The sequence below is a fragment of the Orbicella faveolata genome, unplaced genomic scaffold (assembly GCF_042242905.1).
Source record: "Orbicella faveolata isolate gen_17 unplaced genomic scaffold, um_ofav_v1 contig_12, whole genome shotgun sequence".
Taxonomy (NCBI): Eukaryota; Metazoa; Cnidaria; class Anthozoa; order Scleractinia; family Merulinidae; genus Orbicella; species Orbicella faveolata.
Genome location: NW_028301539.1, coordinates 10,506,371 through 10,650,007, shown reverse-complemented (window position 1 = coordinate 10,650,007; position 143,637 = coordinate 10,506,371). Strand labels below are relative to the sequence as shown.

The following is a 143,637-nucleotide window of genomic DNA, read 5'->3' as shown; positions in this document are numbered from 1 at the left end:
AGTGTCGATGGCAGAAAAGTGTATCGCGCATCGCGGTGATAATTATTTTAGCAGATTCATAATAAAAAGATTATAAGGCACGTAACTAAACTTAACACTCTGGAAAGAATGCTTCCATCAGCAACAGAAAAACTGGAGGATACAAGTCCCTGCGCCCTGGCTTCCTTAACCAAGTCGTCTATCTTGTCATCATCAGTAACATGATCGTCGCCTCTATTTCTTAACACATCTGTGATCATCTCTTTAATAGTTCTCAGGTCATTTTCAGCGTATCCATCGTCATTCGATTCATCGATCTCATTATCGTCCTCCTTATCTGTCTCACCAACTTCGGAATCATCACTGTCGTCGGCTTTGTCCTCTCCATCAGCATCAGCATCAGCATCATCATCATCATCATCATCATCATCGCTTTCTTCGCCACTGTCATTACCATCTTCATCATCTTCATCATCATCAACGTCTTCGCTATCTTCGCCACTATCATCTCCATCGTCATCGTCGCTGTCTTCGCCACTGTCATCTTCATCGTCATCGTCGCTGTCTACAGCACCGTCATCTTCGTCGTCATCGGCGTCGTCTTCGTTACTATCATCTTCATCGTCATCATCACTATCTACGGCACTGTCGTCGCCATCACCGTCATCGCTATCTTCGCCGCTATCATCTCCTACGTCATTATCGGCATCTTCACCACTGTCGTCCCCATCGTCATCTTTATCGTCATCACCGTCATCTTCAACACTATCATCTTCATCTTCACCATCTTCGTCTTCGCCACTATCGTCTCCATCGTCATCATCGTTGTCTTCGCCACTGTCAACTTCATCGTCATCACTGTCGTCTTCGTCACTCTCATCTTCATCAATATCATCGTCGACCTCGCCAATGTCATCTTCGTCTTCGCCTTCATCATCGTTGTCTTCGCTGCTGTCATCTCCGTCGTCATCGTCGTCGTCACCACTGTCTTCTCCATCGTCATCATCTTCATCTTCGCCACTGTCATCTCCGTCGTCGTCATCATCATCATCATCATCTTCGCCACTGTCGTCGCCTTCGTCATCATCATCATCATCATCTTCGCCATTGTCGTCGTCATCGTCGTCTTCGCCACTGTCATCATCAACGACGTCATCGTCGTCTTCACCACTGTCATCTTCATCGTCATCATCGTTTTCGCCGCTATCATCTCCATCGTCAACATCGTCATCTTCGTTTTCTCCACTGTCATTATCATCATCATCATCATCGTCATCGTCATCGTCATCTTCACCACTTTCATCATCGACGTCTTCCCCACCGTCATCACCATCTTCACCATCTTTATCTTCCCCACTGTCATCTCCATCGCCATCATTATCATCATCATCTTCTCCACTGTCTTCGTCATCGTCATCATCGTCGTCTTCACCACTGTCATCATCAGCATCAACATCATCGTCGTCTTCACTACTATCATCTTCACCGTCATCATTGCTTTCTTCTCCACTGTCATCTTCACCGCCATCATCGTCCTCTCCATCGTCATCATTGTCATTCTCACCACTGTCATCTTCGTTGTCATCATCATCATCTTCCCCACTTTCGTCTTCATCGTCATCAACGCCATCTTCTCCGCTGTCATCTACATCCTCATCGTCATTATTGTCGCCACCGTCATCTCCATCGTCATCATCGTCATCTTCACTACTGTCACCTTCAACGTCATCATCCTCATCTTCGCCACTGTCGTTTTCATCGTCATCACTTGCATCTTCCCTGTTGTCATCTTCATCGTCATCATCGTCATCTTCGACACCATCCTCTTCATCGTCAACATCGCCATCTTCACCACTGTCATCTTCATCGTCATCATCGTCATCTTCGACACCATCCTCTTCATCGTCTACATCGCCATCTTCACCACTGTCATCTTCATCGTCATCATCGTCATCCTCACCACTGTCACCTTCATCACCATCGTCGTCGTCTTCGGCACTTTCATCTCCATCTTCATCATCGTTATCATCATCTTCGCCGTTTTCGTCTTTATCGTCATCATCGTCATCATCATCACCCTCGCCACTGTCTTCATCGTCATGATCGTCATCTTCGCCACTGTCATCGTCATCATCGTCATCTTCACCACTGTCTCCTTCATCGCCATCATCGTCATCTTCGCCACTGTCATCTTCATTGTCATCATCATCATCTTCACCACTGTCATCTTCATCGTCACTATCATCATCTTCACCACTGTCACCTTCATTGCCATCGTCGTCGTCTTCGCCACTGTCGTCTTCATCGTCATCACTTGCATCTTCCCCGTTGTTATCTTCACCGTCATCATCGTCATCTTCGACACCATCCTCTTCATCATCAACATCGCCATCTTCACCACTGTCATCTTCATCGTCATCATCGTCATCTTCGACACCATCCTCTTCATCGTCTACATCGCCATCTTCACCACTGTCATCTTCATCGTCATCATCGTCATCCTCACCACTGTCACCTTCATCACCATCGTCGTCGTCTTCGGCACTTTCATCTCCATCTTCATCATCGTTATCATCATCTTCGCCGTTTTCGTCTTTATCGTCATCATCGTCATCATCATCACCCTCGCCACTGTCTTCATCGTCATGATCGTCATCTTCGCCACTGTCATCGTCATCATCGTCATCTTCGCCACTGTCTCCTTCATCGCCATCATCGTCATCTTCGCCACTGTCATCTTCATTGTCATCATCATCATCTTCGCCACTGTCATCTTCATCGTCACTATCATCATCTTCACCACTGTCACCTTCATTGCCATCGTCGTCGTCTTCGGCACTTTCGTCTCCATCGTCATCACCGTCATCATCATCCTCGCCACTTTCAGCTTCATCGTCATCATCATCACCTTCGCCACTGTCATCTTCATCGCCATCATCGTCATCTTCGCCACTGTCATCTTCATCGTCATCATCGTCATCTTTGTTACTGTCATCATCATCGTTATCATCAGCCTCATCGTCGCCACTGTCATTTCCATCCTCATCATCGTCATCTTCGCCACTATCATCTTCATCGTTATCATCATCATCATCATCATCATCATTATCTTCACCACTGTCACCTCCATCGTCATCTTCGTCGTCTTCGCCACTATCATCTTCATTTTCATCATCGTCTTGTCCACCGCTATCATCTTCGTCGTCGTCCTCATCGTCGTCGTCATCATTGTCGTCGTCGCCACTATCATTTTCATCGTCATCACCGTCCTCGCCACTGTCTTCGCTATCGTCATCATCATCATCATCATTATCTTCGCCACTGTCGTCTTCATCATCATCGTCGTTGTCTTCTTCACTGTCATTATCATCGTCATTATCATCGTCCTCGCCACTGTCATCCCCATCGTCATCATCGCCATCTACGCCACTGTCATCTTCATCGTCATCATCTTCTTCGCCGCTGTCATCTTCATCGTCATTATCATCGTCCTCGCCACTGTCATCACCATCGTCATCATCGTCATCTACGCCACTGTCATCTTCATTGTCATCATCTTCTTCGCCACTGTCGTCTTCATCGTCTCCTTCATCGCCTTCATCCTCTTTGTCGCTATCTTCGTCAATGTCATCTCCATCATCTTCATCATCCCTGTCTTCCTCACTGTCTTCTACATTGTCTTCATCATTGTCTTCGCTAGTGTCATCTCCGTCGTCATCATCACTGTCTTCTTTGTCGCTGTCTTCGTTACTTTCTAGATCTAAATAAAACATATTTTTCAAATTGTTTAACAATAATTACTTTTGAAGACCAGATACTTATTTTTAATTTACTTTGCTTGATATCCCATTTCAAGAGTATGTGACGTGTTAAAATTTTGGAAAACGGTCGTTTTCGTATTCGGGTTAGATACTTAATTGTTGTTTATTTTTTTGCCTATTAGGTATGCATTAACTTATTTTTATATTTTGTCATTTTTGAAGGAACTTTTTAAATCAACGGAGTGGAAGGAAAGCAATAGAGAGCTTGATGTTCTTCTCCAAGGGCATGACGGGCAAAGCCAAGAAATTAACGTTAAAGGTTTTAGTAAAATCTCTCTAGTTTCTTTTTCGTCATTCGTGTTTCAACATGTGTAAAAACGATTCCTCTTTAATCATAAGTTAAAGGACTTTCTTATTTGATTGATTCTAACAGTATGTAAACAGGAAGTTTGGTCGTTGAAAACCTGGTCCTGATTCAAATCCAAGAGGAGATACTTATCAGGGCTAATGTGATGTTGCAAAAGTTCAAACAATTTATTTTTTCTTATATCTTAGGAAGAATGCACATTTTAGTTCGATTTAGTTGATTTAGCATGCAGCTCTGGAAAATACCCCTTGTTTGCCCTATTTTTGACAAAGGATTATTTGGGTTTAGAAAACAATATTAAACAAATTGCTTTCATTATGCTGATTATATCTAGTCGGAGCTCTTGAACCTTTGATCTAATTCACACTAATTATCGGAACAATTAACGAGCACTTTTCCTTCTTTTCACCGGAAAATATACTGTACTTCTGCCGAAGTCGATCGCGGGTTTTCACGAAACAGTTTCGAAAAAATCCCACATGGAGTTTCGTGTAATGCCCTAGATCTCGAGCATGTTATAAAGTAAATACAGAGCAGGTACGAATTGGTTCTCCAATTAAGGGATAATTATTCTAAGTGTTTTTTTTTTTTTTTTTTTTTTTATCAAAATCCAGCTTTGAACTGACGAGTCAGAATGGGGGGAATTCGTTAATGTCCTATATAGCACTCGTGGTGGTCAACAGATATCTGATATTATACTGCTCTTCGCATTTAGGTGATATCACTAATCTCAAAGACGAAATTGCTTTGAGCTAACTTCTTTCAACTTTCAGTAAATCAAAATTCCCAAGGAGAATGGTCCATTTTTATACATTTTGTAATGAAAAGTGTAATCGTAATAAAAAGTGCAATCGTTAAGGAGGTGGCACGCTCAATACTGACAGCAATAAAAAATATTTAACTCTGCAAAATAAAATTAACTCTATCTTCTACACCGATATTTGTCGTCGATCTAAAATGAATCGATTCCATTCGATCACGGTTAACATCCAGAAGGGTATAAATCACGGAGATGAATTTTTTGAAATGATTTTCCTCAGGCTTTATCCCTTTAGATATCTAACCATCATATTACAAGGAAATGAAATGTTTGTCTTACCTCCGTCATCAGAGTCATCATCTGCATCAACTTCATCGCTGACAGTATTAATGCTAACCTCTTCACTACGCACTTCAGTTGTTTCAGTGTCATCTCCATCGGGTTTAATCCCCTCTAAAAAACGACAAATATTAAGACGTTAATTTTTATTTCATTTTTAAGTGGTTTCATTACTGTTCGGAGCGTTTTTATCAGCAAATGTATCCCAGTGACATCCCTTTGGCGAAAAAAGAAGAGCATGAGCCTGCTTTATTTTGTTTATTGAAGACTTATGGACCTTACATCAAAGTATAGTAAGATTAAAGCACCTGCTATAGTTATTTAGAAAAAAAGTCCTAAGAAAATACGAGCGCTGATTTGTTAAAAGTCGCGTTTCTATAACTCGATAGAAACACAGAACTAGAACGAGCTGTTGACGTAATGATGGCGCATGCAAAGAGAATTTACATTTTGATAATCAAAGTTGTTTTCCTTTTTGTCGTCGCGGTGTTTTCTAAAAGAAATAGAAAACATGTTCTCCCTGTGAAAGTTTGGGATAACTCGAAAAAGCTGTTGAAACACTCGCCTGCAAATTGTGTTCTCGCAGTATTTCTCGTTCTCCCAAACTTCCACTCGTGTTTCTATAACTCGATAGAAAAATGGTACATGTTTTCTATTTCTTAAGTAGGAAAAAAAAAAGCACTAGTGCTGAAGCATGTCCGACAGTTAGACAACATTATGCATGGCGCTATAAATTAGGGCTCGAACGAGGAAAAAGCAATTAAAGCAATAACCCATCTTTGAATCGAATATGAAAAGCGTTATAGGAACACGTGGTTGATCATCAGAGTTATATCCAAGACTTAAGAAGTTGTAAAAATAAAGCCTGAAAAAAATAAAATAAAATAAAAGAAAAGAAAAGAAAAAGAAATAAAAAATCTGGCGTTTTTATAAAACTGAGCAGTTCCGCAGCTGAGCATTTCACGGGCCGTTTGAAGCTCTTAGTCCTAAGGAACTTAAGGACAGCAAAAAATGGGAACCGAATACATCTTTTTCCAGCGAGGTTAAAATCGCTAAAGGAACACCGTTTTTATCATTGCAGCAATTGCGTCCCCTAGAAGGCCGTAGCGTTCTTGATGTACGAGAAAAAAAAAAACAAAAAAAACAACAAGTAACTTAAATGCTATTTTAGAATTAGAGTATATAAAAAGAAAGACACTCAACAATGCGCTAAAAAATTGAAGATGAATAATTAAAAGAAAAATCAAATTCTTACCGTCTGGTCGTGGTAAAGGAAGATCCCAAACTGGCTGCAAAAGAGTTACGAAACACAGCAGAAATATAATTCTGGTAATCATTTTTTGTCTCGTGGATCCTGCTTCCGCAGAGTCTTCGTCGTACTAATGCATTCGTTCTCTACTTCACAATTTATATTTCGGACTCACACATGTCAAAAAACCATTGATATTGTCATGCAACCTCGGGACTCAACCAAGTTCACTGAGCTATTTGATATTATCATCTCTCGTTTCTTAAATTTAGAATCACTCGAATGCTCGATTCACGAGATAAATAACAACAAGAGAGCCATGCCATAAATTCCGCAGAGCATGCGCTCGTATATTTTGATGTTTTACCGTGAAACTCTTTCAATAAATGTGTCTGCTCAGGACGGTTAACCGAACTCGTGCCTCGGATTTGATAAATATGTTTACTCTTTTCACCAAACAGCTTTATTTGAAATTGTTATTCTCCAAAACATAATGGTTGCCTTTCACCGATATTGTTATGTTTCTTACAATCGGCCCGTTGCTACCGAAATAAAATGCTTGTGATTTGTTATTGTTTTCGCCTTGGAAAACATTCCGCTAACAAACCAATTGGGCAAGTAAGGAATTAAAAACCAGAAACATACGGTAAAATTCGGTATTTTACGAAAAAAAGTTGTTTAATGAAGAAGATCACGTAGACGGTGGATACGTGACATTATACGAGAAAGGAAAAAGCCATTGACACAGATAGCTACATCATAAGCGGATGTTGAAGAGCGCAAGCTATATTGTTAATACACAGTCATATTTTGTATCCATGGAGACCAACAAGGTTGAGAGTAAATAACTAAAGAGCCCATTTTTTTCATTATCTAGACGGAACTTAAATACGAATTAATACTTCGTTGTATGGGACTTGCAGTACGTATCATCAGTTTTAATATCTTAAATATAGCTGTCAACAAAAGTCGTTAAGTCACTGCACGTCAATAACAATGAAATGTAACTTTTTCTTTCAAACAGGCCTAAATTGTGCAACCATTACAGCAAGTAAGCGTCCAACTCCAACGGAAAAGACCACTTTATTACAATTCCTCAAAATGACTTCGACATGATGAATTGACTCCAACTGTTTCCTCTCTAATTAACACGCAAAATTGAAAATGAAATCTCTGTTTTTGGAACGTTAAACTTTTCGTGGTAACGGCGATCATAAAGTTTGCACTTACTGAAAGAAGATATGAAAACTTCGCCAGATCGATGGTCATTATGATAAAAATTGATTTTAATGACTTCCCATGTTATTTCCCTTGAGGCATTACTGTGTATTCAGCTGCATCATTTAATTTCGATGGCGGACTACTAGATTTCCACGAAGGGCCCGGGTCTCCTTTTTTTTTTCTTCCTTTACATTATGTATGAACTGAGAACACTGAGAACCGTGTGAAGCCGTTACAAAAACCTAACAAACTGTCAAACTTGTTTCTTTAATGCAGAGTTGGTATCTTTCTCCTCAGTATTTCACTTGCTGAAAAAATAAACGTGTTTAGTACAGGCGCCACTGAGACGCGGTCCAATCACATCCTACGATGTTGCCTCAGAGAAACAGTATGGTTTGTTGTGATTATTGAACCTTGATCCTTTATCATGTGTGCAAAAAATTTGAAGCACGCAACGTTTTGAAGTCTTTACTTGTTCTGATTCTTTTACAATTCTTTTTTCTGCTTTGAATGTTTGTATACCTTTTGAAGTTGGCATCAGTATGAAGACCTAACTATAATGCTCCTCCCAGGGAGAGTTTTCACACACATATATATATGTTTCTTTAATTATATCACGCGTGGTTTCTTTTTTACCAACCGCCACCAATTAAATACAGCTGCAAGGTAATCAACACATTAATTCGAAATTTTTCTTTCCTGGTGTTTTAATATTATTTTGATCGTAATAAACCAGCTTGATTCTCCTTCAAGTAGTTTTACAAATAATGATCGCAAAACCGAAGAGGTTCGAAAGTGGATTCAACGGAGCATTTACTGGCAGTAATATGGTAATAAATAGATGCACGTGAACGAAGCATGTTAGTGATTGGGGGAGAGGTTCTCATGCGTTTTCGCAGTGTTTCTGTTATAAATGTTTGCTTTTTGCCATTTTGTGGTTCTAAATGTCTTTATTGATGAGGCTGGCACCACCCATTAGTCCGGCGTTGGCTCTGATTTGGCTCGGAATCTTCAGTTCGGGCTGTGGGATAGGAAAAATATAACAACAATTGATTTTTGTAGTATATGCAAAATGCCATATTATATGATATATAAATAAAAATTCTTATTACCAGACTTAATTATTTCCTCCTTTCTTTTATATGAGTAATGGACTTGACTTTATCTGGCGAGGAGAAAATAGCAAAGCTCTATATATTGCTTAAGTATATGGTCGTTAACTTTGGTAAACTTGTAAATAGGTTACGTGAGTAAAGAAATTACCTAAAAGTATTAGCTGAGAGCCGGCCAATTTATTGTTGATTCTTAATTTGCACTCATGATATTTCTCTATACAAATACATAACTGTTAAAACATGCACTGTCTCGTAGCTGCACAATATTTTCAATAGTTTGATCACACGTACCAAAAAAGAAATAGTTTGGTTTACTTCTGGTTTTTAAATTTTATCGATTTGGTAGTAATTTATTCACCAACAGTTTTTTACGACACCGAAGTTTTTAAAGCAAATATTTCAACAGAAAAATCACTTATGAACGGTAATTTCAGGGTGCTCGATGGTCAATTAATATCATCCTCTCACGATTCTTACCGTTGGATATTTTTTTTTTTCAAAAAGAAAAGAGATAATTTCAACAAAGCCTAGCTCAGACGCAAATACTTTATAGCTTGCAAAACTAAACTAATTCGATATTCGGGATTAAATGCAGTTAATGTGTAGTCACCTGGGATACGCCAGAAACATTCTGTAGTCATAAACTGAAAATTGTCAAGTACATTTGATGAGGTCCAAAATATTTGGCGCAGCTGCAGAGTCTTTTTGCTTCATCGGAGTTATCAGTATACCAGTTTTATGGAAATTAAAAAGGGGATATAAAAATAGTTTGTTCTCTTAAGTGATGATGAACGTTGTTATGGATGAAACAGTTTTGCTCTTCCATTTTGGAAAATAATTTGCTTACCAATTATGCTATGTGATACATAGCATAAGCTAATTTTTTTAATGTTTTCTTTGTATCACAAAATCTGCCGACTACCAGAGAGATAATATAATTAATCAACCACTTTTAAGATGGTTGAACGTTTAGGTAGAAATGTTATACAGGTATCTTATATTGCAAGGGTAAGTATTGATAAGGCGTGTGGAGGTAGCTGAATCATTCTTGCACGTGGCACGATTGATCCAATTTTCTTCAGTAATTCACAAAATAAATTACTGTCAGTGTACAGTTCACATTTCTTTCATATTCTAAATAAAATAGAGTCAGCAATAATACCGTACCAGAAATCCCGAAAAAGTGATCTGCAGTGCCAGTGCTGGTAAGTAGAAACACACTGTCATGGACCTAGATTTTGAAAAAAAGAGCTTTTAAACAACGGAAATGATCACCATGTGCCGTTTGCAAATTTGATCGACATTACCAAAACTGAAAAAAAAAACCCAAAAAAAACCAAAAAAAAAAAAACAATAAAAACGGCCAAAGCCAAGATATGGTTGGATCGTCATCATCCGGTGTCATCTTTTTTAGTTCAGAGATATAAGATATCAATAATGTTAAATGATCCTGGTGATGGAGATAAATTACAATATGGACAACCTTTTAAACGAGTGACACGTCTGTAAGCAGTTGAACTGCGAATAAAACTGTAATATTAAAACGAAAAGAAGCGAAAAACCTTTGTATTCTTGAGTTTCTTAATACCACGTTGTTTTCTGTCAGCAATCAGTTAAACTCAACTACTATACCAATCAAATGCAAATGTTGCTAATGTATATACGTATTCTATTCCATAAATCGAAGGGTTTTGTCACCATATTACAACAGATTTTTGAAAATTCGATACGTTCTTAGACCTTTCATAAAATGCAAGATTATACATGTGTGAAGTGTTTCCTGACTGATCGTGTTCTTAATATTTTTTTTTGGCAAACTATCGACTACAATAAAGACTCGTCTTTGTCTATAAAGAAACACGCACAAACATGACAATTGTTGATAACGCTCTGCATTGATACGAAACTTACATTAACCACTTTCATCATTTTAGCACCTTCAAGCTCCTCCTGGAATCAATGATGTGCATGTGAACGTAAAAAGCTCTTATTGCCAAAAAGAGATGTTGTTCCATGTTTACTAAGAAACAATGCACGCTTGAGGTCTACAAAGGGTCCAAAAAGTGCATCAATGTATTAGAAAACATAACAACGCTATATTTGGTTGAGAATATAGCATTTTAAGCTAGAAAATTTACATCCGAGAAGGGACTATGATTGAGCCTGTAAAGGCATAAGGCACGCTAATAGCGGGTATACTGTACATGTAGCTATATATTCTTAACTCCTTTAGATTGTTTCTCGTGAACAAAAACCATGAGTGATACTAATATACAGCTAACTCAGCTCGAGTGACACTTAGGTTTTATGTTCAGAGCATGCGGTAAATGCAAGCTATATTCAGTTCGAATTCTAGAAGAACAAACACATACACGTAATGAGAAAAGAGTCGAAAAGATGATGTGGATAAAAATTCGTTACAATGCAAAATCATAGGTGTGTTAGATTATTTTTCTCATTCTAGGCTAGAACCTGTACTACTTTCGTTTTTACGAGATTAAATGGTGTGTGGCTTGCATGTTGTGAAAGTTGTCGTCGCCTTCCATCGTCTGGCTACCATCTCTTGTTATATTTATGGTTAGAAAAAATAAAATAGCATTTATGTCTAGAACAAGATAATCGTTAATGTTGCACTAGAGCTAATGCAATATTAACGATGATCTTGTTCTAGACATAAATGCTGTTTTCTTTTTCTAAGCGTAAATATAACAAGAGAGAGTAGCCTGGAAAGTTTAAGTAGAAACTGAAACCTTGTAAAAATAATGCTCGCCGTTCACATAATTTTCTACCGGTTGTCAATAAAAGGACGAAAATGTCGGTTCACAAGTTCACATAAGAGCCGGCAAGCGAAGAATTCGGCTTTGATAAGCGAATCGAACCCTTTCGGGAAGCTTTCAGTAATAACAACAATATATCTTAGGATATTGTGTGCATATCACGAGGACCGAAAGTTGTGAGCGTGAAAAGAATATAAGAATATATGGAAATCCAGGTATAACAGAAACACTATCGAATTCTTCACAACTCCATTGAATGCGCTGCTGAATTTGTATTATGCCGTTGCACATCATGCGTGATATTACTTGAACTCCACGCTTGTTGTTTCAGTTATCTCTGCTAAGTCGCAACTATCCTTATTCTATCTAAAAAATGTATGTGCCGAATTGACTGTGACTGGAGTAACTTTTTAACTGTTAAATTATATAGTTTTTTTTAAAATTTAAAATTTTAAATTTTAAAAATTTGAAATTTTTGCGATCAGAATTAAATATTTCTAAAAGAGATCAACTTTTTCTATGAGATAAAGTTTTTCTCGAGTGATTAAGACCAGACACTTCTTACGAAAGCTTCTTCAAAGGTGGTTTCGAGGTTTACGGCCTAACGGTTTTTAACTGGGTCAGCTATTGTAAGAGAAAGACATCTTAACTATAAGTCATTTGATTCCCACCTGGTACGAGATGGCAAGATGGTGAAACGGAACGTTTCTAGAAACGTTGCAAACGATATGGCTCTTGCGACCAAGTCGGCTTTTTCTATGTTCTAGTTACAACTTTATTTTGGACTTCATCAAAATAATTTTTTTTACGTATCATTTAAGAGCATATGGAGTCTCCAAGGCTAGACGTAGCGTGTTGAAAAAAAAAAAAAAAAAAAAAAAAAAAAAAAAAAAATATATATATATATATATATATATTTACTGTATTTCTATATTCTAAGGCATGACAGATGTTTATGAAGATTCTGAATTTCCAAATTTTTGGCGGCCATATTGCTGTTGCGGTCAATCAGCATATAGTATAGCTTCTTAGAATCGTTGCAACGTGGTTCCTGTTGCTGTTCAGGGAGGGAAACATGTTTGCCACATTTATTCATGTAAAACGGAATACCGCTAGTCGTGAACTATCCGAACAAGTTCCTTGAGAATACCTAGTAATCCATACATTCATCTGATGCACTCCGTCGATTAACAGTCAGTTCCTAACTAAATTTTGCAGTAATAAAGTTCCTGATATCTCAAAGTTACACAAAGAATTCCAAGGTGAGATGCTCGCGGTAACGGAAGACAAAAGCGGATGTCCGTTCTGTAGTTTATTTTAGATTTGCTAACTAGAGTCGGAAATTCATGTTGAACCCAATAGTATGTCTACCATTTGAACTAATTGTGAGTCAGCAAAAATCAATATTGGCAGCGGTGGGATTCGAACCCACGCCTCCGAAGAGACTGATGCCTTAAACCAGCGCCTTAGACCACTCGGCCACGCTACCTGAAACTGAAGTCTACTTAATTTTAGATCGTTTCATTTTGATCACAAGGTATTTACTGTCTTTGTACGTATGTTCACAAATTGATTTCAAATTTTTGTCGTGATATACGAAGAATCTCTTAAATATAAATTAAAGGATATATAATTTTCGCATTGCTTGTTTTCCTAAATTTGTCCCAATGAAGCAACTCCGTACTTCATTGTGCTTCAAGTACGGCTTCTAAAACAATGCGATATGAAATACCTACCGGGAAAAATACTTATTATGTTCACCTCGGGAAACGCCAGTCCACTAACAAACCAGAGACACAGTGAAATTCAGCATTTTCTTTAAAAAAGTTGTTTATTGAAGAAAATCACGTGGGCGTTGGATACGTGACATTATACGAGAAAGGAATAGGTTATTGACACAGATACATGTAGCTATATCATAAGCGGATGTTGAAGAGCACAAGCCATATCGTTATTACAGTGCGCATATTTGTAACCATAGGAACAAACAAGGTTGAGTGTAAATAACTAAAGAGCCCACTTTCTTTCAGTATCTAAACTGAGCTATAAAACTTAAATCAGTTTTAGTATTTAGTATTATGCATGGGCTTTTAAGTAGTGTACGTATCAACGAAATCTAACTTTTCCTTTCAAACAGGTCTCAATTTTACAGTCATACAGCTAGTAAGTGACCAAGTCTAACGGAAAAGACCACGTTATTACTATTTCTCAAAATGTCCTCGATATGATGAATTGCCTGTAACCGTTTCCTCCCTAATTAACTTGCAAAACTGAAAATGAAATCTCTATCTTAGAATGCTAAGCATTCCGTGGTAAAGGCGGCCATATAACTTGCTTTTACAGTAAGAAGATGCGAAAACTTCACAAGATCGATGGTTATTACGAAAAAACAAAATAATTTGACATATTTCACATTTTGTTTTCCTTGAGTCATGATTGTGTATCTAACGGTTACCTTTAACTAAGAAGGCAGACTATTCGATATCCACGAAGACGCAGTGAGGGCTATTTTTTTCCCTCTCCTTTCTCCCGTCTTTTTATTATACCTAGACTGAGAACCGTGTGTAGGCATTACAGCAACCAAGGAAACTGTCAAATTCATTTCCTTAACGCAGAGTTGGCATCCTTCATCTCAGTATTTCACTAGTTGAAAAAAGAAACTTGATCAGTACAAGCGCCACTAAGTCGCAACATCCTTCGATGTTGCCCCAGAGAAACAACGAGGTTTGTAGTAATTTCTGGACCTTGATCTTATCATGAGTTTAAAAAATTCAGAGCATGCGAAGTCTTGAGGTCTTTAATTATTCTGATTATTATTTACACTTTTTGTCCTCCATGTATGTTTAGATACTTTTTGATGATGATATCAGCATAAAGATACTACTAATTATGTATGACTGTTGCATCATCTAAATGGGTTTTATTATATCACGCGTAGATTCATTTTTCCCTACCGCCACCTATTAAATATACCTACAAGATAATCAACAAATTAATCCCATTTTTCTTTTCTTTCCTGGCGTTTTAATTTTTTTGACTTTAGTTACATGCAGAAGATAGCGTGAGACACCAGCTTGATTTTTCTTCAAGTAGTTTTGCAAATAATGATCGCAAAAGCGGATTCAACGGAAAATTTACAGGCAGTAACATGGGAATTGAATAGATGCACGGGTACGAAGCATGATAGCGATTGTGGGGCAGGTTCTCGCGCGTTCTCGCAATGATTCTGTTATAATATTTCAGGGTATTCGATGATCAATTAATATTATTCAAGATTCTTATCGTTCGATAAATATACATATTTTAATTTTGTCACATAACGAGAGGACATCATTTCAACGAAGCAAATCAGAAACGCAAATACTATATGGCTTGCAGAACCAAAATGAAGCAACATTCGGGACTAGAAATGTTTGACTCTCACTTCTTATTTATAGTCAGCAAAATGTAGACCTGAAGTTTAACAGAAGCAGCATTAAAGATATAGTTCAAAATAACTGGGATTTAGCGAAAAATTCTGTAGAAATGGCAATCATAAACTGAAAATTGTCAGCTGTACATATGTAAGGCTCACAAATATTTAGCGCAGAGTATTTTTGCTTCATCGAGATGATCAGTATGCCAGTGATACGAAAGTCAAAAGAGGCATATAAAAATCATTTCTTCTCTTAAGCAATGATAAACATTGTTATCACTGAAATAGTTTTTTTTTTGTTCCTTTCCTTTTTTTAAAAATAATTCGCTGACACATTTATGAAACATAGCGAACGGGAGTTTTTGTTGTATTATCTTTGCCTACAAGAGCTGCCGATAACCACCAGAGAGGTAATATACTTAATTAACCACTATGAGGATGATTGTTAAACAGACCTTATAAGGATATTCCAAGCATAGGTATTGATAAGACGTGTGCAGTTAGATGAATTATTCTTGTACTTGGCAAGATTGATGCAATTTTCTTCAGTTATACATAAAAAATATATATATTATTGTCAGTGCAAAATTAACAAATTTTAAAGTTCTAATTAAGAGAGAGTCACCAATGTTACCAAACCAAAGAGGTAGTCTGCAGTGCAACTACTTGCAAGTACAAAACACATTGTCATTGAAAACGTTTGGCACAAAATCATCGCACAATCATTTTTTTGATTTAAGTTTCCTATTACGATGTTGTTTTCTATCAGCAATTAGTAGAACTCAACTAGTATACAAATAAAATGCTGCTATTGTATACTATTCCAAAAATCGCAAGAATCTTCTCCATATTACTACACATTTTTGGAAAACTCGATACCTTCTTAGATCTTTCATAGAATGCAAGCTGGTAAATGTATGAAGTGTTGCCTGATCGACCGTGTTTCTTAATATGTCTTTGCAAGCTTTAAATTAACCAAAAAAAAATAACCAAAATTCACATAGTGTTCAGCAATTACCACTGACTGATCGTCTTTTGCTATAAACAAACATGCTAAAACATAATAGCAATTTTTGATAACGCTTTGCATTGATACAAAACTTACATTTACCACTTTAAGCTAAAATATTTACACCATAGATTGCACTGACAGTGGCATCGATCAAGAATGCTAGCTCCGATAGCGGGTAAATTGCACAGGTAGGTATATTCTCAACTCCTTTAGATTGTTCCTCGTTTACAAGAACCATGAGTAATATTAATATACAGCTACTTCAGCTCAAGTGACTTTCAGCATTCTTGTTGACAGCGTACGGTAAGTGCGAGCAATATTCAGTTCGATTTCGAGAAGATCAAATACACACTCTGCTTATCTCTCAATCATAGAAGAATGTATAAAATGATTAGTCGACGAAGAAAACAGTCTATTAGAAAGTGTGAATAAAAATTGGTTACAAAGCAAATTGGACGGTGCGTGCGTGCGTGTGTGTGTGTGTGTGTGTGTGTGTGTGTGTGTGTGTGTGTGCGTCATTCTCAACTAGAGCCTGTACTAATTTCGTTTTTTATCAGATTTAACATTATTGTGGTTTCCATGTTGTGTAAGTCGTTGTCGCCTTCGATCGTCTAGTGCAACAGTAACGACTCTCTTGTTCTAGAAAAACTGCCGCATGTATGCCATCTATGTATACGTGTATTTTTCTAACCCTCAAAATAATAATACGAAGTAGCCTGGAAAGTTTTCAGGGAAACTGAAACCTTCTAAATATAAATATTTAGAAATATTGAGGAAATATTTTACTGGTTGTAAATATCGGGGCCGAAAATGGTGGTTCACAAGTTCACATAAGGGCCGGCAAGCGAGGAATCAGGCTTTGATAAGCAAATCGAATCCCTTTCGGGATCGATGCTTTCAGTGATGACGAAAATATATCTCGGTGATATTGTATGCATATTCAGGAGGACAAGGAGTTAGCGTGAAAAGGATATAGGAATATATGGAAATCCAGGTATAACGGAAACACTATCTAATTCTTTCACTACTACACTGAAGGCGTTGCGAGGTTTGTATTATACCGTTGCAGATCATGTGTGATATCAATATGGGTTCCGCGCTTTCTATTTCTATCTCTGCTAAGTCACAACAGTCGAGGTCCTTATTCCATCTGGAAATGTATGCGCGAAATTGACTGTGACTGGAGTAACTTTTTAACTGTTAAATTGTAACTGTGTCTTGAAAAATTAAAATTTTGAAATTTTTGCCATCAGAATTAAAGTATTTCCAGGATAGATAAAGTTGTTCTCGAGTAATTAAGACCAGAGACTTCTTAGGAAAGTTTCGTCAAAGGTAGTTTTGAAGTTTATGGCGTAACAGATTTTCTGTGGGTCAGCTATTATAACAAAAAAATAAATAAATAAATAAATAAATAAATAAGAAAAAAAAAAAAAAAAACATTTTAACTGTAAGGCATCTGATTCCCACCTGGTAAGTCAATATGGAGTACATGGAACGTTTCTAGACCCGTTGCAAACGATATGGCTCTTGAAACTGAGTCGGCGTTTTCGTTGTTCTTGTTACTACTCTGTTTGAAACTTCATCAAAGCAGTTTTTGTTTTTAATGTATCATTTAAGAACTTATGGAGTGTCCAAAGGTAGCGTGTTTGAAAAAAAAAATACATTTCCGGTATTTATATATTCTTAGGCATGACAGATGTTTGTCAAGATTCTGAATTTCCACATTTCCACAGAAAGTATAGCTTTTTACGATCGTTAAAACGTGGTTCCTGTTTTTATTCGGGGAAGCAGACATGTTTGCCACAGTTAGTCATTTAGTTAGTCAAAACGGAATACCGTTAGTCGTGAACTATCCGAACAAGTTCCTTGAGAATACCTAGTAATCCATACATTCATCTGATGCACTCCAACGATTAACAGTCAGTTCCCAACTGAATTTTGTAGTAACAAATTTCCTGATATCCCAAATTTACAAAAGGAATTCCAAGGTGAGGTGCTCTCGGTATTGGAATCCCAAAGCGGATGTCCGTTCGTTTTTTTGTTGTTTTTTGATTTGCTTATTAGAGTCCTCCTAGTGTCGGAAATTCATGTTGCCAACTACTTGTGATGTCTACAAAAATCAATCTTAGCAGCGGTGGAATTCGAACCCACGCCTCCGAAGAGACTCCGTGCCTTAGACCACTCGGCCACGCTACCTGAACTTGAAAATTATTCAATTTTAGATCGTTTCATTTTGATCACAATGCCTTTATTGACTTTATTCGTATGTTCACAAATTTACAAACCTTTTTGAATTCTTTTACGTGTTATATGAAGAATCTCTTAAATATAAATTAAATGATATATCATTTTCGCATTGCTTGTTTTCCTAAATTTTTTCCAATGAAACAACTTGATTGTGTTTCAAGTACGGCTTTTAAAGCGGTGCGAAATGATATACCTTCTGGGATAAAATACTTGGGGATTGTTTATTATGTTCAACTCAGGAACCACTTCGCTAACAAACCAGAGCTACACAGTGAAATTCAGCACTTTCTTGAAAAGTTTTTTATTGAAAAAAATCACAAAAGCCGTGGGATACGTGACATACAAGAAATGAAAAGTTTAGTGACACAAATCAGCTACATCACAAGCGGATGCAAGCGGCGCAAGCCATATTTTTAATACACAGCGCAAATTTGTAGCCATAGGAACAAACAAGGCTGAGTGTAACTAACTAAAGAGCCCACTTTTTTTAGTATCTAGACTGAACTTTAAAACTTAAATAAGATTTAGTATTTAATATTTTGGGTTTTTAAATTGTTAAACAAACTATTATTATTATTATTATTATTATCATTATCATTATCATTATCATTATCATTATCATTATCATTATCATTATTATTATTAAGTACGTATCACCAGTTTTAGCGTCTTAAATATGGTTGTCAACAAAAGTCGTTGAGGATGGTGCCTACTTTTGTTAGTGCGCACACGTTCTGCGCATCACGCAAGGCATGGTTTAAGCGCCTCGCGCGCGCTGGATTGACATTGACGCAATCAACTACGCTACCAAGCACACGGCAAAAATGAAAGCATAATTTTCCTTTTGTGAACAAATCAAATTTAATGAACTTGTACTTAAACCAGGGGTACTAGAATAGCAGCATGTCGCTAACCACTAACTGTTAACGTCTTCCAGCTGAAAAACTAGCGGTTGACTGTCGAAAATTCTACTGAAATCCAACTGTAAACATGTACCTGCAGATGGCGTAGTGCGCGCACAAAACAAGTGCGAGATATGCCAATGGTTTATTCACTGGGGAGGTGACAGAAAAAAATGTAACGAGCACCGTAAAACTTTTCAAAAAGGATCAAAACTTTAAAAAAACGCGTGGTTACCCCTACATTTTATGTTATGAAATGGAAGTGGCAAGCCTATTCAGCACGTGATTAGTTTCTTGCTGTGAGCAAAAGGTATTTAGACTGTATTTAAGCTGAACCAGAGGAAGGCTGTCAGAGACTCTAAAAGCGCTGTTGCAATGATTTTTTTTATTAAAAACATACCTAAAAAATTTTTTTGGTTACTATTTACCATGAAGTTTTAAGAGCTTTGTAAATGTGTTTTCTTTTCTGTGTGTAAAGGCGAATTCTAAGGAAACCTGTGAAGAAATATCATTTCCTTCTTTTTTTAGAAAAATGCTGATGTCAGCATTTTGCTGCGATTCAATGCTAATCATCTCTACTTTTTCCGCATGGTCCTGACCTGGCGCAAAAACCTTTGTATTTACTAGGCACCGTCCTTAAGTCAGTGTACGTCAGTAACAATAAAATCTAACTTTTCTTTGCAAACAGTCCTCAATTGTGTAGCCATTACAGCAAGTGAGTGTCCAACTCCAACGGAAAAGAAAACTTTATAGCTATTCCTCAAAATGTCTTCGATATGATGAATTGACTTTTTACAGTAACATGTCAAAACTTCACAAGATCGATGGTTATTACGATAAATAAATGATTTTAAATATTTCACATTTCCTTTTTCTTTGAGGCGAGATTGTGTATCGAACTGCATTCTTTAATTAAGAAGACATGATATTATCTCCACGAAGGCATAATGAGGGATCGTGATATTTTTTCTCTCTCCTTCCCCCGTCATAATATTATAACTAAACCGAGAACCGCGTGTAGCCGTTACGACGACCAAACAAACTGTCAAACTCTTTCCTTAATGTAGATTTGGAATCCTTCATCTCAGTATTTTACTAATTCAGAAAATAAAAGTGTTTGGTATAGGCGCCACTAAAACGCAGTCCAATCACATCCTTTGATGTTGCCCCAGAGAAACAGCGTTCTTTGTTGTGATTTCTGGTCCTTGATCTTATCATGCGTTCAAAAGATTTAAAGCCTTCAAAGTTGTGAGGTCCTTACTTATTCTGATTATTTTTTTACACCTTTTTTTTTTCTGCTATGAATGTTTGGATATTTTTGGATGATGGCATCATTATAAAGATCTTACGAATTATGTATGACTGCTGCATCATCCATATGGGGTTCATTATATCTTGCTTGGTTTCCTTTTTGCCTACCGCACCTATTAAATATAGCTACAAGATGATCAAAACAATAATCCCGTGTTTTTCCTTCCTGGTGTTTTAATCTTTCTTTGACCTACAGCTCTATGCATAAGATAACTGAAGAAAAGTTCTTTAACTGAAGTATCGTAGGATACCAGCTCGATTATCCATGAAGCAGTTTTGCAAATAATAATCGCAAACCGAAGAGGTTCAAATGTAGACTGAACGGAATATTAACCGGCCACAATATGATGATTTAATTTATGCACGTTAACGAAGGATGATCGTGATTGTGAGACAGGTTCCAATGCGTTCTTACGTTTATTCTGTTATCAGTGTAAATTTCCTCGCTGTTTTTGCAGCTTTGTTCATTGTTGATATTGGGTTTTCTGGCAGTACGCTCGGAACGTCGGTGTCTTTTTCATTTGGCTAAATTGGTTAGGTCCAAAATATATGGAAAATATATGGAAATATATGGAATATATGGAGAGTAAAAACGTAAATAGGCAACTTTGATTTAGTTTCAGTACTTGTATTAATCGTTTTTCGCGTCATTCATTTTTCTTTTTTTCTTTTTCTTTTTCTTTTTTTTTAATTTTCCAATATCTTTTGTTTACTTCAAGTTAATTAAATATAACTAGCAACTCTTAGTGGCCACTTTATTTCGACTCCTGGCTAGATGGCTAGGAGTCGAAATAAAGTGGCCACTGACACAAGGGTAAAAGCTGGCCAACGCTCATTTCGTTTGAGTATTTTTGTTAACTTTGTTTCTCGGTTTTTAATTTTTAAAAATGCGACGGCTGGACAATGATCAATCAATGTTATCTACTAAATGATCATTTAATATTATCCTCTCACGATTGTTGTCGCTCGGAATTTTTTTTGTTCCGACAAAACGCTTAAACGCAAATACTTTGAAGCTTACAAAACAAAAGTAAACGTATATTTGGGATTAAATGTAATTAATTTATAGTCACCATAAAAATAGACCTGAGGTTTACCTGAAGTAACTGAGAAAATTTAAAGAATCGTAATTTTCCAACAAGAGAGTCAAAAAAGATAAAGTCAATTAAATTTTCAAGGTAAAAAATATTTGGCGCAGGTTCTTGTTGGTTCGTAGTGGTTATCGTCTGCCAGTTATATGGAAGGCAGAAGGGGCACAAAAATCGTTTGTTCTTTAAGTGATGATAAATGTTGTTAATCTGATCAAAATAATATCCCTTTTTCTTTTTTTCAAAATAAATTGCTAAGAATTTTGGCCACGTGAAAAATGAGGTAAGGTAGCTTTTGTTGTATTATCCTTTGTATACACAAAAACGGCCGAAAGCCACGAAAGATATATTTTATTTAATGAACCACTCAGTTTTAAAATGGTTGAACGTTTTGGTAGAAATGTTGTTAAATAAACCTCACATTGCAATCATAAGTATTGATAAGGCGCTTGAAGTTAACTGAATTATTCCTGTACTTGGCACGATTGATCCAATTTTTTTCAGTACTAGTACATAAAATTAATATGACACGAGCGTGGGACAAAGAAAAAATTCTGAGTCCCCGACAGGAATCGAACCCATAAACTCCCGAACACCGGGCGGGTGCTCTATCTACTGAGCTGCAAGAACTCATGGAAAGCAAGGTCATTTAACTGAGTTCACATGTGAAAGGTGTCCTGCATACTGCTAATATCAGCACTGTCAAAGGCATCGTGAGTGTGATAAGCGAATAAAGACGAATAAACCTTTCTATTTTTTCAGCGCTTTCTGTTTCCTCTCCGGCGATTAGCATAAAATTGGACTAAGACAGAAGCGGCAACTCTACGTGAGTACCACTGCACTACGTCGGCCATGTTGTATTTTTTGCGCGTGTTGTGATTTGACGCGGGTTTGACGTGTGAAGGCACGAGTTTGCCAACTTTTTGAAGTTTGCCAGCACGAGTTTGCCAACTTTAGTTTGCCGTGTGAAGGCCGCTTGACATCGAGTAACAGTCCGACTCATGGACCACGTGAATTTTGTGTCATGAATTGTACTGAGATAAATATGGCTGTCTCCAAATGGTAGCACTCTATTTCATGTATTAATTTTATCAATGTCGTTCTTAGCTCCACGAGTTTATACTTACGGCTGTCTTGCAAAGGCAACAGTCTCTCTCACTTCCTTTCACTACAGCTGCAAGTGTTTGCTATTTTCATTATATATTCAGTCTCTCTAGTAAGGGCCACAGCCTGACTCATTTCATTATGTATCTTTATTTAGTTGTTCAAATTCTTATGGCTTTCTTGGGCATTGGGTATTGTGTTCCCCTTGGGTAGGGCTGCATCATTGCATGATGCTTGTGGCGTTTTGGTTGCCCTCACCTTTGCTGAGCAAAGTATTTATTTGTGAAGTAAGACTATAAACGTTTTTAAATTTAAAAAAAAAAAAATTCTAATGAGGTGGCTATAGGCCTTTGCTCACAGCTATACATCATTTTAATTGACATAAATAATTAAAGTGGTTATGAGCAAATGGCTCATAGCCATTTTTCACCAACACGTTGCTTGTTTATTTATTGCCCATTCCTCGCCCATCAAACAGAGGGCGGGAAACGCAACACTCAGAATTATCACTTGTTTCAGAAGGTTTGAAGACAAAAAGAACATTTGTACTCAAATAGGAGTTTTATGGCTTAAATCCGATTCTATTTTAAATGATTAAAGTAAGTAGAGAGAGATCCAGCGTTGACGTGTATTATGTGACATAATGTCACGATGCTGTGGTCACGGGGCAGGGCTCAAGCAATGTAATATTTTATCGTATGACCCGTACGGCCCCGCGCGCAATTTCCTTGGAAAACCATAAGAAAAAAGGTTCCGTATGAGGGCCGTACGCGTCGAAGTGATAGGGCCGGAAAAACACGTACGGCCCTACTAGAAATGCGTACGGCCCTACTAGAAACTCGATGCGAGTTAATGACAAGACAATTTTGTCGCTGCAAAATTTTGTTCTCTTCAAAATGAGTGATGAAAGTGAACATTCTGAGAGCGAAGTTTATTCTCCAGGCGAACTGTCCGATGTAGAACTGCTTCAGTCTCCAACTCACTCCGAAAGCACAGAAAGAAAGTCAACAGTCCTCACAACTGAAGAAGTTCACAACTTTCCCAGAAGCCAACAACATGCAAACAGGCGGTCAAGAAACAACTTTTACGGATGAATTGTCCTATAATTAACCTTCGGAATAAGCAAACAGTCTTGAGGCGAAACTTCTTTCAGTGGAAAGCATCAAAGAATTCACCGTGCAGTCAAAAGCAAGAAAACCGGCAAGTCGCGAGGAAAACAAAGTACGATATAATTTTTTTCTTCGAGTTTCCAGAGTTGGGAGAAGAGAAATCACAAACATACCTTGTGTACAGTAGGATAAATTGCTCTGCAGTTTCTACATCAGTGTTGTTTGAAGAGAAAAAAACTGAGGACGAACACAAGTTCATTACCGCACAGTTCATCCAGAAAATAAAACTCGCTTGCATTTCCACTACACAGCAAAGCCAGCAAAGTCAGCAAACCCAGGTACTGTTTGCAGGAGCCAACATCGGTGTCATTAATGTTCAGTTGGTGGTTCTCCCTTGTTCAAGAGAATCCAAGAGGTCGACAAATAATAGCTTCAAACGACGCCAACATTTTCTTGAATCTTCAGATGAAGAAGATTTGTGAACAATTTCATTGAAACATGAAGCAAACTTTTGTCACTCGCTAAGTTTTTGATGGTTTTGACATATTTTTGACAGCTTTATGTCAACTTTCTGTCGGCTTTTTAGCATGAATTGTAATATTAGACTTACATTGAAAAAAAAATATTAGAAAATGTGTCGTGTTTTTCGATGAATTGTGAGTTTCTTGTTCGACGCGAAGAAATAAATGACACTGAGATTTTATAATGGAATCATTTCTGTAGTTTTTCCGCGCACGGCCTTCTGATGTTATGTACTCGCGTCCTATTTAGGTTCAACCGTTAAGTGGTCATATGATAAAATGCTTATTGACTGAGTAAGGTCGGGCCGGACCGGAAACTATTTGTCTCTCGGTCAGGACGCACGTCCTGACTTCGAGCCAAATACTTTCCCGTCCGGCCCTCCCACTCAGTCAATAAGTACATAGTATGTATCATCCTCTAGCGCACACATGTGTTTTTCAAAAATTTGGTCTGACTGAATTACGGAGCTCTACAATTGCTTTCTCCCATCTTCTCCTTTAGCCTTTAGTAGCCTTTGCCTTCGTTTTGGTTGTCTTCACCGTTGCTGGGCAAAATCTTTATTTGTAAAGTAAGACAATATAAGTCCTTTAATAAAATTTTCTAATGAGGTGGTTATGGACCTTTGCTCATGGCTATACAATATTTCAATTTACATAAATAATTAAAGGGGCTATATAGTAGTGTGACGTCACGTTACCATGACACCGAAATTCTCAGTTCTAAACAAACCTCAGAATAACAAAGCGCCTCGCTTCGAACATCTTCTTCCGAAAGGTCACGACCCTGTAATTATCTCACAAAAGGCGTATTTCTCACTAACAACACACAAAGAATCACGCCGTGTTTGAAAATACGTTTGCATCCATAAAAAAGGGTTTCAAACGACCAAAATGGTCTATTGCTTTGCTCCAACCTGCAGCCACCCGTCGGAGGGCCAAACATGCAAGTTTTTCGCATTTCCAAGCGCAGAAAAACAGAAAGACGAGTACAGGCGATGGAACCGGCTACTAAGATTAGAAATCATCTTTGCAATTGCCTTCTCCATACGAATCAGATGTAAAATGTGACGGTTTGTTGACCGCGCTTGTCTACGACTCGATTCCTGCAATTGGCAGATGAACGTACGCCGATCGTGTTTAACCGCTTCTTATTTCTCAGTTTTCTATGACTGCTACGACTTTGTACCTAAGCTTATATGTCTGTGAATTCTTATACAATGTACTTTATCGTGTTTTCCTAATATATATATTTTTTGTCCGACAGAAGGCAAGATAGGGAGCCCAGTGAACATTCAAGGGCTTGCAGTTGTCATTTCCGAGATGGCAAGAAAATCAATGGCCGGAGATCTATGCTAGAAATCAGGATAGATTGTTCCCGCAACTAGGAGATGCGCCAGAAAGGATAAAAAGGAAAAACAGTAAACCAGGGAAGCAGTCATTGCTAAGCAGCCAGCAAAGGCCTGTAAATCTTCCATATTGTTTCAGGTCTTCGTAAAGCTGTGTTCGGTCAACTTGTGCTGGCTTTCTTCCCAAGGCAGTGTACTTCTTAGTCCGCGGGAACATTTCTGCCACAGCTTGAGCTGAGAGCGATGTGTTCGACTTCCTTTTCCTCTACTGGCATTCAACGTCGGTTCTGCTTAGATTATGGATACCGTGGATAAAGAGTGCAGCTGCATGGCTACACTTAAATGCTCCTCTTGGGCATTCGCACTCAGTCGACTTAATTTCGTGTTGCTCATCCAAGTAAATCAACGAAAGAACATTACACCAAGGAATTGGATTCAGTTGGTCTCAAATGATAACATCGATGTGCTGCCCTAAAACCACGCTATGAAATAAATCACTACAAAAATGTTTGTTTGACAGCCGTCACGTTTGAAATACGGTAAGTTGGAATTCGGCGGCTTAGATCATCTTCACCATCTGTAATCATTCAAAGAAGTAAAAGAACCAAACTAATCTGTTTAAGACAAACCTGTAAATCTGACTAAATCTTGAATCTGCTGAGCGCTTTTCATTTAGTATGTAAGCTTAGCTTGAATTAACTCATCGTGACTTTATAGACCTTCTTTTTCACTCTTGCATGCACTTCCCCGCGTAAAACACCTTGTTGATACGAAAGTGACTCCACATGATCCGATTTGTAGTGGTTTTCTCCTTTTCTGATAGATTTCTTTTCTTCCGAGAAGGAATAAATTAGGGAAGTGATCGACAGCGACGCCATTTTGTCTGGAATGTGCTGTTTGTTTTTAACTGAGAATTTCGGTGTCATGGAAACGTGACGTCAGGACTTTAGCACTCTATGAGCAAAAGGCTCATAGCCATTTTTCACCAACACGTTGTTTGTTTATTTATTGTTTATCTCCTCGTCCATCAAACAGAGCGCGAGAAACACAAGACTCAGCATTATCATTTGTTTCAGAAGGTTTGAAGACATAAAAGAAGTATTATATTTTAAGCCTATTTTTACAATGTGATGTGAGCTGATGTAAAATTTAAGTGAAGTGTTCGCTTACGGACCGTGTTTCTATGCTTTAGTAAACTATGAATTAAAAAAATATCCCAAAAATTCATTAAGTGCTTAGCAAACAACCTCCAATTGATCCTCTTTGTCTAGAATTAAACATGCTCAAACATTGTTGATAATGCTTTCCATCGACACGGAACTTACCACTTCATCATTATGGCATCTTCAAGCCCTTCCTGGACATGCCTCAGGTCTAGAAAAAGTGCCTGTGGAGGTACGAGTGGAATGCAGTTGTGTTCAGCAGTTTTTCTACACTTCAAAAGTGCATGAATGTATTAGAAAACACAGGGACACCACTTTGCATTTGGTTTATAATATCTACACCTGAGAGGGGGCTACGATTGCGCTGGTAACGGCATCAGGCACGCTAATAGCAGATATACAGTACATCTAGCCATATTCGTAAACTCCTTTAGACTGTTTCTCGTTAACAAGAGCCATGTGAAACACTAATAATATACAGCTAACTAAGATCGAGTGACACGCATTTATGTGAAGAGCGTAGGGTCAATGCAAGCAAATTCAGTTCTTTGTCTAGAATATCAAATATATACACGTACGTAAAAGAATGAATTGTAGAATAGACGAAGAAAAGAGTCGTGTAGTTAATGTGGACGAAAATTGTTTACATAGTCATGTTCTAGTTCAAGTCAGATTGAAATGTGTGCAGAAACTGTTGTTGCGACAGGTAGTTCCGAAGGAAATATATTTCTAGATTTTATCAGAGTTTTGAAAATGTTCAGTTTTCCCAAACTGAGGGATTATTTGCTTCAGTCAGCACTTTGTTTTGTACCATCACCCAGTGAAATAAAACAACTATTTACACATTAAATAGTTTTCGGTAAGAAACATTTACCACTAGGACTATCAGCGAGGAACCTGAGATGGGTTAACCCTCGAACGTACAAGCTAACTCGTACCCCCACCGTGGTACAAGGTATCGATGGATCCCCCGTCTTGGTTTTCGTTCTGTTAAGGCAGAGATAAATAAATTTACATTTTAAATGTAGATAACCCTGAGCTTTCTCTACAAGATGGTATTATTTTTGTTGGATATGACGTCATTTGAACCGCCATCTTGGATTTTTCTACTTTCTTAAAAAGTCAAGAAATGATGGAAATTAACACAAAATGAAGCCGCAATGTACAGATTCATGAATTTCTGCAATCTGATGAAGAAAACTATATATATATATATATATATATATATATATATATATATATATATATATATAGATAGATAGATAGAAAACTACAGAATAATCTCAAAAAATTTGATTTTTAGCCAGAACCTACATGAAATTTGATGGTTGCCATGGGAACTTCAAATATGATGGACCCGCAAATGACATATCAACATTTCCGCAGACAATGAAGGAACAGCTACTGAAAGGTTCAGCCCCTTAGAGTACATCATTTTTTTTAAAACTTTGAAAAAACCTTACGGGGAGGATGGCATCTACCGCCCCCCCCCCCCCGCCTTGTACGTCAGAGGGTTAAATCGTATCTTGCAGACAGACGGCAATGCATGTGTATAAATGGAGAAGTGTCAGAGACACGCCCCCATTTACATGGGTTTGCAATAATGGAGTATCTTAGGTCCACTTTTATTCAATGTATACATTAACAGCTAGCTTGTCAACTGCTGTAACGAAGAGTGAACTGAAATTGTATGCAGATGATGCTGTTCTCGTGGTTGCTGCATTGACATTCCAGGAGCTTACTGATGCCTTTCGACATTACTTCAACCTAATCTACAACTGGTACACCAGCAACAAATTAACAGTTAATGTAAAGAAGACTAAATTGATGCTGTCAGGAGGCAAAACAACGTTGTCGTCATTTAATGACTCCACGTTTTCTACTGATAACGACCAAGTGAATCGTGTTTCATTTTTTAAGTACCTAGGAGTAGTGCTGGATGAGAAATGGAAATGGAAGATGCATGTCAATAGGCTATTACAAAAACTGGGGCATCGCATTTTAGTATTCAACCTAATCTATAATACGTGCGACGAGAAAAGTTTCACAGCGTACTTTAATGGCCTTGTCCTACCACACCTAGATCATGTAGATATCGTCTGGGGATATCAGCCTGGTCTTACAACACAGATGAAGCAATTTTAACCATTCCAAAGTCGCATTGCAAAGAAGATTGTAAAAGGAAAAGTAGCATCAATTGAGGCCCTAACATCGTTGCGGTGGGTCCCATTGCACGCGAGGCGCTTTGGTCATAGGTGTTGTATTGGGTAAGACGCAACGAAAGGAAAGACCCCCCACATTTCGAGCGCTAACATGAGCCAACAACACGGTTACAATACCTGAAATGGTTGCATGTTCAAATTTAGCAAGTCAAGAACGGAACGGGACAGAAACAAAACGTATTATAAAGCAATAACCGATTTGTCCTCGCTGCAAAGTGAGCTAAAGAACACGAACTGAAACAGCCTTACTCAACCACCTTAGTTAGTAATAGTATTTTAAATCCTAGATCTAGTTTTAAACCTTATTTTTGGTCTTTAGCTTTTATTTCTTCTTTATTTTAGACATTTAATGTACATTTTAGACTTTTATTTTTTAGAGGACCCTCCTGAAAATCACGTCTAGTTGATTGGAGGCCTCCTCTCAAAACATTTATTTATTACTATTGTATTTATTACTACTGCTTCACTAACATACTATGAAGTGTTGGATTATTTTCTTCATTGTCAACCATAGCCTGTACTGCTTCTTCTTTTATCAGTTTGAATTTTATGTGGTTTGAATGTTGTAAAACGTTGACGTCGCCTTCGTCTATTTAAACGTCGACGAATTTCTTATCCTAGAAATAACTGCATTTATTAAATTCTCAGCCTCGGATAATGCAATTCTAGCTTTCTGATTGGTTCACTGGATCTCGGTTACCAGCCATTATACCTGCGTTTGACCTTTTATGGAAATTAAAGCGGCAAATGTCGCTCGGCATGAGCTTTTTCGCGTGAAGCGAAGTTTCGTCGACAAAAAAAATGGATGAAAAAAAGTACATTTGGTGAGCTATCTACACGGGAAATACAGGGAATTATGGACAATGCCGTCCCAGTAACAACAAAAAAGCCACAAAGCTCGAGATAAGATTATTTAACGGCACGTATACGTTAAGTTTCCCTTAAAGTTGCAAAATTAAAATATGACGGGCGAGATTTTACGCATTCATGAAGATTATGTAACAAAAACAAATTTTACCTGAACAGAATGGCTTGCTAGTCCTGGTGGCACCAAATTTTCGAAACCGATATAAGAAATGTCAAAAGAAGAACTGAATGTTCAGTTGAAGTGTTTTTACTCGTCTGCGAGGAAGAAAGATGACACGTATTGCAAAAGTTCATTGATTTAATCCATTAAAGCCGCCAGTTGATCATTTCCTTCGCACGCCGCCGTACAACAAACCGTTTTCCATTATCTCTGACCAGGCAAATAAATTATTAGAGCATATGCATTCGTAAAAGGCCGCAGGTAAACAGGCATAATTGCCGGCGTAGTCCATAAGAAACCAGTTTCCAATGAGCAGATGAGGAAACTGAAACCGAGAGCAAGAGTCCCGCACAGCTACAGAGGACGACCTAGTTTCATCTCAGTCTCTTTTTTGGCCGACGACGACGACGAGAGAATCAACGACAGCTAGCGCCAACAATTCTGTCCTTGCGAAAAACACCTCAAGGAGTTGAGTGTTTTGAGCTGAACCGAAGTAAGCCCGGTTCTTTACCAGCCACGAAAAGCCACCAGGGTGGCCTCGGAGATTCTGAAGATGAATCTGACGCTAAGATAGTTTCTGTCCTTGACTCTAAAACTGACCAACAATGAGCTCCACACAGACAGCTCGAAATGCCAAGCCTTTCAAAGCAAGGGAATCCTGAGAGAGATCTTGTCGAGAATAATTTTGGCACAACGTCTGTGTCACATGGCGATCAAAGTTTTCCGCAGCATTATTACAATAGCAATGTGCAAGTGCACAATTATTTGGCTCTTCTCCATGACTCGAACTTGAACGCTTTTCAAACTTTCTGACCAAGGTTTTATCTCCTTCATTTGATAGACGTTTCTTGAATTCCACTTGATTGCAATTTCATTCAGCAAATTCGCTTGCTTCGCTCTCAAATTTTTCATTCAACTAATTTTATAAACGGCGCGCATGTCATGTGATTTCCCACTTGTTGTTGTTTTTGCCACATCGACTTCCGGTCGTTTTGTAAAATTAAAATCCAATAAAATTAAGCTATATTTCCAAGAATACAAACGCACCGAATTTAATAAAACAATTATTCCATTCGCGCTTGTTGGATATGAGATTGGTTATAGCCAATTCGGCCCTACGGGCCTCGTTGGCTATTTACCATCTCATATCCAACGCGCGCTCATGGAATAATTGTTAAGTATACCTAGGAAATCCACTTTTCCTAAACAACAAAATAAATGGAGTGATAGTACAAGATAGTAGAATGGAAAGTTCAAATGGAAACAGTAACCTTCTAAAAATAATGCTGGATTTCACATTAATTGTTTACCGGTTCTAAATAAATGGACGCAAATGGAGGTTCACAAGTTCATAAAATACTGAGATATTGTGTGCATATTCAGGAAGCCCGAAGCGTGAGCGTAAAAAAAAAAAAAAATATATATATATATAAGAATAAAAGGAAATCAAGGGATTACACAAATACTCTCTGATTCTTTCACAACTGCGTTCAACTCGTGACGACATTTCGCCGTTGAAGATCATGTGTTACATTACGTGGGCCCCACGCTTTTTATTTTCATCTCTGCTAAGTAGTAACAATCTTCATTCCATCTGAAAATGTACATGGCATGACATATGTCTATTAAGATTCTAAATTACCAAATTTTTGGCAGACATATTGATGTTGCGGTAGACCAACATTAAGTAAACCTCTTAAGAATAGTTGCAACGTGATTCCTCTCGTTGTTGTTCAGGGAAGAAAACATGTTTGCCACATTAAGTTATGTAACACGGAATACCGCACCTTACCGTACCTTAAGATTAGTAATAATCCATACATTCATCTGATACACTCCATCAATTAACAGTCAGACACGATTAACATTTTACAGTTAAGGTGGCTCGAAAAAGTTGTCAGCGCTTAGATTTAGATGAGTTGTTATGACCACCCTTTATCTCTTGATGTTACAGTCATGGTATCAAAAAACTGCCCAATCATTGGTGAACACGTTGTTATCATTCTCATGACGCTATAGGTTACCATAGCAACAGTGTCACCTGCTAAAAACGCCCTTAATTACAGCTTTAGGGGCTCATGTTTCAAAAACGGCACGGTGAAACATTTTTATTTGGTCAAATTTTAATTAACATGATAAGACGCAACTTTTGGCAATGTTTAAAAAATTCTGTTAACACGGTTCAGAGCCACCCTAAATTTTCAAAACTTTAAGGTGGCCCTGCATCCTTTGTAAAGAATTTTTTTACAAAATGTGTTAAAAGTTGCGTCTTATCATTCTTATTGAAATTTGATAATATATATATATATATATATATATATATATATATATATATATATATATATATATATATATATAATTGTCCTTAATTATAAGCCCCTAAAGCTGTAATTAAGGGTAATTTTTACCAGGTAATAAAGTAAAGTAAAGTCCGCTTACGGGCCTAAGTGGCCCACCAGGCTGGAGCTTATCCCGGTTTCTGTAGCATGAAGCGACTAGGAGTATTTCTACTCCCCCCTGGATGGGATTCTAGTCCATCGCAGGGTTACCCCCAGCATTAAGTTCGCCGGTACCCATTTATACACATGGGTGGAAAGAGGCACTGTGAGAGTAAAGTGTCTTGGCCAAGAACACAACAAAATGTCCCCGGCCAGGGCTCGAACCCGGACCGCTCGATCCGGAGACGAGTGCACCAACCATGAGGCCACCGCGCCTCCCACAAAAAAAAAAAAAAAAAAAATTGGAACGCTTCCCGAATTTGCGTGTCATCCTGTGCTCGCTTAACGGCAGCACATATACTAAAATTGGAACGATACAGAGAAGATTAGCTTTAGCAGGTAATACTGTTAATATAGTAACCTACTGTGACCAGAAAATGATAACAACTTGTTCAGCAATAATTGGGGAATTTTTTAATACCACGATTGTAGCATCAAGTGATAAAGAGTGGTCATTATGACCCATCAAAACCTATCTGCTGGAAACTGTTTTGAGCCACCTTAAAGAGTTGCTGATATGTCAAAGTTACAAAAAGAATTCCAAGGTGAAGTGCTCGCGGTATATAACACAAGGAAAAAATGGATGTCCGTTTTGAATTTTCTTTTATTGTTGCTGATTGGAGTCCTTATAGTGTCGGAGATTTGTGTTGGACCAAAATAATGTATCTACCATTTCTCATCCGATGTTGCATGATAATTGATATAGTACGAGTATAATTTCATCTAAACACTTGATTCTGACATGAAGTAATATCTTCAATCTTCAAACAAAAAAAAAACAAAAACAAAAAATAAAATAAAATAAAATTAATCTAAGACTGGTAAGTGATATATTCTGCTCACAATTTTCTCGGTCTTACCCGTTTAGAATTATGTTTTTGAGATTAAACATGGACAGGCATGAAATACAGTCACCTTAACCATCGATGTTTTCGCTTATTTAGCCCAGAAACACCTTTTCCAGGGTTATAGAAAAGTAAATAAATATTGTCACGCATACTGTGAAATCTTTTGTCCACATTATAAGTTATGCTGTTTTTTAAAAGTGAGAGTACTCTTTATTATATTATTATATTATGGTTGCACTGTATTGAAGGGTCTTATTATAGTTGTTTATCAGTGACACCGAAATATTTTATTACTGTTGACGCTTGACAGACTAAACCCCACAAAGGACGCAACATATTCAAGGTTAATAAAGCGCTGAAAACGTGAAGTGGCTAGCGAACGTAGGCCTGTGAGAAGCCACAAAGAAACACGGCCGTGACAGGTGCACTTACAAATAGTGATTGCGTACACTTTATGCTATCAAGGCATCATCATTCATTGGTGTTCTGACGTGTGTCATTATTAGTTTACTGGGAGTGAATAGTATCCTGATTAAGGTAAGAAGCGTCTTTTAGAACCACATTCTAAAATTTCGAAGTCCAGGACAACGCATCGTGAAACATACTTCAAAAGGTGATATACCATCACTTGCCGTTTGTTTGATTTTTTTTTTCTTTTTTTTTCGTTTGATTTAACTTTTTTCGGCGACGAAATATTTAAGCAGCTACTGCAGTAGTATTTCTGTTAATGCTTTGTTTCAAACGACTTCCATTCGAGACACGATACCTTATGACTGAAATTTTTCTTATACAATCGCAGCAAAAATTAACCTTGGCAGCGGTGGGATTCGAACCCACACCTCCTAAGAGACTGTTGCACTAAACCAGCGCCTTAGACCACTCGGCCACGCTACCTGAACGCGATGACTAGTCAAATTTATATCGTTTAATTTTGATCGCGAGGGGCTTAGTGCCTTTATGCGTATGTTCATCAATGGAAAAACCCTTTTCAGTCCTAATTATATAATTTTCGCATTGCTAGTTTTAGTAAATTTGTCCTAAAGAAATAATGATCAACTTTAAAATTTAATAAGACAGCTTCACGTTCGACTTCTTAAAAAATGCAACATGAAATACCTACGGGAATAAAATGTTTTTGATTCTTTCATTTTCTTCGCCTCGGAAAATATTCCGCTGAACGAACCAATTAGCAGAATAAATGAACATTCAAACCAGAGACAATTCAGCATTTTTTGAAAAAAAAAGGAAGTTTTTTGATGGAAACATAGGCGTTGGATACGTGACATTATACACGAAAGGAACGAGTTGTTGACACAAATAGCTACATTAGAAGTGGATTCTTAAGAGCGCAAGCCATATTGTTAATAGGCATTGCATATTATCATTCCATGGAGACAAGCAAGATGGAATAAAAAAAACTAAAGAACCACTTTCTTTGGGAACTATAAAACTTAAGTAAGATTTAGTATTTAGCGTTATGGGCTTCTTCAGTACGCTCGTTTCACCCGTTGTAACATCTTAAATGTGGTTGTTAACGATAGTCGTTAAGTCATTGCACGCCAATCACAATACAATCTAAATTTCCCTTTCAAACAGGCCGCAATTGTGCAACCATTACAACATCAACTCTAACGGAAAGACCATTTTATTTCTACTCCTTAAACTGTTAAAAAATGTCGGCGATATAACGAATTGACTGTAACTGTTTTCCCCCTAATTAACTCGCAAAATTGAAAATGAAATCCTTACTTTTTGATATTGAGCATTCACATAGCGGTCACATAGTTTACTCTTACTGAAAGAAGATTTCAAAATCTTCACAAGATCGATGGCCATTAGGATGAAAAGTGATTTTAATGACTTCACATTTTGTTTTCCTCGAGACATGATTGTGTATCCAGCGGCTTCCTTTAATTAAGATGGCAGACCATTAGATCTCCACGAAGGGTCAGTGAGGGCTGGTCATTTTTTTTAACCTCAGAGCCATGTGTTGCCGTTACAAAAACCAAACAAACAGTCAGTCTTGTTTCTTTAAAGCAGAGTTGGTATCCCTCATCTCAATTTAAGAATAAATGTGTTCAGTACAGGCGCCACTGAGACCCGGTCCAATCACATCCTTCGTTGTTGCTCCAGAGAAACAGCATGGTTTGTTGTGATTTCTGGACCTTGATCTTATCTTGTGTCCAAAAAGTTTAAAGCATGTAAAGTTTTTAGGCCTTTACTTATTCTGACTATTTTCACTATTTTTTCCTGCTATGAATGTTTGAATACCTTTTGATGATGCCATCAGTATAGAGGTCTTAATAACTTTGTATGGCTGCTCCGTCATCCATTTTATTTCATTATATCTCGCAGGGTTTTGTTTTTGCCTACCACCACTTACAAGGTAATAAACACATTTCTCAATTTTTTGTTCTCTCTCCTGTTATTTTAATCTTTTTGATGGCTTGAAGTTACAAGCAGAAGATAGCTGAAAAAGTTCATTAACTGAATTAGCGTGAGATACCAACTTGATTCTCCTTTAAGTAGTTTTGCAAATAATACTCGGTTCGAATGTGGATTCTACCGAACATTTACAGGCAGTAATATGATTAAATAGGTGCACGCGAACGAAGCTTGATGGCGATTGTGGGACAGGTTCTCGTGCGTTCTTGTAGCGGTAGTAAGCTCGGGCTGTCAGTATTTTTTTGCATTCTGGTATATTGGCTAGGTCCAAAATACATGCCCTTCTTAAGGGCAGCTGATATTAGGATAAAAACTAAGCAACATCCATTTTGTTTCGGTATTTGTATTAATTGTGTTTCGTATCTTTCTTTTTTCTAATTTCTTTGTTGACTCCAAGTTGATTTAATAACTTGCAGCTCCTCATTGGCTCTGAATTCGTTAAGACTCCTGGCCCTCTTATGGGCAACTGATAGAAGGGTAAAAACTGGGTAACATTCATTTCGTTTGAGTATTCGTTGTAATTGTGTTTCGTGCTATTTTTGGTGTTTCTAAATGATTTCATTGACGAAGCTGGCGCGGCACCACCTATTCCTCTGGTGATGGCTCTGATTTGGCTTGGAACCTTCAGTTCGGCTGTGGGATAGGAAAAATATAACAGCAATTTAATTATGTAGTATATACAACAATGCCCTCTATATAAAAAAGATTATTTTATTACCAGGCTTAAGTATTTCTTCGTAAAAACGTTTTCGTCAATATCTCGCCAATATGCCAAAGTATAAAAGGCTCTCAAGGCAATTTAATGCTTTAGTAAGAGTCATTACTGTCGCTATTAGTTTGAAGAAATCTATTCCAATCTATTCTATTTTTTTTTTTTTTTTTTTTTTTTTTTTTTTTTTTTTGCGGTAGTTGGTATGAACACTCTCATCTGCCGTCAAAGCTCTTCTTTTTCTATGCGCTAGCTACTAATCTATTTTAAGCTTCTTTTTAAGTATCATTTAAGAGCTTGCATTATGGAGTCTCCAAAGGTTAGACGTAGCGTATTGAAAGAAAAAAAAATGTTTACGGTATTTTTTTATTCTAAGGCATGACAGCTGCAAATTAAGATTCTGAATAATTACCAAATTTTTGGCAGAGATATAAATATTGTATAGAAAGACATAAAGTATCGCTTCTTAGAATCGTCGCAACGTGGCTCCTGTTGATGTTCATAGATAGCGCGAAAAAAGGTCATAAAACAAAACCCTTTATTAGTTTTAGTATGTTCACAGTCTCAGAAACATTTCGTTGTGGCAATTTTCATCTTTTTATCTTCGCAGTGCAATCCAAGCGACGCACCTACTCATTTCAAATTTAAACCACAATATACACTCAGTTATGCCGTTCGAAAGTATACATTTACCATAACTTCCTGACAACGAGAAAAATTTTTGTCTTACGGTTGTTGATGTTGTTTCATCGTCAAGGAACTCTACAGCAGAAACTCGTCTGTATGTGAACTAACAATTGTTTATAAACTTTCAAAGCGCTGTCTCGTAGGCATTTTCATATTGATTTTCAACTTTTTCAAGTTTTTCTCAACTTGTTTCAACTTGTCTCTTCAGAACTGGCACGCTAAGATGAAGACCCCTTCGCAGAACAGCACAAGCAGTACGAACAACACACTTGATGAAGCGCATTCCAATTTCATTCCACTGAGCGCCGTCCTAGTACCATCCATCCTTCTTGCTGTTGTCACATTATTTGGCAATTCTTTGGTCGTTTTATCATACAAGATCAACAACAGACTGAGAACTCGAACTAACGCGTATCTCGTCAGCTTAGCGATCTCGGATCTCCTGGTTGGCGGTATCTCTTTACCCATGTGGATCTACATCATCTTGATAGAGTTCAGCGAGTCATACATTTTTAAAGCAGCTTTCAGAATTTTTGACGTCTTCGCAGCGCTCGCATCCATTTACCACTTGTCTGTAATCAGCATCGAACGTTACATTGCTGTTTCACGGCCATTTTACTACAAATGCTTGTCTCCATTCTTTCACCGAGCGATGATATCTTCCACCTGGATATTTGCTGGCCTTCTAGCTTCACTGTCTTCTGTCACCAATACCACCCCCTGGATCAGCCGAGTTTACTCCACGGTGTTGTTCATCGGCGGGTTCATTCTCCCCATCGCCATAACAGCGTGCATGTACACCGGCGTCTTTTCAGTGGCACGTTCTCTGCTCCGACGCAACTCATCGCGCACTGCGAGCCAGGACAGCACGAAAAGCTTAAAGAAGTACTATCAGAGGGAGAGAAAGGTGGCTACCACTGTAGCACTCATCACTGGCTTATTCCTCGTTGCTTGGGTGCCATTTTTTACAGTGTCGGTTACAGCAGCATACTGCCCCCATTGCCTTCCCTCCTCACCAGGCTCCCTCAGGGGTCTAGTTATCATCGTCAAGAGTGTCCATTACTTAAACAGCGCTGTCAACCCACTTGTGTATGCGCGTCGTAACCCGGAAATGAAACGGACATTTTTAAAACTGCTGGGGCTAAAGCGTTTTAATAGCGAGAAGGAAGTTCCTTGGGGATTTCCACTCAGGCCTAGATACTGATATCAATGTGCTCTTATTTGCACTGAGCATGTAACACGGAATACCGCTAGTCATGAACTATCTGAACAAGTACCTTAAGAACTTGTTATAATCCATACATTTTATATGATGCTCACCATCGATTAACAGTCAGTCCCCAGTAACTAGTTTTGCAGTTCCTGATATGACAAAGTTACACAAATAATTCCAAGGTGAAGTCCTGGTGGTTTCGGAAGGCAAAAGCGGATGTCCGTTCTGAAATTAATGTTTATTTTATTGTAGCTAATTAGAGTCCTCATTGTGTCGGAAATTCATGTCGAAGCAAACTAGTGTACCTATCACTCCTCGCCCATGAGTTTTGTGAATTAACTGAGAGACAAACAGTGAAATCGGTATTTTTTTCCGAAAAAAAATATTTAAGACCACAACGTAGGCGTTGGATACGTGGCAAAAAACGAGGAAGGAATAAGTCGTTGACACATATATAAATGCTCATAAGCGGAAGTTTGAGAGCGCAAGCCACATAGTTAGTAGACAGCGCATATTTTGTGTCCATGGAGACAAACAACGTTGAGTGTAAGCCCACGTTATTTGAGTATCTAGACTGAGCTATAAAACTTAAATAAGATTTAGTATTTAGTATTATGGGCTTTTTCAGTTTGAACACTGTATAACCAGTTGTAACATGTTAAGTGTGGATGTCAAAAGTTGTTAAGTCATTACATCACAGTAACAATGAAATCGAACTTGTGTAGCTTTTCAGTAATGTGCAACCATTATAGCAAGTAAGTGTTCAACTCTAACGGAAAAACCACTTTATTACTGCTACTCAAACTGTTAAGAAAATGTCGGCGATACGATGAATTGACTGTAACCGTCTCCTTCCTAATTATCTCGCAAAATTGAAAATGAAATCTTGATTCTTGAGACGTTGAAAATCCAGTGGTGACGGCGGCCGCATAGTTTGGCTTTACAAAACGAAAATACGAAAACGCCAAAAGATCGATGGTCATTAAAATAAAAATTGATTTTAATGAATTCACATGTTGTTTTCCTTGAGGCATGATTGTGTATCCAGAGGCATCCCTTAATTAAGATGGTAGACTATTAGATCTTCACGAAGCCGTAGTGAGGGCTCGTAATCTTTTTCTCTCTCTTTCCACCCGTCATTACATTATACATAAACTGGGAACCCAAAGAGGTTGTACCCGTTAAAACAATCAAACAAACTGTCAAACTTGTTTCTTTATTGTAGAGTTGGTATCTTTCACCTCAGTATCTTACTAGTTGAAAAAATTAACGTGTTTAGTACAGGCGCCACTGAGACGCGATCCAATCACATCCCTCGAGTTGCCCCAGAGAAACAGCCTAGTTTGCTGTGATTTCTCGACCTTGATTTTATCTCGAGTCCAAAAGAATTAAAGCATGCAAAGTTTTGAGGTCTTTGCTTATTCTAGTTATTTGTTTATACTTTTTTTTTCGGCTGGTAATGTCTGGACACCCTTTTGATGATGGCATCAGTATGGTTGAGTTTTTTTCGTTGGGTTTTATTACTTTTTTTTTTTTGCCTGTTGCCGCGAATAACTTTGTTTAGAGTTCGTAAAAAAATTGAAAATTTCGTGATAACGAAATTTTTGTTTTCGTAATAGCGTTCGTACATGAGACATGCGAATTATTTGTGTAACCACAAATGCCAATCAATCGAAATATATAGCAAGATTTTAGTTCAGCATTGATCTGGATTCATTGAAATTGATCACGTGGAGTAATAGCGTTTACCCGCGGAAGCTGATAAATTCGACCAAGCACGTTCTGCCAAACAACAACAGCAACAGCAACAACAACAACAAACAGCAGAAACGTAACAGTAAAATACAAATGTGAGTCAAGTGGTCTGTGTTTAGTTTATCAACTGAAAAGACACAAACGAGCTGCTTTGATAACCGATTATAAAAACAGCATCATCTAAGCTATATCTTGCGTTAAGTAATTAGTATGTGTAATCAAATGGTGACGAGTGAAATTAGGAAATGATTTCACGTGCGTTTTGTCAAAATTCTGATAATTTCCCTCGCCTAAAGGCTCGGGAAATTATCAGAACTTTGACAAAACAAGTGGAATTATTTCCTAATTTTAAGAGAAAACCATTTGATTACCTTTTAATATCGTGGGTGACAAATTACGCTCACAACCGTAACTATTTTTACTGGTTTATTCTATCGAAAACCGAGAACGTTAAGAAGAATATAGTTTTAGTTTCAAGCATACGTTACCGCTAAAGTTCGTAATTTTCTGAGTTTCTTATCAAAAAATACCTTTCGAATTCTTCGTGCTTGTTCATGATGTTTCAAAATTAAGGCAACTGTCAAATCTTTCTTAAATGATTGGCTCTAATTCGTCATGAACTGATGAATGAAATGACAACAGCGCCCGTTGAAATGCGCTGAAAGTGAAATTTTGACATAAGTTTTAACAGCTTGTTTTGAAGTGAAATTGTCACTAAAACTTTGCGTTATGGTCTACGAAAACTTGCCTAAATGAAAGTCAAGCGAAAATGTACAAAGTTAAAACACCTTCAAAGCTGGCAAGGAGCATGGTTGTGGACAAATTATACATCATGGTTTGTTGTGCACGAAGCGTTAGCCTGCCCGGCATGTGGTTTATCACCACATTACAGTTGTGGAAATTGAAGACCTGGCCACTGCTCACCGCTGCAGTGGACTGGATTAGCGGCTGAAGGGGAACTCGACTGGTTGTCTGGTTAAAGTGAATTTCTTTGCCATCAATGATGCTAGACAGTTGTCGCTGCTCGTCTTCGTTCCCGGAGTCGTAGGCTTCAACGCTTAATATTGTTCTTGTCGATGGCCAGGTATTGTTATTATTTGGGATTTTGGAACTCCCTTGGCCTTATAAATAATAATAATAATAAATAAATATTTATATTTAACGGTGGTCAGCTTTCTGACCACCGTATGCCAGACTGAGTAGTTGGATAATCTGTTTTAGGGACCCACGTTCGTAATCGGTTCCGTCTTGTTTACACACGAAGGCGTAAAACTGCTCAAGTGCTTCATCCAACTGCTCAGGAAGAATCATCTCCAGGCACCTCTCAAGGCTATTTTCGTCACACCACCTCTCAAGAACCCTCACCCAGTTGATTGTGCTCTTTCGCGTATTTAAGTTTTCTGCCGTTTCTTTTAATGCCGTATCTTTTTCAATGGTCACCATCTTAAATCTCGACGCCATCTTGGCACCGATCGCGATACAAGAGACGTTGCCATGGCAATTTTATAATTTCACCTGTGAAATTATAAATTAATGGTAAAATTTCGCTCCAGAATTAAGGTGTAATTTGTCACCTATGATATTATCCAAATAAGCAACGGAATTTCAGAATTTCACCTTTTCTTGACAGGACTCAGGTAAGGGCTGTGCATCACCGACATTAAGAAAACAAAAAAAAAAAACACTAGGATAACCTAATAAAGACCTATTAACAGTGAAAACAGAAGAAATTATGTTTAGAAACACCTTTTGTCCTGATGAGCGTCTATGCTTTTATAACGCGAAAATCCCATCTCACATTGCTGCTAGGTTGACTGTGAGATACTGGGCACCAAATTTCTGTCATTCGTCACAACCCCCCCCCCCCCCCCTCACTTGCCACTATTTGCGACTATTCGCGACTGTTCGCACTATTCGTACTATTCGCTATTCGAGGCTATTCGCTATTCGCTATTCGCGACTATTCGCTATTCGCGACTATTCGCTATTCGCGACTATTCGCTATTCGCGACTATTCGCTATTCGCGATTATTCGCTATTCGCTATTCGCGACTATTCGCTATTCGCGACTATTCGTTATGCGCGACTATTCGCTATTCGCGACTATTCGCTATTCGCGACTATTCGCTATTCGCGATTATTCGCTATTCGCTATTCGCGACTATTCGCTATTCGCGACTATTCGCTATTCGCGACTATTCGCTATTCGCGACTATTCGCTATTCGCGACTATTCGCTATTCGCTATTCGGGTTTTTCAGACACCCTTTCCCGTCAAGGACTGATCGCAAGGCAAAATGCTCCCTCGAAATGTTTTAATCGCCCTCCTTTGCTGTTTGCTTGCCATGCAAAACCTGATTTTCACGTAGGGGCCAAACCACCCCCCTAATGTTTCATGAAGGCTATATTTGCTTGGTTTATATATTTCTGAACCAAGTTTGGCAGATGAGCGTTCTTTGTTCTCCAGTTTATTTCAATTTGGAAGTTGTGAAAAAATGTTAGATTATGACGTCATAATTGATGACGTCACCAAAACGTGCTATAATTTGTGTATAATCGGATAAAAAGATTATGTCATTGGAAAGGCCTTGATTTGAGGAGTAAAATGCCGGAAACCGTTTTTTGCTATGATGATTATTTTTCGAGATATGGTAAGTTAAATATTTTGTTGTTGTCCCCCCGGATTTTGCTTAACCATACTGTCTTTCTTAAGTCAGTCTCTCTGGTTTATTTTTTTCAGTTTTATTCTAGGAGGGCTAATAATCTAGAAAAATAGAAAGCTTGATGTTGTCAAAAATCGTCTGGTTTTAGAAATTTGATTCTCGGCTTTGTTAGGGTGGTATTAACAGTAAAAAAACGGGTGACGTCACAGGTTATGACGTAACGAAACTAATTTTAACGCAATAACACTAGAGGGATAATTTTTCATTCCGATTTTCTTCTTTATTTTTGCTTTAGTCACCTCGAACATAACATGTGTAACATAGCTGCATTTGCTGGAACAAAATTACGGCTCCAATTTGGGGATTTTTTTGGGGGGGGGACCCCATATTTTGCAGAGTTATTTTTCATATTTAAAAATGCCATATTTCATTTAATTTTTGTGATATGGACAAAATTTTTTCAGGTTTCAGTTCCCCTTGATGTGCTCTTTCGAACACATTGTAAAAAATATACATAAAAACTTCAAAAGTGGCAAAAACATGACGTCATCACTGTGACGTCACAACTTTGACATTAACTGACATTTTTCACGTAAATATAATTGGCAATAGGTCTCCTGCTCGTCTGCCAAGTTTGGTGCAGAAAGAGTCAATACTTTTTAAGTAATGTGAAATAATGTGAAATACCCAAGAACTGACGAAACATTTGGGGGGTGGTTTGGCCCATACGTGTTTGGCTAGTCAAGAATGACTTCTGGTTTTGTTAGGAAGGCTTTTACGAATAATGGAGACTTTAAATCAGCTGCCGAATAGACGTCGACGCCGCCGTCGTTTTCACCCGTATTGAAAGTTTCCTAGCATCCTGGTTTGAAATCCACATGCACCAGCATACCTTCTCTGGTCTTTTTCCGTAGATATTTGAGAATGGGGAGCTAGAGGGTCATTCGACAAATCTCCATCTCCAACTGGCGTTAATGGGGCCACGTACATTTTACCATTTTACTTCACCAATGGTATAAATTACCAAATATGATGACCAGTTGAAGTCTATCTGTCAAGGAACAATAGATCTTCTCGCCCGACAAAAAACCGTAGGCCTCCAAAACTAGTCAACGGCATCTTTGAAGTTTGATGGCACTTGCAAAAATTTTGGTGGGTCAGAAAAATGGCAACTTTCTGTATTCTTTCAACTGTATTTTTTCTGTTAACTTTTTTGTTTGAAACAACTGAAAATGATTTATTAACGAAATTAAACTAGCTCGCTTAAACTGTGTAGCCTTGCAGTATTATAAGCTTGTTACTAAAAGCAAACGACTTTAACTAATTTCGATTTGATCACAATGGCTTTACTGCCTTTATAAGTATGTTCACAATTTGACAAAACTTTTTAAATTCTTTATTGTTAAATATAAAGGATATACAATCTTCACATTGCTAGTTTTGCTAAAATTTTCCCAAAGATATAATGATCAGCTTCCAAAGTTAATGAAATTAACGACTTTAGATACGGCTTCTAAACACTCCAATACGAGATAAGTAAAAAAAACAATACAACGGGGATAAGATAAATGCTATCGTGTATGAAATGTTTTGTGTAGGAGAAACAAATTCTGCAGAGTGGAGGATAATATACGAAAAGCGTAACCGACACTCTGGCATGTAGACTGGTATCATTTTTGTGTGAACGAAACTCACAATAAGTTGACAGCTAAGAAGATTATCTATGTAAAGGTGAATTAATCAACATGACACCAGCGTGGGGCAAAGAAAAATTCTGAGTCCCCGACAGGAATCGAACCCATGACCTCCCGAACACCGGGCGGGCGCTCTATCCACTGAGCTACGAGAACTCATGGAAAGCAAGATCATTTAACTGAGTTCATATATGGCAGGTGTCCTGCATACTGCTAGGATCAACGTTATCGAATTCATCGTGAGTGGTGATAAGTGGACCTTGCTCTCCAAGAGTTCTCGTAACTCAGTGGATAGAGCGCCCGCCCGGTGTTCGGGAGGTCATGGGTTCGATTCCTGTCGGGGACTCAGAATTTTTCTTTGCCCCACGCTCGTGTCATGTTGATTAATTCACCTTCACATTTCATTACCGAGCTTAAAAGGCACCATCTTTATTAACTTACCAAGATTATCTATCTACGTGAGTCACGTGATAGAAAGGAATTGCATTAGTACTTACACGGTAATCCGTTTAGATAAAAGAAACGTGCAAGGAAACGGGGTCCCCATCAGCACGCGTTGATATCTCATCTAGATTAACCATGTGAGTGCTGCATTGATCGTGTTTCACTCACTTGTGCTATTTTTCACCCTTTACATGTAAACCTCCCTAGATTATCTAGATAAAAAGAAAGCGGAAAGGACCACTACAACAAGGATATTTTTTTCGTGGATGATTCCACAATTGTATATTTTATTTCATATTTATACTTTTACCTTGAAATATTTACACATATAAGTAGAACACATTGTACGGATTTCCTAATTTGCTAATGGGATCATAATATCAACTGAACCAAGCCAAGGTTAGAGAGTGTAAATCTGAGGAAAGACCTACGATGTGACACTTTCTAAAACAATCTAATTGAGAAACTGGAAAAAAAGAAAAAAAAACATTTGTCGCTTCTTTATCGAGTTAAGTTGTGACCACAAGTGAAACCTTAGGAGAATGTGATTGGAAATGCTGTGAAGAAAAGAGAAAGTGTATGGTGAGCGTTTCTGCCACTTTCTCGACCTCTCAGAAGCTCGATATAATTCCACAGTGATTAATTAACTCGAGAGAAACAGGAAAACAAATGTTTCCAGTCTGGCTTAGAAAAACCTGCCATTAAAAGAGAGGAGAAACTTACTCATTTATAGCGATCTTTCTCTTTGCTTGTATCGTCATCACGTGAACAGCTCGTGCTGGTTCTGTGCTTCTGCAGAAGTACAGCTTTCATCGCGCCCTTTCTTATAGGATGCTTTCTTAATAGGAATGTGAAGACTTTACCAGGATTAGGATAAGGATGTGCCCAATGAATAACACAAATACGCAATTTCGAGCTTCGGCACACAAGTCATGAGCGATATAAAACACCAAACAGTCGAGAACTCTTTATTGTTGCTGCTCCTGCTTATTGTTGTTATTTTTGTCGTTGTCGTTGTCGTTGCCTCCCGTTGTTGTTGTTTTGTTGTTGTTGATTTTGTTGTTGTTTTCTTCTGTTGTTAAATTAAAATCAAAAGTTTCGTGGGCTCTATTGAAGATGTATCTATGCTCGGTATTTTTCTAGTATTTACAATGATGTTCTCTGATTGACATTTCAAACCAGTTAAGATGAAAACAACTTCGACAAGCTCTATCAGCATTGTTGTTGATGATGTTATCTGCATGTTAATATCCTGCGTGGGACATCAAGGCTACGTTTAATGAGGCATTAATACAAATAATGACCTACTTATCTGGGAAAATAACGTGAAATTGTTTACTCAAATCACGATTTTGTTGTTGATCCGAAAATAATTTAAGGTTGCACTGCCATGTTACATAGCAACAAACTTGACCCACTCTTTACCAACTCCGTCATGCAGTCACATCCTAAAAATAAAACTTGCTATGCAGTTAAATGCTGGAGAGAAGCGGATACATCTGTATAGAGCAGAATGATATGGCGTGTGCACGTGCTTCAAAATGTTAGGTAACCAGGCGACGATAACGGACACGTGAATACAAAGTAAGTTATTTTTGTACGTAAAACATATCGTGGATGTTGGATTTTGTTTCTCAAGGTTAGAGGATTTTTTGACAATTTTCATAAGACCAACAATGACACTTCTACACCTAAATAGCAGAAGAGAAATGTTGTTCTTTCCATGACCTTATCCTTACTTGCAAACTTTACCTTCTTTATCAAATTAGGCAAGAGAAAAAATTAAAAAAAAAAATAAATAAATAAAAAAAAAAAGAGTAAAAGGAGGTCGTGATAATGGCGACATGTTTTTAATGGTAATGTTACGCTGATATAAAACACCCCGGCTTCAAAATAGAACGATTTATTAACAGTCGCACCTGTTGATATTGAAACTAGTAACTGCTAGATTAATAGCCACCATTCTTGACAATGAAAACAATTATTAATTAAACTATGCGAACGATGATAAACAGCGACTCTGCTATTGAGAAAAGGAAAATTGGGGTTAACGGCCTTAAAAAATTGAAAGGGTAATTAATAGCAAACAAAGTCAAATCTCGCGTGGCACATGCCATGCGTACATTGCAATTGCACAAAATAATCGTATATATTTGCTGCGATAAAGAATGCCTCTAAGCTTTTATGAGTATATTATATGACGTGGCGTTTTATTTTGATTAATGGACTTTCAGTTGATCTTATCTGTAAGCAGACCACAAATCTTCTCGCATGTGAGCAAAGGTGCATTCTTTTAGATTCCATTGGAATATGCTTCAATTTGGATGGGTAATGAAATGGTAAAAAGTGAAATTAGAAAATAATTTCACGCACGATTTGTCAAAGATTCTAATATTTTTTTTTTCTTTTTTTTTTAACAAAACGTAGGTGAAATGATTTCCTAACCTCACGAGTGTAGAATTTTATTTCCTTTAAATATCTTAAGTGATAAATTACGCCTACAATTGTGGGCTTTTGAATTGTTTATTTTATCGACAAAATTTCGCGCCAAATTTTGCCATGGCAACTTTGTAATTTAACATGTCAAATTATTAACTAACGCTGAAATTTTGAGGAAAAATTAAGGAGTAAATTGTTACCTATGATATTAGACAAAGAAATTGAGGTCGATTGAAATACCCTACGAGCTTGCGAACGACCAATTAAGTCCCAATTGTATTCACTTGCTTTTTTTTTTTTTTTTTTTTAATTTCTGTTGCTCATTTAAAAGTTTCCATGCATGCTAACAAAAACAGCTTGGAAAACTTGGCCCGTCCAAGGTAAAGGGTATGGACACCATAAACTCAAAACACCGAACAGGGGTCAGTGGTTCGATCCAAAACAGCAAAATTCTACTTCCCTAGGCCTGTTTTTAGTGTTTTTATTTTTTATATTATTTTTATTTTATCATAATCATCGTAAAAAAAGAAATTCTGGCAGCGAAGGAATTCGAACCCAAACCGCCGAATAGACTGCTGCCTAAAACCAGCGACTTAGACCACTTGGCCACGCTGCCGGACATGAAGCGCTATTAAAACATTTCTATATCTAACGACACTGCATCCGATCATTGGGTAAAAATTGTTCACAGTTGAATAGAACTACTCATGCCATATGGAAAAAGAAAACTTGGCAGCGGTGGGACTCGAACCCACGTCTCCGTAGAGACTGGTGCCTTAAACCAGCGCCTTAGACCACTCGGCCACGCTACCAGATGTGTTTACAATTGGGTTCAAAGCGTGACAAATCTAGGGGCCCTCATCAATAGTCAGAACTCACCGGGCCTAGAGAACAGGTTGCTGTCGGGCTAAATGGTAAAAAGTAAAACGCAGGTCTGCGGGATGGCACCCTTCATGCTTAAGGTGTGCATCAAAGGAATTGGCCTGGTCCATCAATTGGCGAAAAAGAACTTGAGACGCTTTAAGAAAATGACACTTTACAAAATTTAAATTCTTGTTCCATTTAAGGTTACAGTATACCTTCGGGTCGGCAATTTTCTTCAAATTTGGATTTTTGAGTCAAAATAGTGGTCGAAGAATAATCTCTAATTTCCGAAAAAAAAATTGAAAAAGGCTAAATATTGGCGGAGAAATGGCGGTTTTACGTTTTCACCGGAAGTAAAAGTTTACCTCTTGATTGACAGCCCTATGGCGCGTATGCAATCAACCGAGACGATTTTCGTATCCGTATCTAGCGTTCGTATCCGTTTTCAGTCTTCCCCATTTTGCCAGACCAGCTTCAAGAAAAACTGAGCTACAGAAAAATTATCTCTCTGCCTTCGGTTCCTTGAGCGCATTGCGAAACACAAGAGTTTTTTAGAGATTCGCGCGTAAATTTCACCAGGAGGTTAACGGTAGTAAACTTTCCCTGCCCTGATTGGCTTAGTTATCCGAGAACCCAGTTGAAGGCGTTTGTGGGCGGAGTTTGTTTGCGAAGCAGAAAAATTTTCTTAGCGCTGTTTTCTCGAATAAATTTTTTCACTTGAAGCAGACACTTTAAAGAGTTATAACTCAAAGGGAATTTGTTCAATTGCTCTTAAATTTGGACAGTGGCTAGTTTAACATATAAACTACAAAAGCGTGTTTGGGAATTGTTAATTTCGAAATACTTTTTCTTCGAGAGCGATTTTTGTACGATCACTCCACATTTTTTAAATCCTATTTCGAAAATTTTCTGTAACTTTTTACTGCAATTGAATATGCCAAAACGCAGACACGTTTTTTTAAGCGCTTTGGGCCCTGAAACCGAGGAAAAAATTAAATTGGCGAAAAACGAAATTCGCTTTGACTTGTAGCTTTCGAAAGGTGATTCGGGCGCTCGCATTAAGTGGTCGTGAAAAATTCGACAATTCATTTTCTTTCAAAATTCTTGGTATAGTTTGATAGCCAGCTCCATAAGCTTTAATTTGATATAGGGGTTTAGGTATCTACAGCTTAAACTACACGCGCTACATCGCTTGCGCGCGAAACACCCCTGAAGGTATACTGTAACCTTAAAATGCATTCTCTGATAGCCTGAGCCTTCCTCCCCCACCCCAATCTTTCACCTTGATAGAAAACCAACGTTGCTTGGCGGTAGACTCGAAAAATATTTATAAGGTACTCCAAACTATGAAGAATTTCAGAATTACTTTGTAGTGTAATTTGTCAAAACGTCAATCGCCATCACTCTTTTTCAGAATAGGGGAAACAGGTCACAAGGACGATCACTGCTAGAGCGGTCCTCATAAAGTTGTTCCCTGTAATTTGGTACGTTCTTTTTAACTTTCTTCGATGGTTTAGCCACTGGAACATTAATCATTTAAATCGACTAGTTTTATTTCAGGAATCTTTCTATGTTACTTTTATTCGTAAACCCACGAGCCATTTCGAAACTCTCTTTTACGGGTATCATATTTTCTGTACCATGTGTTCCTACTTACGCGTGTTTCAAGTCATCATCTGATACGGGACATTTCACATAATTCGAATTAACATTTCAACCCAAAATGGGGTTCTTGCATTGGTATATTGGTTAATGGGGTTCTTGCGTTGGTATATATGGACCACTATTCAAATAACCTTTGGTAATAACAGAATCATTTAATGGGCGTATTCAGGAATGACTATCAACACTGTCAATTCTTTTTGGGTGTGTTTTGCAGACGCAGATTAATGAGGGGAACAATGCATGCTTCCTTATATGACTTCTTCAATAAAATCTTCTGCAGGGAATAAAATTGCCAATTAAGATCAATACTTTTATCAAGAAGTTAGAGAACTAAGTAGAAAAGTCGGGGATGTTGAGATGGATTGTATTCCGCCATTCGCTGCAAACAAACCACGATACGGTAGAAGTGGAGATTTTACTTTACACTAGCTTTTATCCAAATATTAACAAAATACTTGCGTGAGAAGGTGACAGTGACAGAAGAGAACTACATAACGTACTTAAAAAAGAAATTCAGCTAAAAACTTGGGGATCACAATAACCATATACGATACTTGTTCTATAGGACCGTAAATAATACAAGATTGGAAGATTCACAAGTCGCGCAGATGACATTAGCGTGGAATGCACGCGAATCGCAATCTCGTTGATCCAGGACAGTAAGACAATCAAGGCCGCTCTCTAAATAATGCAATCATTCATTCGACTCCAGAGCTAAAAGCTACGACATCTAGAATATTACGCTCTCACAAAATGAATTCTCATTGAAAGAAACAATCAGGGTATTGTAAGGTTTAACTAAGCATACGTTAACAATAAGGAAGACGTTTTTTTTTTTTGTTTCCATCCCTCCCTTCCAACCCCCCCCCCCCCCCCCGTCCTACGTCACCTCCTGCTCTTTATGCTGGACTGGGGAACAGATCTAAAAGAGAAATTCGGGCAGAGTATTCTCAAAGATGGTGCAGCTACGAGTGGTCATAACCAAAAATTTCGTACCTTTGATTTAAACAACAAAAGCATACCCGGACATTTTTTCGTGCTTTATTTCAGTGCTATATATATATGAAAAAACAAAAAAAAAATTGTTTCAATACAATGCTACGATGCTACGTCCACCAAGCAACCACATGAATATTATTACTTTAACAGCATTACAATTTTTCAATTGTTTTTCTTTCTTTTTTTTTTTTTTTTTTTCTTGGTCCAGGAGCCATTTTCGGGGACGGAGACCGTAAGCGCACGTCATTTCTAGTATTGGGGTTGTCCCCATGATATGGGACAATAATTCTATTTTTAGAACAAATTGCACCATCGCCTGCGGCACAAGCGCGTACATGCTGCGAGGATTTTTGCGGATGTCGCGCAAGGGAAATGGCGTCCGAAATTCCCGAAATTTTTCTTGTTTTTGGCCCACAACTCAACGGGTTTACGTCTGTTGGAATTTTGCTTAACTATTTTCGTCGTAAGCTGCTCCAGTTTGAGTGAAGTAAGACAGTGTCGAATTTAGGTATGTTACGCTGTAAGTTTATATATATCGCTGACCAAGTTGTGTTCCGACGGATGCTTCTTTTACATGAGCTGTTCATTACTCCACTTTAGATTTCACATATGTTGAAGATTAACAGCTTTTCCATTACACAGCAAAAGACTAGCTGGATATGTTTAGATATAGCAGAGCTTCAGGACTTCGTAGTTTCCTAGCTCCTCTTGCCACACGCTTGCGAGGAATTTGTCAGTCTATCGCGACCGAAAAGTAAAACAAAATAATTGCTAGTCTGAGTTTCGCTTGAATTGTAAGTAACGCTTGATGTTTCATAAAGGCCCAATAACTTTACGTCCGTAGATACTGCCTTGTTTTATTCGTGTAAAAATCCAGTAAATTCTCTGTTGTCGAGGAATGAGAGCGCCCGCCGATGCGTGGTTTGTACAGTCAGTAAACATGACAAATTGAACCTCCGCCGCACTTTCGTGTGAAAGCGTACATCGAACTCAAACAATAACTCTGTAGTTTTTAAATATGTTTAAGATTGATAAATGTTTGAGAACATATTAAAAGCTAAGCTGAAAATATGTGAATAAAGCAGAAATAATCAGAAAAGTTACGATGACGCTTTGTTTAATCAACTGGAATAACGACTTCGATTTTGTTGATCGAGTTATCAAAACTCCTTGTCTATTTTCATTTCCGCAGTGTAAAACTTCACTATGCTTATGTTGAAGAAACACACATGATGTTACTAGCCTTTTTTGCGTTTGTGAAATTTGTTGCAGCATCTCAGTACAAGAGATAACGAAAGAAATGTATGTCAAGATTTGTTGACAATTAAAAACACCGACTCGGACTTGAAAGTGCACAAGCTGCACTATGTAAATGAGCTAATTGTACGCGTCAGACTTTCCTTTCAAAAACTTTTGCAAACTCACCAAACAAGCAGAAACAATAAGAAACCATCAAAACAGGTTTTGGTTATGATGAACCATCGTCTGAGAAACTCACAAATTAACTCGATACCAGAGTAGAGAGTTTTCTTGCTATTTTCTTCAAGGTCCGTTAATACGGGCAACATTTTGCTTCAACTTGTCTCGCAACATTGTTGCATTGCAAGATGAAACACATTGTTGAGCGTATGACCACGTTTGTGACCAACTTGTCTCGCAGCAAAATACAGTGTTGCAAGTTAAGGCAACATGTTGCACAAAGTAGACTCGAGTTCTACTTTCTGCAACAAATTTTAGGTTTGCTGCTCGTATTACCACTGAAGCTACAACTTGTCTCGCAACAAATTTGAATTCAATGCTTGTGATTGGCTGTCGCGAAGCGCGGCAAATAAAAAAAAAGAAATATGGCGGACGGTGAAGGCGAGCCTGAATTCGGAGAAGAGCGGGAACTCTCGGAAAGTCATAAATTTGTCCTGTACAAAGACCTCGAGAGCTATCATAGTCTTTGGGACGCCTCGTTTGTCCCTTCAAAACAAGCAGGAAAAAAGGCACAAGGCTTGGAAGAACTGTCGCAAAAATACAACTTTTCGCCTAGCTACCTGAAACGACAATGAGTTTCATACTCAGAGAACTTCGCTGGCACGGAAGTCAAGACGAAAATGACGGCCAGAAGTCGAAGTGTAACTTCGTCGAAATGCTAAATTATATTAAAAAAAGCGCCATCTTTATTCACACGCGATTAAGCAATTATAACTGTAGAATTCTGCAGACTTGCAACGCTGTATTTTGCTACGAGACAAGTTGGTCACAAACGTGGTACTACGCGCAACAATGTGTTTCAACTTACAATGCAACAACGTTGCGAGACAAGTTGAAGGAAAATGTTACCCGTATTACCGGACCTTAAGTCAGAACAAAACGCAAAAACATACGCGTAAGCTTACAACTAGCGTGAGCATATCTTATTATTCCTTCCCAGTGCGAGATTGAAGTCTTGTTTTCAACCCTGAAAAACCCACCTTTTCCGTTAGCTCGGATCATAAAACTACATATAAGCGCCCTGGTTGGTATTCCCTGCCTTATTCCCTGCCATCGCTGTGAAAAATACGCGCAAGAGAATCTCTCAACTCTCACCATTTGATCACGCAACGTGACAACATCCACGCGAGAGCCCCCGACATGTGCGTGAATCCAGGCGGATATATGACGTCAGGATGGCGTAATTTGTTCTAAAAATAGAAAAATTGTCCCATATCATAGGTGCGCGCGAATCCCGAGTCTTACGGTCTCCGTCCCCGATTATGGCTCCTGCTTGGTCTTATAGCGAGACATGCAAGTCTCAATACATCATGTTGTGTTGCTGTCAGAAAACCCTTAACTTTCTAACTGGCCAAACGGAAGTAGGCTTGATTTACACTTTCATTGGGGATCTACAACAAGGACAACAAAAAAATCTGTTATTCATATACCAGATTTCACAACCTCGTCCCCAGGGCTTTAAGGAACGGCGATGCAGGTTGCACAATTCTCCAAACAACGAATTGTATAAAAAATAGCCTTCATTTAGCTCGAAAATATGTCAGGATATTTTTTCGTGGGCATTATCTGCTCCGAGAAGCAAACAGTTTTCCGAGAGCGTACCTCGAGGAAAACTGTGAGCTTTTAGGGACAGATTACGTCCAAGGAATAAATACCCGAACATATTTCGCGCCAAATGGAGGCCATCGTGTTTATTATACGTCGAATATATTTCGCATCACGAACGGTTTTGAAAATTGGGGAATATCACTTGGATATTCCCCAGTTTTAGCTGAGCTGAGGCATATTCAGTCACGTTAAATGATTAGACCAATTGTGCGCGTTCGAAAATATGTGGTGGATTACAAAATAACACACCGCCCAACACTTAAATGAATTCGAGAATACATGTATCGAGTTATTTGTTAATAATAATAATAATAATAATAATAATGATACTAATAGCAATAATAATAATAATAATAATAATAATAATAATAATATACAAGGTAATCTTTGGCCAAAAAAAAAAAACAATTTTGAGCGTACCATTTACGTTGCATTTGTCTCCATTCCCATGTTTTCAAACATGATCAACTCTAATTTTTTTTTCTTTGCTACTGGGGAAGATTTGAACACTTGTTCTCCATCGCACATTGCTAGATTAAATTTAGTGTTAATTATACCTACCAAAACACTTGCTTTTGCATTTCTCAAGTGACAGGAAGTTGTTCTGGTTACCAATACAACAGCCGTAATAAAAACGCCCACATTTCCGAGTATATTTGTTGTAGAAATACCGGAGGAGGCGCGGGTGCAAGGTCCTACCCTTTTTGGTAGAAAGCATAATGGCTCGATATCCACGGTCAGAAATTGATTGCATGCCAAAGACAGGAAAACAATGAAGAAAGTATAAATTTAAGGTGCAATATATATATATATATATATATATATATATATATATATATATATATATATATATATATATATAAGATGCAGTTTTATGCAGTTTTACTATCTCTCGATTATTTGAAGACCTTACGTTTTTCACTACCAAAAATCATTAAACAAAACCCTTGTAATGCCAATTACGAAATAGAAAACATGTACCGTGTATCTATCGAGTTATAAAAACACAAGTGGAAGTTTGGGAGAACGAGAAATGCTGTGGAACACGAGCCGTAGGCGAGTGTTTCCCCAACTTTTTCGAGTTCTCCCAAACTTTCACAAGTGTTTCTATTACTCGATCGAAACACGGAGAACATGTTTTCTATTTCTTTTAGAAAACACCGCGAGGAAAACAAAGACAAACAAATTGTTAACTTTGATCATCAAAATGTAAATTCGCTTTGCTCGCGCCATCATTACGTCAACAGTTCGTGCTAGTTCTGTGTTTCTATCGAGTTTTAGAAACACGATTTTTAACCAATTAGCGCGCGTGTTTTCTTGGGGATGTTTCCTAATATTCTCTGTTACATAACTTAGTCTCTGCTTTATGTTACAACGAATGCGATATCAGCAGTCTAAAGACGTGTTATTTTTTTATTTTTATTTTGACATTTTACTATCTACCTAAAACTACAGTCGATGGAGTCAGAAACGAAGTCACGTTCCAAGTGTTGCTAGTAAATGGAGTGTGCCCAAAGCCAAGTACAATACCTCGGTTATCAACTGGTATTCTGCATACAGTGAAACCTCTATTAAGCGGACCTCCCAATTAAGCGGATACCTTTTATTAAGCGGACACTTACCCTGGTCCCGAGATTAACGTGTTATATTTCCCTTTATAACGAACCCCTGTTCAGCAGACATCTCTATTAAGCGCACGCGGACACTTAATAAATTGTATTTTGCTAATTTCTATTGTTAAAAACTTATATTAAGCGGACACCGAACTGAATTGACAATGCGGCATTGGATTATGTCCTTGGAATAGTCGATTAAATGTACCTGTATTATCGCTGCTGTATGGAAAGGGAAGTATTGCAAACAAATTAAAGTTGGTAATGAAAGCTGACGAACTTGAACCCTGAATAGCTTCGTTAACAACCTGGAACTTTATTACAGTACAGAGGAACTGCTGAATGTTAATTATTGACAAACACTGCGCAATTGTTATAAACCTTTATTAGCGGACACCCTCTATTAAGCGGACACTTGGGAAGGTCCCGATCGAGGGTGTCCGCTTAATAAAGGTTTCACTGTATAGGCAAAAAAAGAAACAAACACTTACTAGACATGTTTTGGTGCAGTCGTCGAAGTCGCCAAAACGGTTTGCATTTCCCAAGCAACCACCGTAGATAAACTTCTCGCACTTTCCAGTTTTGAGGTTATAATAATAGTTCGGAAAAGATGCTTTACGCGGCCCAGGAACTTTGGGTAAAAAGCATCTACCTGAAATCAGTCAAAACAAAACAAAAGTAGGCGAGTTTTTCCCAATTTTCGTTCTAACGATACAAGGGGAGAGATACAACACTGAGACACAGTAACGCATGTTTGCACTGTATTTTCTCCTCTTCTAACTTTTTTTTTATTTTCACTACTCTGAATCGCGATATTGTTCATAAGGACTACGTATGATCTTTTCATGACCAAGCTGGCCTTTTTGCCTTCTGTCTTAACTGGTAATGCGCTACTTGGCAAAATAAATAAAGTGGCTCTATGGTTACCAAATATAAGTGACCTCTACATTGGATAGATTTACCTTAAGCTATTAGTCTTATTTTTAGTCTTACATGTTGTCTCACATTCCGTTTCCTAGACAACCGCCATAAATGAATCGCTTGCACGGTCACTGGCCTGATCAAAGTAATATCTTAGGGTAAAGACTCTGCAGGGGCCTTAATCCTTCCGAAGAAGACATACGCTCCTGGAACCCACGCAGGAGGAGAACGCCAGTACCCCTTTAAAAAGTCAGAACATTTGCAATCAAATTCTTCTAACTTTCAACTCATATTTGATAATATATAGAACAGTTGTCTGTTTGTCAAGGTAAAAGGCTGCGTTTCAAAGAGAACATAAGTCAAGTCAGTGAAAGAAATAGCGAAAAACGTCCTACGTAGCATTGCGATATTACTAGCAATATATCCACCAGGTTTTTCTAGCAAAATATGTGCTATATTCATCGTTATCGTTTTCATTTTCATCATGGCTTTCCTCGTCAATTTCATCTCCATCATCATAAACGTCAACTCCATCGTCATCTTCATCAATATCACCACTGTCATCTTCATCGTCATCATTATCGTTCTCACCAATGTCATCTTTGTTATCTTCATCGTTGACCTCACTGCTGTCACTTCCATTGCCATCAGCGTCATCTTCGCCACTGTCGTCTTCATCGTCATCGTTGTCATCTTCCCCACTGTCATCTTCATCATCATCGTCGTCGTCTTCCCCACTTTCATCCTCATCGTCGTTATCGTCGTCATCGTCATGTGTCTCGTCGCCTCTGTCATATTTATCGTCTTCTTCGTCTACCTCCTCTTCACCGCTGTCTTCGGCACTATCATCTCCATCCTCTTTATCGCTTTCCTCGCCAGTGTCATCTCCATCGTCATCATCGCTACCTTCGTCACTATCATTTATATCGTCAGCATCATCATCTCCACCAATGCCATCTTCATCGTCACCATCATAATTATTGTCATCATAATCACCTTCACGATTGTAATCGCTATCGCCATCATCGTCCACTTCGTTAATGTCACCTTAATGGTAATCATCCTCATCCTCATCATCTTCACGGCTGTTATCTTCGTTGTCATCATCGTCATCATCCTCATCTTCACCACTGCCATCTACACCGCCATCATCATCATTTTCGCCACTGTCATCTTCACCATCGTCGTAGTTGTCTTCTCCACTGTCGTCTTCATTGTCATTATCGTCATCTTTGCCACTGTCATCTTCATCGTCATCATCATCGTCGTCTCCTCCACTGTCGTCTTCATTGTCATCATAGTCATCTTCGCCACTGCCATCTTCATCATCATCGTCGTCGTCTTCTCCACTGTCGTCTTTATTGTCATTATCGTTGTCCTCGCAACTGTCATCTTTATCATCATCGTCGTCATCTTCACCACTCTCATCTTCATCTCCATCTTAATCGTCTTCATCTTCAGTATTGCTTTTTTCGACATTGTCATCTCCATCATCATCATCATCATCATCATCATCACTGTCTTCGTCACTTTCTTCTACTTCGTCTTCATCACTGTCTTCGCTACTGTTATCTCCGCCGTCATCATCACTGTCCTTGTTGTCGCTGTCTTCGCTACTTTCTAGATCTAAGTAAAATATATTTTTCAATTATTTTCAAACAATGGCTTTTGAGGACCAGCTATTAATTTTCTTTAATTTACTTTGCTCGATATCGCATTTCAAGAGTATGTGACGTGTTAAAATTTTGATATACGGTAGTTTTCTTATTGGATTTAGATAACTAATAGTTGATGATTTCTTAGCTGTTAGGTATGCATTAAATTATTTTTATATTTTCTCATTTTTGAAGGAACTTTTTAACTTAATGGAGTGAAAAGAAAGCAATTGAAAGCTTGACGTCTTTTTCCAAAGGCATGACGGACAAAGCTAAGAAATCAGTGTTGAAGTTTTTTTTAAAAATCTCTTCAGCTTCTTTTTCTTGATTTGTGTTCTATGTAATGAAAAGAACGACTCTTCTTTAATCACCATCCTCTTTTATTAATTCTAGCAGTATATAAACAGCAATTGGAATCATTGAAAACCTAGTTTTGGTTCAAATCCAAAAGGAAATACTTCTCAGTGTTATTTTGTTGTTGCAAAAGTTCAAAGAATTTATTATTATTTTTTTTATAGTTTCGGAAGAATACATGGTTAAGTTTGATCAGTTAGTAGATTTAGCATGCAGCTGCGGTAAATAACCCTTGTTTGTCCGATTTTCTGACGAGGGATTAGTTGGGTTCAGAACACAATTCAATTTCAAACAAACAGCTTTCTATTAATAATAGTAATTAGTATCACCCAACTAGTGACTAATGCAAATCCTGCATTTTGATTGGCTACGCTACTAGGGGACTATTAGTAATAGTCATCGAGTAGCGAAATTGGCGCCATCGAGCGTGACGCTTTCTTTCGTTTTATTCCCAAATAAATATTTCTTCAACTTGCATTTGCTAATTTTATTATTGCCTTTTCTGTCCGACTAGTTGGGTGATACTAAAACAATTAGACCCTTCGCCCTCAAGGGCCACGGGTCAATAGCCCATGAGGCGAAGCCTCAATTTAGGGAGTAATCGTGCTAGTAATTTCAAAATCGGACAAGCCCGAGGCGATAGGCCGATTTGAATTACGAGCACGGTTACTCCCTGAATTTTACCACACGAGGCCCAATTACTAATTAATCGTATATATAACACATTTCGGAAATAATGTCTTTTGAGAACTTATTTTCAAAGAAAACGTCTGAAACGAAGGAAGCCAGTAAAGCGCTCGCAATTGACGTGCGAATCGCGTGGGTATCCAATTTCAGGTATCCAAATACATACCTGTAGTTGGGCACCCACGTGATCGCGCGCTGATTACGTGAAAAATAGGCGCGTAGAGAACCAATCGCGAAAGAGAATTTTGCTATAGATACGATTACACTGATAATATCTAGTCAGAGTCCTTGAAATGTAGATCCGATTTACTTTGATTTTCGGAGCAATTAACGAGTACTCTTCCATCTTTTCCGCAAATTATACTGTATTTGTCAAAAAAGAAAGCATTTCTGTCCAAGTTGATCGCGGGTTTTTACAAAACATTTTCGAAAAAATACCAAGCGGAGTTTGGTATAATGCCCTAAATCTCGAATATGTTGGAAAATAAATACAGAGCAGGAAAGAACTGGGATAATTAATTGAATTTTTTTTTTTTTTTTAATCACCATCCAGCTTAGAGCTGACAAGTCAGAATGGGAGGAATTTGTTAATGTCTTATATAGCACTTGTGGTGGTCAAAGGATATCTGATATTATATTGCTCTTCACATTTAGGTTATACCGCTAATCCCAAAGACGAAATTGTTCAGAGTTAACTTCTTTCAACTTTCAGTAAATCATATTTCCCCAAAATAATGATCCATTTTTACAACAAATTAAAATTAGTACAGAAAAAACTACTTCTAATAAAAAATGTAATCCTTAAGGAGATAGCATCCTCAATATTAATAGCAATAAAACATATTTAACTCTGCAAAATTAAACCAACCCTATCTTCCACAACGATAATTGGCGTCTAAAATGAATCGTTTCCATTTGATGACAACATCCAAAAGAACGTAAGTCACGGAGATAAATTTTCTGAAATGATTTTACTCAGGCTTTGTATTTTTGTAAGTTTTGTGAATGAATTATCAATGTATCCCTTTATATTTTTAGCCTTCATTCTACAAGGCTATAAAATTACTGTCTTACCTCCGCCGTCGGAATCGTCATCCGCATCATCTTCATCGCTATACATTAATTCATCTCTGACTGTGCTAACGCTAACCTTTGCTTCAATAGCATTTCCATCGGGTTTAATCCGTTCTGAAAAACGACAAAGATTAAGACGTTAACTTTATGTCATTGTCGGGTGGTTCCATTACTGTTCAGAGCGTTTTTATTATCAAATATATCCCAGTGACATCCCTTTGGCGAGGAAAGGCGCATGAGTATGCTTTATTTTGTTTATTGAAGAAGTATGGTTGATCATCGCAGTTATAAACAAAAGTTAAGCACTTGTGAAACTAGAGCCTGGGGAAAAAAAAAAAGTCGGCGTTTTAATACAAATGAGAAGTTCACGTTCCGTTTAAAGCTCTTAGCCCTAAAAACTTAGGAACAGCAAAATAATGAAAACCGAAAATGGCTTCAAATACATCTTTCCGCAGCGAAGTTAAGAATTTTTTTAATCATTTCAGCAATTGCATCTCTTAAAAGGCCGTAATGGTCTTGATGTACAGGAAAAATCGCGTGTCTTAAATGCTAGTTTAAAATTAAAAAATATATAAAAAGACACTCAACGGTGCGCTTAAAAATTGACGATGAGTAATTAAAAGAAAAATTACCGTCTGTTCGTGATAAAAGAAGAACCCAAACCGGCTGCAAAAGAGTTACGAAACACAGTAGAAATATCGCTTTGGCAATCATTTTGTATCGTGGATCTTGCTTCCGCAGAGTCTTCGTTGTACTAATGTAATCGTTCTCTACTTTACAATTTATAGTTCGTACTCGCACATGTGAAACAGCCATTGACATTGTTATGCAACCTCGGGACGCAACCAAGTTCAGCCAAAGCCTTGATATTACAGTAACAAGTAGTATAAACTTCACAAGATCGATGTCCATTACGAAAAAAAAAATGATACTAATGACTTAATGATATTTGAGGCATCATCGTGCATCCAGCAGCATCCTTTAACTAAGATGGCGGACTGTTAGATCTTCACGAAGGCGTAGCGAGGGCTCGTGATTTTTTCCTCTCTTTTCCCCGGTCATTGTATTATACATAAACCAAGAACCGTGTGTAGCCGTTAAAACAACCAAACGAACTGACCGTCAAAATGCAGAGTTCTTATCTTTCTCCTCAGTATTTCACTGGTTGAGAAAATAGACGTGTTCAGTACAGGCGCCTCTGAGAGGCAGTCCAATCACATTCTTCGATGTTGCCCCAGAGAAACATCGTGAATTGTTGGGATTTCTGCGCCTTGATCTCGTCTTGTGCCAAAAAAAATTTAAAGCATGCAAAGTTTTGAGGTCTTTACTTAGTCTTGTGGTTTTTTTACACTTGTACTTTCTACTACGAATATTTGAATACCTTTTCATGATGGCATCATTATAAAGATCTTAATAACTATGTAGGTCTGCTCCATCCCCTATATGGATTTCATTATATCTCGCGTGGTTTCGTTTTTGCCTATCGTCACCTATTAAATATAGCTACAAGATAATCAAAAAATTAATCCCAACTTTTTCTTTCCTGGTGTTTTAAATAATCTTTTTAGCTCATTGATAACGTTATCCATCAGCTTTAGCAGGCAGTCCAATGGCACTCACTTACTCACACATTCGTTGGAGGCGAGCCAATGGGCCAATTCGCCGTCCATGCTCCTGATATAGCTATTTGTTGTGAAATTTCTTGGGCAAAAGGCGCTTGTCAATTATCAACATCTAACTGCGTCTGCGTGGATACTTATGTTGATGATTGATAGCAGCTACCCATGACTGTTTGCGTTATCATGATGTTCACTGCAAAAAAAAAGAAAAGAAACTTGGCAGCGGTGGGATTCGAACCCACGCCTCCGAAGAGACTGGTACCTTAAACCAGCGCCTTAGACCACTCGGCCACGCTACCGAATATAGAATACCATATTTCATCACTAGAAGTTATTGGTTGCTGTCGATTTCAGACCAAGAAGAAATATGCCACAAAATCTTGAAAGATAAACGTCGTATGATCAGTAAGACACAAACGTGCTTCTAGTCGCAGCTAATGAAAAAGTTAGTTTCGTATTGGGTCAAAAATCAAACTACTCGTTATGCAAAAATATAACTTGGAACCGGTGGGATTCGAAAACATAGACCACTCAGCCACGCTACCAGATGCGTTTTATAATGGCAATAAAACTTGGCAAATCTAGGGGCGCTTATCATTTTTCAGAACTAACCAGTTCAAGGTTGTCGTCGGTCAAAAGGGTAACAAACAGGTGTGCGTGGTTACGCGCATGAGTAATGACCAATGTCGTAACTCCTACTCGTAACACTTCACTTTTTACCAAGCTTCTTGTATGGCTAGATAACTTTCAGGACGGTGAAGAGGACGGCATTGGGATATGTTCAAGTTGTTGTGTTCTTTCCAGGACGAATTTGGCGACCATTTGGCAATTTGATTGGAGCTATCAGACGATTTTTGACCTTACGCTTAGAATGCACCAATAAGTTCCAGTTCCAAGTGTTTTTTTTATTTTTTTTTTATTATTTTTTTTTATCATAATCACTATAAAAAAGGTAATCCTGGCAGTGGTGGAATTCGGACCCAAGCCTCCGAAGAGACTTGTACCTTAAACCAGCGCCTTAGACTACTCGGCCACGCTACCGGACATGAAGCGGTAAATATTTGTAAATGTAACGACTTTGCACCTAAACACAAGGTAAAATTATTACAGTTGATTTTAGTGCAATAGAGCGAGCAAAGGAAATCTTGAAGGAATCGGCAGTTTCCTAGTTGCATTTCGCCTCTGTGTCAAAGCAAGTCTTCATGTGAAACAATTCATATAAAATGAGTTTCACCTTATGATAATTTTAATGCAAATCAAACTCATTTTCATGTAAAAAAGTTTTTGCACGAAGACTCGTTTTGAAAGGCACAAGCGAACTCGGAAATCGCCTAATGTATTGTTTAATGTGTAAGATACAAAAGTGCAATCCTGACTTGCCAGAACTAATGAAAAAGTTACATGCAGTCACCTATTAAGGCTGTTAGCGCTTTTCGTTATGAAATTTTCATAGAAAAAGGCGCTTGTTTATTATCAACATGTAACTGTGTCTTTATACCTTGCTTATGTTTATGATGGAGACTACCCATGACTCTTTGCGTTATCATAACGTTCACTGCAGAAAAAAAAGAAACTTGGCAGCGGTGGGATTCGAACCCACGCCTCCGAAGAGACTGGTGCCTTAAACCAGCGCCTTAGACCACTCGGCCACGCTACCGGATATGGAGGACGATTCATTTTTCACCATTTTCTATTTCACCACTAAAAGTTACTGGTTGCTGTTTATTTCAGACCAAGACAAAATATGCCACAAAGTCTTAAAAGAAAAACATTACGTGATCGATGAAGCCTCCATGGTCCCCACTTGCGACGGAAGCATAAGGATAAGTATAATCTTAAAGAACTTGTGCGCTAGTGGGGAAGGCTGCGACCAAAGCATAAGCCGTCCGCTAATGCTTGTGCGTATACTTACGTCTATGCTTTTTTCGCTATAAAGTCCAGTGAGGACATGGTGGGTGGCATAAGCATAAGCATATAGACAAAAATCAACTTTTTTGACATAATTTTGTATTTTTTTAAGTGTTCTTTATCAATTTGTCAAAACTCGCGAATTCGTATGTTTCAAAGGTATTGTGGCTTGATTTTGCATTAATTTCTGGTGGTTTTTGACTTTTTAAATAATAGGGAGATCCGAGATGGCGGATCCGAGATGGCGGGTCAAATGACGTCATTTGACGTCATTTGACGTCACAATCTTCAAAAATGGTATCATCTTATAGAGGAAGCCCAGGGCTATCTAATCGAGGTAAATTTACTTCGCCGTGCCCTAACAGAACGAAATCCCAGAAGTGGGGGGGAGGGGGATGGTTCCATTAATATAATATTTGACCTTTTTTTATGGCATTCTTCATAGCCTTCAACATAAGTAAATAAATAAATAAATTTCCGAAGCAGCGTTTTTAGAACCAACCTTTATTCCATTTGCAAAACTTTTTATAGCTATCGTTGAATAACTCCGCCAAGGTCTTAACAAGCGCATGCATGAAGTTTGTACTACTAATGCACTAATGCACTCTCTGTCTTTCATCGATAACCTTTTCCTTTCCTTTCCTTTACTAAAACATTTACAACGCTAAATGTTTCCGTCGCTTTGCTTTGCGGGTCTTGTGTGCTGAGCTGAGCCTATGCTTTCATTCTTTCAGCTTATGTCATTGGTTTGCCGCATCCTTTCTTAAAATTGTTAAAAATAAGCAACTTGATCTCGAAAGTACGATAAATTTTCTCCTCTTTGACAAAAATGTTCCATAGCTATTTTATAAAGACAATAAATCACTCTTTCTATGGATTTAACGGCGCCGGCAATAAACCACATGAGATGTTGGGACAATACTCAAAAAGCTTGCAAATCACTCGGCTAACGGCTCGAGGTTAACAAACTTTTCTCGTGATCTCCCAACATCACGCGTGGTTTAGTTGGACTATCGTAACGTACACTGCAAAAAAGGAAACTTGGCAGCGGTGGGATTCGAACCCACGCCTCCGAAGAGACTGGTGCCTTAAACCAGCGCCTTAGACCGCTCGGCCACGCTACCAGATATGGAGGGCCAGGCAATTGGAACAAGTTTTCATTTTATTAGGACAGCTGAGTTATTGGTTGCAGTTGATTTTAGACCAAGAAAATAATATGCCACAAGATACTTTAAATGTAATAAATGTAATAATATACTTTATTGAATTTGTTGCATGTACAACAAAAAGAAACAAAAGAAAATAGCATCCGCAACTGGAGCAGAAAACAGAACGATGTCGGAATTCATATTCAACCCCAATAAGTATTAACAAAATAGTAATAATAATTATAATCGTGGAGGTAGTAGTAAAAGTAGTAATAATTATCATATAATATTATTTACAATCAAGTTAATTTAAAATGACATTAACTTACACCCTCACTACTTGGAAGATTATAACAAAGGGTTTTATCATCATAAAAATCTAAAAGCCTCCTTTTAAAAGTATGAAATGAGTCCACACTTTTTATATCCGTTGATAGTTTGTTCCAAGAATGGATAGACCTGTAATAAAACGAATGTTTTAAAAAATTTTGCTTTGCCTGTGGCATTTGGTAATTTAATTCACTCGAATTGCGCGTTTTCTGCCGAACTACAGTTTGACAAAAAAAGGTCTTGGTGATCCAGATCAGCATGGCCTACTCTAGCATTGTAGATAAGTACCAAATATTGAAAGAAAAACACTGTATGATCGACAAGACAAGTGCCGCTATTCATAGTTAATAAAATAATTACAGTTTCGTATTAGCCTTAAATCGAGCTATAAACGACCAGGGTACTCATGATGCAAAAACGAAACTTGGCAACGGTGGGATTCGAACCCACGCCTCCGAAGAGACTGGTGCCTAAAACCAGCGCCTTAGACCACTCGGCCACGCTACCAGATACTCTTAACGTTTGTCCAAAGCATCGCAAATCTAGGGGCTCTTATCATTTATTAGTAATGACCGGTCAATTCGAGGAAACGGGTTGTTGTCGGTCTAAAGGGCCAAAGGTAAAAAGCAGTTCTGCGTGGTTACCTGCGCATGAGTCATGACTGACCCATATTCATAACGCATTCCGCGAACAATTTTTTTTAATTTTTATTTTAGATGGTCAGGTCAGGCCAAAACTCTCTTTTAGGACGATGAAGAGGACGACATTGGGATATATTTTATTTTTTGTGTTCCTTCTAGTAGCGAATGTTCCAATACGATGTGTTTCAGAACCGTCATACGAATTTTATTCTAATACATTGTATTGGCAATGAATACAAATGTATCTAACTTGATAGCAACAAACAAAAAAAAAAAGCTAAAAAGAAGAAGAAGAGAGAAAGAGAGAAAACGAGAGAGAGGGAGAAGGAAAGAGAGAAAGAAAGAGAAAAGTTAAAAAAGAGTGGGTATTTGCTAGGCTAAATTTGCTGGGTCTAAATGCCTTAGCCGGTGAAAATAACCAATCTATGTTAAATGTCCTGACCATTCCAAATCACCAAACTGCTGAAAGGTGTAAAGCGGTCTAAATTCCCAAACCAGTAAAAGTAAACAATCCATTTCACATGTCCAAACCATTCCAAATCACCAAACTACCAAAAGGTCTTAATCGATCTAAATGTCCAAACCAGTGAAAATGACCAATCCATCTCAAATAACCAGACCATTGCAAATCACCAAACTGTCCAAAGGTCTAGACCGCTCTCAATACCCAACCGGTGAAATGACCAATCCACTTCAAATGTTCAAACCATTCCAAATCACCAAACTGCCAAAAGGTCTTAACTGGTCTAAAATGTCCAAATCGGTAAAAATAACCAATCCATCTCACATGTCCAAACCATTCCGAATCACAAAACTGCCAAAATGACTAAATGGGTCTAAATGCCTTAACTGGTGAAAATGACCAATCCATCTTAAATGTCCAAACCGTTGCAAATCACCAAACTGCGACAGGTGTAAAGCGGTCTAAATGCCCAAACCAGTAAAAATAAACAATCCATTTCACATGTCCAAAGCATTCCAAATCACCAAACTGCCAAAAGGTCTTAACCGGTCTAAATGTCCAAACCAGCGAAAATGACCAAATTATCCATCTCAAATGTTCAAACCATTTCAAATCACCAAACTGCCAAAAGGTCTTAACTGATCTAAATGCCCAAACCGGTAAAAATGACCAACCATCTCACATGTCCAACCATTCCAAATCACCAAACTACCAAATGGTCTAAACCGGTCGGCCCATTTCACTAATTTACCCCTCCTTCCATATTTGTCTAAAACAAAAAAATCTTAAGGATTATCTTATTGAGTCATTCTGTCACGTAATTTTTTCTGCTTTTACTTACTTTCGGCACTCAGCCAAGAGTTTAGTTAATAAGCCGAAGGAAGCCTAAAAATATAAGCTCTCAGCCTCGTTAGGCTTCCTTGTCGCATTAATTTATCGATTAATTTAATTAATTAAATTTGATTTAACTTAATTTATTAATTTAATTTATTATTTTAATTTCTTTTGTCGAGTTTTGTTTATGACGTATAGTCAGTTGTGAGTGAAATAAAAACAAATAAATACATAAATAAATAAAATGCCAAATGCATCTCACCTACTTAAAAGGTCGTATGTAAACCCTAAACAAAGTTCCCATTACCAGCTCTCAAAACCCAGAGGGTAAACTGCTTTCCTGATGTGCACTTGAGTTTTCCCAGAATATAGTTAGAAAACCTCTGGATTCATTAACTCGGTCAGAAACTGCAGAAAAACTTTCAGCGAAATAACGTAACGTTAATAATTAAAGTTGGTCTGATGCAGAAACTTAGGGGTAAACGTCATGTTTTTCTTATATTTACTGCTACTGGTTAGATATTAAGAAACGTCGGAATTCACCTACGGAACAAAAATGCAGAAAATGCGAAGGAAAACGAGAAGTTCGTTGGAACTTCTCTTATGCGGGAGAATTGCAAGTCTACGTTGTGTTTTCCTAATGTTAACCATCAACCTTTACACCTGGGAAACTTCCGATCAATATATACTGCATTTGTCACTAAGACTTTCTTGATATATGCGGGAAAATTGCTGATGAAAGTCAAGTTTACCTTGTGTTAACCGTCCGTATTAAGACCCCAAAAGCTTCCGACAAACACTGCATTTATCCGCTCAGGAAAACTACGGTAAACGTAGAGGAAAACGAGGTGTGCAATGGGACTTTTCTTATGCCGGATAATTGCTCGTTAACGTCAAGTTTTCCCGGTATTAACCGTCAACATGTAGACCGGAAAACCTTGCGACAAATACTGCATTTACCTCCTCGGGAAAGCTACAGAAAACGCGAGGGAAAACGAAGTGTTCAATATAAGTTTTCTAATGCGGAAAAATTGCTGGTGAACGTGTAGTTTTCCTGGTGTTAACCGTCAACATGTATACCCAAAAAACCTCCGACAAACACAGCATTTACGCGCTCGGGAAAACTACTATGAATGCGTATCAAAACGAGGTGTTCAATGGAAGTTTTCTAATGCGGGAAAATTGCTAGTGAACGTGTAGTTTTCATGGTGTTAACCGTCAACATTTAGACTTGGGAAACCTCCTGCAAATTAAACACTACATTAACCCGCTTGGGAAAACGAAAGAACACGCAGTGGAAAACAACGTGTCCACCGGCGTTTTTCAAGAGCATGAAAACAATGAATTATTCTCATTTTTTCCTGGCGATCACAAAAGGAAAACGCCGAATTAACAGAATGTTTTTGGAGATCAGAAAACGGACGGTTAATACAGTATTTACCTGGTATTCACCGTTTGGTAAAATTAACGGTCAACGAGGGTTTTCTTGCCGTGGAAGAGACTGGTGTCTTAATTAAACCAGTCCCTTAGACCGCTGAGCCACGCTACCAGATATGGTGGGCACTGCAATTCTAAAGAGTTTTAAGATGATCAATAAATTAATCCCAATTTTTTCTTTCCTGGTGTTTTAATCTTTTTAGCTTATTGATGAGCTCATCAATCACCTTTAGCAGGCAGTCCCGGCCAATGGCACTCAGTTACTCCCACATTCGTTGGAGGCAAGCCAATGCGTCAATGCGCCGCCATGCTCCTGATATAGCTATTTATTGAGAAATTTCTGGAGCAATAGGCGCTTGTCAATTATCAACGTCTAACTGCGTCTGCATCGTTACTTATGTTGATGATTGACAGCAGCTACCCATGACTGTTTGCGCTATCATTACGTTCACTGCAAAAAAAGAAACTTGGCAGCGGTGAGATTCGAACCCAAGCCTCCGAAGAGACTGGTGCCTTAAACCAGCGCCTTAGACCACTCGGCCACGCTACCGGATATAGAGTACCATATTTCATCACTAGAACTTATTGGTTACTGTCGATTTCACACAAAGAAGAAATATGCCAAAAAATCTTGAAAGATAAACGTCGTATGATTAATAAGACACAACCGTGCTACTTGTCGCAGCTAATCAAAAAGTAACTTTCGTATTGATGCTTAAATCGAAGCACTCATTATGCAAAAATATAACTTGGAAGCGGTGGGATTCGACCAATGCGTTTTATACTGGTAACAAAACATGGCAAATCTAAGGACGCTTATCAGTTGTCAGAACTGACCGGCCCGAAGTTGTCGTCGGTCTAAAAGGTAACAAACAGGTGTGCTTGATTACACGCATGAGTAATCAGTGACCAATGTCGTGACTCCTATTCGTAACACTTCGCTTTTATACGGCTAGATAACTTTCAAGACGGTGAAGAGGACGGCATTGGGATATACTCAAGTTGTTGTGTTCTTTCCAGGACGAATTTGGCGACCATTTGGCAATGTGATTGAAGCTATCATACGATTTTTGACCGTGTGCTTAAAATGCACCACTAACTTCCAGTTCCTAGCATTTATTATTATTATTATTATTATTATTAATATTATTATTATTTTTTTTTTTTTATCATAATCACTATTAAAAAGGCAATCCTGGCAGCTGTGGGATTCGAACCCACGTCCCCGAAGAGACTGGTGCCTTAAACCAGCGCCTTAGACCACTCGGTCACGCTACCGGACATTGAGCGGTAAATATTTTTAAATGTAACGATTTTGCACCTAAACACAAGGTAAAATTATTACAGTTGATTTTAGTGCAATAGAGCAAAGGAAATCCTGAAGGAATCGGCAGTTTCCTAGCTGCCTTTCGCCTCTGTGTCAAAGCAAGTCTTCATGTGAAACCATTCATATCAAATGAGTTTCACCTGTATGTTCATTCAAACTCATTTTAATATGAAAGGTTTTTGCACGAAGACTCGTGTTGAAACAGAGACGCAAGCGAACTCGGAAATCGCGTATTACATTGTTTAATGTGTAAGATACAAAAGCGTAATCCTGGTAGCCAGAACTAATGAAAAAGTTACATGCAGTCACCTATTAAGACTGTTAGCGCTTTTTGTTATGAAATTTTCATAGAAAAAGGCGCTTGTTAATTATCAACATGTAACTGCGTCTTTATACCTTGCCGATGTTTATGATGGCGGCTACCCATGACTGTTTGCGTTATCATGACGTTCACTGCAAAACAAGAAACTTGGCAGCGGTGGGATTCGAACCCACGCCTCAGAAGAGGCTGGTGCCTTAAACCAGCGCCTCAGACCACTCGGCCACGCTACCGGATATGGAGGGGGAATCATTTTTAAACATTTTCAATTTGACCACTAAAAGTTACTGGTTGCTGTTTATTTCAGACCAAGACAAAATATGCCACAAAATCTTAAAAGAAAAACATTACATGATCGATGAAGCCTGCATGGTCCCCACTTGCGACGGAAGCATAGGGATAAGCATAATCATAAGAAACTTGTGCGCTAGTGGGGAAGGCTGCGACCAAAGCAAAAGCCTTCTGCTAGTGCTTGTACGTATGCTTACGTCTTTGCTTTTTTGCTATAAAGTGCAGTGAGGACATGGTCGGCTGCATAAGTATAAGCATTTAGGCATAAGTATATTCCTATGCTTAAGTCTGGCCGTCTTCTACTTCTTTTACGCCTGTGGTTATGCTGATGCCTATGCGAGCGTCGCAAGTAAGGACCGGGTTTAAGGTTACCGTATACCTTCAGGGTGTCTCGCGTGCAAGGGATGTAGCGCGTGCAGTTTAAGCGGTAGATAACTAAACCCCCATATCAAATTAAAGCTTATAGAGCTGGCTATGAAACTATACCAAGAATTTTGAAATAAAATGAATTGTCGAATTTTCACGACCCCTAAATGCGAGCGCCCGAATCACCTTTTGAAAGGTACAAGTCACAGCCAATTTTGTTTTTCGCCAATTTCATTTTTTCCCCGGTTTCAGGGCTCAAAGCGCTTAAAAAATGTGTCTGCGTTTTGCCATATCCAATTGCAGTAAAAAGTTACAAAACATTTTCGAAATAGGATTTAAAAAATGTAGAGTGATCGTACAAAAATCGCTCTCGAAGAAAAAATCTTTCGAAATTGAAAATTCGCAGACACGATTTTGTAGATTACATGTTACACTAGCTACTGTCCGAATTTGAGGGCAATTGAACAATTTCCCTTTGAGTTATAACTCTTTAAAGTGTCTGCTTCAAGCAAAAAATTTATTCGAGAAAACAGCGTTAAAAAAAATCTTCTGCTTCGCAAACAAACTCCGTCCACAAACGCCTTTAACTGGGTTCTCAGATAACTGAACCAATCAGTGCAGGGAAAGTTTACTACCGATAACCTCCTGGTGAAATTCACGCGTGAATTTCCAAAAAACCTTTGTGTTTCGCAATGCGCTCAAGGCGCCGAAGGCGGAGAGACAATTTTTCTGTAGCTCGGTTTTTCTTGAAGCTGGTCACTCTGGCAAAATGGAGAAGACGAAAAAGGATACTAACGCTTGAGTGGCTGGGCGAAGAAAACAAATAAAAGATAGTGCGGCGGAGAAACTGTGCGTAGTCAACTGTGCATGGATAATATTTTAGTGGATGTCAATGGTTAATTAATTAATGAGTCCAACGATTCGTCGGTATCGGATTCATCGGAGTCTCTCTCAACATCCTTGTTATTGCTGTCAAGTTCCCAAATTTTTACAGAACGTTTCTTTTCTCAAACCTCGCTTGTTTTTTTTTTTTTTTTTGTTTTTTTTTTTTTTTTTGCCCGCCTTACACGATAGCCATAGCTTCATCCGCGAGACGAACTTTCGCTTCACTTAGTGATGTATTTTCATTCGTCCTTCGCAGTTTTCGCTTTTTCGAACTGGTCAATGTTTTTAACGCGGTCTATGTTTACTTATAACTTAATAAAATTACACCTAATACCAAAAATGCTTGGTAGTCAGAACGACAATGCTGATCAACTGAGTCGAGTAGTCAATTCGTTACATCCGTATAGGTAATGACTGGTTTGCAATGTCACGCAATCAAAATAAAAATCATAACCATTCAATAAAAGTCGAGAAGCTGGGATATGAAAGATGATTGATATGTAAACAACCTCGCCAAGATTTAGGTCTGTGCAGTTTTTCATTCTCCCGTCATTCGGAGAAGTGACACAGACAAATTTACAGAGCGTTGTATGGAGTCGCCATGTTTGTGCCCCTCGGAGGGACACAAACATGGCGAGCGTAAAGTAACAGAAACATCTGTCATCGAGTTTTGCCATTGAAACGAAAAGCAATTACTCTAGAGCTCCGAAACATTGAAATTAGCACTTTTTCTAGAGAAACAACTGTTTAGTTAGCAAAAACTTGAGCAATAACTCATCTTTTTGACTACTCGAGAGCCTTATCGGGCTGCCTTTTTAATGTCACCCAACGCATAAACTTGGAAATTCACACGTGCCCTATTTCAAAATGAGGAACCCTGTCGAGCTTAAACGCTGTAAAACATCAAGTTATTAAGGGGTCTTACATCTGATGAAACTAAAACTTCAGAACGACTGGTAATTTCTTATTTTGGAAAATGATGACGTCACATGAAAAGCGGCAATTCCAGCGAAAATTGTCTCGGTTGATTGCATACGCGCCATAGGGCTGTCAATCAAGAGGTAAACTTTACTTCCGGTGAAAAGGTAAAACCACCATTTCTCCGCCAATATTTATTCTTTTTAATTTTTTTTTTTTCCGAAATTAGAGATTATTCTTCGACCACTACTTTGACTCAAAAATCTAAATTAAAAAAAATTGCCGACCTGAAAGTATACTGTAACCTTAAGACAACAAAAGTGCCGCTAGTTATAGTTAAAGAAAACGTTAAGTCTTAAATCGAGCTACGATCCAGGTACTCATGGTGCAAAAATTAAACTTGGCAGCAGTGAGATTCAAACCCACGCCTCCGAAGAGACTGTAGCCTTAAACCAGCTCTTAGACCACCCGGCCACGCTACCAGATGTGTTTTATATCAGTTTCAAAGCATGGCAAATCAGGGGCGTTTATCAATCATCAGAACTGACCTGTTCGAGAGAACAGGCTGTTGTCGGTCTAAAGGGTAAAAGGTAAAACCATGTCGGCGGTTTTACGCACATGAGTCATGACAGATGTCGAGATCCATATTCGTGGCACTCCGTAATCAATTTTTAACATTTTTTTTTTTTTAGTGGTGTAAGGCACCAGTCTCTTCAAGGGCGTGAGTTCGTATTATCTTCTTGCACGGTGATTAGGATACAAAATACAAGAATGCATGCGAATGCAAGAACAAGTTCAAATTTAATTCGTATAATGCCCCGGAACACATCGTATTCAGAATTTGTCGTCAAATTAATTCCCGTTAGAAAGACACAGCAATGAATGAAATGCCAGTAATCGGATATACCCGTGTTTGCGTGAAGAACTCTGGATCGTCAGGGGGCAAACATTGCTAGTCGCTAGAAGGAAATGTATGGCGAAAAGTTGTTTCGAAGTACAAGAAAACGAGTTTTGAAAGAGATCAACGCGTTTTCGCCGTCGTTTTTATCGCGAATGGATTTGGGCAATGTTGATATGTAAATATGTAAGTAATTGTTTGAATAACCGTGAAATATGTGACAAAATCTACCGATAAACTCCGTTGCTTGCGTGAGGTTTATTGTGAAATTTACATCGCGTAATGGTCTGAAAATATTACAAAATTAACTAGGTATAAATCGAGAGGAAATAACCCAGTAAAGCCTTTTAAGTTGTGTACAGGCTACTTTTAGCTTATTTGAAAGCTCAGTCATACAAATAATACTGGAAATAAGCCCGGTGGCGATCATTGTACTGTCTCGGATTGATTTAACGACAAATGAGTCCGCGCGACTCATGCTGTCTGGTTACTGTGATCCTCAAAGCCTTTGTTTTGCTTTTACAAGGACGTATTTCAGCGATTTTCCTTTTCTATAACAGATCAAGGGTGGCTCCTTGAATTTATCTCTGAGTATTTGTATTTAAAAGTGCCATTTGTGCGTGATTATGCTTTCCAAAGTTTGGTATTGACGATTGAGTGAAATTGCCCGACACAAAGGGTAGTAGTTCCTTCTGCATTTTCGATTTCTGTTTTAGAGCTTCTTTTCTGTCTTTATATTTAACTTCTCTGAGGGTATTTTCTACCATTTGCTCCGGGTAACCTCTCGAGATCAGGGGTGTATTGAAATTTTCAATATTCTCGTCAATATAATTCACAATAAACCTCACGCAAGCAAAACGGAGTTTATCGGTAAATTTTATCACTTATTTCACGGTTATTCAAACAAAAACTTACATTTCCCATGTATCAACATTGCCAAAATCCACTCGCGATAAAAAGACGATGAAAAAGCGTTGATCTCTCCCCAGAACCATGTTTTTGGGCGTCGAAACAACTTTTCGCCATACATTTCCTTCTAGCGACTTGATATGTTTGCCCCCTGACGATCCCAGAGTTCGTTGCGCAAACGCGGGTATCCGATCACTGGTAACTCATTCATTGGAATATATCCCAATGTTGTCCTCTCCAGTCTCCTGAAAACGAGTTTCTGCCCCGTCTGACCACGCTACCAGGTATGAAACGCCCCCGTGAGGTTTTCTCAAATTTTGGGGAAAGCAATTTCCTCTAAGGGGCTAAAACTTTCAGTAGCTGTTCATTCATCCTCTGCAGAAATTTTAACTCGTCAATGTTGTGTCTATCATTTTTGACGTTGCCATGGCAACCATCAAACGTCATTTGACGTCATATGAGGTCATAATCTTCAAGACTGGTATCATCTTGCAGAGGAAGCTCAGGGCTATCTAATCAACGTAAATTTAGTTCGCCGTGCTCTAACAGAACAAAATCCAGAGTGGGTGGGGAGAGCTGCTTCCATCAACCCCCCTCTCTTTGTACCACGGTGGAGATATGAGCTAGCTTGTACGTCCAAGGGTTAAGGCTGATGGCGCTTTTTGTTGTGAGATTTTCGGGGCAAGAATTACTTTTTATCTTTTTCACATTTATAGTGACCGAAATACTACGCGCGCATTGATTGGTCAGAAATCTCTCTTCATTGTACCAATAAACACCTGGTTTCAGACAGCACTGCAAGAGAACTGGAGACTCAGAATACTACCGAGAACATAAGCTTTTCCCATATATTTGGCTTTCCCTGGCTGTGATATCAAAACTACGAATAGCTTTTAATTCAACATATACATAGAGTTTTGTTAAGAACAAGAGGATCAGAATATAATGCTTGACCTTTTCTCCATGGCAAATATTTAAAGCCGATTCTGTCAGTTTACGCCTGAGTTTAGAAGAAAGAGCGCTTGCTACGGACTGTGGAACACGCAGTTCTGATATATTACAGCTGAGCATGAATGATCAATTTGGGTTATTAAAAAGATGGTAAAAGATTTCTTTTGAGTTAACGATGACTTTAGTTCCCATTCAGCTTTCAAGTAATAGTTGATCATTCAGCAAAATGCAGAGGAACACGGACTTCATAACCTTCAACATAAGTAAGTAAATTTCCGAAGCAGCGTTTTTAGAACTAACCTTTATTCCATTTGCAAAACTTTTTAAAGTTATCGTTGAATAACCCCGTCAAGGTCTTGACAAGCGCATGAACTTTTTACTACTAATGCACTAATGCACTCTCTGTTTTTCATCGATAACCTTTTCCTTTCCTTTCCTTTCCTAAAACATTTATAGCGCTAAATGTTTTCGTCGCTTTACTTTGGAGGTCTTGTGTGCTACGCTGAGCCTATGCTTTCATTTTTCCAGCTTCTGTCATTGGTTTGCCGCATTCTTTCATAAAATTGTTGAGAATAAGCAACTTGATCTCGAAAGTACGATAAATTTTCTCCTCTTTGACAAAAAATGTTCCATAGTTATTTGACAAAAACAACAAACCACTCTTTCTATGGATTTAACGGCCCAATAAACCACTTAAGATGTTAGAACAATACTCAAAAAGTTTCCAAATCAGTCGCCTAACGGCTCGAGGTTTACAAACTTTTCTCGTAATCTCCCAACATCCCGCGTGGTTTAGCTAAACTATCATGACGCACACTGCTAAAAAAAGAAACTTGGCAGCGGTGGGATTCGAACCCGCGCCTCCGAAGGGACTGGTGCCTTAAACCAGCGCCTTAGACCGCTCGGCCACGCTACCACATATGGAGGGCCAACCAATTCTAAGAAGTTTCGAGATGATCAACAAATAGACCAATTTTGATATATTAAAATTCAGCCTGACACTATAGGCCTCAGCACGAGGCTCTGGGGAATAAACCTCACAAACTCTGTAGTTATTCCCCAGAGCCTCGTACTGAGGTCTATTGTTTCAGGCTGAATTTTAATATATCGAAATTAGTCTATTAATCCCAACTTTTTTTTTCCTGGTGTTTTAATCTTTTTTTTTAGCTTATTGATGACCTCATCCATCAGCTTTAGCAGGCAGTCCAATGGCGCTCACTTACTCACACATTCGTTGGAGGCGAGCCAATGCGCTAATGCGCTGTTCATGCTCCTGATATAGCTATTTATTGAGAAATTTCTGTAGCAAACGGCGCTTGTCAATTATCAACATCTAACTGCGTCTGCATCGTTACTTATATTGATGATTGACAGCAGCTACCCATGACTGTTTACGTTATCATGACGTTCACTGTAAAAAAAGAAACTTGGCAGCGGTGGGATTCGAACCCACGCCTCCGAAGAGACTGGTGCCTTAAACCAGCGCCTTAGACCACTCGGCCACGCTACCGGATATAGAGTGTCAAATTAAATCACCAGATGTTATTGGTTGCTATCGATTTCAGACAGCAAAGAAATATGCAACAAAATCTTGAAAGACAAACGTCGTATGATTAATAAGACACAAACGTGCTACTTGTCGCAGCTGATGAAAAAGTAAGTTTCGTATTGATATTAAATTGAAGTACTCATTGTGCAAAAATATAACTTGGAAGCAGTGGGATTCGACCACTCAGCCACGTTACCAATGCGTTTTATGCTGCCAACAAAACATGGCAAATATAAGGGCGCTTATCGTTTGTCAGAACTGACTGGCCCGAAGTTGTCGTCGGTCTAAAAGTTAACGAACAGGTGTGCTTGATTACGCGGATGAATAATGAGTGAGCAATGTCATGACTCCTATTCGTAACCCTTCGCTTTTATATGGCTAGATAACTTTCAGGACGGTAAAGAGGACGGCATTGGGATATATTAGAGTTGTTGTGTTCCTTCCAGGACAAATCTGGTGAACATTTGGCAATGTGATTGGAGCTATTATTCGATTTTTGACCTTGTGCTTAGAATGCACCCCTCAGTTCCAGTTCGTAATTTTTTTGTTGTTTGTTGTTTTTTGTTTTGTTGTTGTTGTTTTTTTTATCATAACCATTGTAAATTATGACGGTGAAGAGGACGGAATTGGGATATATACGAGTTGTTTTGCTCTTTCCAGGAGGAATTTGGCGACCATTTGGCAATGTGATTGGAGCTATTATACGATTTTTGACCTTGTGCTTAGAATGCACCCCTCAGTTCCAGTTCCTAGTATTTTTTTTTAATCATAATTACGGTGAATTATGGTGCCTTAAACCAGCGCCCAGACCGCTCGGCCACGCTACCGGACATGAAGCGCTAAATATTTTCAAATTAACGACTTTGCACCTAAACACAAGGTAAAATTATTCCAGTTGATCTTAGTCCAGCAGAGTAAAGGAAATCCTGAAGGGATCGACAGTTTCCGAGGTGCCTTCCGCCTCTGTGTCAAAGCAAGTCTTCATTCGAAAACATTCATATAAAATGACTTTCACCTGTATGTTCATTTTCATGCAAATCAAATCATGCACAAGCGAATTCGGAAATCGCCTGTTATATTGTTTAATGTGTAAGATACAAAAGCGTAATCCTGGTAGCCAGAACTAATGAAAAAGTTACATGCAGTCACCTATTAAGGCTGCTAGCGCTTTTTGTTATGAAATTTTCATAGAAAAAGGCACTTTTTAATTATCAACATGTAACTGCGTCGTTATACCTTGCTTATGTTTATGATGGCGGCTACCATGACTGTTTGCGTTATCATGACGTTAACTGCAAAACAAGAAACTTGGCAGTGGTGGGATTCGAACCCACGCCCCCGAAGAGACTGGTGCCTTAAACCAGCGCCTTAGACCACTCGGCCACGCTACTGGATATGGAGGGGGAATCACTTTTAACCATCTTCCATTTCACCACTAAAAGCTACTGGTTGCTGTTTATTTCAGACCAAGAAAAGATATGCCACAAAATCTTAAAAGAAAAACATTACATGATCGATGAAACCGGCATGGTCTCCACTAGCGACGGAAGCAAAAGGATGAGCATAAACATAAGAAACTTGTGGGCTACTGGGGAAGGCTGCGACCAAAGCATAAGCCGTTTGCAAATGTTTGTGCGTATGCTTACGTCTATGCTTTTTTCGCTAGAAGGTCCAGTGAGGACATGCTTGGCATAAGCATAAGCATATAGGCATAGTTATATTCCTATGGTTATGTCTGGTCGTCCCTGCTAGCGTTGTATTTCTCTTATACCTGTGGTTTTGCTTATGCTTATCCGTGCGTCGCAAGTAGGGACCGGGATTAAGACAATAAAACTGCCGCTAGTTATAGTTGGAGAAACGTTACAGTCTTAAATCGAGCAACGATCCAGGTACTTATGGTGCATAAATTAAACTTAGCAGCAGAGGTGAGTGGGATTCTAAACCCACCTCTCCGAAGAGACTGGAGCCTTAAACCAGCGCCTTAGACCACTCGCTTACGCTACCAGATGTGGTTTATATTGGTTCCAAAGCATGGCAAATCTAGGGGCGTTTATCATTAGTCAGAACTTACCTATCCTTGAGAACAGGCTGTTGTCGGTCTAAAGGGTAAAAGGTAAAACCATGTCGGCGGTTTTACGCGCATGAGTCATGACAGATGTCGTGATCCATATTCATGACATTCCGTGAACAATTTTTAACACTTTTTTTAGTGGTGTAAGGCACCAGTCTCTTCAAGGGCGCGAGTACGTAGTATCTTTTTTGTACGGTTATTATGATACAAAATACAAGAAGCATGCGAATGCAATAACAAGTTCAAATTTAATTCGTATATTGCTCCGGAGCACATGGTCCTCATCAACCTCTTCGAATTGGAATACACCCATATGTTGTCCTCTTCACTCTCCTGAAAACGAGTTTCTGCCTCCACTGACCACGCTACCAGGCATAAAACGCTCCCATAACGTTTTTTCAAATCTTTGAGGAAACAGTTTACTTTAAGGGGCTGACACTGTCAGTTGCTATTGATTCATCCTTTGCAGGGTCAATTGTATGTCTATTATTTTGACGTTGCCATGGCAACCATCAAATTTTATGTAGTTTTGACTTTAACACAATTTTGTATTTTTGTCAGTGTTCTTTATCAGTTTGTAGAAACTCGCGAATTCGTACGTTTCTTAAGTATTGTGGCTTGATTTTACATTAATTTCTGGTAGTTTTTGACTTTTGAAATAATAGGGAAATCCAAGATGGCGAATCCGAGATGGCGGTTGAAATGGCGTCATTTGACGTCAAATGACGTCATAATCTTCAGAAACGGTATCATCTTGTAGAGGAAGCTCAGGGCTATCTAATCGAGGTAAATTTATTTCGCCGCGCTCTAACAAAACGAAATCCAAGAAGTGGGGGGAGGGGGGCATGGTTCCATCAATCCCCCCCTCTGTTTGTACTATGGTGGAGATATGAGTTGGCTTGTATGTCCAAGAGTTAAGGCTGATGGCGTTTTTTGTTATGAGATTTTCATAGCAAAAAGTGCTTTTTATCTTTTTTTTTTTTTTTTTTTTCACATTTATAGTGACTGAGATACTACGCGCGCTTTGATTGGTCAGAAATCTATCTTTATTGTACCGACAAACAACTGGTCTCAGACAGCACTGCAAAAGAACTGGACACTTAGAACACTAACGTGAGCATAAGCTTTACACATATTTTCCGCTTTCCCTGGCTGAGATATCAAAATCACGAATAGCTTCAACATATACATAGAGTTTTGTTGAGAACAACAGGACTAGAATATAATACTTGACCTTTTTTTCATGGCAAAAATTAAAAGCCGTTTCTGTTTACGCTTGAGTTTAGAAGAAAGAGGGCTTTCAACGACTGACTGACTGATCAATTTGGGTTATTAAGAAACTTGGTAAAAGATTTCTTTTGAGTTAACGATGAATTAAGTTTCCATTAAGCTTTCAAGTAATAGTTGATCATTCAGCAAAATCAGAGGAACACGGACTTCATAGCTTTCAACATAAGTAAATATATTTCCGAAGCAGTGTTTTTAGAACCAACCTCTATTCCACTTGAAAAACCTTTTAAAGTTATCGTTGAATAACTCCGCCAAGGTCTTAACAAGCGCATGAAGTTTGCACTACTAATGCACTAATGCACTCTCTGTCTTTCATCGATAACCTTTTCCTCTCCTTTCCTTTCCTAAAACATTTATAACGCTAAATTTTTTAGTCGCTTTGCTTTGCGGATCTTGTGTGCTGCGCTGAGCTTATGCTTTCATTCTTTCAGCTTATGTCAATGGTTTGCCGCATCCTGAATAAAATTGTTTAAAATAAGCAACTTGATCTCGAAAGTACGATAAATTTTCTCCTCTTTGACAAAAATGTTCCATAGCTATTTTATAAAAACGATAAATCACTCTTTCCATGGATTTAATGGCGCAATAAACCTCGCGGGATGTTGGGACAATACTCAAAAAGCTTGCAAATAACTCGGCTAACGGCTCGAGGTTTACAAACTTTTCTCGTAATCTCCCAACATCCCGCGTGGTTTAGTTGGGCTATCATGACGCTTTCTGCAAATAAAGAAACTTGGCAGCGGTGGGATTCGAACCCACGCCTCCGAAGAGACTGGTGCCTTAAACCAGCGCCTTAGACCGCTCGGCCACGCTACCAGATATGGAGGGCTAAGCCATTCTAACGAGTTTGTCATTAGAAGTTTTTTTATTAGAACAGCTGATTTATTGGTTGCAGTTGATTTTAGACCAAGAAAAAAATATGCCACAAGATACTTTAAATGTGATAAATGTAATAATATACTTTATTGAATTTCTTACATGTACAACAAAAAGAAAGAAAGAAAAAAAAAAAAGCACCAGCAACAGTGGAGCAGAAAACAGCACGATGTCGGAATTGATATTCAACCCCCATAAATAGTGACAAAATAGTAATAATAATTATAATCGTAGAGGTAGTAGTAAAAGTAGTAACGATTATCATATAATATTATTTACAGTCAAGTTAATTTAAAATGACTTCATTAACTAACCCCCTCACTACTTGGAAGATTATAAGACAGGGTTTTATGATCATAAAAATCTAAAAGCCTCCTTTTAAAAGTATGAAATGAGTCCACACTTTTTATATCCGTTGATAGTTTGTTCCAAGAATGGATAGACCTGTAATAAAACGAATGTTTTAAGTAATTTTGTTTTGCGTGTGGTATTTGGTAATTTAATTCCCTCGAATTACGCGTTTTCTGCCGACCTACAGCCTGACAAAAAAAGTCTTGGTGATTCAGATCAGCATGGCCTGCTCTAGCATTGTAGATAAGTACCAAATATTGAAAAAAAAAACATTGTGTTATCGACAAGACAAGTGCCGCTATTTATAGTTAATAAAATAGTTACAGTTTCGTATTAGCCTTAAATCGAGCTATAAACGACCAGGGTACTCATGATGCAAAATCGAATCTTGGCAGCCGTGGGATTCGAACCCACGCCTCCGAAGAGACTGGTGCCTAAAACCAGCGCCTTAGACCACTCGGCCACGCTACCAGATGCTCTTAACATTTGTCCAAAGCATCGCAAATCTAGGGGCTCTTATCATTTATTAGTAATGACCGGTCAATTCGAGAAAACGGGTTGTTGTCGGTCTAAAGGGCTAAAGGTAAAAAGCAGTTCTGCGTGGTTACCTGCGCATGAGTCATGACTGACCCATATTCATAACGCATTCCGCGAACAATTTTTTTTATTTTTATTTCAGATGGTCAGGTGAGGCCAAAACTCTCTTTTAGGACGATGGAGAGGACGACATTGGGATATATTTTATTTTTTGTGTTTCTTCTAGTAGCGAATGTTCCAATACGATGTGTTTCAGAGCCGTTATACGAATTTTATTCTAATACATTATTTGGCAATGAATACAAATGTATCTAACTTGATAGCAACAAACAAAAAAAGAACTAAAAAGAAGAAGAAGAGAGAAAGAGAGAAAACGAGAGAGAGAGAAAGAGAGAAAGGGCGGAAGAGAGAAAGAGAGAAAGAGAGAAAGAGAGAAAGAGAGAAAGAGAGAAAGAGAGAAAGAGAGAAAGAGAGAAAGAGAGAAAGAGAGAAAGAGAGAAAGAGAGAAAGAGAGAAAGAGAGAAAGAGAGAAAGAGAGAAAGAGAGAAAGAGAGAAAGAGAGAAAGAAACGTTAAAAAGGCGTGGGTATTTGCTACGCTAACTACGTATTTGCTACGGTAGGAATTGCTTACCAGGTAGGTATTTGCCACATTGGTAGGTATTTGATACGGTAGCAAATACGTATGGTAGGTATTTGCTACAAATATTGCGTATTTGCCACAGTCGCAAATACGGAGGGGTGGGTATTTGTTACCAAAAGTGGGTATTTGCTACCGTAGCAAATATGGAGAGTAGGTATTTGCAACCAAACATGCGTAATTGCTACGGTAGCAAGTACCGAGGGGTTGGTATTTGCTACTCAAAGTAGTTTAAGGTTAGGTGCGCTCTATTGCTCTATATTTGTTCGGAATGAAAATATGTAACCGTTATTTCCTCGTTTCTACACTTAGATTGGGAAACTCCGTCTTTAATCTCTGGAAATAAACGGCTTTGTGAGGAGGAAAATGTGTTGGTTCTTTCGAAAGGGGGGAGAGGAAGTTAACTTATCTACTTTCACACCTTTGCCCGTTTTCTCCCTGTTATCATATTTTATTGCGTAGCTTACTTCGTTGACAAGTGATCAGTCAAGAACGTGTCAAATTTACTGATGCTTTGAGGAAAACGATAAAGCAATAAAGGGGTGAAATGGAAACTTCAGGTTTGTTGCTCTTATGGCCATTTACGAAAACATTGATTTTGACCCACATATGGCTGCTGAATAACGAAGAGTTTATTTTGAACTTCCAGGGGCTTGAAACTAATTTGCAAAGACTTTGCCTTTCAGTTAGAGCAGTTCGGTAAAGATTACGACAAGCGCGTTGATCTACGTACTGGTTATCGTATTCTTAATCAGAAGAGTAGGGGTCGTTTTGGCCTTACACGGACTTGAAACTGAGCTGCCGAGGCATTGATTATGATCTACATAAGCTTGATTCGGAAACACGCAGAGGTTATTTTTAAGTTAAATGACCTTGAAACTAAATTGCAGAGATCTTGCCATCGAGTTAGAGCGGCTCCGTAAAGATTACAAGCGCATTACTCTATGTCACTGTATTAAAGGAGATTACGAGAAGATTACAAGAAGATTACGAGAAGCGCGTTGGTCAAGGTTATTGTTTTCTTAGTCAGTAAAGTCAGGATGGGTAGTGTTCACTTTACACCGGCTTGATACTGAGCTATGGAGACATTGATTTTGACTTACATAGGCTCAATTCTGAATAACGCAGATGGTATTTTTGAGTCCAATGGGCTTGAAACTAAATTGCAAGGTCCTTGCCTTTCAATTACAACGGCTCACTAGAGATTAGGACGAGCGTGTTAGTGTAGGTAACTGCACTCTTAGTGAGCAAAATAGAGGTTGTTGTGGAGTCAGACATACAGCTGCGGAGACATTCATTTAGATCTGAATAAGCTGGAATCTAAAACACAGAGAGGTTATTTTTAAATTCAAGGGGGTTGAAACTAATTTGCAAAGTAGTGAGAGCGACTCGGTAAAGATTACGACAAGCTTGTTATAGCTAGTCTAGCTAGATCCAGGTTATTGTATTCTTGGTCAGTAAAGTAGCTATGTAGCTAAGGGGTCGTTTTGACCTCAGCCGGGCTTGATACTGAACTGTGGAGACACTGATTTCGAGATACATAATGTTGATTTGAATAACGCAGAGGTTATTTTTGAGTTTTAGGGGCTTAAAACTAAATTAAGACAAAGAAAGGATTGCCTCTAAAGGCTCGGTGTATATTACGACAAGCGCGTTGGTTTAGGTTATTGTATTCTTAGAGGGTTCGTTTCGGACTTACACGGACTTGATATTGAGCTGCGTAGACATTGATTTTGACCAACATGGGTGATTCTGAAACACGCAGAGGTTATTTTTTAATTGAGCTAAATGGCCTTGAAACTAAATTGCAGCGATTTTACCATCGAGTAAGAGCGGCTCGGTAAAGATTACAACAAGCGCATTAGTCTAGGTTATTGTATTGTTAGTCAGTAGAATAGAGGTCGTTTTTACCTTAGTCGGGCACGATACTGAGCTGTGGAGACGATGGTTTTGACCTACATAGGCTTGATTCTGAAACACAGAGAGGTTACTTTTAAGTTCAAGGAGCTTGAAACTAAATTGGAAAGACCCTATGTTTTAGTTGGAGCGGCTAGGTAAGGATTACGAGAAGCGCGTTGGTTTAGGTTGTTGTGCTTAGAGGTCGTTTTGTGGACTTAGAGCGGGGTTGTCACTAGTTGCGCAGACTTTGATTTACCCACACAGGCTTGATTCAGCGCAAACTACTTAAAGTCTAAATTTCAGAGACATTGATCTTTAGTTAAATCAACAGGTTTAAGATTTTAGCACATGTTGGCTATGTACATAGTCTGTAAAATATAGCTTGGTTTGAACTGAGATGGCATCGACATTTTCATGCAATTCTGCGACCTCTGAGCTAGTTTAAAGCGACAGGTTACTCCATTTCCTGTCAAAAGCGCAAAATTTCTTGAGTATTAGCGTCGGTATTTTTTTACACAGTATCGTGTAAACATGAAGTTGCAATTAACACTTTGCTTCTTCTCAGTTTCACGCATGATCATTGGTCAACTAACATCGCGAATCCAAAGCAATATTAAAGCATTTTCCCGAACTTTAAGGTACCATGCACTTTTTCAAATATCCCTTATATTAAATGCCATGTATGTGGAAATTAGGGAACATTTCAAAAAAGTGTTCGCCGTTCATCGTTGAGTTATTGATATGTTAATTATAAATATAAATTATACTTAAATTACTGCGTTCCGTTCATTTCTTAGTTTTGACATTTTGTGTCGAAAAGAAAACTAGAGACGGTGTAATAAACATTTAAGCGTTGGAGATGAATATTCTTATCAGAAGATTTAATTTGATTGACGTTAATCATTGGATGGTTCAATCGTTGAATTAATGATGGCGGTGTTACGCCGTAAAAATGAAGCTACTAACGCAAAATGTAGCAACGCGAGATGTAACAACTTTTGACGCATAATGTAATATTAGCTCGGATTGTAACAACTTTTGACACAAAATGTAACAATTTCTTTGACGCGAATTATAACAACGTTTTAATTCAAAATGTGAAAACCTCTTCAACACGAAACGTAACAACTCAAAATGTAACAACTCTGCTCTTAATGTATAAAGGACGAAATTCAGATACTGTATTATCGTTCTTCTCTAGCTTAGCAACTCCTGTCAGTCAAATTATACAAATCTACCTGTTATATGACCAGTTCAAAATTTTAAAAGAACGTGTTAATCAAACAAGGTCCGTGTCTCTCCGTCCGTGCTCTAAGGACGCACATGAACTTTATATCTTCCAACGTTAAACAAACAACAACAAATACATAACATGTACGAAGGCATGAATAATTACTACTACCTGACAGTCACAGTTGGAGGCGTTAGACGTCACCTGACTTTAGAAAACTGCTTGTCCACTACCTTATCACAAAAAAGTGATCACTTACAGGAGGTGGTAGCTTAAGGGAAGTGATCGTCAGGAAAGAGTTGACTTTATTGGATAAAATCATATGGTTTCAAAAGGTCAACGTTTTTACTCGACTTAAAATATCTTGAGGGCATAGAATGTAGAGCGGTAGAACAACTCTCTTACTCTTGTTAAATTGCTATTTCAATTTAATTTTTGGATTTTGTTTAATGATGGGGAAATCAATTTTACATTGTAAGTAAAAGCAAGGGAAAGTAAGTAGTAGAAGTTGTTTAAATAACCATTCTTCAGGTACAAGAGAACTCCTCCTGTGTTTATGTAGCGTTTAACAGTCGCAAGGAAGACACTACATTTCGGCCATATCCACGTAATCTGACAACCGCTTCTGCGTAACTTGTCGTCTAACAATTCTAAAAACTTGGGAATATAATGACCCTTCGCTCCTCTTGCCCGCTTTACCTCTATTAGTATCGATAGTAACATGAACAGCGGTTTATTAATTTAGAATCCGAAAAAAACATACTTCATAAGGTTTAGACCGTCAAAGGATAATATTGGCTAAAACTGTGCTAAGGGTTGTTGTGGCTAATTTTAGCCACACTTACACAGTGATTAGAAATGTCGCTTAAGCTCTATTTTTAATAATATATCGAAAGAGTTGTTACATTTTGCGTTGTTACATTTCGTGTTATAGAAGTTGTCACATTTTGCGTTGAAAAGTTATTATTCGCGTCAAACAAATTGTTACATGTTGCGGCAAAAATTAATACATTTCTCGTTAATGTTTTATTTTGCGTTAGTTGTTACATTTTACAGCGTAACATCGGTCACTAATTTTACTTAAAAAGCGCTCGAGTACAATGTAGAGGTGTTCTCTCGTTTAAGCGTCACTGTTTGAAATGGAGATCAGTTGCTCCAGAAACCTTAACCGTGGTTGAACAGTACAGAAAATATAAGGACAGCGGATATTTTCAAACAGAATCAAGGGCTCGTTGAGCCTGTGACTGTTTTTGAATCCGGCGAATCAGTGAATTACCCTCAACTTAGTACACACTCACATGCGTATTAAGGACACAGAGCTCCCAGTGTTGCAGTTTGGTATTTGCCTGTTGTGATGGTTAGATATGCTCAGAGATATTAAAAGCTGATAAAGCTACTCCCCAAAGTAGCACTTAGAGTTTTATTCCACGTTGTTTTGCACATCCGGATCTTAAGTGCACGCAGAGCTGACTGATCATCGAATCTTTTGTTCCCTTACATTGAAAACTTCACCGTCGTTATCCCCACATAATGCAGACTTATATGACTCAATATTGGGATTATAAAATGTTAATTCTGATCAAATCACTATGATCAACTTTCCCTTGTTTTCTTCGAACAACTGAAAAAGTCTAGTTTTGGAACGAAACAGTGGACGTTAAAGCCGGTTTCACTACGACATAATCACAAGCATAAGCATAGCAGTAACAGGGGCGTCCACAGCACAAGCATTAGCACAAGCATTAGCACAGGCACGTGGCAGTGAAGACGAGCACAACACAAGCAAAAGAGTAAGCACAAGAAGAACAAACGTTCTTGTGCTTCTTGTGCTTGTGCTTATGCTTGTGTCAAGTGAGAATTTGCTGCTGTGATCGCGCGCATTAGCATGAGCGAAAGTCCGTCTTATTATTTTACTGTATCGAAAAGGTATGGAACCGGAAAAAGGCAATTATCAAATCTACGCATGCCTACGTACTTATGCGTGTGTTAAGGGCGTCCTAACTTCCGTCATGCTTATTCTAATGCTTGTTCTTGTGTGGTATAAAAAGTCCAAACTTAATTTAAGGCATTAAAAACGTAAAGAGAAATCAAGCAGCAAATACCAACTTATGTTTCTAAAGAAAAGTGAGCGTCAATTCGGCCAGAACCAGTTCTAACGATCCTTAGAACTAACGCTTTTTATTTATAGACGGCCTAGTTCCAGTGGTCAGTTCTAGCAAATGGTAAGCTCTTTAAGTAAAATTACTAAAATTGCAGTCAGGGATAGACATCAGAAAAGAAAAACTAAGAATAAGGGATAAATTAAAGTTGCTTTACGTTGCAGCGGAGTAAATGTTTAAATCCGAGCATTTTCCAAAAAGGACACCCCCGTCAGTCACGTATATCACGAGGTCAGGCACGTAGTCGTAGGTGTTTTTGAGGACGTATTGTTTTCAGTGCCCCTCCCTAAAGCCGCGGAGTATGTCACTAAGCTGTGATGCGATGATATAGAACGTGATTTAGACACTACTGATCATGACATCCAGAACATCAAATCTCGCCCCCTCAAATAAGTAGAATTTAATTTTACACTTTAATGCTATTTTTTGCCACATACCCTGGCTACTAGTACAAGACACGGAGCACGTATTACATATGCTCGCCAGCTATCCCACGCCTGGGATAAAATAATCCCACGCCTAGGATAAAAGATTTCTTTCGAGTTAACGATGAATTTAGCTCCCATTAAGCTCTCAAGTATTAGCTGATCATGCAGAAAAATACAGAGAAACACGGACTTCATAGCCTTCAACGTATGTAAATAAATTTCCGAAGCAGCGTTTTTAGAACTAACCTTTATTCCATTTGCAGAAATTTATCGTTGAATAACTTCGCCAAGGTCTTGATAAGCTCATGAAGTTTGTACTACTAATGTACTAAGGCACTCTCTGTCTTTCATCGATAACCTTTTCCTTTCCGGTCCTTTCCTTTCCTAAAACATTTATAGCGCTAAATGTTTTCGTCGCTTTGCTTTGCGGATCTTGTGTGCTGCGCTGAGCCTATGCTTTCATTCTTTCAGCTTATGTCATTGGTTTGCCGCATCCTTTCATAAAATATTTGAGAATAAGCAACTTGATCTCGAAAGTACGATAAATTTTCTCCTCTTTGACAAAAATGTTCCATAGCTATTTTATAAAAACAATAAATCACTCTTTCTATGGATTTAACGGCGCAATAAACCACATAAGATGTTGGGACAATACTCAAAAAGCTTGCAAATCACTCGGCTAACGGCTCGAGGTTTACAAGCTTTTCTCGTAATCTCCCAACATCCCGTGTGGTTTATTGCGCAGTTAAACGCATAGAGAGAGTGGTTTATTGCTTAACTAACTACTTCTGTATACTTCCCTTATACTTTTGATTGATAGCAGCTAGCCAAGACTGTTTGCGCTATCATGACGCACACTGCAAACAGAAAAAGAAACTTGGCAGCGGCGGGATTCGAACCCCCGCCTCCAAAGAGACTGGTGCCTTAAATCAGCGCCTTAGACCACTCGGCCACGCTACCAGATATGGAGGCCCTAGCAATTCTAACCAGTTCGAATTTCACTAGAACTGAATCATTGGTTGCAGTTGATTTAAGACCAAGAAAAAAATATGCCACAAATTATTAAAAGAAGAACATTGTAAGATCGACAAGACATAAAAGTGCCGCTATTCATAGTGAATAAAATAGTCACAGTTTTGTATTAGTCTTAAATCGAGCTATATGCGACCAAGGTACTCATGATGCAAAAATGAAACTTGGCAGCGGTGGGATTCGAACCCACGCCTCCGAAGAGACTAGTGCCTAAAAGCAGCGCCTTAGACCTCTCGGCCACGCTACCAGATGCGCTCAATCATGGCCCAAAGCATTGCAAATCTAGGGGCGCTAATCATTTATCAGTACTGACTAGGTCGAGACAACAGGTTGTCTTCTGTCTAAATGGTAAAAGCCAAAAGGCAGGTCTGCGTGGTGCACATGAGTCATGACGGATGCGGTAACACATATTCGTAACGCATTCCGCGAACATCTTTTACTTTATATGGTCAAATGAGGAAAAACATATTTTTTAGGACAATGGACAAGACGACATTGGGATATGTTTTAGTTTTTGTGTTCTTTGTAGTAGAGAATGTCGCAGTACGATGTGTTTCGGTGCCGTTATACGACTCTTATTTTAATAAACTCTAGTGGGAATTAAGAGTGCCCGCCTGTAAAAATCAGACAAATTCTTAATTTCGCGGCAAGGGTCGAAAATTCGATTTCGCTCATATTCCTATGGTAGATAAGCTAGGGTATGACAAAAACTACTGGATAGTTTTTTTGGCAAAATATCCTTTTATTTCAAAGAAATATGCAAATTACCAAATTCCGTTAAAATCGTCATTTGACGCACCAATTTATTAAACAAGTTTGAGAGCCTTGCATGCAAAACCACATCATTCTTTCGTCTTTAAAATACTCAAATATTTTTGTGCAATGTTTAATTGTGTACTGGGTCGATTTTAGGGAATATTGCGGTTTTTGTTGGGTACAAAATAATTAAATTTCGAAGGCATGTATTTCATTCACTTAAAAGTACTTCGTAAAAATAATCGATTTTCACCATGTGCGAAACCCTCCAATGGATTAAGCTTCTGGTGGTTGAATTGCAGAAGGATAGTCTACAGATTCCTCTAAAAATTTCTTTGGGCAAAAGATTATGAGCGACGCGAGAGCTTTTCAAAGTACTTTAAAAATGCAGATATTTGACCATCCGTAGTCAAATTTCAATTTACGGGTTAGACATATATTTTAGCACGCGACACATGTCTTGAGCTATATTAAGTTGAAATAGACACAAAGCTGATAATTTCCAAATGTTCTAACCTTACTTGCTGTAAAAGGCAGGTCCAAAAGCCCATTTGACGTGTTTCCGTCACCATTCGTCGCACATAAAGCAGAAGTTTGCTTTTGTTTACATAACGTCCGATGTACATCGCCAACTGTCAACTTATTTAATGGTCGAAAACCATGAATCTATGACCCTCTTTCGACACATGCTCACCACTACATCTTAGTCAAAAACGGCTAAGTGATTTGTAGATAGTTGCTTGCTTCGCACTACACCAAAACATTACGTTTGATCATCGTTTGATCTATTGCAGCTTGAATCCTTGCTTGCAGCGGTTCGTTGTTTGTCCATGACGCAATGCTTAATCCCATTTTAGGGGGTAGGGGTAGGACAATTTCTATGCTAATACGTAAGGGTCTGTAAGGCTTGGAACCACAGGGAGCACGCAATCTTGTTGAGTAGGAAGAGATTAAATTAAGCAATGAAAAGAATGAATAGTCCACAATTGCCCGTGTTGTCATCTTTTACTAGACAACCGCTACCTACACACCCTGCTTAAATACTGTAACGCTAAACTCGTACCTAGGTCTTTTCGCTCTGTGCAATTATTTTTGGTTTACATATGTACAGTGGGCTACCCTCGGGGAAATGGGAAGTGGCCGCTTAACAGGGGCTGGCCGCTTAATAGAGGTTGGTGTACCTTGAATATTTTTTCACCATTGGGTTATAAATTTTTAAGTGAACATGGCGTCAATTCAAGACAATCATTATAGACGTCATTCTCGAAGACTCAGGAGCAGTTATTGGGAGCGGGGAAAAGTCTAAAGGGGTGAGAAAAAAGTTCGGGCGACGACCCTTTTAGACTTTTTCCCCGCCCCCACCAGCTGCCCCAGAGTCTCCGAGAATGACGTCTATCATGATTGGCTTGAATTCACTCCATGTTCACTAAGAAATTTAGCTAAATTTTTAACCCGATAGTGAAAAAGTATTCAAGGTACATCAACCTCTATTAAGCTGCCAACCCCTATTAAGCGGCCACCTCCTATTTCCCCGAGGGTAGCCCACTGTATTATATGTAAGCCAAAAATAATTGCACAGAGCGAAAAGACCTAGGTACGAGTTTAGCGTTACAGTATTTACGCAAGTGGTGTAAGTAGCGGTTGTCTAGTAAAAGATGACAACACGGGCAATGGTGGACTATTCATTCTTTTCATTGCTTAATTTAATCTCTTCCTACTCAACGAGATTGTGTGCTCCCTGCGGTTCCAAGCCTTACGGACCCTTACGTATTAGCATAGAAATTGTCCTACCCCTACCCCCTAAAATGGGATTAAGCATTGCGTCACGAACAAACAACGAACCGCTGCAAGCAAGAATTCAAGCAGCAATAGATCAAACGATGATCAAACGTAATATTTTGGTGTAGTACAAAGCAAGCAACTATCTACAAATCACTTAGCCGTTTTTGACTAAGATGCAGTGGTGATCATATGTGTCGAAAGAGGGTCATAGATTCATGGTTTTCGACCATTAAATAAGTTGACAGTTGGCGATGTACATCGGACGTTATGTAAACAAAAGCAAACTTCTGCTTTATGTGCGACGAATGGTGACGGAAACTCGTCAAATTGGTTTTTGCACCTGCCTTTTACAGCAAGTAAGGTAAGAACATTTGGAAATTATCAGCTTTGTGTCTATTTCAACTTAATATAGCTCAAGACATGTGTCGCGTGCTAAAATGTATGTCTAACCCGTAAATTGAAATTTGACTACGGATGGTCAAATATCTGCATTTTTAACGTACTTTGAAAAGCTCTCGCGTCGCTCATAATCTTTTGCCCAAAGAAATTTTTAGAGGAATCTGTAGACTATCCTTCTGCAATTCAACCACCAGAAGCTTAATCCATTGGAAGGTTTCGCACATGGTGAAAATCGATTATTTTTACGAAGTACTTTTAAGTGAATAAAATACATGTCTTCGAAATTTAATTATTTTGTACCCAACAAAAACCGCAATATTCCCTAAAATCGACCCAGTACACAATTAAACATTGCAAAAAAATATTTGAGTATTTTAAAGACGGAAGAATGATGTGGTTTTGCATGCAAGGCTCTCAAACTTGTTTAATAAATTGGTGCGTCAAATGACGATTTTAACGGAATTTGGTAATTTGCATATTTCTTTGAAATAAAAGCATATTTTGCCCCCAAAAAAACTATCCAGTAGTTTTTGTCATGCCCTAGCCTATCTACCGTAAAAATATGAGCGAAATAGCATTTTCGACCCTTGTCGAGTTATTTTCATATTTATGGACAGGGACTCTTAATATATACAAATGTACCTGACATAGAAAGAGAACAAAAACAAAAAGTGAAAAAAGAAGAAACAAACAAGCAAACAAAGAAAAGAGAATAATTCCCAAAAGAGAAATCCCGAACAGGACGAGAAAAACACTGCGAGACGCTTCCCAGAATGATATATATTAAACAGTTATGATTATGAGCTCGAGATTTCTATCACGTGATAGTTGACGAGGGCCTAGCCCGAGTCAAATATCGTCCGATAGAAATCGAGATCGAATAATCTAATTGTTTTAGTATAAATCTACTAGTCGTTCAAAACTAAATCTAAATCCTCTTCATAGACACTTCGAAAACGCCAAGAAGCGGTCGTAATTTTGTTTACGAGGACACACTGCTACGCTACTCACTATCTATCACAGATTAGTATAAATCTACTACCGTTCTATCACGAATGCCGTCCTCTGTTGGCTACGCTACTCACGTTCTATTCTTTGATAGATAGTAAGTAGCGAAGCAGGGTGCGCCGGGGGCCGCCTCTTTGTGTTTTCGAAGTGTCTGTAAATAGTATTTATTTAAAGTTTTGAACGACTAATGGATTTATATTAAAACAATTGGATTATTCGCTTTCGATTTCTATCCGTGATAGTTGACTCGAGCTGCGCCCTCGTCAACTATCAGGCGATAGAAATCTCGAGCTCACAATCTAATTGTAAATAGATAGTGAGTAGTGTAGCCAATCGCAGAACGGCATTCGTGATAGAACGCTGGTAGATTTATACAAAATATATACTGAATATATTGGACTGACTTGTGAATATGGCGAAGTCTCATTTAATGATTTCATTTTGAAACAGACTGTTGTTATTCTTTGACACTACATCATGTACAAGTTGATTTAATAACAATGTCCCAGTTCCAATCAAAATTAATTATTATCCCTTTTAAAAGTTATAAGGAGTCTGTGTAAACAACATGTTATTTGATTTTTGTATTTCTTTTCTATCTCGAGCCGTCTGGGTTCGAGCCCTGGCTGGGAACACTGTATTGTGTCCTTGGGCGGGACACTTTACTCTCACAGTGCCTCTATCCATCTAGGTGTGTACATAGGTACTGGCAAATTTAATGTTGGGAGGTAACCCTGCGATGAACTAGCATCCCATCCTGGGGGTAGTAGAAATCCTACTAGTCACTTGATGTTACAGAAACTGGAATAAGCGCTGGCCTGATGGGCCGCTTGGCACATATGAAGACTTTACTTCCACTTCTCAGTTGCCGTTTGCTTCTTTTTCAGAACAAGTGCTTGTGCAAAACGTTTCATATGAAAACGACTTAATTTTCATGAGAACGAACGTACAGGTGACATGCATTTTCACACGAACAGTTTCGCACAAAGGCTTATTTTGCCACTGACAGAAGCAAAATTAAAGTTGGGATTGGCCATTCATCCATGAGCTGGCTCAGGGAGCCTTTGATTATCAGAACAAAATTAAAAAAAAAAGAATTATTTGTCATAAAGAGTGTTTTTAATCTTTAAGGAAATGGCATTATTAATATTAACAGTAATAAAAAAAATATTTAACTCTGCGAAATGAAACCAACCCTATCTTCCACAACGATATTTGGCGTCTAAAATGAATCGATTCCATTCGATGACAACATCCAAAAAAACGTAAGTCACGGAGATAATTTTCTGAAATGATTTTACTCAGGCTTTGTATTTTTGTAAGTTTTGTGAATAAATTATCAATGTATCCCTTTATATTTTTAGCCTTCATACTACAAGGCTATAAAATTTCTGTCTCACCTCCGCCGTCGGAATCGTCATCCTCATCATCTTCATCGCTATACATTAATTCATCTCTGACTGTGCTAACGCTAACCTTTGCTTCAATAGCATTTCCATCGGGTTTAATCCCCTCTGAAAAACGACAAATATTAAGACGTTAACGTTATTTCATTGTTGAGTGGTTTCATTACTGTTCAGAGCGTTTTTATCATCAAATATATCCCAGTGACATCTCTTTGGCGAGGAAAGGGGCTTGAGCATACTTTATTTTGTTTATTGAAGAAGTATGGTTGATCCTCGCAGTTATAAACAAAAGTTAAGCACTTGTGAAATTAAAGCCTCAAAAAACAAACAAACAAACAAACAAAACAAAAACAAAAACAAAACAAAAAATCCGGCGTTTTAATACAACTGAGAAGTTTACGCTCCGTTTGAAGCTTTTAGCCCTAAAAAACTTCAGAACAGCAAAATAATGAAAACCGAAAAAGGCTTGAAATACATCTTCCCTCAGCGAACTTAAGACTGTTAAACGAAGACTTTTTTTAATCATTCTAGCAATTGCTTCCCCTAAAAGGCCGTAGCGTTCTTGATGTACACGAAGAAACATGTGACTCAAATGCTAGTTTAGAATTAAAATATATATATAAAAAAAGACACTCAACAATGCTCTTAAAAATTGAAGATGAGTAATTAAATGAAAAATTACCGTCTGTTCGTGATAAAAGAAGACCCCAAACCGGCTGCAAAAGAGTTACGAAACACAGTAGAAAGATAGCTTTGGCAATCATTTTTGTATCGTGGATCTTGCTTCCGCAGTCTTTGTTGTACTAATGCATTCGTTCTCTACTTTACAATTTATTGTTCGTACTCGCACATGTCAAACAGCCATATCAAGGCTTTGGCTGAACTTGGTTGCGTCCCGAGGTTGCATAACAATGTCAACATTGACATTGTTATGCAACCTCGGGACGCAACCAAGTTCAGCCAAAGCCTTGATATTAAAGTAAGAAGTAGTATAAACTTCACAGGATCGATGTCCATTACGAAAAAAAAAATGATTCTAATTACTTAATGATATTTGAGGCTACTAGATCTTCATGAACGTGTAGCGAGGGCTCGTGACTTTTTCCTCTCTTTTCCCCGGTCATTATATTATTCTGTAGCTATTAAAACAACCTAACAAACTGACAGTCAAAGTTGTTTCTTCAATACAGAGTTCTTATCCTTCTCCTCAGTATTTCATTGGTTGAGAAAATAGACGTGTTCAGTACAGGCACCTCTGAGATGCGATCCAATCACAACCTTTGATGTTGCCCAATAGAAACAGCGTGGTTTATTGGGATTTCTAAGCCTTGATGTCGTCTTGTGCCCAAAAAATATAAAGCATGGAGAGTTTTGAGGTCGTCACTTATTCTTATGTTTTTTTTACACTTGTGTTTTTAACTATAATTATTTGGATACCTTTTCATGATGGCATCATTATAAAGATCTTGATGACTATGTGTGTCTGCTCCATCTCTTATATGGGTTTCAATATATCTCGCATGGTTTCTTTTTTGCCAACCGCCACCTATTTAATATTGCTACAAGATAATCAACAAATTAATCCCAACTTTTTCTTTCCTGGTGTTTTAATCTTTTTCGCTTATTTACGACGTCATCCACTAGCTTTAGCAGGCAGTCCAATGCAACTCACTTACTCACACATTCGCTGGAGACGAGCCATTGCGCCAATGCGCCGTCCATGCTCCTGATATAGCTATTTGTTGAGAAATTTCTGAAGCGAAAGGCGCTTGTCAATTATCAACATTTAACTGGGTCTGTATCGTTACTTATGTTGATGACTTATGGTAACTACCCGTGACTGTTTGCGTTATCATTACGTTCACTGCAAAAAATAAAAAAAGAGAAACTTGGCAGCGGTGGGATTTGAACCCACGCCTCCGAAGAGACTGGTGCCTTAAACCAGCGCCTTAGACCACTCGGCCACGCTACCGGATATAGAGTATTACATTCCATCACTAGAAATTATTGGCTGCTGTCGATTTCAGACCAGGAAGAAATATGCAACAAACTCTTGAAAGATAAACGTGGTATGATTAATAAGACACAAACGTGCTACTTGTCGCAGCTAATGAAAAAGTAACTTTCGTAGAGTCTTAAATCGAAGTACTCATTATGCAAAAATATAACTTGGTAGCGATGAGATTCGACCACTCACCCACGTTACCAATGCATTTCATACTGGGAACAAAATATGGCAAATCTAAGGGCGCTTATCATTTGTCAGAACTGACCGGCCCGAAGTTGTCGTCGGTCTAAGAGGTATCAAACAGGTGTGCGTGATTATGCACATGAGAAACCAGTGACCGATGTCGTTACTCCTATTCGTAACACTTCGTTTTTATATGGCTAGATAACTTTCAGGACGCTGAAGAGAACGACATTGGGATATATTCGAGTTGTTGTGTTCTTTCTAGGACGAATTTGGCGACCATTTGGCAATGTGATTGGAGTTATTATACAATTTTTGACCTTGCGCTAAGAATGCACCCCTCAATGCAATTCCAGTTCCCAAAATTTTTTTCTTATTACTTTTTTATTTTTTTTATCATAATCACTGTAAAAAGATTAATCGTGGCAGCGGTGGGATTCGAGACCCACGTCCCCGAAGAGACTGGTGCCTTAAAACAGCTTCTTAGACCACTCGGCCACGCTACCGGACCTAAACATAAGTGAAAATTATTACAGTTGATTTTAGTGCAGTAGAGCAAAGGAAATCCTGAAGGAATCGGCAGTTTCCGAGGTGCCTTTCGCCTCTGTGTCAAAGCAAGTCTTCATGCGAAACCATTCATATACTGATGAGTTTCACCTGTATGTTCATTTTCATGCAAATCAAACTCATTTTTATATAGAAGGTTTTTGCATGAAGGGCCGTTTTGCAATTGGAAAAGAGGCACAAGCGAACTCGGAAATCGCCTATTATATTGTTTAATGTGTAAGATACAAAAGCGTAATCCTGTTAGCCAGAATTAACGAAAAAGTTACATGCAGTCACCTATTAAGGCTGTTAGCGCTTTTTGCTATGAAATTTTCATAGAAAAAGGCGCTTGTTAATTATCAACATGCAACTGCGTCTTTATACCTTGCCTATGTGCATGATGGCGGCTACCCATGACTGTTTGCGTTATCATGACGTTCACTGCAAAACAAGAAACTTGGCAGCGGTGGGATTCGAACCCACGCCTCCGAAGAGACTGGTGCCTTAAACCAGCGCCTTAGACCACTCGGCCACGCTACCGGATATGGAGGGGGAATCATTTTTAACCACCTTCCATTTCACCACTAAAAAGTTACTGGTTGCTGTTTATTTTAGACCAAGAAAAGATATGCCACAAAATCTTAAAAGAAAAACATTACATGATCGATGAAGCCTGCATGGTCCCCACTTGCGACGGAAGCATAAGGATAAGCATAATCATAAGAAACTTGTGGGCTAGAGGGGAAGGCTGCGACCAAAGCATAAGCCGTCTGCTAATGCTTTTGCGTATGCTTACGTCTATGCTTTTTTCGCTATGTTGTCCAGTGACGACAAGCTCGGCATAAGCATAAGCATATAGGCAAAAGTATATTCCTATGCTTATGTCTGGCCGTCCCTGCTAGCGTTGTATTTCTCTTATACCTGTGGTTATGCTTATGCCTATCTGTGCGTCGAAAGTGAGGACTGGGCTTAAGACAATAAAAGTGCCGCTAGTTATATTTGAAGAAGCGTTACAGTCTTAAATCGAGCAACGATCCAGGTACTTATGGTGCAAAAATTAAACTTAGCAGTAGTGGAATTCAAAACCCACGTCTCCGAAGAGACTGGAGTCGTAAACCAGAGCCTTAGACCACTCGGCCACGCTACCAGATGTGGTTTACATTGGCTCCAAAGCACGGCAAATCTAGGGGCGTTTATTATTAGTCAGAACTTGCCTGCCCTTAAGAACAGGCTGTTGTCGGTCTAAAAGGTAAAAGGTAAAACCAAGTCGGCAGTTTTACGCGTATGAGTCATGGCAGATGTCGTGATCCATATTTATTACACTCCGTGAACAATTTTTAACAATTTTTTTAGTGATGTAAGGCACCAGTCTCTTCAAGGGCGTGAGTTTGTATTATCTCTTTGTACGGTGATTATGATACAAAATACAAGAACGCATGGGAATGGAAGAACAAGTTCAAATTTAATTCGTATAATGCTCCGGAACACATCGTCCTCATCATCCTCCTAGAATTGGAATATATCCCAATGTTGTCCTCTCCACTCTCCTGAAAACGAGTTTCTGCCTCGTCTGATCACTTGCCGCTACCAGGCATGAAACGTCCCCATAAGGTTTTTTTCAAATTTTCGAGACAGCAATTCACTCTAAGGGGCTGAAACTTTCAGTAGCTGTTTATTCATCCTCTCCAGAAATTTTTCAGTAAGGGTTTTTTAAAACATTTGACAATAAAAATAAACGGTAAAAGTTTGCGACGTTTCGACCGCTCTTCGGTCATTATCAAGCAAGATGTAAGAAGTAAAATTTGCATAGATATATATAGCTACAAAGAGGTAAGAATGTGTAATCAAACGCACCACCTTAATCTCAGCGAACAGGACCTCATCCATCTCCTAGAAGGGGCAACAAAAGATCAACTTTTCCTGTTTAACGGTCAACGTTATGAACAGACCGACGGTGTCGCCATGGGCTCCCCGCTTGGACCCCTGCTCGCCAATGTCTTTATGTGTAGCATTGAGGAAACCCTGGATCGTGAAGGAAAGATGCCCAGCTACTACAGAAAGTATGTCGACGACACACTGACCATCATGCCTAACCAAGCATCAGCCAATAACTTTCTGGAGACTCTGAACGATTGCCACTCCTCTATTAAGTTTACAATGGAGATAGAAAATGACCGCATTCTTCCTTTCCTTGGAACGCATGCAATTGCTCAACAAATCCAACCACGTTGAGACAAAGGTTTATGTGAAGCCCACAAACTCTGGTCTCTTGTTACACTACAAGAGTCATGTTGACGATCGTTATAAACGCGGCCTACTAAAAACTATGCTGGATCGAGCGTTTCGACTTTCTTCTAACTGGACCTACTTCTCCGAAGAATGCGATCGTCTCAAGTTGTTGTTCTCCCGTTTTGAATACCCAGATGACTTAATTCATTCAACCATAACACGCTTCATTGCCATCAAAGTTTCTGAGCAACCTGTTCCTTCACCGACTAACAACAACAGTCCAGAGCCCGTTCGGATTGTCCTACCATTCAAAGACCAAGCTTCAGCTGATTTTCTTCGCACGCAACTCAAAGATCTTAGCACGAAAACAAACACCACCATCCAACCTGTTTTCATCAGCCACAAGATTGAGCGAGACCTGAAATCACGTGAAGTCAAGCCGCCGGTCGTTAACCAACAGTCCCTTGTGTACCATTTTAAATGTGACCTGTGCGATGCAGGTTATGTTGGTTTTACGCGCCGGCACTTGCACCAACGCGTCGATGAGCACAAAAACCCATCATCATCAATTGGAAAACATTTTCGTGAGGAACATTCTTTGGCCCCTAAAGATCTTACTAATAACTTTTCGATTTTAAAGAAATGTACAACCAAGTTTGACTGTCTTATTTGCGAAATGTTTTTTATTCACAAACTGAGACCAAGTCTCAATGTACAATCTGATTCTATTCGTGCGAAAGTTTTTTTAAATAATCTTACATGTTTTTATTGTTTTAAGCACTACTTTGTTAATTCTTTTACATACTTTTTACATATTTTTACTTCATTAATAATTTTCACACATTCCTACCTCTTTGTAGCTATATATATCTATGCAAATTTTACTTCTTACATCTTGTTTGATAATGACCGAAAAGCGGTCGAAACGTCACAAACTTTTTCCAGAAATTTAACTTCTCAATTGTGTGTCCATCATTTTTGACGTTCCCATGGCAACCATCAAATTTGATGTAGTTTACCCAACATTCAACTTTTTTGACACAATTTTGTACTTTTTTTCGGTTTTCTTCATCAATTTGTCAAAACTCCCGAATTTGTACGTTTCAAAAGTATTCTGGCTTGATTTTGCATTAATTTCTGGTAGTTGTTGACTTTTTAAAATAATACTGAAATCCAAGATGGCGGATCCGAGACGGCGAGTTAAATGACATCATTTGACGTCATATGACGTCATAATCTTCAAAAATGGTATCGTCTAATCAACGTAAATTTAGTTCGCCGTGCTCTAAAAGGACGAAATCCAGAGGGGGAGGGTGGGGGAGCTGGTTCCATCAAGCCCCTTCTCTTTGTACCACGGTGGAGGTATGAGCTAGCTTGTATGTCCACGGGTTAAGGCTGATGGCACTTTTTGTTGTGAGATTTTCATAGCAAAAAGTGCTTACTATTATTATATTTTTTTTCAAATTCATAGTGACTGAGATACTACGCGCCCTTTGATTGGTCAGAAATCTATCTTCATTTTACCAATAAACACTTGGTTTCAGACAGCACTGCCAGAGAACTGGAGACTCAGAATACTAGCAAGAACATAAGCTTTTTCCATTTATTCGGTTTTCCCTGGCTGTGATATCAAAACTACGAATAGCGTTTCATTTAACATATACTAAGCGTTTTGTTCAAAACAACAGGACCAGAATATAATGCTTGACCTTTTTTTCCATGGCAAAAATTTAACGCTGATTCTGTTTACGCTTGAGTTTAGAAGAAAGAGTGCTTGCTACGGACTGTGGAAGACGCAATTCTGATATATTACAGCTGGGCATGACTGATCAATTTGGATTATTAAAAAAGATGGTAAAAGATTTCTTTTGAGTTAACGATGAATTTAGTTCCCATTAAGCTTTCAAGTAATAGTTGATCATTCAGCAAAATACAGAGAAACACGGACTTCATAGCCTTCAAGATAAGTAAAGAAATTTCCGAAGCGGCGTTTTTTGAACCAACCTTTATTCCATTTGCAAAACGTTTTAAAGTTATCGTTGAATAACTCCGCCAAGGTCTTGACAAGCGCATGAAGTTTGTACTTCTAATGAACTAATGCACTCTCTGTCTTTCATCGATAACTTTTTCCTTTCTTTTCCTTTGCTAAAACATTTACGGCACTAAATGTTTTCGTCGCTTTGCTTTAATTTGCGGGTCCCGTGTGCTGCGCTGAGCCTATGCTTTCATTTTTTCAGCTTCTGTCATTAGTTTGCCGCATCCTTTCATAAAATTGTTGAGAATAAGCAACTTGATCTGGAAAGTACGATAAATTTTCTCCTCTTTGACAAAAATGTTCCATAGTTATTTTACAAAAAACAATAAACCACTCTTTCTATGGATTTAACGGCCCAATAAACCACATAAGATGTTGGGACAATACTCAAAAAGCTTGCAAATCACTCGGCTAACGGCTGGAGGTGTACAAGCTTTTCTCGTAATCTCCCAACATCCCGCGTGGTTTAGTTGGACTCTCATGACGCACACTGTATAAAAGAAACTTGGCAACGGTGGGATTCGAACCCACGCCTCCGAAGAGACTGGTGCCTTAAACCAGCGCCTTAGACCGCTCGGCCACGCTACCAGATATGGAAGGCCAAGCAATTCTAACAAGTATCAAGATGATCAACAAATTAATTATAAGATCTTAATCACTATGTATGTCTGCTCCATCTCCTACATGGATTTCATTACATCTCGCGTAGTTTCGTTTTTGCCCACCGCCACGTATTAAATACAGCTACAAGATAACCAACAAGTTAATCCCAACGTTTTCTTTCCTGGTGTTTTAATCTTTTTTAGCTTATTGATGACCTCATCCATCAGCTTTAGCAGGCAGTCCAATGGTACTCACTTACTCACACATTCGTTAGAGGGCGAGCCAATGCGCCAATGCGCCGTCCATGGTCCTGATATAGGTATTTGCTGAGAAATTTCTGGAGCAATAGGCGCTTGTCAATTATCAACGTCTAACTGCGCCAGCGTCATTACTTATGCTGGTGATTGATAGCAGCTTCCCGTGACTGTTTGCGTTATCATGATGTTCGCTGCAAAAAAAAAAAAAAGAAACTTGGTAGCGGTGGGATTCGAACCCACGCCTCCGAAGAGACTGGTGCCTTCAACCAGCGCCTTAGACCACTCGGCACGCTACCGGATTTAAAGTACTATATTTCATCACTAGAAGTTATTTGTTACTGTCGATTTTACACAAGGAAGAAATATGCCACAAAATCTTGAAAGATAAACGTCGTATGATCAAAAAGAAACAAACGTGATACTTGTCGCAGTTAATGAAAAAGTAACTTTCGTATTGAGTCTTAAATCGAAGTACTCATTATGCAAAAATATAACTTGGAAGCTACGTTACCTATGCGTTTTATAATGGCAATAAAACTTTGCAAATCTAGGGGCGCTTATCATTTGTCAGAACTGACCGGCCCGAGGTTGTCGTCGGTCTAAATGGTAACAAACAGGTGACTACGCGCGTGAGTAATCAGTGACCAATTTCGTGACTCCTATTCGTAACACTTCGTTTTTATATGGCTAGATAACTTTTAGGACGGTAAAGAGGACGGCATCGGGATATATTCGAGTTGTTGCGTTCTTTCCAAGACGAATTTGGCGACCATTTGGCAATGTGATTGGAGCTATTATACGATTCTTGACCTTGTGTTAAGAATGCACCCCTCAGTTCCAGTTCCCAGTATTTTTTTTTTTTTTTTTTTTTTTTTTTTTTTTTATCATAATCACAATAAAAAAGGTAATCCTGGCAGCGGTAGGATTCGAACCCACGCCTCCGAAGAGACTGGTACCTTAAACCAGCGCTTTAGACCGCTCGGCCACGCTACCGGACAAGAAGCGTTAAATATTTTTAAATGTAACGACTTTGTGACAAGTTAAAATTATTACAGTTGATTTTAGTGCAGTAGAGCGAGCAAAGGAAATCCAGAAGAAATCGGCAGTTTCCGAGGTACCTTTCGCCTCTGTGTCAAAGCAAGTCTTCATGCGAAACCATCCATATAAAATGAGTTTCACCTATATAAAAGGTTTTTGCACGAAGACTCGTTTCGAAAGGCACAAGCGAGCTCGGAAATCGCCTATTATATTTTTTAATGAGTAAGATACAAAAGCGTAATCCTGTTAGCCGGGCTTAAGACAATAAAAGTGCCACTAGTTATAGCTAAAGAAAACGTTAACTCTTAAATCGAGCTACGATCCAGGTACTCATGGTGCAAAAATTAAACTTGGCAGCAGTGGGATTTAAACCCACCCCTCTGAAAAGACTGGAGCCTTAAACCAGCGCCTTACACCACTCGGCCACGCGTGGCCGAGTGTTTTAGGGCGCTGGATTTGAAATCTGGAGGTCCCTGGTTCAAATCCTCCACATCCTACCGCTATCTAGATCTGTTCTCGATAGCCCCGAGTTCAACTCCTCGACCGCGTTGTGTAAATAGCCAACTGGTCAGCCTGCAACCAGTTGGGATTCTTACGAGTGATTTTCTGAGAGTGTCGAAAATCAGAAGACAGTCACCAAAATCGATTTTTCTTTTACTTCGCCAAAACATACCTTTGGGTGAACTTATTCATGGAAAAATAGTTTAAAGCTCCAACTATTTATTTTACGGCCATTTTGAGAAAGTTCGAAATTTGCATATGATGGCGGTTTTCGCGGCTTAAAATGTTCAGAATTTCACGCTTCTTTACGAAAATAGTGGGGGAGTAAAAACAATCATACGAAAACAAAACTTGGCGCAAATATTATTTCATTCTTATACTTTAAAATCGTGTAATAAGTTTCTTGAAGTTTTGTTTGCAGCCTTGTAACGAAGGGTATTTTGTACAGCCGCCATTTATGTCTCTTGGCAAAGAACAAATAAAGGCCAACTTTGACTAGTATAAATGGCCTCTGGTATATATCATTTCGTCAAAATATCTACATTTTAGGAAACCTTGGTAATTTTTTTTTTCACCCGAAAAGTTGTAGCTCTGAGAATTAAAATGTTCTCCGTCAGTAAAATAAAATGTTACGGAATGTAAGCGAGTTTAATTTTATGCAAATTTTAAGGACGCTCGGGCGAAAATTTTCCAGTCGATAGATTTTTTCTCAATTTTTACGGCAGTCAGATGATGAGTTACTTGTGTCAGAAATGCAAAAATAAATGGGGGCCACCGTATTTGTTTCAGAGATAAAGCGTGTAGAAAACGACCTGATTTTGAAAATTCAGCATGGTCTACAGGGGTTTACAGTTAAAAATATCGAATGTGAGTCAAAGGAGGCAAAGATCTCACTGGATAGCACCACCGCCTGTGGTTTTTAAAGCAGCGACTATCCGGGTCAGGTATCCACACATCGTCAGTTACACGGACTAATAAGTGGAAATAAATGATGTCCTTGGCAGTGAATGCGTTATTTAGAGGCACGAAAGGAACGATCTGAATACGCGAATCTCACGCGAAAAAAATAAGCATCGCTCTCGCTGCTCGTATATCAACAGCCTTTGCTAACTAATACGACACAGCCTGTGTTTCTGTGTTTTAGTCATTTCAGTTTCTTATGACGCTCAATTTTGCTGTTATGATTAGGTTTTAGAAGTAGCGCTAATCCTCCCCCAACCCACTCCCAAGAAAAGTAATTTCAAAAGTCGATCGTGACGGCTAATACTCCCGAAAGCAGAATGCAATCTGCATTTGTATTGAGAGGCACTAGCCTGCGAGCAGGCATATATTAGAGAAGAGAAAGTAGGAACGGAAAAACGGATTTTGAAGTGCCACCCAAGCCTGTTCGCCTTAAAAGAATCTACCTGGACATACTTAAAAAAGCCATATTACCATTAAAACGGATTAACTCTGTGCTGCTGTAACTGAGGATCATGTATTAAATGTTTGTTTAATTTTTCACACAAAATGTCATGCTGCTCTTGACAGATATCGCAATAACTTTGCGAGGAAGTGAACATGTTCGATTTGCATTAACAACCGCAACTTAAAACCATTAAGAGTACAGCTTCAACAATTAAATAATAAATGTCTGAAACTTTTCTGACGCCTTCAACGACACAGGGAAATATTGAACCTCCTCAAGATATGTGATTGTAAAGTTTTACAGTAATCAAATGAGAAGGAATGTCTTCAAATATGGCCGGGATAGGAAATTGAACGGTAAATTTGGAAGAAAAATCTTAAGGCTATATAAATTTCAGATTAGAAAAATAAAAGAATGAAACAAATGTAACTAAGCCTTTATTTTCATACAGTAAGTTTGTCACTTTTGCTAAGCAACACAAAGCGTTACTGAAAGCAGGTAGCTTGCGTTACTCGAATAAAAAACATGCAGAATTTAAAACATTATTATCTTCGGCGGTCCAGCTTTTCTTGCAGATAAACGGTTTCTTATTTTTGAGTATTAATCTTTGCGCACGTTTAGATGTGTGCCAAATGTTACTAAGCGCAAAACTATAAATCATGTTGACATCAAAGAGATCAATCCAGTGTTGAAATTATTTCAGGATATCATGCATCTATGAACGATATCTTAGAAGCTAACAATTATGTCAAAATGTTGCTTTTTCAATTTCCTTTTTAAATCGAAATGTCTTTAAAGAGATTTTGTACACCGGAATTCAACTAAATACCGTGATGTTCAATACGGCGTTACGCGTGTAATGTGAAACCGGGGAAAAGTAACATAATGACATATCAGGTGACCTCCTGACCTCAGAGGTCAGTCGAGTTGTTCATTCAGTGTACGGGGACTGATTTATTTACTCATTAGTCGACATGAGGCATATGGATATGAGAAACTAATTTGTTACGGTTTGAAGCGAATATTCTATCATATTTTTAAAGGACTCTCGACTGAGCAAGACGATGAAAACAGCCAAGACTGTGTGTGCCACGCAGTCTCATCTCAAATATAAACATTGTCGACCTTATCGAATTTTATGGCCGTTTATACTCGCTGCTTTACTGAAAATATTTTACAGAACAGCTCACAAGGACACTGGGAAGTTAAAATATTTTCTATAGCAGCAGATGGAACGTAAGTAACGGTGAGTCGTTGTTTCCTGTTTAAAACCGCTGACTTCCAAAGAATAACCTTGTGATTTGCATAAATTTGAACTCGCTTACATGCTTTAACATTTTATTTTTACTGACGGAGAAGATTTTAATTCCCAGAGCTACAACTTTTCGGGTTAAAAAAACAATAACCAAGGTTTCCTAAAATGTAGATATTTTGACGAAATGATATATACCAGAGGCCATTTATACTAGTCAAAGTTGGCCTTTATTTGTTCCTTGCTAAGAGACACAAATGGCGGCTGTACAAATACCCTTCGTTACAAAGCTACAAACAAAACTTCAAGAAACTTATTACACAATTTTAAAGTATGAGAATGAAATAATATTTTGGCCAAGTTTTGATTTCGTAGGATTGTTTTTACGCTCCCGCTCTTTTCGTAAAGAAGCGTGAAATTCTGAACATTTTAAGCCGCGAAAACCGCCATTATATGCAAATTTCGAACTTTCTTAAATTTTGGCCGTAAAATAAATAGTTGGAACTTTAAACTATTTTTCCTTGAATAATTTAACCCAAAGGTATGTTTTGGCGGAATAAAAGAAAAATCGATTTTTCGTGACTGACTTCCGATTCTCGACACTCTCAGAACATCGCTTTAAATAGTTTATGTTATATTTCAAATATTTGTTTATTTATTTACAGTGTCCCTAGTTAGCACATTAAATAGCGCTAGATACATTTGGCACTTAAATAAAGTTATTATTATTATTATTATTATTATTATTATTATTATTATTATTATTATTATTATTATTACGCCCATGAGTCATGGCAGATATCGTGATCCATATTCGTGACACTCCGTGATCAATTTGTAACCATTTTTGTTAGTGGTGTAAGGCACCAGTCTCTTCAAGGGCGTGAGTTCGTAATATCTTTTTGCACGGTGATTATGATACAAAACACAAGAATACATGCGAATGCTAGGACAAGTTAAAATTTAATTCGTATAATGCTCCGGAACACATCGTATTCAGAATTTGTCGCCAAATTAATTCCTCCTAGAAAGACACAACAATTCGAACATATCCAAATGTTGTCCTCTCCACTCTCCTAAAAACAAGTTTCTGCCTCGTCTGACCACGCTACCAGGTATGAAACGCCCCCATAAGGTTTTTTTCAAATTTTTGAGAAAACAATTTACTCTGAGGGGCTGAAACTTTCAGTTGCTGTTCATTCATCCTCTGCAGAAATTTTATTTTGTCAATTGTGTGTCTATCATTTTTTGACGTTGCCATGGCAACCATCAAATTTCATGTAGCTTTGGCCACAAATTTTTTTGACACAATTCTGTATTTTTTTTAGTTTTCTTCGTCACCTTGTCGAAACTCGCGAATTCGTACGTTTCAAAAGTATTGTGGCTTGATTTTGCATTAATTTCTGGTAGTTTTTGACTTTTTAAATAACCATGAAATCCAAGATGGCGGATCCGAAATGCCGGGTCAAAAGACGTCATTTGACGTCATATGATGTCACAACCTTCAAAAAATGGTATCATCTTGTAGAGGAAGCTCAGGGTTATCTAATCAATGTAAATTTATTTCGCCGTGCTCTAACAGAACGAAATCCCAGAAGGGGGGGGGGGGGGGAGAGCTGGTTCCATCAATCCCCTCCCCCTCTGTTTGTACCACGCTAGAGGTATGAATTACCTTGTATGTCCAAGGGTTAAGGCTGATGGTGCTTTTTATTATGGGATTTTCATAGCAAAAAGAGCTTTTTATCTTTTTTTCACATTTATAGTGACTGAAATATTACGCGCGCTTTGATTGGTGAAAACATCTACCTTTATTGTACCGATAAACGCCTGCAGTGATTTCAGACAGCACTGCAACAGAACTGGAGACTCAGAATACTAGCGAGAACATAAGCTTTATCCATATTTTCGGCTTTCCCTGGCTGTGATATCAAAACTACGAATAGCGTTTAATTCAACATATACTGAGCGTTTTGTTCAGAACAACAGGGCAAAAATTTAAAGCCGATTCTGTTTACGCTTGAGTTTAGAAGAAAGAGTGCTTGCAACGGTCTGTGGAAGACGTAGTTCTGATATATTACAGCTGGGCATGACTGATCAATTTGGGTAATCAAAAAAGATGGTAAAAGATTTCTTTCGAGTTAACGATGAATTTAGTTCCCATTAGGCTCTCAAGTAACAGCTGATCATTCAGCAAAATACAGAGAAACACGGACTTCATAGCCTTCAACATAAGTAAAGAAATTTCCAAAGCAGCGCTTTTAGAACTAACCTTTATTCCATTTGCAAAACTTTTTAAAGTTATCGTTGAATAACTTCGCTAAGGTCTTGACAAGCCTATGAAGTTTGTACTATTAATGCACTAATGCACTCTCTGTCTTTCATCGATAACCTTTTCTTTTCCTTTCCTTTGCTAAACCATTTATAACGCGAAATGTTTCCGTCGCTTTGCTTTGCGGATCTTCTGTACTGCGCTGAGTCTATGCTTTCATTCTTTCAGCTTCTGTCGTTGGTTTGCCGCATTTTTTCATAACATTGCCGTGAGAATAAGCAGCTTGGTCTCTAAAGTACGATAAATTTTCTACTCTTTGACAAAAATGTTCCATAGTATTTAATAAAGACAATAAATCACTCTTTCTATGGCTTTAACGGCGCAATAAACCACATAAGATGTTGGGACAATACTCAAAAAGCTTGCAAATCACTCGGCTAACGGCTGGAGGTTTACAAGCTTTTCACGTAATCTCCCAACATCCCGCGTGGTTTTAGTCGGCCTATCATGACGCACACTGCAAATAAAGAAACTTGGCAGCGGTGGGATTTGAACCCACGCCTCCAAGAGACTGGTGCCTTAAAACAGCGCCTTAGACCGCTCGGTCACGCTACCAGATATGGAGGGCCAAGCAATTCTAACAAGTTTGCATTTCATTAGAACAGCTGAGTTATTGGTTACAGTTGATTTTTAAGTCTTGGTGACCCAGATCAGCATGGCTTGTTCTAGTATTGTAGATAAGTACGAAATATTGTATGATCGACAAGACAAGTGCCGCTATTCATAGTTAATAAAATAGCTATAGTTTCGTATTAGCCTTAAATCGAACTGTAAATAATTAGGGTACTCATGATGCAAAAACGAAATTTGGCAGCGGTGGGATTCGAACCCACGCCTCCGAAGAGACTGGTGCCTAAAACCAGCGCCTTAGACCACTCGGCCACGCCACCAGATGCTCATAATATTGGTCCAAAGCATTGCAAGTCTAGGGGCTCTTATCATTTATCAGTACTGACGGGTTAAAGGTGAAAAGCAGGTCTGCTTGGTTTCCTCCGCTTGACTCATGACTGAACCATATTCATAACGCATTCCGCGAACAATTTTTTTTTTTTTAGATGGTAAGTTGAGGCCAAAACTCTCTTTTAGGAAGATGGAGAGGACGACATTGGGATATATTTTTTTTGTGTTCCATCTAGTAGCTAATGTTCCAATACGATGTGCTTCGGAGCCGTTATACGCATTTTCTTCTAATTAATTATATTGGCAATGAATATGTACAAATGTATCTAACTTGATAGCAACAAACAAAAAGAAAAACTGAAAAGAAGAAGAGAAAAAGAGAGAAAGAAAGAAAGAGAGAGAGAAATAAAAAAAGAAAAAAGAAAGAAAGAAAGAAAGAAAGAAAGAAAGAAAGAGAGAAAGAAAGAGAGAAAGAAAAAAAGAAAGAAAGGAAGAAAGAAAGAGAGAGAGAGAGAGAGAGAGAGAGAGAGAGAGAGAGAGAGAGAGAGAGAGAGAGAGAAAGAGAAAGGAGAGAAAGAGAGAGAAAGAAAAAAGAGAGAGCGACAGGGAAAAAGAAAAGAGAATAATTCCCAAAAACGAAAGCGCGAACGGGACGAGATTACCCATGCGATACGCTTCCCAGAATGATACAGATATTAAACTTGCTTACAGTTTATATCCGTCGTGAAACAAGATAAAAGCGAGAAAACGAATACCGCGAACTTCTGATGTGGCTGTTAATCCTACCATCTGTCCGGTATAAAAACTGATGCACCCGGCGACAAATTTATTCATAGATCGTTCAGGCCGGGGTGGTCAATATCATCACCTCCTGAGTTTCTCGGTGGAGCGAGAGAGCTGAGCGGTTTAAAATTCTTCAGCTATTCCACGAGCAAGGCCAATTCGGCCAGAACCAGTTCTAACGATCCTTAGAACTAAGACTTTTTTATTTACAGACGGCCTGGTTCCACTGGTCAGTTCTAGCAAATGGTAAGCTCTTTGAGATGAAAGAAAAGTGAAATTACTAAAATTGCAGTCAGGGATGGACATCAGCTAAGAATAAGGGATAAATTAAAGTTGCTTTAAGTTACAGCGAAGTAAATGTTTAAATCAGAGCATTTTCCAAAAAGGACACTCCCGTGAGTCACGTATATCATGAGGTCAGGCAGACAGATACGTAGTCTTAGTTGTTTTTGAGGACGTATTATTTTCAGTGCCCCTCGCTAAAACCGCGGAGTATGTCACTAAGCTGTAATGCGATGATATAGAACGTGACTTAGAGACTACTGATCATGACATCCAGAACGTCAAATTTCGCCCCCTCAAACAATTAGAATTTAACTTTACACTTTAATGTTATTTTTTGCCACATACCCTGGCTACTAGAACAAGACAGGGAGCACGTATTACATATGCTGGCCAGCTATCCTACGCCTAGTTCTCAACAAACAACGAAAAAAGTCACGTTTCTGTGATTATGGTAAATCAATGTTACTTCCCTGTTTGTCCAGATGAAATAAATAAAAGTTTTAGCAGTTTGGACAAATAACACGTCCGGACTATGAAAAATCAGTCCTGTCCGATTGCTTAGTGGTTCAAAATGGAAGTTTCTTTTATGTTGGAATTTAAGAGAAAATTTACTCTTTGGCTTGTAAGAGGTCACACTACCTTGCCTCTTTTAATTCAAAAATCTTAAACCATCAAAAGAAGCCAAAGAAGTAAAATTAAATGTTCTGCATTTATCTGATGGAAGAAATCAAGTAAAACAAAGTCACTTGTGAATTATATTTAAAATGTGGACTGTTATGCACAGAACAACTGACATCAATAAATGAATGTGTTGTCATTGGTTTGCTGTTGTAGTAGGAAAATAATTAAAAAGGCAGACGAGAACTAGGCTTTTTTTAGTTCATGGTCACTGTGACCTTTGTCGTGTTTAGTAATTACGAAAACTGTCAGTTTGCACATAATTTGTTTCCTTCTCTACCTTGAAAAGAAGCTTACCTCGTATAATTGAAAACATCGTTAAGTAACTCTTAAATGTTAACATAATCCCAGCTTAAATTCTAGATTTCACCAAGTGGTATGTTATAAGCATCACGGAAGTTACGAAATAAAAGGAAAGAAGGATTTTACTTAATTTACTATCATTATAAATTTGATACCTCAGCTTTATTGCGTCACTGTAGTAGCTTAGGATTGAAGTTTCTGACCAGCGAAACTTAAACCGCATGTTGCTGTCACGGAAACCGGTTGGTAGGCGAGGATTTAACAATTATGCTTACTTGAATGACGCTGATGTTCGCTTACCTGATAAGATACAAATCTCGTAACTTCAGTTCCAGACAGTTAGTACCTCACACACGTTACAGGTCACAGTTGTCTTTGTGTAAATCGGAGAAACTTTGCCCAAAAGCAGCATGAAGTTCGCTAGAAATATTGCAATGCACATCTTCGTCCTCCTCCTCTACTCAGGTATGCATCTCAATAGGCAACTTTGTACTTTCTAACCTTAACTGCTTTTCCATGTTTTCAATTCCAGAATAAAACGGAAGCAGAAGTAGTTTCGCTTCCTTTTATAAGAACCTGCGAGAACTGAATTGATCTGCGGCTTCAGCGCATTGTCAACTCCAAAGAACGTTACACTGATTAACTGAAAACAAGTCGTTAGAATTGCTTTTGCTCTGACATCAATTATTTGCAAAACGCGAAATTTATTTCCGGATCGGTTTCTAGTTGTCTGAACGAGTTATTTTCTTTAATTTATTGCATTTGCGTGACTTACTGATAAAAACGACTCATTTCTGTTACTCTCATAATTGATAGGTTTGGATGCTGCGAAATATTGTTCGAATTTGGACGAGGCCTGCCTCCTTCCCGAAGACTCGGGGCCATGCAGAGCTGCTTTCAGAAGATACTATTTTGACAAGAAGATGGGTCACTGCAAGGAGTTCATTTACGGGGGCTGCCAAGGGAACGAAAACAATTTTATGTCTCACAGAGATTGCCAAATGAAGTGTCCAAGTAAGTAAAGTTTTGCTTCATTAACATTACTCAGAAGATAGTGGAAGAAACTGAAAGCTAACGGGCTAAGTGCTCCCAGAGAACATAAAGATCGTCAGCTAGGGCTCTAAACATTGTGATATTCAGCCTGCTCTTTCTTTAATCCAGATTAACAAAAGCAACTTATATTTATCCGATTAGATATTAAGGCGTTTAACTTCTAAACTATAATTAAGAAATGACAATCTTCTAATTTCTCCTGGTATTCAAATCGACAAAAAGTACCGACATTCATTATACCCCCAGTAGGTTAATTCGTGCAGATTTACTTGATTCTACGTGCATTATCCAAAGTAGAAAATAAAAGATTTACGTGATGATAACGAGGAAGATGACCATAAGTACACTGAATTGCGAGAGTCACTGGGCGGATTTCAAGAAAAGAGATAAATCTCAAATAATTATTAAACGATCGAAAGTTACAAGTCTCTTTTAACTAGAAAGTAAGTATTATATTCAGGCATGAAAAAGTTTTTATTATCAGAGACAGATTATAAACAAACTCCGTGACCCATAGCTGAAAAGGGCTTATACGCCTTCTTAGCTTGGGCGGTTTGTTGTCCCATTTCAGACCACGTAATGGTACTCTTGAGAATTTTTGCTTTCAAATTCTCAAACAGTCGTGTATATATATGAATGAAAAAAATTGAAATAGACGAAAGAACAATTTCCTGGAGAATTTTACGTGGTCTGTAATGGAAAACAAACAAACAAACAACAACACCCAAGTTAAAAAAGTCCATTACATACGTAGCAAAGAGGATATTGTGCAATGATTGTCGTTGTTTTCTTTTCTTTAGACGCCCTGCCTAGGTGTTCATTACCTATGGAGCCGGGACCATGCAATGGATATTTCCCGGTTTATTATTACAACGCTTGCACTGGAACTTGCGAGCGTTTTATCTATGGCGGTTGCTTTGGAAACAAAAACAAATTCTGGATCAAGTCTCAGTGTTATAATACTTGTGTGGGTAAGTTTCTGTTCTTGCACCCCCTTGAGAACCAACAAAACGCCTATATGGAATAATATTCCAATTGCAATTATGAAATTTGATCAAATTTTATGAAATGATTTGTTTTGCAGGTAATGAATTAAACGTTATTTCATCGGTCAAATTAGCAGCAGCCTGTTACTTGCCTAAGGAGACAGGACCATGTAGAGGATATTTCGTTAGGTACTTCTACAACATAAGCACGGGACGATGTCAGCGGTTCGCCTATGGCGGGTGCCAAGGGAACAGAAATAACTTCAAGAGCCTTGGAGAATGCAATAACTATTGTCTTGTAAGTGAAAACCACGTGTCGTTCTTTTTTCGTTTTTAGTTGGAAATACCAGAGAATGAGGCCGAAGCTGGCCTTGTGCTTTATAATGTTCAAGTGCTTCACAGACACTTTCCTCTCCTATTGTCTGTGTGCCTTTGTTCGAGTATATTAATGAGTTTCGTAAACACAAGCTAGGCCTCATGAAATGTTTTGGAGGATAATCCGTTCTAGGGTTTCAACCTTTCCATGGAGAGAGCTGCCGGATTGTGTGATCGTAATGAGCTAATTGGCCCATTTTCGTGCTGCTCAATTAGGTGAATAAAATCTATGCTTGTAGGACAGTCCAAGTATGGCACGAAGTAAATTAATGCGATTGGTTAACTACGTTTAAATTACAAAGGATGAATATCACAATGTTAAGCTATATTTAGACTATGTGGATCCAGCTATTTGTACCATAATACAATACAAAATAAGCCAGGCACGATGCGCAATTAATTCGTCAGTAAAGTTGTAGCTTTTTAAATTTGTTTCTTTCTTTGATTTTCAGAACCAAGGAACTGTGGAAAATTGAAGTCTCCCCTGAATACGATCTTCCTGAAGAAGCATTCAATTTTTGTCATTTTCAATGTTTTTTGTTTTTTTGTTGTTTTGTTTTGTTTTGTTTTGTTTTGTTTTTTTAACTCTTGTTGTAAATTTGTAGAAGGAGACCAATTATGAGATTCCATTGTCATTTTCAAAAACCAAGGTCTCACGCGGAACCTTTCGTCAGAAAATGCACGTGAAATCGTCAGATCTCGTTGTGTTCCCCAAGGCTGACAAAATGCAATTTATGGCAGATGAAATAATCCAGTACTATATAATCGTTAAATAAAATTGTTTTAGGTCTTTTAAAGACCCGTATAGCCGCTCTCCCATTTGAACTGGTGAACTCCCGGCTAGGGGGCTACCCAACAAAGTTTTGCAAACAGAGGCCCCTCCTATCGCGAGGTGCAAACCCTTAATTCCACTTTGAATATGCCATTTTCCAGAGGAAAGGTAACCCTCTACACACACCTTCCATAGAAAATGACATCTCTTTCACAGATGCTCGTATAGCAAGCACACTTTATCCCTTTTGTACATGCATAACCAGTGGATGACTTAACCGTGAGGTGCGTCTGTGCGAAAAAATTGAATAGGGCCTTTTAAACACCTACGTGACAGTTAGTTACCCGTTGGTTACCCAATTTACCCGTTAGTAACCCTACTGTTTATCTACCTCCAGTGTGCGAAATGCATATGTACTCAGTTGGAGCAGGACAACCTCCCAATTCCATTAATGGGAGTATCCTCTCCTGGGGGAAAAATCGGTCGTCAGTATCGGGAAAATCTGTTCCTGTACTTCTGCCAGCGCGCAATGTTGCTTTTAAATCCTCTACTGAACTATAGATTTATAACCTTAATCTGTCCTCTGTATATCGTTATCAAATATCAAAATAATACTACCTAGTAATTTATGCTTAAGTACGTAAGGCCTTACGCAGGTGCGCTTGCGCATAAGTTTCATTTGTAGCGGAGCTCCGGCGGAGCCCCATACCCATATAGGGGAGAAAAGGAAACCCATGAATTGATTTTCTCATGGTTATCATGGCTAGCGGTATTGCTCGTGGGCGCGTACGCACGACGGCGACGACGACGACGACGACGACGACGGAGTCGCGCAAGATGGCGGCCATACTCCAGCTAATAGGTTGACAGAGACATGCACCCTCAGTTGGTAGCGGGTGAATGCCATTTTTCTTGGCGGGATTTTTAAAGAAAAACGATAGCGGAGGTTGATTTAATATTTTTAAGACAGGGTTGCGCTGAAGCAAAACACAGAAAGCAAGAATTAACAGGCAAAGAAGTAGCGAAGAATATCGCGAAAAAGACTGAGCGGGCCAGCGCTGGGGAAGGAGGCGAAACAGTACTGAACAATGCCGTGAATTATAGCTAGTCAAGGGCTAGAGAAAGGAGGTGAAATAATACCGAACAATGCCGTGAACCAAAGCTAACGAGGGCTATAGAAAGGAGTCGAAAGTACCCGGCAAATTGATTCAGAAGACTGCCGAACTCCCCATGGCCAAGTTCAAAATTCGCGCGAACGTGATGCTGTGCAGCCGTGCAAGAAAATTCAAAAGTCACCTGATTTGGTCAGGTGATGAACATTAGGGAAATCAAACGTACCCGAGTGTTTTAGAGAAATTGCAAAACACTAAACGTAGCGGAAAGAAGTGGTTGATTCGTTGATCTATCGAAAGTATAACTTCAGTTTAGTCTTCATAACTTTTGCTGCAAGTTTCTGCCTGGAAGATTTACACTGGCCGAACTGAATTGCCAACTTGCGGTAAGTGACTTTTGTTGTTGCGTTTGGTATGAAAATTAACAAGTTTCCTCGGCGATATAAGCTTATTTTCAATTGGAATCCATTAAAAGTCTTCCTTATTTGAAGCCATGCTGTAAGAGATTTTAAAAATTGCATCGTTTTAATTTCGCTCGTCTCTAAACAATAACACGTGGGTCGCTTTGGAGGTTGCTGTAAGTTGTAAACAAATTATGTTTTCTATCGATTTTCGTCGTCAATTTAAGCTTATAACCTCACATCTAAAAATAAGCTTAACCAAAATCGTACTTGTAAACACGGCCGGGCGAGTTTTGAAGTTTTCTCTGATTTAGTTAGCACTGCCGCTTCGTAGACTGCTAAAATTTGTTCTTCTGTTCTTGAAAACTGAACCAAGAAAGGTCTACAAACCATTTTAAGCCGAAGCGAACAGGATTTGCTAAATTTACTTTTGTTCCTATGTGAATATTTGCATATTGTGATTACAAAGTATGGAGATTTCCTCGTTTTGTTAGTTCAATTTATTCGGTTTGGCGAAATGCTTTTGTGAATTCCGAGGTTAAATTGGTTGAAGACTGGTAAAGCTACTGCCAATGAAATGACTGCATAGCTAAATTAAGCCGTCGGCAAAAATACAGACTCTCAGTAATATTCAAATTTAAGCGTGAATAATTTTTCAACTTTAACACCGCAAGCTTAAACGAATTTTCTTTACCCTCTCTTTTATTCGGTCACCGTTCATTGAAAAGGGATTTGCTGTTGATACTCGAGCTCAGATGTAGTGATATGCATCTTGTGTTTATAATGTAGATTTCCTCGTTTTATTTTGTTGTCTGTCCAATTAGTTCGGTTTGGTGAAATGCTTATATAGTCCAAAATGTCGAGTAGACGATTATGCATGGCAATCCTGTCTGCAAATAAAGCTCTGCTTTGATTTTGATTGGCTATTTCATGTTATTTGTGCCATTGCTTTTGGTTGGGGGTACATGGACCGTATTTTGTTAATAAGAGGTTATTCCCCAATGCGGTATTTACACTTAATATGGAAATGTTCCAAAAAAGTGAGATAGTACCAATTGACTCGGTAAATTGAACAGTGTAATAGAAGTTCTTGCCCTGACCATTTCTCAGTAATAAGAAGAACTTTTACATACATATATACACAATTTAGTTGGAGAGAGTGCTCTCCTATCTCCACTCTCTCTCTCTCTCTTTACTCTCTTCTTCACACTAATTGTTTATTTACTAACTTATTAAATGAATGTCACTGACTGTTTTCTTTGTTGTGCATGCATACTTTTTTGCTGGTCGAAGAAAGTTTCAGTTTCTTCCTGGCTGTACAGTTTCCTTTCTCCTGTCCTGTACCAATTTGTTTGTGATATAACTTCGTGAATTCTCTATTCTCCTTAAATTTTATCTCATCAGGTTGATAGAATGCACTCTCAGAGTGTTCCCTCATTGTCTTCAGTCGCTACAATTTTCCGGAAAAAAGTAATAGTTTTCTTAATTTCCTTTTACTTTGTGTTAGGACTTTTTAGCCTGCCTGTAATTGGCCCATGGGCATTACGGGAGAATAATTTTCAAGTAAAGAATTACATTCGTTTTAGTGTTGAGTATTTTAAATTGTTATGAATTAGGCATTTCTTTTTATTTTTTATATTTTTTATTTTAGTCCCACGCAATGTTTTATGGTTTTACCGAGGTATACCATGTAAATGTAAATAATGCACTGGAATTGGTGAATCAGAGTGTGCATTATATCGGCTTTAAACACAAACCACATATTATAAATGACTCATGTAAATGATATTTTTATTACAGAGAACTGGACAGGGCAAGAACTTCTCCTTCTTTTGTGAATTTATATATTAATTCCTCTCAGTGCTGTCAAAATGTCTCAGGAACCTTCATTTCTGATAATCTATTATTTTCCACCATACCTACAGCACAGAAGCTCACCAAATCCTAACTGATAACTAACATGTGTGTATCTCTAGCCTTTGCTGTGTGCTACATGTATATTCTGTTATCCTGCCTTAACTGCTAGGAAAAATTTTGGCAGAGCTGTTTCAACAGTTTCACTTAAATTGATTTCCAGTAACAGCGCTACATGTAGCAGTGTTATTGAGTGTGAACTTTATGGGGGATTTTAAATTTTTATTTTTTTATGATTACAGACGACAACAAAATATACATGTGTATACATAACCTGATGTTGGTGTTGGTTACAAACTGTAGTTCATAATAGTCATCCTATTACAGGTAAGGGGGAAAAGTTCAGAGTTTAGAACATTTCTTCCCCCAGCACACCTTCTGTCTATAGGTGCAATAATTGAGAGGTTATATATATGTACGAAGAGTAATGTAAAGTTACTGTATAAACTTAGCATTAAAATCTGACATTTGAATGCATCCTTTGCTAAAATTAGTCATGATTTAATTGTTATCACTCCCTGTGAATTCATAGAGATTCCAGAGGCAATTATAACCTAATGTGGAAGTCCTGTCTTCAAGTGAGGGAAAATGACACAAAAGAGTTACAATGAAAGTAAAGAGAATTGTGAATGTTGATATGGTGTACATTATACATCTTGTAAAGGCATTTGGTGAGTGCCAAAGGCATAACATTTCATGTATTGCTTTTTCAGGACAAATTATATAACAGTGACGTTTTAAAAGGTGTGATCAGAAAAATAATGAGTACATTGTCCAGGCAGCATCAGTTTATGGACAGCATATGCAGACGGTAAGAGGAACTGTAAGCACTACCATGTAAGTTAGTTTTATGCTTATGACTTCTTGTTCTTGAATTTTGTGTCATTTCATCACAAGAATAGGTAACGAAAGAGGCAATAGTTGTTGCAATATATTTTTGAAGGAAAACTTATAAGTCTGCCTATGCTGGATAACAGCCATGTGTAAACTGAATGTGAAGCAAACAATATGTTAAATATGGGGCAAACCTAAAACCCAGAAACCGGAATCCGGAATCTGGAACCAAAAACCGGAATCCAGAAACTGGAAACCGGAATCCGCAAATCAAAGAAAATAAGTTCTTCAAGTACGCGAAAATTGTTTTGCTTAGCTTTTCGACTGCAAAAAGTAAGCTGCCATGTAAAAAGGACCTCAAACTTAACCTTTTTTGAAACAAAAATTCCCCGTCTGTTGAAATTGTGCAACTGTTATTTTTAGTGAGGGCTATGATTATGAGAATCTCAGTAAAGTGCATCTTAATTTTATTCCAAGCACCTCGAGAGTGTCTAAAATAAGCTTGCTGGTAATTGCCATTTTGTTTAATAAGTGATCTTCAATTTACTGGAAGTATAAATTTATCCTTTATGTCTAGTACATACTGAACAAGATAGAAAATGTCATAGAGAACAGGATATCCATCAGTGGCAGCCCCCTGTACATTGACGGTCACGCCCCCCCATTTCGAAGTCCAAGGGCTAACCCGTCTGGTCTAAATATGAAATTTGATTTTTCCAACAGATACGAGACCAATTCCAGATTAACACAATTTCCACACATACTGTGACAAATCAGCATTTCATATTCTTGGCGGCCATCATATTAAAACAATTTGTAGAAATGTTGCACACTTACTTCCGTCTGCTTCTCACTTGCTGACAGATCAGACCACATGCTGTTCAAAGATGCTAAAAGACTGCCAGAAACTCACTGCAATAGCCTATAATAGCTTGTTGTTAATGTGCTGCTCACCAGTCTTCTCAGAGCAATTTGATCTAGACAAGAAGCGGGCTCTCACCAGGGCCAGCTTGAACAAAAGATGGGTAACTTAGCCTATGAGCAGGCTCTTGTGTTTGGGCTGGGGGTGTGATTGGCAAAGCTGCATGAAGGCTCTTGGTGACATGCCAATGCAGAAAAACACTAGACACCTATTTAGCCTGCTCAGACACTAGAGACAGATACTAGAGCCTGCTCGCAGGCTATGAGTAACTCTATCCACCCAAAAAATCAGTAACCCTGACTGGATAGTGATGTACCGAATGAATAGCTTTATGCAGCTTTTGAACAACGGGGCCAGATATATAGCTAAGGGTTGTTCAGAACTAGTCAATAATTTTTTAGCAATTACAGTCTGTGGCTGAAGTAAAGCCAAGAAAATAAATAATAACAAAATGATTTTTGCTCATATTTATTTATTAGACATTGCTGAAGTGAATTATTTCTATCATCATTCATAATATCTGGATTCCAGATTCTGGTTTTTGGTTCCGGATTCTGGATTCCAGATTCTGGATTCCAGATTTCGGTTTCCAAATTCAGTGTTTTAGGGTTGCCCCAGATGATGTATGTGCATATGTTAATCTTGAATAATCTGAAATTTCAGAGAGTTTAAAAATATCATATCATATCTGTGATGGTTCTGAGGTGGAGGGCTGTTACATGTACATGCAAATGTCTCATGCACGATTTTTCACTCATTATGATTCAGGTGCAAATAGTTTCTGTATCTGTTGATGTGCAACAATCTACACCAATATTTCAACCTAATAATGTACAGTGTATATTAATTAACCAAATTATGCTGTTTGTTTTTAGTTGGCCAGTGCTACTACATAGTAATGTGATGTTGAAGTGCACAAATTTACAAACATGCCCAGTGTCAACTTGTCAAATACATGTATATGAACTGGCCAGACAGTGTAGATTACAAAATTCTCTGAAAGGTAAGATGTTTCTTAAACATTATTTTGTAATTAATGATTTCTCAGACATTGTTTTCTTCAAGAAAAGATTCATACCCCACATGGAGGTTTTTTCTCTATTAGAGCTCTTGATTCCTGATACTTTAATTTGGAATTTCTAAAGACTGGCCATGAATGGGTGTTGGGTGTGAATATCTTCTGGAACTGCACATTCATTCATTGAGTAGGCAAGAACATCAGTATTTATCCTGACAAACTCTGATTTTCTTCTGGAAGCTGAACTCATATACAGTTGTACAGTTATATGTACAACCAAACAGCCTGGATGACCCTGTGATTGGGACTGTGCACATTGTTGTAACCCTCAATGTTCCAGTTGCTTGTTTGAAGCAAATTGCATTTGCTCTCGAAAGCAAGTGGCGAAGTTCATAACAGTTATGTAAGTTTGCTTTGTATCTCAGGGCAGAGCCTGCCACAGTGAAAGTTGGAGTACCAACCCCTAGCATTTGATTCACTACTAACACTCAGTAAACAGCTAACAATGAAGTACACTGTATATCAAAGAAAGGAATTACACGCCTGTTCCTGTCAGTCAATATATGAACAGGTTACAGATGGGGAGCCTGTATTAAAACATCAAAGATTTTCAAAGCAACCATGGCCTGGTGAGATATTTCTGAGGTAATATAAATTTAAGGTCCTTATGATTGCTTATAGGCATTGATTTTTATTGTAAACAATATCTTACTGAGTGTATTTTTCTTGTGTGCTAATTGTTGGAGAACACAGAGGTCACTGTTATGACAGAGATATTAATTTGTGAAAAGTTCTATAAACAAATGCATCTGGGAACAAATTAATTTATCATGGATGCAGCTTCTGAGAGATCCCCAATATTAATGGAACATACACTGTTCATACAGTACATATAAAAGAGTTTAGTAATTCATTACTTATGATTGTAATGCTTTGTTTGGTTTCTCTGTATTTACAGACAACTTGATGGGATTATAAATTCTGCACCAAGTTCATTGAATAAACTGACTTGGAGATTCAGTTCTGCAACCCATCCTGTTTGTAGTAATATCATAGCTGCAACATTGTGACAGATACACTGCATTACATTATTAAGAAACACATATTAACTAATTATTTTTAAGTGCCTGTTAATTTAATCAGTTTTTCTTAGAGATAATTTACTCATGGTTTATTTAAATAATTGGCTTTTTGGCTTTAAAATGATATTTATTGAGCTTTTAAATCAATTTTGTGATAATCTGCATTGGACATGGCATAAATTGATATTTTGCCAACACGAAATGGAGAACTGGGTCTTAAGCAAAGTTGCAGGATTAGCATTTTTGTAGAAAGAAAGGGTTGAGAAATTTGTGACATTCTACAGACAGCCTTGCCATTCGCAATGTCCGATAAGGTTAATTTGTTCCATTCTGTTGTAGAAATAGTGTTCTCTAATTTATAAATTATTTCAATCTGTTGTTTAAACGATTGCCTTATAACCCCATGTCTGGCTTTGGTACATGTAGGATATTGATGTATTTTTTATCCATTTTGCTGTAAATTATCTTAATTGATGTGTCAATCAAAACATATCTTGGATATGCTGGGCTCTTCTGACAAATGTACCTATGCCTCATAACCTTTGAGTGCATTTGGTTGTGTAGTGCAGACAAAATACATGTACATAATATAACTTCCTCTTAGCTCACTGATAATTCTTGGTATAATTTAATCATAGCAAAATTAATCAATGGAACCCAATCGCAGCTCTTGTAGTCCACAATGCCAGTCGAGAAAAAGAACAAATCACATTGAAATTGAATAATAAAATTATTATTAGAAGCCTATGCAAGTATTCATGATCAGCAAAAAAAAAAATATTGTAATTACCATTCATGCGAGGGTGATTTTGCTTATTGCAAACCCTTCCAGCAGGAGGAGACTCCATACAATAGTGAAGATGGCTAAATGTATCTTTGGGGACAAGTTAGAAAACAAAACTTTCCAACTTTTCACATATGTATACTGTTTTGGTATTTTTGTGAGATTTCATTTGGTAGAGATTCAGGGACTGAGTATATTGTAACCACTGCATTTCAATCAGTCCCCACAACAAAAAAATGTGTAAACTTCTTTTGTGTGGGAGTCCCCATGTTAACTAAGGAAGAATATAATGATTAATGACAATGCCTTGTCTTTCTGAATAAGGTAGGAAAGAACAAGAAATGCCACCAAAAAGCACAGAAGACAGTTCTGTTATGTGATCAAGATTTTTGGTAGCTTCCCAGAAATCCTTAAAATCGTGGCTCTATATTTCATAATCACACCATCTTACACCTCGATCTGCTGAAGTAATACTAGTTCCGGCTGAAACTATTAAATCATTCGCAATTTACCTCATACATGTTGGATTATTTTCATTAGTAACAACATTCCGAAAAATAACTGAGGAGCTCCGCTTTTAGGCTGGCCTAAATCTATATATTACACTTTTCTTGGACCGAGCAAGAGGAACAAGAAGATTTCACTTGAGGTTTTTGTTAGCCTAACCAAAACAAAGATACAGAAGCGATTTTATAATAACAGAAATCAGTTTCACTTCACAAAACAAGAACGGTCTGACAAACATAAGACGCAATGCCTTAAAACAACAACTATACAACAAGGAAAAATCGAAGAAGAAAGGCGAGCTTTCTAGTTTTGTCCTTTTCCCATAATAGAATAATAAGTTGCTTACTAGTTTCAGAGAAGACATTAATTCAAAAACGTGTTACAAGAGTGTCCTTTGAGATTTGCCGCAATAAAATAATTATTTATTCAAGTAGCAATTAAAAATGTTCCAACACAGAAGTGTGAGGTACGAAATATGTATAGCTCGGATAGTTAAAATCATATGTCAGCCATAATATATAGATTTAGGCCAGCCTAAAAGCGGAGCTCCTCAGTTATTTTTCGGAATGTTGTTACTAATGAAAGTAATCCAACATGAGGTAAATTGCGAATGATATAATAGTTTTAGCCGGTACTAGTATTACATCAGCAGATCGAGGTGTAAGATGGTGTGATTATGAAATATAGAGCCATGATTTCAAGGATTTCTTGGAAGCCACCAAAAATCTTGATCACAGAACAGAACTGTCTTCTGTGCTTTTTGGTGCCATTTCTTGTTCTTTCCTACCTTATTCAGAAAGACAAGGCATTGTTATTAATCATTATATTCTTCCTTAGTTAACATGGGGACTCCCACACAAAAGAGGTGTACACATTTTTTTGTTGTGGGGACTGATTGAAATGCAGTGGTTACAATATACTCAGTCCCTGAATCTCTACCAAATGAAATCTCACAAATACCAAAACAGTATACATATGTGAAAAGTTGGAAAGTTTTGTTTTCTAACTTGTCCCCAAAGATACATTTAGCCATCTTCACTATTGTATGGAGTCTCCTCCCGCTGGAAGGGTTTGCAATAAGCAAAATCATCCTCGCATGAATGGTAATTACGATATTTTTTTTTTTTTTTTTTTGCTGATCATGAATACTTGCATAGGCTTCTAATAATAATTTTATTATTCAATTTCAATGTGATTGTTCTTTTTCTCGACTGGCATTGTGGACAACAAGAGCTGTTATTGGGTTCCATTAATTCATTTTGCTATGATTAAATTATACCAAGAATTATCAGTAAGCTAAGAGGAAGTTATATTATGTACATGTATTTTGTATGCACTACACAACCAAATGCACTCCAAGGTTATCAGGCAAAGGTACATTTGTCAGAAGAGCCCAGCATATCCAAGATATGTTTTGATTGACACATCAGTTAAGATCATTTACAGCAAAATGGCTAAAAAAATCCATCAATATCCTACATGCACCAAAGCCAGACATGGGGTTATAAGGCAATCATTTAAACAACAGATTGAAATAATTTATAAATTAGAGAACACTATTTCTACAACAGAATGGAACAAATTAAACTTATCGGACATTGCGAATGGCAAGGCTGTCTGTAGAATGTCACAAATTTCTCAACCTTTTCTTTCTACAAAAATGCTAATCCTGCAACTTTGCTTAAGACCCAGTTCTCCATTTCGTGTTGGCAAAATATCAATTTATGCCATGTCCAATGCAGATTATCACAAAATTGATTTAAAAGCTCAATAAATATCATTTTAAAGCCAAAAAGCCAGTTATTTAAACCACGAGTAAATTATCTCTAAGAAAAACTGATTAATTTAAAAGGCACTTAAAAATAATTAGTTAATGTGTTTCTTAATAATGTAATGCAGTGTATCTGTCACAATGTTGCAGCTATGATATTACTACAAACAGGATGGGTTGCAGCACTGAACCTCCAAGTCAGTTTATTCAATGAACTTGGTGCAGAATCTATAATCCCATCAAGTTGTCTGTAAATACAGAGAAACCAAACAAAGCATTACAATCATAAGTAATGAATTACTGAACTCTTTTACATGTATGAACAGTGTATGTTCCATTAATATTGGGGATCTCTCAAAAGCTGCATCCATGATAAATTAATTTGTTCCCAGATGCATTTGTTTATAGAACTTTTCACAAATTAATATCTCTGTCATAACAGTGATGTCTGTGTTCTACAACAATTAGTACACAAGAAAAATACACTCAGTAAGATATTGTTTACAATAAAAATCAATGTCTATAAGCAATCATAAGGACCTTAAATTTATATTTCCTCAGAAATCTCACCAGGACATGGTTGCTTTGAAAATCTTTGATGTTTTAATACAGGCTCCCCATCTCTAAACTGTTCATATATTGACTGACAGGAACAGGCATGTAATTCCTTTCTTTGATATACAGTGTACTTCATTGTTAGTTGTTTACTGAGTGTTAGCAGTGAATCAAATGCTAGGAGTTGGTACTCCAACTTTCACTGTGGCAGGCTCTGCCCTGAAATACAAAGCAAACTTACATAACTGTTATGAACTTCGCCACTTGCTTTCGAGAGCAAATGCAATTTGCTTCAAACAAGAAACTGGAATATTGAGGGTTACAGCAATGTGCACAGTCCCAATCACAGGGTCATCCAGGCTGTTTGGTTGTACATATAACTGCAAAACTGTATATGAGTTCAACTTCCAGAAGAAAATCAGAGTTTGTCAGGATAAATACTGATGTTCTTGCTTACTCAATGAATGAATGTGCAGTTCCAGAAGATATTCACAGCCAACACCCATTCATGGCCAGTCTTTAGAAATTCCAAATTATAGTATCAGGAATCAAGAGCTCAAATAGAGAAAAAACCTCCATGTGGGATGTGAATCTTTTCTTGAAGAAAACAATGTCTGAGAAATCATTAATTACAACATAATGTTTAAGAAACATCTTACCTTTCAGAGAATTTTGTAATCTACACTGTCTGGCCAGTTCACATATTTGACAAGTTGACACTGGGCGTGTTTTTAAATTTGTGCCCTTCAACATCACATTACTATGTAGTAGGACTGGTCAACTAAAAACAGCATAATTTGGTTAATTAATATACACTGTACATTATTAGGTTGAAATATTGGTGTAGATTGTTGCACATCAAAAGATACAGAAACTATTTGGACCTGAGTCATAAGGAGTGAAAACTCGTGCATGAGACATTTAAATGTACATGTAACAGCCCTCCACCTCAGAACCATAACAGATATGATATGATATTTTTAAACTCTCTGAAATTTCAGATTATTCAAGATTAACATATGCACATACATCATCTGGGGCAACCCTAAAACACTGAATTTGGAAACCAAAATCCGGAATCCAGAATCTGGAATCCAGAATCCGGAACCAAAAACCAGAATCTGGAATCCAGATATTATGAATGATGATAGAAATAATTCACTTCAGCAATGTCTTATAAATAAATATGAGCAAAAATTATTTTGTTGTTATTTATTTTCGTGGCTTTACTTCAGCCACAGACTCTAATTGCTAAAAAATTATTGACTATTTCTGAACAACCCTTAGCTATATATCTCGCCCGGTTGTTCAAAAGCTGCATAAAGCTATCCAATGGGTACATCACTATCCAGTCAGGGTTACTGATTTTTTGGGTGGATAGAGTTACTCATAGCCTGCGAGCAGGCTCTAGTATCTGTCTCTAGTGTCTGAGCAGGCTAAATAGGTGTCTAGTGTTTTTCTGCATTGGCATGTCACCAAGAGCCTTCATGCGGCTTTGCCACTCACGCCCCCAGCCCAAACACGAGAGCCTGCTCATAAGTTAAGTTACCCATCTTTTGTTCAAGCTGGCCCTGGTGAGAGCCCGCTTCTTGTCTAGATCAAATTGCTCTGAGAAGACTGGTGAGCAGCACATTAACAACAAGCTATTATAGGCTATTGCAGTGAGTTTCTGGCAGTCTTTTAGCATCTTTTAACAACATGTGGTCTGATCTGTTAGCAAGTGAGAAGCAGACGGAAGTAAGTGTGCAACATTTCTACAAATTGTTTTAATATGATGGCTGCCAAGAATATGAAAGGCTGATTTGTCACAGTATCAGTGTGGAAATTGTGTTAATCTGGAATTGGTCTCGTATCGGTGGAAAAATCAAATTTCATATTTAGACCAGATGGGTTAGCCTTTGGACTTCGAAAGTGGGGGGCGTGACCGTCAATGTACAGGGGGCTGCCACTGATGGACATCCTGTTCTCTATGACATTTTCTATCTTGTTCAGTATCTACTAGACATAAAGGATAAATTTATACTCCCGGTAAATTGAAGATCACTTATTAAACAAAATGGCTATTACCAGCAAGCTTATTTTAGACACTCTTGAGGTGCTTGGAATAAAATTAAGACGCACTTTACTGAGATTCTCATAATCATAGCCCTCACTAAAAATAATGGTTGCATGATTTCAACAGATGGGGAATTTTTGTTTCAAAAAAGGTTAAGTTTGAGGTCCTTTTTACTTGGCAGCTTACTTTTTACAGTCGAAAAGCTAAGCAAAACAATTTTCATGTATTTGAAGAACTTATTTTCTTTGATTTGCGGATTCCGGTTTCCAGTTTCTGGATTCCGGTTTTTGGTTCCAGATTCCGGATTCCAGTTTCTGGGTTTTAGGGTTGCCCCATCTTTAACAGAGTGTTTGCTTCACATTCAGTTTACACATGGCTGTTATCCAGTGTAGGCAGACTTATAAGTTTTCCGTCAAAAATATATTGCAACAACTATTACATCTTTCATTACCTATTCTTGTGATGAAATGACGCAAAATCCAAGAACAAGAAGTCATAAGCATAAAACTAACTTACGTGGTAGTGTTTACAGTTCCTCTTACTGTCTGCATATGCTGTCCATAAACTGGTGCTGCCTGGACAATGTACTCATTATTTTTCTGATCACACCTTTTAAAACGTCACTGTTATATAATTTGCCCTGAAAAAGCAATTCATGAAATGTTATGCCTTTGGCACTCACCAAATACCTTTACATGATGTATAATGTACACCATATCAACATTCACAATTCTTTTTACTTTCATTGTAACTCTTTTGTGTCATTTTCCCTCACTTGAAGACAGGACTTCCACATTAGGTGATAATTTGCCTCTGGAATCTCTATGAATTCACAGGGAGTGATAACAATTAAATCGTGACTAATTTTAGCAAAGTAGGCGTTCAAATGTCAGATTTTAATGCTAAGTTTATACAGTAACTTTACATTACTCTTCGTATATATATAACCTCTCAATTATTGCACCTATAGACAGAAGGTGTGCTGGGGGAAGAAATGTTCTAAACTCTCTGAAGTTTTCCCCCTTACCTGTAATAGGATGACTATTATGAACTACGGTTTGTGACCAACACCAACATCAGGTTATGTATACACATGTATGTTTTGTTGTCGTCTGTAATCATAAAAAAATAAAAATTTAAAATCCTCCATAAAGTTCAAACTCAATAACACTGCTACATGTAGCACTGTTACTGGAATTCAATTTAAGTGAAACTGTTGCAACAGCTCTGTCAAAATTGTTTCTAGCAGTTAAGGCAGGATAACAGGATATACATGTAGCACACAGCAAAGGCTAGAGATACACACATGTTAGTTATCAGTTAGGATTTGGTGAGCTTCTGTGCTGTAGGTATGGTGGAAAATAATAGATTATTAGAAATGAAGGCTCCTGAGACATTTTGACAGCACTGAGAGGAATTAATATATAAATTCATAAAAGAAGGAGAAGTTCTTGCCCTGTCCAGTTCTCTGTAATAAAAATATCATTCACATACAAGTCATTTATTATATATGGTTTGTGTTTAAAGCCGATATAATGCACACTCTGATTGGCCAATTCCAGTGCATTATTTGCATTTACATGGTATACCTCAGTAAAATCATAAAACATTGCGTGCGACTAAAATAAAAAATATAAAAAAAAAATAAAAATAAATGCCTAATTCATAACAATTTAAAATACTCAACACTAAAATGAATGTCAAATTCTTTACTTGAAAATTATTCTCCCGTAATGCCCATGGGCCAATTACAGGCATGCTAAAAAGTCGTAACAATAACAATTATAACACTAACACAAAGTAAAAGGAAATTAAGAAAACTATTGCTTTTTTCCGGAAAATTGTAGCGACTGAAGACAATGATGGAACACTCTGAGAGTGCATTCTATCAACCTGATGCGATAAAATTTAAGGAGAATAGAGAATTCACAAAGTTATATCACAAACGAATTGGTACAGGACAGGAGAAAGGAAACTGTACAGCCAGGAAGAAACTGAAACTTTCTTCGACGAGCAAAAAAGTATGCATGCACAACAAAGAAAACAGTCAGTGACATTCATTTAATAAGTTAGTTCATAAAAAATTAGTGTGAAGAAGAGAGCAGAGAGAGAGAGTGGAGATAGGAGAATGCTCTCTCCAACTAAATTGTGTATATATGTATGTAAAAGTTATTCTTATTACCGAGAAATGGTCAGGGCAAGAACTTCTATTACACTGTTCAATTTACTGCGTTAATTAGTACCGTGTCACTTTTTAGGAACATTTCCATATTAAGTGTAAATACCGCATTGGGGAATAATCTCTTATTAAGAAAATAGGGTCCATGTACCCCCAACCAAAAGCAATGGCACAAATAAAATGAAATAGCCAATCAAAATCAAAGCAGAGCTTTATTTGCAGACAGGATTGCCATGCATAATCGTCAACTCGACATTTTGGACTATATAAGCATTTCACCAAACCGAACTAATTGGACAGACAACAAAATAAAACGAGGAAATCTACATTATAAACACAAGATGCATATCACTACATCTGAGCTCGAGTATCAACAGCAAATCCCTTCTCAATGAAAGGTGGCTGTTACGTATATGGTTTGTCTTACCATATTTGGAGTAAACATGTGCGTTCTAGTTCTATGTAGCTTACATGAAGTACGCGTTAAACGAGTTGAGTTGCATTGCAAATGGCGTCTTGTCGTGCCATCCGTAACATGGTGTCAGAAGTGTTTTGTTGATCTTATGGCGAGCTGGAGCGCTCAAGATTACTTCTTCTGGTTGATATTCAGTCAAAGCAGTTACTGAAGCGAAACGAAGCGACAATTCCTTGATTTACGGTACGTACAGCGAATTTCAACATCGACCACGGGCGTTGAAACCCAGCGAAACGATGTCAGACACCGAACAAGATCCTCCACCACCAGCTCCACCGCAAGCTCCACAGCCTACTCCGCCGCCTCAAGTCCTCAGTTTTCCTTCAAATTTTCCAGTACCAAGCGCTATGGTTTGTCGTGGAGATATCACGAGCAACTGGGAATTTTTTAAGCAACAATGGCAAGATTATGAGGTAGCAACGGGTTTGGATCAGAAGAGTCAATCGATCCGATTAGCAACCTTCCGTTCTGTTATGGGAAAGGAGTGTCTGCAAATTTTCCTGAATCTGAATTTTGGCACCGAAATACTGACGATAACTTCAGCATTGAAGGCGCTGGAAAACTATTTCCTACCAAAGAGAAATGTCGTCTATGAGAGGTATGTCTTTAACTCTTGCATTCAAGTACCCGAAGAAACTGTTGATTGCTATGTCAATAGATTAAGAAAACTCGCAGCATCGTGTCAGTTTGAAGCACTTGCAGAAGAAATGATACGTGACAGGCTAGTTATTGGAATACAAGATAAGGGTACAAAAGCTAGATTGCTTAGAGAGAAAGATTTGTCTTTGGATAAAGCTCTTGACATGTGTAAATCAAGTGAAATAACGAATAAGCAGCTAAAGTCGATTCAAAAGGATGAGAAACAAAACAATGAGGAACTGAACTTAGTTCATGTGAAGCGTAAACCGATGCAAGGCAAGATGCCTTCTCATCCGAAGAAACCACCAAATCCAAAGAAACCTGACAAAAAATGGAAATGTAAATATTGTGGCCAACAAAAGAAGCATGCCAAGCAGACAGAATGTCCAGCTTATGGTCAACAATGTCGCAATTGTAAAAGAATGAACCACTTCGCCAAAGTGTGTCAGGCAGGCAAAGAGAAGGTTCATGTCGCTGAAGTGGCAGAAGGTTACGAGTCTGAGGAATCATTATTGAAGATAGAAGAAATTACTGCAATTAATGGTAGTGGTAAACAGTTGACATCCAGTATTACCTTTGTGATAGAAGAGCAGTACAAAGAGCAATTAGTATGTCAGTTGGACACTGGTACAACTTGTAATGTGATCAGTCACAGAAATTTAGTTCAGCTGTTGCAGAATGGTGATCCCCCCTTGTCTAAGTCCAATGCCCAGCTAAAGCTATTTGATGGTAGCTTGATGAAGCCTGTAGGTGAGACCACACTCACAGCAGAGAGAAGGGGCAAGCGTCTGGACCTGAGATTCCAAGTTGTTGAGAGTTCTAACAAACCCCTCTTATCGGCTGAGGCTTGTGAGCAGTTGGGACTTCTCAAAGTGGATATAGATCCTGAAGAGTCCATTCATGTCCTGAAAAGCAGTAGTAACCTGACCAGAGATCAGATTCTTGTTCAGTACAAAGATGTTTTTGAAGGGTTAGGCCATATTGGTGATACAACCATTATCACAGACCCCAGCGTAAAACCAGTGCAGCATTCTCCGCGCCGAGTGCCAGTTCCCCTGCGTGATAGGGTCAAGGCCAAACTTGATGATCTGGAAAGGAACGGAATCGTGGAGAAAGTCACAGTACCGACCGACTGGATTAGCAGTATGGTGGTTGTCGCAACACCAAATAAGATTAGGATTTGTTTGGATCCTAAAGATCTTAACAAGGCAGTCATCCGTCCAAAGTACCAAATGCCTACTCTAGATGAGTTGTTGCCCAAGCTTAGCAATGCCAAAGTGTTTAGTACCTTAGATGCTAAAGATGGGTTTTACCAGGTTGGATTAGATGAGAGCAGCAGTCTCAAGACAACATTCTGGACTCCCTTTGGGCGTTACAAGTATTTGAGGCTACCCTTTGGTATCAACCTGGCTCCAGAAGAGTTCGAATGCAAATTGCATGAGAAGCTTGATAGTCTTCCTGGTGTAGAAGTGACAAGAGATGACATATTGGTCATGGGCTATGGAGAGAATGATGAAGAAGCAAATCGAAATCATGATGAGAACTTGATTCGTCTGCTAGAGCAAGCTCGAAAAGCCAATCTGCGTCTAAACAGTAGCAAGTTGAACCTCAAGAAGTCTGAAGTCAGATTCATGGGACACTTGATCACCAAAGATGGGTTACAGCCAGATCCTGAGAAAGTGAAGGCAGTTCAGGAAATGCCGAGGCCTACATCCAAGAAGGAACTCCTGAGTCTCTTAGGATTCGTTAATTACTTGGCAAAGTTTCTCCCTAGGTTATCAGAGGTCGCCCAGCCACTGAGAGAGATGACAGCAAAGAATGCAAAGTTCATCTGGTCCCAGCATCATGAGACAGCATTCCAGGAAGTGCGAGAGCTTGTAGTCAAACACCCTGTGCTCAAGTATTATGACCTTCAAGAAGAAGTCACAGTGCAATGTGATGCGAGTGAATACGGGTTAGGAGCAGCTTTATTACAAAACGGCCAGCCAGTTGCTTTTGCTTCGCGGTCCCTATCACAGACTGAAAGGCAATACGCTCAAATTGAGAAAGAGTGTTTAGCGATTGTCTTCTCCTGCGAAAGGTTCAGTCAATACCTCGCCGGTCGTAAAAAGATAACGGTTGAGTCAGATCACAAACCCTTACAGTCCGTTTTCCAGAAGTCAATCCTCTCTGCTCCATGTCGACTACAAAGAATGATGTTGAGGCTACAGCGCTTTAACCTAGAGGTTAAGTACAAGCCAGGTGCACAGATGTATGTTGCCGATCACTTGTCTCGAGCCTCGCTTGCTGTCAAGAAGGAGATGACAGACAACTTTCAAGTTTTCGCTCTTGAACTTGAAACACTTACTCCCTTTGATTCCATCAAAGTGGCTCCAGAAAGGTTAACTCAGCTGCAGAAGTGCACAGCACAAGACCTCGTCTTAGAGAGCCTGAAGACCACTGTTTTAACAGGATGGCCTGAGAGAAGAGAGCAATGCCCAGTACAAGTTCGTGACTACTGGAACTACAGAGAAGAGATTTCACTCCACAATGGTATTCTATTTAAGAGTCAGAGAGTGATTGTCCCCAAAGCCATGAGGCCAGAGATGCTCTCAAGAATTCATTCAAGCCATCAAGGAGTCGCATCATGTCTAAGAAAGGCCAAAGACATCGTGTTCTGGCCTGGAATGAATTCAGAAGTCAAAGCCCTGGTTGAGAGATGTGCTGTGTGTGCCGAGTTTCAGGCTAGGAATGCTAGTCAGCCAATGCAGTCTCATCAACTTTCAGACAGACCTTGGAGTAAAGTGGCTACAGATTTGTTCACTGTTAGTGAAAAGAATTACCTCACAGTCGTTGACTATTACTCAGATTTTGTAGAAGTTAGTGAACTTGAAGATACCACCTCACGTGCAGTTATACAAGTACTCAAAGAACAATTCAGTAGACATGGAATCCCGGACACTGTTGTCTCAGACAACGGATCACAGTACAACAGTCAAGAATTTCACGAGTTCTCACTCAGCTGGGAATTTAACCATGTGACATCATCACCACACTACCCAAAGTCAAATGGGAAAGCAGAGTCTTCAGTGAAGACAGTTAAACTGCTATTTAAGAAAGCGGACCGAGATGGGAAAGATCCATGGCTATCGCTACTAGACTACAGGAACACACCTACTGAAGGTATAGGTGACAGCCCCGCCCAGAGGCTTATGTCGCGCCGAACACGAACTCTCTTACCAACAGCGTCAAGCCTTCTCCGTCCCAAAGTAAGCGCACATTCTACAGAGAAATTAGAGCGGAAAAGGCAAAAGGCGAAGTTCTACCATGACCGTCATGTGAAGCAGTTACCTGAATTAGAGATTGGACAAGAAGTCAGAAGTGCACCCCTGCGAAAGAACCAAACGTGGAAACCAGCTACTTGTGTCGAGAAACTGTCAGACAGGTCATATGTAGTCCAAGCAGGCAGTGAGACCCTCCGAAGAAACAGGCAGTTTCTGAGACCTGCAGCAGAATCCTCGACACCAGATAAGCAAAGCACCAAGGTTAGCTCACATGAGTCAGGAGTAAATCACAAGGAGATACCTAGAGTACCTGAGTTACCTGCTATACCTACTAGGCCTGACAAAGATTCCTTTAATGAAACTGTTGCTGAAGAGTCTAATGTTCCATTGTTAGCACCTCAGAAGACAAGAACCCGGACTGTTCGTCCCCCTTCAAGATTTAAAGATTTTGACATGAAGCGTTAAGCAAAGGCTAGACTTTGAACACTTTAAGTTTGTTTTAGCAAGCTCGGATAAACTGATTTAGTTTGACATAGAACACTTTCAGAAACAAAGTGGATTTGTGTAAGTTTGTTTTAGGCTAGTTTTTGCCAGATATTTGTTTATTAGTTTTTCTTTTTTTAAAGAAAGGGAGATGTTACGTATATGGTTTGTCTTACCATATTTGGAGTAAACATGTGCGTTCTAGTTCTATGTAGCTTACATGAAGTACGCATTAAACGAGTTGAGTTGCATTGCAAATGGCGTCTTGTCGTGCCATCCGTAACAGTGGCCGAATAAAAGAGAGGATAAAGAAAATTCGTTTAAGCTTGCGGTGTTAAAGTTTAAAAATTATTCACGCTGAAATTTGAATATTACTGAGAGTCTGTATTTTTGCCGACGGCTTAATTTAGCTTTGCAGTCATTTTATTGTCAGTAGCTTTATCAGTCTTCAACCAAATTAACCTCGGAATTCACAAAAGCATTTCGCCAAACCGAATAAATTGAACCAACAAAACGAAGAACTCTCCATACTTTGTAATCACAATATGCAAATATTCACATAGGAACAAAATTAAATTTAGCAAATCCTGTTCGCTTCGGCTTAAAATGGTTTTTAGACCTTCCTTGGTTTTCAACAACAGAAGAAGAAATTTTAGCAGTCTACGAAGCGGCAGTGCTAACTAACTCAGAGAAAACTTCAAACATTGCCCGGCCGTGTTTACAAGTACGGTTTTGGCTAAGCTTATTTTTAGACGTGAGGTGATAAGCTTAAGTTGACGACGAAAATCGACAGAAAACTTAATTTGTTTACAACTTACAGCAACCTCCAAAGCGACCCACGTGTTATTGTTTAGAGACGAGCGAAATTAAAACGATGCAATTTTTAAAATCTCTTACAGCATGGCTTCAACTAAGGAAGACTTTTAATGGATCCCAATTGAAAATAAGCTTCTATCGCCGAGGCAACTAGTTAATTTTCATAGCAAACACAACAACAAAAGTCACTTACCGCAAGTTGGCAATTCAGTTCGGCCAGTGTAAAACTTGCAGCAAAAGTTGTGAAGACTGAACTGAAGTTATATTTTCGATAGATCAACGAATCAACCACTTCTCTCCGCTACGTTTACTGTTTTGTAATTTCCCTAAAACACTCGGGCACGTTTGATTTCTCTTGCTCATCACCTGACCAAATCAGGTGACTTTTGAATTTTCTTGCACGGCTGCACAGCATCACGTTCGCGCGAATTTTGAACTTGGCCGTGAGGAGTTCGGCAGTCTTCTGAATCAATTTGTCGGGTACTTTCGCCTCCTTTCTATAGCCCTCGTTAGCTTTGGTTCACGGCATTGTTCGGTATTATTTCACCTCCTTTCTCTAGCCCTTGACTAGCTATAATTCACGGCATTGTTCAGTACTGTCTCGCCTCCTTCCCCAGCGCTGGCCCGCTCAGTCTTTTTCGCGATCTTCTTCGCTACTTCTTTGCCTGTTAATTCTTGCTTTCTGTTTTTTGCTTCAGTGCAACCCTGTCTTAAAAATATTAGATCAACCTCCGCTATCGTTTTTCTTTAAAAATCCCGCCAAGAAAAATGGCATTCTCCCGCTACAAACCGAGGGTGCATGTCTCTGTCAACCTATCAGCTGGAGTATGGCCGCCATCTTGCGCGACTCCGTCGTCGTCGTCGTCGTCGTCGCCGTCGTTCGTACGCGCCCACGAGCAATACCGCTAGCCATGATAACCATCAGAAAATCAATTCATGGGTTTCCTTTTCTTCCCTATATGGGTATGGGGCTCCGCTTGGCGGCCCTTCGGGCCGCCGGAGCTCCGCTATTAACTGGTATACTTCAATGGGGATCGCCAGAGTTGAAACAAACAATCCAAAATAGGAAAACCAACCAAACAAACAAGCAAAATCGAAAGGTGGATAATTCCAAGAAAAGGTTATGTTAATAATTTCTAAATAACTACTGATAATAACATGTCCCCGGACTAGTGCAAAGGAACAATTTATAACTAAGAAAACATCTCAAAACTTGAGATCGTACCAGGAAATTGAAATCATACCAGGGAATATTCAGCTCTTATTGGTTTTAAAACTTCAGCTAATTTAAGCGTCTAAATTAGCAATTATCATAGTCGTTAACCCACACTACTTTTGTAGTCACACTCAATGTTAGTGTTTTGGTAATAACTAAAATTCCATGGAACACCTCTATTGTTGAAATACACTACAATAAGTTCAATTTATTTCACCTCTAATAGTTTGCACTTTTATGTTTTAACAAAGAAGAGGCGCCAGGCTAAGGGTTTGTCATAGCAAAAATTTCATCCTTCAAAAATTTTATGTGATTGAGTAAACACAAATAGCACGGCTGGTTAACACCAGTGAAGATAATGAAAACTGTGCCAACAATAATTACTCCAGAAATCGTGAATTTTCGCACCAAATCATGTACATTGATATTCATTTACAAATTGTGTTGGTCGGTTAAAACGGGCGTTACAAACTTTAGGCAGCGAAGGTTGGGAGATGCACAAGTAAAGACTTGTTTTCACAAAGCTATTGAAAATGTCATGTTTAAAGAAATACCAGCTGTGCTTAGGGACCGTTGTTGTTTTTATGGATGAAACACCAGCATTACCTGCTTTAACGCTCTGCAGTCTGTAAAGCAGGCTTGAATAACATAAACATTCAAAACATTGAAACGATGCGCTGCGTTCCTATTATGAGAAGAAAATCGTTACAAATGTCATGCTTGGTTGGCGAAAACACAAGGTCAAAACGATGAGGAATCGTAACTCGAGCTTTCCTTGGGTGATCGGTGGTTTATTCATGTGTGTTCCAGTGCTGTTGTATCTAGCGTCACAAACTAATGTGGCTCAAGTTAACAAAGACAAAGGAGCAAGCGAAAATCACCATGCTGTCGATATCAAATACATTGAATTTTTCTCGGTGAGGTAAGAGATGTCTTCTTCTCAAATTGCCGGACTAGCTACGGTAGATACAACTTGATGTGATTAGTTTTATGCCAGTTCAATTTAGGTACGGGTCGTTCAAATTCAAAGCTTATAGCGCTGTCAATAGATTGAGTTGTGAGAGTTCCAGCTGGGTCTATATTTTTCAGAAAAACTGGCAACAAAATGTTTCTTTTACACATGTATCGATTAGGCTTTTGTTTAGTCTGATAAAAAGATCACTCCTTTGTTTGGTTTTCCGCTTAAACGGATATGGAGAGGTCAATTACTCTTTTTCTAAGTTACCAAGCAGGATTTAATCGTTATCAATCACAGCGAACGGAGGAGAGTTTGACCTAATAAGTTCACGCCTTTGTTTGTCAAGCTGTCACATGGTCTTGCTTGTCCTCTTTGTTCGACAAATTTATTAAATTTACGTCGTATTTGATTTAGGCCGTCACAGCTTGTTTATCTCGACAAGAAGGGCTACCGCCTAGCGCTTGACTCGACAGATGAATCTAATTACATTGAAGCAAAAAGTGGCCTTATCGACAAAACCACGGAAAAACTGAGAACAAAACGCAACAATACAAGTGACAGCTCCCTGTCAAAATCTACCAACGAGAGTCTTATGAATGACTATGATGAATCTGAGGCAAAAAGTGACTCTGAGCGAGATGAGAGTATTGATTACAACATGGGATGGGACGAGTTCACCGAAGAACCGAAAAGGTAACAATTGGATTTTTAGCCCAGAAATAGATCCTGTTTAGTTCCAGGCGTACCTGCTCTTTTCTGTGGAGTAATTTTAAAACTGGACAAAATGTCTGCTTTCAGAAGCATGTGTAAATAAATCTCGTTACAAATCGTTGCGTTTCCACGTCAAACAGTAAAGGTTCTTTAGCTTCGATTCAAAGTCATCCGGGTGAGCTGGTAAAGCTAGAAAGCGATATGCCAGGATACCTTGTTGAGATGTGTATATAAAGAGGTTAAGAGGGTTGTGGAATGCATGATGATGTGACTGAACAATTATGTATCTTTTACACGACGAGGCACAGAACTTTACCTTTACCTTCTGCCATTTTTAGAATGAAATAAGAGTATTTGTATTTTCGTAGTTACTGCAATTGGAGATTTTTTCTATTTTGCGAACTTTGTAAATAACCAACCGATCTACATCCTACCAGTTGGGATTTTCAAGCCTGTTTTGTTTATTTGCAATATTTGTTTTATTATTATTATCATTATTATTATTATTATTATTATTATTATTATTTAGTTTAAGCTGCCTGCCTGAAAACTAGCTAGTTGTAGCTAAGTGTATCGACCACTTTAAACATTCAACATCGCACTATTTGCAAAATGCCTGGTTGTTCTACTTCATGTAAAAATAGACTAAGGAAAGCCTTATTGAGTTCTAATATTTTCCCTTTAACTTCTTTTAAGAATCCCTTGCGGTCCTAAGCGTCCTTTCAAAAATGTAGTGCTTCTAAAAACTCACAGAAGCGGAAGTGGAACATTGGCCAACATTATGTACAGATACGGCGATTTGAATGAGCTGGACTTTGCACTTCCAAAGCAGAGAACATATGACTTTTACTGGCCTCTGCACTTCAATCCCAGTTTTGTAGACAAGACGTACCTCAACTCCACCGCTCCAAACTTTCTTATCAACGCTAGATACGGTCCAGATTCAATGGCATCCTTCATGCCCAAGGTATGTATCAAAGAGATTGGTCTGGACCTTCAATGAGCGACAAAGAACTTGAAGGGTTTTTAGAAAATGACACTTTACAATATTTAAATCCCTGTTTGATTTCAGATGCATCTAGAAATAATTCTCTGACACTCCCCTCCCCCTCTCCATCAATGAAATGTTATGCAGGTGCTGTTGTCTACGCATTCTTTCGTCTTGAGCTACAAAACCAACAGGGGCGGGCACGGGGGAAAAATAGCTCCGAGGCGCTCGAAGATTTAAAGTTAAGAATCACTTCTTTGTAATTGGTCAAAACATCAATCGCCATCACTCCTTTTCAGAATAGAAAAGGGTCAATTCAAAATATACGATCACTTTTCGAACTACGTTGCTAGCGTGGTCCTCTTACCATTACAAAGCAGTTTCTTGTCACATGGTTCTTTTTTCCTCTTCTTGTTTACTCACTGGTACATTAACCATTTTAATCGACTAATTTTTTTCAGGACTCTTTCTATGTTGCCTTGATTCGAAAGCCCACGAGCCATTTCGAATCTGTCTTTTACGGGTATCAAATTGACACTCTGCTTGGAATGAATACCACCAGCAACCCGTTTGATGAATTTCTGACCAAACCAAGACAGTATCTGTTACACTATCTGCAGCAGAAGCCACGATTTGACATCAATATAAACATGGCAAAAAATGGTCGGTTAAGTATCTCTATTATATAAAATTTAGTGGTATACCGAGTGGGAGCAAATCGATAAAAACACCATCCCGGTAGTGGTGATATCATTTTTATCCACACAAGTGTGATATCATATTTGACCAATCAGCTTGCAGTATTTTCACGCGCTGTCAAACACTTCTGGTTTTGTTTCATTGCGAGGGTGATATATTATAAAAAAAAAAAAAATGCATGGTCGCTTGGAGATACGAAATTTCTAGATCTCTTCTCGTGTTGAAAAATATTTCACTCATTCGCTGCGTCACTCGTGCAATATCTTACACTAGTTCGTGCAATATACACTAGTTCGAAGAAATATTTCGTATCTCAGCGCGGCCATGTATTACAATCTCTCTATTTAATGCATGAAATACTACTATCGGCATGCGGATTGACGCTTAATCAATCAATCAGAGTTTAAGGCAGATCATCGGATATGAACAGGACAGGAGGTTGAACTTTAAGATGAATTACACTTTAGTGTTTAAATTTATTTTCTTTTTTTGTTTTTTTAATTTTACTTCTGGTCAAGGTTGAATTGGTTCTTGTGAAACCAAATTATCCCCCCCTCCCCACCCAAAAAAAAGTAACATTACATTTATAGCTTTAATTTCATTGCTAGTTAATCTCCTTGATTTCTTGTTACCTTAAGTTATTTAAAATATTGTGGCTCCCTAATAATAGTGGACATGGACTCAATCGTACCTCCGTTACTTTGCAAACCTGTTTAGTAATTGTCTGTTTCTTACGCAGGGCAGATATTTGACCTTGGTCTCCAGCACAAATACTACAATGACCCACTGATGATCCAGAAACACATTGATGAACTGACGGAGAAAATTGACCTGGTTCTTATCATGGAGTATTTTGACGAATCTCTCGTTTTACTGAAAAGGGAATTATGCTGGGAGTTAGATGATGTGGTTTATTTCAAACTAAGTCAAAGATCAAAGGAGTACAAGCAGGCGAATATAACGGATCAGCAGCAGGTATAATGCCTTTGGCTTTGTCTAATCTTAACAAGCACGCTCTCTTCATTTCTTTGGTTTGTGATCTGTACCCACCCGAATCTGATACAGGCCATTTCACATAATTTGAAATTAAACATTTCAACCCAAAATCTCGCAACTGGATCTTAATGGGGTTTTTGCATTGGTGTATATGGACTACGTATTCAAATCACACTCAGTTGGCCGCACCGGAAACATGCAATGGGCGTATAAAAAAGATGTAAAACATCCTGCAATAAATGAAGAACTGATGATCAAAAAGCGCGCACCACTTATTAACATAGCCATCTGTCTAGTTTCAACAACGTTGGTCATGTCGCTGTAACTCAATTTATAAAAACAAAAGGAACAAATGTTCATTCTTTATGGTGTGTATTTGCAGGCGCAGATTAATGAGTGGAACAATGCAGACGCTGCCTTATATGACTTCTTTAATAAAACCTTCTGGAATAAAATCGCCAATCAGGATCAGACCTTTTATCAAGAAGTCAAAGAACTACGTAGAAAAATCAGGGACCTTGAGGAAGAGTGTATTCATTCGCTGCAAACAAACGACGATACGGGAGAAGTGGAGGTTAAACTTTACACTAACTTATCTGCAAACATCAACAAATACTTATGTGATAAAATGACTATGAAAGAGGAGAGTTACATAACGTACTTAAAAAAGAAATTCAGCTTGAAGCTTGGGGAACACAATGACCATCTACGATACTTGTTTTACAGCAAGGTAAATAAAACCAGATTGGAAGAGTCGGAAGTCGTGTAGATAACATTAGCGTGGAATTATTCACACGATTCACAATCTCGCAGATCCAGGACAGTAATACAGTCGGTCAGAGCAGTAAAGGCTTTCTCCGATGCAAACATTCATTGGAATCCAGAGCTACAAGCTACGACATCTAGAGTATTCCGCTCTCACAAAATGAACTCTCGTTCAAAGAAACAATCAGGGTATCGTAAGGTTTAGTTAAACGCACATGTGTTCTGCGCTTAACTGAAATCTATAGAACTCTATAATACATGTGGGTGATTTTGTATATTCGAATAGACTGATTGTTTGGCAATACGAAGAAAGCAGTTTTATATATAATATTTTATATCTACAGTTGTATCTTTAATAAACAACAAACAAATTGCTGAAAAAACCAAATGCCTCCGTTGATGTAAGAAGGACTGTAAATCTCATCATAGCTACCTACACAGTTTTACCCTCTTTTCAAGTTAGCGCCATTCCACTTACTACAGCTGTCTTGTTGGCTACTGGATTACTGAAAGAAGAAAACGGCAAAGCCATTCCAGTGCAATTATTAAACGTAAATTTAATGATGTCGTTTCTGTGTCTTTTTCAGTCGTTACGGCTGCCTGCTAATTCCCCTTTTTGTACAAGCTATTGGCTATCAAATTAATCGACGCACTGCTACAGTTACCTTAAATTAAAGCAATCTTAGGTAAAGATTGTTTTAATTTAAGATCACTGATAATACAATAAGTTCTACAATGTACAAGATATTTGCCCAAAAAGTTCAACACGAGAATCTGAATTGAGATAACAACGGAACATAGCAACCCACGCAACCATTATGAAGAAATGATTTTTTTTTTCTCTTTCTATCCCTCCCTTCCCCCTCGACTCCTGCTCCTTGCGCTGGACTAGGAAACAGATCTGAAATGAAAGTTCGCAGAGAATATTCCCAAAGATGGTACAGCTTCGAGTAGTCATACCAAGA

General features: G+C 38.3%; 5 protein-coding genes, 1 long non-coding RNA gene, 20 other non-coding genes and 3 pseudogenes across 30 annotated transcripts in view; 5 read left to right on the top strand and 24 right to left on the bottom strand.

Moving 5' to 3' along the window:
• Positions 1-6,613, bottom strand: part of LOC149116590 (uncharacterized) — a 6,938-nt gene extending 325 nt beyond the window's left edge. Inside the window, exons 1-3 of the mRNA XM_089282350.1 lie at positions 6,462-6,613; positions 5,207-5,320; positions 1-3,739 (exon numbers count right to left, since the gene is read on the bottom strand). The exon at positions 1-3,739 is cut by the window's left edge and continues 325 nt beyond it. Of these exons, the coding sequence (XP_089138476.1) occupies positions 57-3,739; positions 5,207-5,320; positions 6,462-6,543 (3,879 nt within the window). The 5' untranslated portion in view covers positions 6,544-6,613 and the 3' untranslated portion in view covers positions 1-56. The remainder of the gene's footprint in view (positions 3,740-5,206; positions 5,321-6,461) is intronic.
• Positions 6,614-12,975: 6,362 nt separating this feature from the next.
• Trnal-aag (transfer RNA leucine (anticodon AAG)) lies at positions 12,976-13,057 on the bottom strand. Its single transcript has one exon. It is a non-coding gene; the product is annotated as a tRNA-Leu (tRNA).
• A 12,579-nt stretch (positions 13,058-25,636) lies between these two features.
• Positions 25,637-26,501, bottom strand: LOC110061893 (uncharacterized; annotated as a pseudogene).
• Positions 26,502-32,807: 6,306 nt separating this feature from the next.
• On the top strand, positions 32,808-32,864 carry LOC149116589 (U6 spliceosomal RNA; annotated as a pseudogene).
• An 801-nt stretch (positions 32,865-33,665) lies between these two features.
• On the top strand, positions 33,666-39,443 carry LOC110061882 (D(1)-like dopamine receptor). 4 transcript variants are annotated; one of them, XM_089282360.1, is made up of 3 exons: positions 33,666-33,918; positions 35,737-35,767; positions 37,431-39,443. In XM_089282360.1, exon 3 carries the CDS (start codon positions 37,446-37,448, stop codon positions 38,424-38,426), a length of 981 nt encoding a protein of 326 aa, XP_089138486.1. In that variant the 5' UTR covers positions 33,666-33,918; positions 35,737-35,767; positions 37,431-37,445; the 3' UTR covers positions 38,427-39,443. The 4 variants fall into 4 exon arrangements, with proteins under 4 accessions (XP_089138486.1, XP_020624403.1, XP_089138487.1 ...); XM_089282361.1 differs by lacking the exon at positions 33,666-33,918 and adding an exon at positions 33,925-33,994; XM_020768744.2 differs by lacking the exon at positions 35,737-35,767.
• An 8,716-nt stretch (positions 39,444-48,159) lies between these two features.
• Trnal-aag (transfer RNA leucine (anticodon AAG)) lies at positions 48,160-48,241 on the bottom strand. The gene has a single exon. It is a non-coding gene; the product is annotated as a tRNA-Leu (tRNA).
• Positions 48,242-56,953: 8,712 nt separating this feature from the next.
• LOC110061897 (uncharacterized) lies at positions 56,954-57,626 on the bottom strand (the record flags this gene model as incomplete). Its single annotated transcript, XM_020768757.2, has 1 exon — positions 56,954-57,626. A coding segment is annotated over one exon (636 nt), but the record flags the coding sequence as incomplete, so codon positions are not given.
• A 4,558-nt stretch (positions 57,627-62,184) lies between these two features.
• On the bottom strand, positions 62,185-62,266 carry Trnal-aag (transfer RNA leucine (anticodon AAG)). Its single transcript has one exon. It is a non-coding gene; the product is annotated as a tRNA-Leu (tRNA).
• Positions 62,267-63,542: 1,276 nt separating this feature from the next.
• Trnal-aag (transfer RNA leucine (anticodon AAG)) lies at positions 63,543-63,624 on the bottom strand. Its single transcript has one exon. It is a non-coding gene; the product is annotated as a tRNA-Leu (tRNA).
• A 1,293-nt stretch (positions 63,625-64,917) lies between these two features.
• On the bottom strand, positions 64,918-64,999 carry Trnal-aag (transfer RNA leucine (anticodon AAG)). Its single transcript has one exon. It is a non-coding gene; the product is annotated as a tRNA-Leu (tRNA).
• A 779-nt stretch (positions 65,000-65,778) lies between these two features.
• Positions 65,779-65,860, bottom strand: Trnal-uag (transfer RNA leucine (anticodon UAG)). The gene has a single exon. It is a non-coding gene; the product is annotated as a tRNA-Leu (tRNA).
• A 3,336-nt stretch (positions 65,861-69,196) lies between these two features.
• Positions 69,197-69,278, bottom strand: Trnal-aag (transfer RNA leucine (anticodon AAG)). Its single transcript has one exon. It is a non-coding gene; the product is annotated as a tRNA-Leu (tRNA).
• Positions 69,279-69,924: 646 nt separating this feature from the next.
• On the bottom strand, positions 69,925-70,006 carry Trnal-aag (transfer RNA leucine (anticodon AAG)). The gene has a single exon. It is a non-coding gene; the product is annotated as a tRNA-Leu (tRNA).
• Positions 70,007-70,525: 519 nt separating this feature from the next.
• Trnal-aag (transfer RNA leucine (anticodon AAG)) lies at positions 70,526-70,607 on the bottom strand. Its single transcript has one exon. It is a non-coding gene; the product is annotated as a tRNA-Leu (tRNA).
• Positions 70,608-76,426: 5,819 nt separating this feature from the next.
• Positions 76,427-76,508, bottom strand: Trnal-aag (transfer RNA leucine (anticodon AAG)). Its single transcript has one exon. It is a non-coding gene; the product is annotated as a tRNA-Leu (tRNA).
• A 512-nt stretch (positions 76,509-77,020) lies between these two features.
• On the bottom strand, positions 77,021-77,102 carry Trnal-aag (transfer RNA leucine (anticodon AAG)). The gene has a single exon. It is a non-coding gene; the product is annotated as a tRNA-Leu (tRNA).
• A 1,348-nt stretch (positions 77,103-78,450) lies between these two features.
• Positions 78,451-78,532, bottom strand: Trnal-aag (transfer RNA leucine (anticodon AAG)). Its single transcript has one exon. It is a non-coding gene; the product is annotated as a tRNA-Leu (tRNA).
• A 2,704-nt stretch (positions 78,533-81,236) lies between these two features.
• Trnal-aag (transfer RNA leucine (anticodon AAG)) lies at positions 81,237-81,318 on the bottom strand. The gene has a single exon. It is a non-coding gene; the product is annotated as a tRNA-Leu (tRNA).
• An 800-nt stretch (positions 81,319-82,118) lies between these two features.
• Positions 82,119-82,200, bottom strand: Trnal-uag (transfer RNA leucine (anticodon UAG)). The gene has a single exon. It is a non-coding gene; the product is annotated as a tRNA-Leu (tRNA).
• A 7,299-nt stretch (positions 82,201-89,499) lies between these two features.
• Trnal-aag (transfer RNA leucine (anticodon AAG)) lies at positions 89,500-89,581 on the bottom strand. The gene has a single exon. It is a non-coding gene; the product is annotated as a tRNA-Leu (tRNA).
• Positions 89,582-96,894: 7,313 nt separating this feature from the next.
• Positions 96,895-96,976, bottom strand: Trnal-aag (transfer RNA leucine (anticodon AAG)). Its single transcript has one exon. It is a non-coding gene; the product is annotated as a tRNA-Leu (tRNA).
• Positions 96,977-98,199: 1,223 nt separating this feature from the next.
• Positions 98,200-98,281, bottom strand: Trnal-aag (transfer RNA leucine (anticodon AAG)). The gene has a single exon. It is a non-coding gene; the product is annotated as a tRNA-Leu (tRNA).
• A 1,356-nt stretch (positions 98,282-99,637) lies between these two features.
• LOC149116573 (uncharacterized) lies at positions 99,638-100,621 on the top strand (annotated as a pseudogene).
• Positions 100,622-102,511: 1,890 nt separating this feature from the next.
• On the bottom strand, positions 102,512-102,593 carry Trnal-aag (transfer RNA leucine (anticodon AAG)). Its single transcript has one exon. It is a non-coding gene; the product is annotated as a tRNA-Leu (tRNA).
• Positions 102,594-103,776: 1,183 nt separating this feature from the next.
• Trnal-aag (transfer RNA leucine (anticodon AAG)) lies at positions 103,777-103,858 on the bottom strand. The gene has a single exon. It is a non-coding gene; the product is annotated as a tRNA-Leu (tRNA).
• A 6,343-nt stretch (positions 103,859-110,201) lies between these two features.
• Trnal-uag (transfer RNA leucine (anticodon UAG)) lies at positions 110,202-110,283 on the bottom strand. The gene has a single exon. It is a non-coding gene; the product is annotated as a tRNA-Leu (tRNA).
• A 2,269-nt stretch (positions 110,284-112,552) lies between these two features.
• On the top strand, positions 112,553-124,111 carry LOC149116569 (BPTI/Kunitz domain-containing protein-like). Of its 2 annotated transcripts, none has more exons than XM_089282369.1 (9): positions 112,553-112,807; positions 113,159-113,356; positions 114,196-114,366; positions 114,480-114,679; positions 115,209-117,026; positions 119,198-119,282; positions 119,669-119,766; positions 121,587-122,358; positions 122,688-124,111. In XM_089282369.1, the coding sequence occupies exons 1-5, from the start codon at positions 112,753-112,755 to the stop codon at positions 115,230-115,232; spliced, it is 648 nt and encodes a 215-aa protein (XP_089138495.1). In that variant the 5' UTR covers positions 112,553-112,752; the 3' UTR covers positions 115,233-117,026; positions 119,198-119,282; positions 119,669-119,766; positions 121,587-122,358; positions 122,688-124,111. The 2 variants fall into 2 exon arrangements, with proteins under 2 accessions (XP_089138495.1, XP_089138494.1); XM_089282368.1 differs by having other exon boundaries at positions 121,587-122,374.
• Positions 124,112-125,338: 1,227 nt separating this feature from the next.
• Positions 125,339-130,158, bottom strand: LOC149116568 (uncharacterized). The gene is made up of 5 exons (XR_016205413.1): positions 129,512-130,158; positions 129,001-129,124; positions 127,088-127,209; positions 126,444-126,647; positions 125,339-126,121 (listed from the first exon to the last, which is right to left on the bottom strand). It is a non-coding gene; the product is annotated as an uncharacterized LOC149116568 (long non-coding RNA).
• A 7,827-nt stretch (positions 130,159-137,985) lies between these two features.
• On the top strand, positions 137,986-143,236 carry LOC110050182 (galactose-3-O-sulfotransferase 2-like). The gene is made up of 6 exons (XM_089282354.1): positions 137,986-138,477; positions 138,928-139,206; positions 139,921-140,191; positions 140,674-140,875; positions 141,651-141,886; positions 142,290-143,236. The coding sequence occupies exons 1-6, from the start codon at positions 138,272-138,274 to the stop codon at positions 142,674-142,676; spliced, it is 1,581 nt and encodes a 526-aa protein (XP_089138480.1). The 5' UTR covers positions 137,986-138,271; the 3' UTR covers positions 142,677-143,236.
• The last annotated feature ends 401 nt before the right edge of the window (positions 143,237-143,637 follow it).

Bases quoted from the DNA above. Each gene is read 5' to 3' on its own strand.
- LOC110061882 (XM_020768744.2), top strand. From the start codon at position 37,446: ATGAAGACCCCTTCGCAGAACAGCACAAGCAGTACGAACAACACACTT.
- LOC110050182 (XM_089282354.1), top strand. From the start codon at position 138,272: ATGCTTGGTTGGCGAAAACACAAGGTCAAAACGATGAGGAATCGTAAC. The intron at 139,207-139,920 runs GTAACAATTGGA...ACTTCTTTTAAG, and splicing joins TTCACCGAAGAACCGAAAAG to AATCCCTTGCGGTCCTAAGC. The intron at 141,887-142,289 runs GTATAATGCCTT...GTGTATTTGCAG, and splicing joins ATATAACGGATCAGCAGCAG to GCGCAGATTAATGAGTGGAA.
- LOC149116569 (XM_089282369.1), top strand. From the start codon at position 112,753: ATGAAGTTCGCTAGAAATATTGCAATGCACATCTTCGTCCTCCTCCTC. The intron at 112,808-113,158 runs GTATGCATCTCA...CATAATTGATAG, and splicing joins CGTCCTCCTCCTCTACTCAG to GTTTGGATGCTGCGAAATAT. The intron at 114,367-114,479 runs GTAAGTTTCTGT...TTTGTTTTGCAG, and splicing joins GTGTTATAATACTTGTGTGG to GTAATGAATTAAACGTTATT.